This window comes from Rhea pennata, chromosome 2 (assembly GCF_028389875.1).
Source record: "Rhea pennata isolate bPtePen1 chromosome 2, bPtePen1.pri, whole genome shotgun sequence".
Classification (NCBI taxonomy): Eukaryota; Metazoa; Chordata; class Aves; order Rheiformes; family Rheidae; genus Rhea; species Rhea pennata.
The window spans coordinates 22,631,593-22,775,771 of record NC_084664.1 but is presented as its reverse complement, the minus strand read 5'-3'; the positions used below and the strand labels follow the sequence as shown (position 1 = coordinate 22,775,771).

The 144,179-nt window shown below is 37.0% G+C and overlaps 3 protein-coding genes and 1 long non-coding RNA gene across 5 annotated transcripts; 2 read left to right on the top strand and 2 right to left on the bottom strand.

Moving 5' to 3' along the window:
- Window positions 1-5,633: 5,633 nt before the first annotated feature.
- On the bottom strand, window positions 5,634-17,854 carry HACD1 (3-hydroxyacyl-CoA dehydratase 1). Of its 2 annotated transcripts, XM_062567719.1 has the most exons (8): window positions 17,610-17,854; window positions 13,155-13,272; window positions 11,876-11,894; window positions 11,706-11,788; window positions 8,943-9,064; window positions 7,992-8,063; window positions 6,493-6,671; window positions 5,634-5,840 (listed from the first exon to the last, which is right to left on the bottom strand). In XM_062567719.1, exons 1-8 carry the CDS (start codon window positions 17,735-17,737, stop codon window positions 5,758-5,760), a joined length of 804 nt encoding a protein of 267 aa, XP_062423703.1. In that variant the 5' UTR covers window positions 17,738-17,854; the 3' UTR covers window positions 5,634-5,757. The 2 variants fall into 2 exon arrangements, with proteins under 2 accessions (XP_062423703.1, XP_062423704.1); XM_062567720.1 differs by lacking the exon at window positions 7,992-8,063 and having other exon boundaries at window positions 11,706-11,794.
- Window positions 17,855-21,064: 3,210 nt separating this feature from the next.
- LOC134136019 (uncharacterized) lies at window positions 21,065-22,498 on the bottom strand. Its single transcript, XR_009957412.1, has 3 exons — window positions 22,454-22,498; window positions 22,270-22,303; window positions 21,065-21,129 (listed from the first exon to the last, which is right to left on the bottom strand). It is a non-coding gene; the product is annotated as an uncharacterized LOC134136019 (long non-coding RNA).
- Window positions 22,499-27,504: 5,006 nt separating this feature from the next.
- Window positions 27,505-63,601, top strand: STAM (signal transducing adaptor molecule). The gene is made up of 14 exons (XM_062567718.1): window positions 27,505-27,611; window positions 40,650-40,734; window positions 47,834-47,909; window positions 47,997-48,092; window positions 48,973-49,119; window positions 49,360-49,450; window positions 51,254-51,446; window positions 53,230-53,324; window positions 54,047-54,135; window positions 54,903-54,990; window positions 59,307-59,361; window positions 59,713-59,866; window positions 61,982-62,157; window positions 63,221-63,601. Exons 1-14 carry the CDS (start codon window positions 27,572-27,574, stop codon window positions 63,465-63,467), a joined length of 1,632 nt encoding a protein of 543 aa, XP_062423702.1. The 5' UTR covers window positions 27,505-27,571; the 3' UTR covers window positions 63,468-63,601.
- A 23,500-nt stretch (window positions 63,602-87,101) lies between these two features.
- On the top strand, window positions 87,102-143,954 carry LOC134136846 (macrophage mannose receptor 1-like). Its single transcript, XM_062569058.1, has 30 exons — window positions 87,102-87,244; window positions 89,524-89,925; window positions 91,426-91,599; window positions 96,147-96,311; window positions 98,350-98,463; window positions 100,885-101,031; window positions 105,744-105,926; window positions 109,491-109,648; window positions 114,144-114,257; window positions 116,413-116,528; window positions 117,141-117,289; window positions 118,799-118,998; window positions 119,465-119,589; window positions 120,563-120,650; window positions 121,631-121,775; window positions 123,216-123,257; window positions 123,371-123,534; window positions 124,689-124,756; window positions 127,077-127,177; window positions 127,672-127,814; window positions 128,586-128,700; window positions 129,956-130,125; window positions 131,938-132,040; window positions 132,943-133,175; window positions 134,301-134,466; window positions 135,444-135,596; window positions 138,395-138,511; window positions 140,670-140,837; window positions 143,171-143,224; window positions 143,616-143,954. Exons 1-30 carry the CDS (start codon window positions 87,184-87,186, stop codon window positions 143,864-143,866), a joined length of 4,389 nt encoding a protein of 1,462 aa, XP_062425042.1. The 5' UTR covers window positions 87,102-87,183; the 3' UTR covers window positions 143,867-143,954.
- Window positions 143,955-144,179: the final 225 nt, after the last annotated feature.

Below are 144,179 nucleotides of genomic sequence, written 5' to 3'. Positions count from 1 at the left end.
TATTTTTTCCCCCTCTTGTTAAGAGAAGATAAACTCATATTACTACTAACATACACCTCTTTTTTAATGGAGTATATTTTAAGGAAATGTAAAAAGGAAGACTGACTAACAGTAATACATTATAGTTTGGATCTAAAGATTAACTGTGAAATAACCCTAAATACAAAAATATAATATTTGTAGACAGGAGTATTGCACTGGATCAGTACCTAACAGTTGTATGGACTGATTTCTAAATGCTACAAAAAAAAAAAAAAAAAAAAAAAAAAAAAAATCAAATAGAACACAGTTTAGAACATGTCTTTTAATTGATGATGAATTTCTAGAGTATTAACAATCTCTAAAACATGTATCTGAATCTATATCTCAACAAATCTTGCAAATAAATAAGTTATTAAAAGTACCATTTTATGTGTTTTTGTCTGTATAAACTGCTTACGATAATGCGTTTGAGAAAAAGTAACAAATACATTAATGAGCAGCTGCAATGCATTTACATTATTAAGAATCCTTAGGTACATTCTGTACATAATAGGTTTTCTGTACTTACATTTTTACAAAGCTACCAACTGAAGTGATATAAAATACATTCAAAATTGAGCAGAGAAGCAAGAGAACTATGAATAAGAAAATAACATGTTTCAGTTGACACAACATGACACACAAAGTATTATACATTTTACAAGCTCCAAAACCACTACCAATTGCAGACCTGATCGTGGTAGCGAGTTCCCATAGCAGAGCTAAAGTTATCCAGCAAGTAGGTTCTCCACAGTTTATCTTGCTACAGTCACTGCTAAAGTTCACTTTTTAGTCAGTATTATTATTGTGATCTAAGAATTCACAAGATCAGGTCTTCTGAATCTGAGAATTCAAAAGATCAGCCACTCATTAACATGTATAAAGCCTTCAGTAGGACTGAAGGCACCTAGGACACCTAGGAAAGCTATCAACAACTCAAAATACCAGATACTTCAATGCCTGCACGAATAGCACCACATACTGTTAAGGAGTATAGTCATGAAAGCAAGTCTAAAGAGCTCTTTGTATCAGTTGTTAATGTGCTACTTGCATGGCCTTGTAAAGCTCAGTGTGCACAACCAATACTGAAATCTGTCTGAGCAAGGTAACACAGTAAGGGCTTTGCAGAAATCTGTTTCTTAAGCTGCCACGGTAAGAAACAGAGTAACACATTTTAATGGGCTACACTCAATCATCTACAAAAAGTTCAGCATGAATTTAAATCGTAAACTGTTTAATAGTATATAATACAGTATCTCTGAGCACTCTTAAAAAATTTTTGAAACAAAATTTAACTTTCAGAAAAGCTTTCAATGTTTTTGTTGGAACACTGAACAAAACCTATCCTTTATATACAACTGCAGCCAGTTTGCCTGCCTGGAAATTATGATTAATGAAGCCTCCTGTATGATGCAGGAAACTTACTTTTTTCCCCCCTCAGAATAATTTAGAACTCAATTAATTAATATTGATACTATATAGTCTACTTTAACTTGTAATTTATTGAAATAGTCATAATTTATTTTCATTGTAATGTATTTAATAATCATAGAAATATCCAAATATCCACTAAGGTAACCTATTGTGAAGAGTGCAAGTCAGAGTCCAGCCAGAGTAGCAGCTACACCTAGATTTAAAATGCACATATTTACTCCTGTATAAGAAAAGAAAAGTTCACTTTGGTCATAAAAAAAACGTTTCCATGCAATCCCTTAACTATGCATTGCAATCTCTTCATTAATATGAATCCGGCTAAGTGTTATTAATGTCGCTTAATGGGAATTAGGAGATGTAGCATACTGCACAATTTCTCCAAGGCTGTTCATTTTGAGAGCAGTATGACATAGCTATCTTGGCATACAATTATTTCAAGAAACACGTGCTTATGGATATTAGTAAGATAGCCTAGTAGAGCAAAAAAAACCATTTATGCATCATACCCTTTGTGCACAGAGATTCTACTAGCTGATCACCTTAGCTCCTCATGCAGAGGGTATGAGGGTATACTTAGCTGCCGCTCTTAAGTCCTCCATAGTGAGGAGTGAAAGAGATGCTGCGTTATCAACTGTTGTTCACAACGGCCTCACTGACCCTCTTTGGCAGCTGATGTGGAGGATGCGGTTTCTCAATCTCATATCCCTTTGTATCAGCCATGCCCTGATGCCAGGATTTGGCAAAGGGGGAGTGGAGGGGAAAAGACTGACTCTAAGAAATCGAACTACTTTAAAATGCAGTGTTACAATCAACAGTAGAAAATGTCACTTCATCACTAGGAATTTCCTTCCAGCTGCCTATTCCTATATATTGTTATGAATCAACTTTATGAGGTCATATTCTATATTAATCCATACAAGGAGGCATATATAGCACAATAAAGAATCACTTTTATATAACAATTTGTTAACGACTATATAAAAACTTTAGAGGCTGATGTTTGAGTATGTTCCTGATCTTTCCTAAACAGAAGGTTTTCAGTGCTTAAAATAGGAATTTTGCAGAGATGAATAAAAAAAATGAAGAAAGCTGTCAAATATTAGTTGGAAAGAGAGCACCATATGAGAATCATACCTTTTTTTATGTTCATTGCTTAGAACAACTCAGTATTTCACTACATTATGCTTAAGTTTATGTAAACTACATAGCACAAGTCTTGGCCCATCTGAAGTCATTGGTAAAATCTGATTAGCCAGGATTTTACCTGCAATTCTCACTATCCTACAGAAGATATTCAACGAAGTTTAAAATCAAAAGGTAGATAGAGAGGGTTCAGTGAAAGACTTCAGTTGAAAAGGAAGAAAAGAACATGATTTTTTTTTTCCTTCATGAAGGATATCTTACAAACTAATCTACGTGATCATCTCTCTGGCCTGTGTACCATTGAATGCCATACTGTACATCTAACTGTAAAACTAACAATACTGTTAGTTTTAGTTTTACTCAAATGTTGTTTAGCAAGATTCTATGCAACCATAAATCATTTTAAAAGTTGTATCATTACCTTCTACATGATTGCTTTACAAAAGTCCAAAAACAAGTCTACAATGAACAGTGCTGTATTTTTTTCGTGTCACAAGTACAAAAGGATATAAAAATGGCTCTCTGAATTCAATACAATAATGTCCTTATACCACACTCAGAACAAATAAAACATCAATAACACAATATTATAGTTCAGATATTCATTTTATGATTACAGGAACAGTATCTGTGGGAAACACGCATCCAATAAAGGATTTCAGAGTATCCTCAAAGTATCCAATGCACGATCTTCAGTGAGCTGCCCTGACATTAAGAAGAGAGAGAGAGAGAGAGAGAGAGAGAGAGAGAGAGATAACAGAGTCTATTCCTATTTACTCATATTTCATTAAATTCTCTGCTTGCTAACTAAGAAACATTTCTCAGAGCTGCTTTGATGCTCTAACTGGCTAAAAGAAGTTTACATTACAGTATACTAAGCACTTTGGACAAATACAACTGCTAGTCTGAACATGTGAAACACAACCAAGTATTTTATGAATCAGTACTGTTAATGTGGTTTATATTTGAAACTTTTAATAATTCCAGCTTTATATAAAAAAATAATTTAATAACTTAGAGCACCTTCCACAAAATTATTTCTAAAATGTACAAAGATTATGAATTTGCAAATTGTCAGAAATAAAATTATTCCATCTCAAGTCTACTGTGCACCTCTCATTTAAAGGGGAAATAATTTACATATAACAGAGCTGTATAAATATCACAAATCTAAGGCACAAAATGGAATTGGGAGGTTAGGGATATAGTAAATCCTTGCTTTTTATTAAATCATCAGATGCACCAGAAAAGGTGTATCTGCACTTAAAAAAAAAAAAAAAAAAAAAAAAAAAAAAAAAAAAAAAAAAGTTGTATTATTATAGAATCATAAAAGCTAGAAATGGAAATCATCTATTCAAGTATGCCTGCCAAGCAAGGTTATCTTCCAACATTACTTTACATCTAACTTAAAACCTTCCAAGAAATTGCATGCATTGATAAGCTTTGCCGCATCATTCCAGGACTTAACTGAGCTCTCTGATAGGATCCTTTCCTTAAACTATTTATCTTCCTGAATCTTTATTTATTTCCTGGTATTTACCCTGTTTCAATTTTACACAATCCATTTTAGTTACACCTTCTTACTATTAAGCCTTCTTCCTTTACACGTTTTTGTCACATAATATAAAGCTATACATATTTAATGACTCAAACTTTCCTACTTCTTTTTCACGTCAATCAATTCTGTTCTTGTTCTCAGACCCTTCTGAAGGTTGACTTAATTCTTTGCTCCTGACGCATCCAGAATGTACAACAATATTCCAGAGATAAGAATATTCTTAATTTGACTGCTGAGGTTATTTCCAGCTGCTTGACACAGCACATCTACATATATATTCTTCTTTCGACATCAGTGATGCCAGAAGCAGTTTCTTAACACGTTATTACATTTCAGTCTTCTCTCTCTCACTAAGCATCCACGCTTCCCCAAATGCATTACCTTGTCTTTGGATCTCTTAGGTGGCATTTCATTCTTACCTATATTTAATCTGCTACTGGACTTCTCCCACTCAGGTATTGCATAGCATAGTACCATCTGTAACTTTTATTAATATATGATAGACACCTCTTGCAGATTACTGAAGATGTTAAATAGGATTAGGTCTTCACATTATAAAAAATTAATTGGGAGGGAGAAATAAGAATTGCATAACAGGATGATTCAAAGCACAATTTCTATTTCAAGAAAGTATTTCTAATACATTTTATCCCATTTAAATAATTATAAAAAATAAAATATCTCACTAGAGCTACAGTTGTTAAATTTAATGCCATAATTTTTCTGCATACATATTTGAACTTAGAATAGGAACCACACTGACAATGTTTTACTCAACAAACAAGTCCTGTTTCAGTCATCGGGTAGAGAAAGGTAGGCACATCAAGACTGCACCTCAGCACAAATTTTTAACCAGAAAATACTACATCTACTATGCTACAGTTATGTTAAACTACTAATGAAATTACAGAGAAATCTAAATTTGCACTGATAGCCAAGAATTCAGCACTTTTCAGAAATACTTCTGGAACTCTATGATATGATCCTGTAACTCAAAGAATGTTGAATATACTGGCAGTACTTATAATGTAAAGGTATTATTTGACATAAAGTTGACTGATTCAAGTCCAACATAACTATGAACTCAGCTTTAGTTTAAACTAACTACTCCTAATGACACTTTCTCAGAGGCTCAAGATATACTAAATATTGATAAAAATGAAGGATTTAACATATTGAAGTAAAAAAGATAACATTAAGCCACCTAGTCTAAAAAAAAAAAAAAAAACAACCCACTAATTTACACTGTTTTCCAGAAGACTCAGTACAACTTGTTAACTCTTTTTTCTTGATGATGACTACAGATTTCATAATAGAAAGCACATTAGCCAACAATTCAATCTGTTAAAGCCATTTGTCAACCTACTGAAAATAAGAATTTGTCTGAAGAAATGAACAGTTAATATCAAAGATGATACCAAGAATGAAAAGGTAAGTTTGAAGATTATGTTAAATTGTAAAAATAATACAATCCATGTTATTTTATGCACAGTTGTTTATTCTTGTTCCATGTTTTAAAACTTGGACTCAGAAAAATCACAGGAAGTTTTGATTTTTTACCCTCATTTTTCCATTAAAAGCACCATAGTTACAGGGTTGAGTCAATCGTCCTTTTCTACAATCACTTCTCCATGAAGCACCTTTCTTCTCTGCCGCAGCATGTGGAAGTAGAGTTGTGGAAATACTTGATCAAAGAATAAAAGAAAGCAAATTAAATGAAAAAAATCCAGAAGACCATGTGAAAGGAAATACACTTTTGCATACTGCTCAATGATGCAGCTGGATGAGGCAAATGATAGCAAGTTATCAACACAGTAAAACAGGGACTGAAGTTTGTTCAAAGAGGATTAGGGATGGGTAGGGGGATTTCTGTGCAGATAGAATCTTGGAGAATTTTGCTACTAGTTTCCCCGAGCATGTTCTAACAGTGATTTTGGAAGGTCACATGTAAACGTATATTAACAGCATTAAAAAGAAGAAAAATGCTTGCAGTACAATTTTTAAGTCACTGCTTCAAAACAGGAGAGACACTAAAAATTTGCAGTGAAACAATTAAGACATTTCTGTATGTGAGCAAAAAGAAAGTATTTTTTACTTAACTCTCTTCTTGGAAATGTTGTTAGTATTTTCACTGAAACTTTCCAGAAAACTCATGTTTTGAGACAGACAATAGGATGGAAAATTTCAGTCAAACAATTAAAGTAAAGCTTTGAGCAACAGAAATCATGCTTTTATAGCAGAAGCTGTTTAGCAAATTCAGCTACAGACTCTGTTGCCAGCATTGCTGACAACTGATTATTATGTTGTTAGTGTCACTAAAGTTAAATAATACTTACACGGTATATAGGAGAACATGATAACAATAAGGAAGTAATAGTAGTCAAAAGAAACATTGTATTTGTTGGGAAGTCTCAGCGAAAACATTCCTGTTTTCTTCACATATGGTAAGGCAGCGTATATAGTCAACAGTTCACCTGCAACTCCAACAGGATACAAGATGATAAAAAAGTTGTATCTGTATTAAAAAAAAAAAAATCTTTGTGAGAGACACCATGAATTTAAAATTTCCTCTTCAATTATTAGTGGCACAGCAATGAATTACAGGAGTTCCTGCAGCAAAAACAAGTACCACATCCTGAACTGGCACAGAATACCGCTTTCAGTTACTTTGGATAGAGCTACTTCAGTTTATAACTGCTGAGGATTTATTCCTCAGTTCTTTTATACAAAAACAGAGAAATATCAAGGTGTCTGTATGCCTTTCTAAAAACGAACAGTCAAAAATTATTCCACAAACTTGTATTCTCCAATAGTGCCATTTTTATTAAATGTCCCATTTATTATTTACTGGTCTTGGTCCTGTTGTCACTGGACTGAGAGCAGGACTGGATCCCAACTTCAGATAATCATATGCATCTTTGTCATAGTGCACACAGACTGAGTCAGTTATATCTATTACAATTTCTTTGAATATTGTGAAAATGTTGACAAACATAAGTTTTTTTTTCTCACTGTCATATGGGAAGTCCAAATAATACTGTGTTTACCATTAATGGAAATGAAAAACGAAAGAGTATGAGAGTGCCATCAATTTAGCGGATGCATTTTAAAATAGACAGAATATGTCTAAACAAAGGGCAAGGCAAAGTCATTCAGTTTAAAGAAAATGTGTTTTGCATGCTATAGACCACATTCATGGTAAAAAATGAAAAATGTTATCAACATGGTTGTGCTTCTCTTATGCAGTGTCCCATGCAGAAGCAGCCATTCCTAAGGAACAGCTCTCTTGAGCTCATGCAAGGAACAGCAGTAAGAGCTGTCTCACAGGGTCTGAGAAAATCATACAGCGCACATTCCACGACCAAAAGAGGTGAGATTCAAAATGGCAACAACCGAGTATGAAACTCTTAGGAGTAAATGGGCTTAGAGGACTCACAGGTCAGAGAACAGATTATGTGAGATAAAAGGAAGAAACAATGCCAGGACCTACACATAGATTGCCTTTATGCAGTTAAAAAAAAATAAAATAAATAAATAAATAAATAAAATTTAAATTATACCCATTCTATTAACTATGGCTAGGCAAATCTTTTAAAATTACAAATAACAGATTAGAAATGTCTGTCCCTCTTCCCAGGAGTGCTAAAATTACACCCAGCTGTGCTGTTTGACTCTCCAAAAATCCTGATGGGAAATTTTGGAATCTATGAAAAGAGAATTCATTTTCAAATATTTTGTTTACAGTATATTTTACAATGCATCCCTGCTGTGAAAACGTCAGTTTTCCCCACTGTGTATTATAAGAAAAAAATTTCTTCACTTAAGATATACTAACTTGATGGTAAAAAGCATGTCAATCAATGTAGAACTTCTGAATGCATTTCTCCTCCTGAAACCTATATAAAAACTCATTAATAAGAAAAGACCCTGTTATTTTTTAAGCTTGCCATTTATGGCTTAAACATGACCAAACAACCACCTAAGTTATTAGCAAAAAGAAAGAATGTACATAAATATCAGCCACATCAAAAAAGTGTATTAGAAGCATCAGAACTGCATTATCTATAAAACAAAAATAGAGCAAAATAAACAAACACACACTTTTAAATAAAGAGTCATCTGTAAGTCTGTCTGTCTGGGTATGTATTTCTCATATAATAGCTACAGAAAACGCTTTTCATCTAGTTAAGTCTCCTGATAAATATGCAGCTTCTAATATATCCGATACATTGATACACCTTCAGTATGCTTCAAAATCAAAGCAGTTTTGATAAGGAACACACTTCTTATGTGGCCTAAAGTATGTCAATATTTAGTTTTACTATGTGAATAACAACCTTACAAAATAGCTGATAAAGCCGATACAGTAATAATATGAATAAAGAATGAGAGATCATAACTTGCATAATTTCAAAGACATGAAAGCTATAAAGACTACAAAGATACTTAACTTTGGGCATTCAATGTATTCAACAGCATCTTACGGAGTCTCCTATTAATTTAAAAAGTGACTCCAAAAGTAAAAGAAAAAATATCAAAGTAAATTAAAACTAAGCTCAAACCATAAGACATGGAAAACAAAGGACAAATCACACCCAAAACCTCAGCTAAAATATCTATAACTTTTAAATCAAATATCAATAATCCCAAATACAGAAAGCAACCAACTTGCACTCTGCCAACACATAACCAAAGCTCAAACATCTGCTCTCCTGTGTGTTAGCTCAGCATGCGTGAAACTAGCATGCACGGAACTATGAGAAACTGAAGTGCAAGACATCTCCACCTGGCCCATTTAATGAAGTATGGCAAATGGTTGAGCAGGTTGAATGTGTAGAAGGAATATCGAGTAATCTCTGTCACAGTCCATACGACCAGAAAAAGAATAACGCTCTCCTCATTCTGGATCTGCAGAAGTATAAAGAACCAAGACTTTCTTCATCTTTATATTTCTTTTCTGTGCAAACTGCAACAGACTTTAAGATATGCAGAAAAGAACTAACATTTTGTAAAGAGAGAAAATTTTGGCATAAAAATGATATGCTGAAGACATTACCATGAACAGTTTTTTATTTTATATATTTACTAGCATAGAGATATTTTGGAAACTCAACAATTTTTACCCATTGTGATAATATTGCTATATCACACCTATATTTGAGCTTATTCCTTCCCTTCATTCTCCTTCTGCAACATCACTAAGCTATCTACCTGTCTTTTTTATTATTTTTGGTTGATTTACTTTTTTGTTTTCTTTTTTTCCTAAAAATAGCATAAAGAAAACAACACTATCTAAGATATATTCTTTTCATAATCATTTATTATCCACTCTGCATATCACTACTGTCTTTTTTCTTACTTTCTATCTAGCTCATGGACTGTTGTTGCTTCTTCCTTACCATATAACGCTTATCTCCAGGAAATTTTAGACAAAAAATAATGTTTTAGTATAATCTATAAGCTGCAAGTAGAAACTAGTAGCAGAATATCATATCTGGCAAATTTCAGGGAGCTGCAGGAGAGTTAAGCAGCTGAAACAGAGACAGATAACTAAATGAAGAGCAACTGGAAGACTTAATCAACTTCCCTGTTTAAGTTTTGAGTCATTAAACTGCCTCATCAGTAGGTAGTGTATCCACCTGCTGTTTCAAAATACCAGTTCATTTTCACTCTAAGTGAAACAAATATCCCCAACTACAAAGAAGGCAAGTGGGGATCTACTACAAACACTACTCTCTGAGAAGATTACATACAAGTAATTTTCTTTTCTTTAAAAGAGGAGGAATTTTGTAAGATACTTCTATGCCTGAAGGCTGAAAAGCTCCAGGGATGTCTGTGAAATAAAATAAAGTAACACAACTTTTGTTAAAATGGCAAAAAAGGGAAATATCTTTTTAATAAAATGCAAGAAGGTGACAAGGCTTAATATATCTCAAAGATGCTGAACACACACAACTGTGAGAAGCAAGGAAAAAATGCAAGTGCTCATCATCTCAAAATCGTGCCCCCAATGTGTCGAAGAGGTGCATTCTTAATGAAAGGATCTCATCAACATCAGCAGAAGAAAAAAGAGATACAAAAATTCCACCAAACCCACAAACAAGCAACCACAACTGAAGTGCAAAGACATCTAAATATATAAGCAAAGAAAAAGACAGAATTAGGCTGTTCTTAGCCTCATGCAGATTAGAAGCTAACATTGATAACTCAAACTTGGATTAATGTCAGGAGTGCTTTAGATAAGTATACAGAGAATTCCTATTTGTTGCCTTGCAAATCTCTAGCCAAGTGAGAGATCTGTGCCTGGCTATTATCACTAACATGCTTCTCACCATCTAAAGTGACTCTTAATGTTCATGTCTACAAAGCAGTAATAGCATAAAATGCAATCAGACATACATTTAGATGTATTTTTCTTGGACACAGTTTTACTACCGTACGAGAGATACAGGAAACAAAGATGACTGGATATGCTAAAGATTTAATCCACTGTAGATAATCAGAGAATGGCAAAAAGCAGTGCCATACTCCAGCATTCACGTAAACATTCAACGCGAAAAAAATGTTATTCTTTTAAACTTTTTTCCATAAAAGCAAAAATGAAAACACTTAGCTTACCAAAAAAAAAACAGTTACGAAAAGCCTATTCCACCTCTAGAAAAGTGATGGTAAAGAAAGAGATGAGGTATAGAAAATGGGTTATCTGTGAACTGAAATAAAGGGTATGAAATAAAGGGTATCGACACTGAGGCAGATGCTGTATCTCATCAGCAGAAAGGCACATGGCATCTGCTGGTGAGACAGTTTAATGGCTCAGCATTTTAAGTTTAAAGAAATACAGGTGCACTAACTCAAAATCTCTCATTTAATTCTTACAAGCTCTTCACAGAAAGCAGACCTCACAAACTGAACTGAATGTCCTATCTACTAGCTGTAAGCACTCCTCCATACACTTCATTCTACTAATGAGTCACTAGACTTGCAATAACCATCTACAGCCAGACAAATAAATTACCATCATTTAAAGGGGACCGTAGTGTCACTACAGCATGCTGGACAGCTTGATACATTTTTAATGAAAACAATGGAGTATGCATGCCATCAAATATTATCTTAATTTTAAAAACGTGAGAAAGTATCTAACATAAATTGCAAAATCACAACCATATTTGTCCACATGCATTTAACAGAAGACCTATTTCCATTTAGATTCATTCAATAAGTGTAATTAAAGTTCTTGAAAGGGAATAGGTGACACTGGTGCATTTGGTGGTGGATAAAAACAGTAGTCTTTAATCTGACTTAGGCACACCACAGCTGGCACCATGCCAAAGCCAGTGATGACAGACACCTAAGATCCAGGCTCAGTCTCCTGGGAAGAGGCAAATCATATATAAATTCAGTCTTGTAATCCAACTACAGAAACTACACTTAAGTATCCTCTGTATGAACTTGATTAATGTTTAAATCTATCTTCCTGGTAAAATAAGAACTGTACTAACAGCTCCTCCTTAATAAAAATTAAAACACAACTTGATCACTCACATACCTGTTTTATGCTATGTGTAATGAACCACACCATGAAGATTCTTGAACTCACTTGGACCCCAGTCACAAGCACAGAGGTGTGAACTATTCCTTAAAAAGAGAAACATATTATCTCTGTTCCATAATCCATGTTTTAATCAGTTACATGAGAAACTAAAGCAAAGGACTCACCAACTGCACAGTGGACTACCTGTAAATAAAAATAAGTTAAAGGTTATTGATTTACAATATGTTACTCTCTGCACTATAAACATGACCTTTTTGATATTAATATAAATCTCAGCTTAATTCTGATCCTGGACTTCTGGTTTTTACTCCAATCTACATTTCAGCATACTTAAAGGATATGCATCCCAGAACCCTGGAGATCAGATCTCTGATTGTGTGAACACTCTATAAGAAACAGATTTCTTTTCCTAATTATTTTTATATATTAAGTATTCCTATACTTAGAAATAATTTATTTTTACAACCAGCAGGTTTTCCTTCCAGTATCTTATTCAAGGAAAATTTTTACAGGACAATGTGGAGGGCACCATAAGGGATGCTAAATGCACAGCAATTTTAAGATGTTCTGTATCTATTATGGCTTTCATTATGATTACTTGCAAATTGCAGCTATGAAACTTCATATTTTTCTGACCAGTAATGTTTAGCAAATAGAGTGGTTTTCAGTTTTTTGATTGATTCAAGTAGAATTACTTATTGTGAAAGTTTAACAACATAAAAACTTACTACACTAGCCCGTAATTTTAAATAATTCCTTGAACTACAAATGCTATGGGTGGATCCAGAAGGTAAGTGTCAAAATGGGCACTTTTTGTTGTGACTGGCAAAGTAGCCAAAGTGCTGAATACACTCAATAGCTTCATGCCACAGACATATCATACACTGAGACCATTCTAGTCTATACTTGTCAAAAGTCATATCATTTCAAGAATATTTTACACAATTTGCACAGACTCTGCTGTTTCTGAATCGCTCATATTTCAGTGCATGACTGGAAGCAGATTATACAAGGCATGTGAACTGAATCTGGAACATGTAGAAGCAGAAGAGGCATAGGTGGTTATTGGGTCCAGTATAAGGAATGAGGGGGAAGCTGTCATTATCTTTGGAGGAAGACAAAATGCTTATTAGGCTAGAGGGTAGCTCCACTGACTTACAACCACTGACTTACAACTTCTGCTGGATGCTTTTGAAGATTTCGGCTTTTGAGATAGCAAAAGTAAAGCAAAGTAATGCCCAGGCCATACTTGATTTAAGGCAATATTAGAGTTAAATTTGAAAAAGTGTTTCAGTCAATCACCTTGCCCCCTAAAAAACTTCCTTAAATAAAAGGATTGTAACTACTAATATAATATTTTGATATTAAGTTCAGGTTACTAATGTGTATGTTGCTTCTGATACACAACATCCAGTCAAGCAAACCGTAATGTTTGAAATTTACCTCAAGCAAAGCAAATGTCTGGAAAAATTTAAGTGTCTTTTGAACACTTCTGAATAAGCCTTTGTGTGTTCCTTTCTGCATATAAAACCGCACCATGGCAATACCCAAGACCAGCCACCTACAAAAGAAAGACAACAGATACATTTCAAACGAGAATTCTAAAAATATCCATCCACCCTAAATAATTTAGCAAAATAGTTTCAACAAAGAATACCTTTGATGATTCTTCACTTGTCACTGTTCTTAGCATTAAATAATATTGATGTCTAAAGATATTTTTAATAATCCCCATGTAACCATTGCACTTTTGGTCTCTTTACTTGAAATAGGATAGAGAATGATTTGGTGTCTTTAGAGGATTAACTTGAACCGTCTAAAATCAGATTTCTCCCTAACAGTGACCATAGTTTTGCTATTAAACACTTATGCATGTGTTTTAGCTGTTATATGAAAATATATGCTTTCTAAAAAAAAAAAAAAAAAAAAAAAAAAAAGAGAGAGAGAGAGAGAGAGAGAAATCCTCTGCACCAAAGTCACCCTTTCGAATCTCAGGTTTCTATGAATAAAAGACTAGAACCTACACACATTAGTCTTAGATTTTTCATGACCCTACAGCTCACAGTTTTCAAAACTGATTAGTGATCTGAATGCCTCTGTGATTGTCCAGCTCAAGTTACCACCAGGATTCAATCTTCAGAAACTGTTGAGAAGTGATCTTTGAAAAATAAACTCTCTGAAGTGCTAAAAGATGGGAGCTCTAGAAGATGATTTCTAGAGAAAGATATATTTAACTAGCACATTTGATAGTCTTGGCTGATTTTTTTTATGTTTTTGAGGAAACTGAACAACACTATCAACTGATCATCTTTCTATGTAAATGAAAGACAGTAACAATATCTTGTAATTAAACTCAAATTTGAGATCTAAGTCAAACTGGGATCTCAAACTGAAACTGAGACCAAAAAAATAAACTTCACAACTCAGGTCATAAGCAGTTGCTTCCATGTAATTAATCCATGTTTGTGTAATTGAGATTTTCCAAATGCAGTACCGTATGTTCCACTGTTAATGCAGAGGTATACCACCATCTTAAAAACATCATGCTAGGAAGACACCTTGAAATTTTGACCTTAAAGCACAAAGCCTGAGCAAATACAAAATTACTTTAACACAGACGTCTACTTAAAAGCATAAGAATTACAGATGGGTATTTTGACAAATAAAAATGAAAATACAGAAATCATGCATAACATGGACACAACAGCTATCTACATTAGCTTAACTTCTTGTCTGATTATATCTGGGCAGAAATGATGCAATCCTTTCATTGCACAGAATGCCATAGCAAGCATGTTGTACAGAGACACAAGCTCTGGCTAAGGAAGTCCCCAAGTGATGAAGCACTGAGAGTTCTGAGAAATTTTCTGAGAAATATTCGGAGACGTAGCTTTAATGATTGCTCTATTCTTACATCCTTCTCTATGCATCAGCTACCACCTAACATTGGAGACAAGATAGGAGGGAAAAAGGATATTTGGTCGGACCTACTATGTTGGAACAATGTGAGATTTGCAGGGCTCAGTATAGCTCTCTATTCTCCCCAGAAGCCGTGTGCTTCAGTATCAGCCTACAATATGCTGCGTTCTCTAAACAAATTCTTACACAAAGAGTCTACAACTACTCAGTCACGTCACTTCGCCCATTCCAGCCCTTCATGAAAGCGTTTGGAACTGACATGGAGTTAGGCTTCACCACACTATAGGAGTGATCCTCTTCCTTTATCTCTTCTGCTTGAAGTCCACAAGTGTGATCTGCCAGAGTTCTGTAATTTGCCCCCTCAAATACCATTTAGATTTTTTGATAGATATAAACCTGTCTCCAACCTCCATGGAAATGAGGGAATACCGTAACTTCACTGGTACTCCTTCACAGTAAAGCTGCCCTGTTTTATAGTGAAGTATTTGATAAGGGGAAGGTGACAGTTACATCTAGCTGGCAGCATAAATAGTGACAACAACAGCTTTGGGCTAACAGGGACCCGAGAAGTCATACACATCTAATGCAAAATGGCATTTTCTGCACCTCGTTCTGTAACAAAAGTGTCACACAGAGAGAACGCATACAAAAGCAAAGACTGCATATATAATTTTCTTAAATGAATTATTATTTGGACAAGAATCTCTGCTATCTTTTTATTTAACTTTCAGTGACTTTGACTTAGGCTCTCTGGATCCTTGTACTGAATATTATCAGTTGGCAGTAAATGGAAAATACTTTGCGTAATAAAGGTAAGATTTCCGACTGGGATTTTCAGAAAGATTGGGTACTGACCTATCTGAAGGAATCCCTTAAACTTTTGTCAGAAAGAAAGATAAAAAGCAATTTTTTTTAGACTGGTTGTTAAAATTCTAGAAACAGCTTGCTTTATTGCATGGTCTGGACAAGTGGACAAATATACTTTCTTGCTATTTATTTATCCTGTGTAGTGTACCTGTTATATATTTATCTATTTCAGGTTTTTTATTTTTCTCTTATAGAGTATCTGTTAAAAAAAAAAAGAATTTGTTCTCTCTTTTTTTTCTCTCTTTCCACACCAAATATGTTATTTTGCAAGTCTTAATCACTCCTGACTACAACGGAAGATGGGGAGGAAGAAGTGGGAGAGGCTGAATCAGCACATAAGGTCAAAACTAAAATGATTCAATAATCCTTTGCATACATATGAAGGTCAGTGGCAAGAGTCAGTGTTCATTAGCAAATTCAAACATATGGAGCCCAAGGCAGGGATTCATTGAGTGAACATTAACCTGCAAGCTGGAAAAAAAACACATTGAGTAAAAGCACTTTTGAAAAGCTGTTGCAATATATGAAGAGACTTAGTATCTTCAGATTTCACCTCAGATGTTCAAGATTCATAGATGTTAATGGGGAGAAGGCCATTAAAATATTTCCCTGACTTTCTGCATCAACTCAACTTTCAGCTACAACATATCATTTTTGTTCTGCAGAATTCAAATGATGGAGAACTTCATCAAGGTAAAATTGTTTTAATGATTAATTTCACTTCAGTAGTTAGGAAATTATTTGTTCTTAGTTTTAAGTATTTGGAAATTAGCAGGGTTTTTTTTTCCAAGTATGTTACTAGAGTTGCAGTTAACAGGACACATTTTCAAAAAGTGAAAATACGTGCTTCAAGAACTAACCATATAAACCTGCATGTACTTAAACATCTCCTGTTCTTCATAAATACCAACTTTTCTCAAAATAACATATTCCAATACTGAGCATTAGTTTAAATGAACTCCTCGCATTCTTATAAGTCTTTTTTCCTTCACTGATCACCGTGCTCATCCCTGAAATGACAGCTAGCACTGAAATGTGAGGACGGACCACATTCAATCACAGAAGTTTCCACAATACCACTGATTTGACTGAGTTCTGCTTGCTTAGGCCTAAGACTCACATATTTGAAAAAAAATCCACATGACAAATCAGCTGTGAATTTACAAATTCAGTTCATAATTGTCCGTATGTCTTCTTTTACCCAGGATGAACACAGGGCTTTTAACTCCTCAGCAGAAAAGGACTAAGGGATTTGTGACCTTGGCTTGCAGTCACAACACTGGGAGATTTCCAGCTGCAACTTGTAAAATTGCAACTTGTGGAACTAAGAGGGAGATGCAGGAACACTTTGTAACATGTTTGTGAATTATCCAAACCACAACGTTCCTCAACTGTGAAACCGAGACAGCTTTTCAAAAAAAGCCCACCACCTCCAGGAACATTAAAGCCACAAACCCCAACTAGGGAAACCTCCGACCCGGGGGTTTCTGGCCTGCGCTACAGCTCGGGGCCGCACGGCTGAACGGCCCCGTCCCCCGGAGGGCCGGCAGCGCGGGCGCAGGCGACAGCTCGCCCCAAACCCGGGTCGCCGCAGCCTCCTGGGCGCCGGGACCCCAAGCCCAAGCCCGGCAGCAAGCGCCCTCCCCCGGCGACAGCTCCCTGCGGGGCGCCGCTGACGGGCGGCCGTTGAGGGGCGGCCCGCCCCCAGGGCCGCGCGGGCGGGGCGGGGCGGGGCGGGGCGCGCCGCGGCCGGCGGGCGGCTGTGCGCGGGGAGGCAGCGCGCGCGGCTCCCCCGCCCGGCATTCCTGGCCCGGGCTAAACTTAACCTCTCCGCCGGGCGGGGGATGACGCGCTCGCTGCTGGCAACGCTGCACCGTATTAGGAAATGCGAGGCCGGCTCGGGCTAGCCCCCACTGGCCGCCGCTCCCCTGGGCGCCCCCCGGCTCGCCCAGCGGCCGGCCCACGCGCGCAGCCGCCCCGCGGGGCTGCGTCCTCGCCCCCGCGGCTCCTCCGGCCGGCCGCGGGCCGCCGCCGCCTCCGCTCGGCGCGCTGCGCCCGGCCGCGCCGCCGCCCCGCGCTGCCCGGGGGCGCCGCGCCGGCGGCGGCGCTTACCCGGCGGTCATGGCGATGTTGTAGAAGATGAGCCAGGCCGTGGCCAGGGCGCCCAGCCTCCGCTTCCTGCCGCTCCCCTTCTCCTCCACCGAGCCGCTGCCGCCCCCGTCCTCCTCGCTGGCCGCCATGGCTCCCCCGCGGCCGGGGAGCGCGGGGAGGAGGGGCTCGCCCGCGGCGGCGCTGCGGCCGCGCTGACAGCTGGACCGCGCGCTGTCGCTCACCCCATCCGTCTTCGCGGAGGGCCGCCGCCCGCCGCCCACGCGGCGCAGCGCGCCCCTCCCTCCCCCGCCCGGGGGCTCCCCGGGTCACGCAGGCCCGCGGCGGGGGGGCGGCGCGGCCCCCGGCCGGGCAGCGCCTCCCGGGGCGGCGTGAGGGCGGCGGGGCGGGGCTGGGCGGTTGGCAGCGCGCCGCCGGCCTCGGCTCCGGACGGGCACCCGCCTGGGGGAGGGTCCCCCGTGGAGAGGGCCTGGCCGGGAGCCGGCTGCTTGGAGCGCGTCCCACGCTGAGCAGCCACCCGCCAACGCAACCCGGGCGAGAGGGTCCCTCCCGGTCGCATCCCGGGCTGTCGCAGTAAATGTCACCCCAAGTTCATGAGGAAGACCGAGGGGCGCTTGGGGAGACACCTGCCAAGGGGAAAAAATTCTTCCTAGTGCTTAAAGGCAACCAGCTGATGGACTGCAGGATGAGGTTTGAGTATAGCTGTTTTCCTAAACTCTTAAGTCTCCTCCCCACACACACGCGTGCGGAAATTAGTGCCCTCTGGCACATAAAAACCAAACCTGTGCAGGGAGCGTTGTTCAGCCTGCGCCTGGAGCTGGGAGTGCGGCAGTGACGCGCTCCCACGGAGATGGGGCGACGCGGCTCCGCGCGCGCCGGCTTGGCGCCCCTGTGGCCGTGTAGATGTACCCTCAGCCTCCCCATCGCTGCACCTCGCCTTCAGCCCACGGCCCCTCAACACAGGCACTCGGACTGAAGAACACCAAACATGAGTCCGGAGGTATCTTTGAAATGTCCTGAAAGATTTCAGGACTTCAAGTCCAACTGCTCTGGGACAGGATAAGGTGCCCCAAAGTTTAAAAACTTAGACGGTCTCAGAAGTTGCACCTTGTTGGGCCTTTGGATGTGGATTCATGGACGTGCCATACGGAGCCTCAGTCGTGCCACCTCTCGCTCTCCAGAGCGAAGCACACCAGCAGATCTTCAGCTTTCAGCCACAAAGTAACATACCTACTGGCAACAACAGATGTATAATGTGTGCGTGCAAAGTGACTACTCGGCAAAATGACCCTAGGTATGTGCTAGTAAGACTGAAGGAGGTACCTACATAACATATTAAAGGCACTTTATGTGTTCAAGTAGTCATAAATTTAACCTAATTTGGGAATCCTATAGTTAACACATCTAGACCAGAGGAACACAGGACTGAATGACCTAATTTAGCATCTGTTGCTAACCTTGTACTTCAGAGGAAAGTGCATGAAATTATGAAGTGAGCAAATATGAGATAATCTGATCCTAAATTTTATCTTAATGTAACAGTTGTAGGTTGGATTATCTTATTAATACTCTCTTTTTCCTGAAAATTTCATTTCTGACTTCAAACCTTCCTAAATTCTTGTCTTCAGAATGCAGTGCTGACATGAGTATCACAAACTAATCATGTTTTACTGGAAAAGTATTTTACCTCATTTGATTTTGCCAACTCCTGATTTCATGAAATGGCTTTCTAAGCTTAAAGTACGATACAAGGATGAAGGTACTACCAAATTCTCAGTATTAGTTGTGATCTTTTTGTATTTCTAGGCTATCCTTTGCCATTGTCTTTGAGAATTTTTCTAGAACAGATCTGAAGGAAAAAACCTATTTCCTTTTTTTTCAAATCCTTCTTTGGATGTTTTCCATGCACTTGCACTGAACCTTTTGAAATTTGATAAGCAATGATTGATATATTTTCATCAGAATTCTGTGTCATTTTTCCTTCCCAGTATTGATTTTGGATGCATAAATTCTCCATAATGATGTCCAGGTTTGTCCTGAATTTGGTTAAGAATGTGTTAGTGAGCATAAGTAGCCTGTTTTCTTTTATGAACATACATTTTATTTTACTATCACATTACCCATTTACCCAATTGATAGAGATTTCTGAAGTTGCTCATAATCCTTTCTGTATTTGAATAAATTAAACATTTTGTGCCATTTGTAAGTTTTGTCCTCTCACTGTTTTGCCGTTTCCATACAGGTCAGTGTTTTATGCATACATTAAGCATCAAACTTAATACAGAATTTTCATTTTTCTTTTTCTCATCAGTGCTTGCCCTTTGCTTCCATCTCCCATTTTTTGATCCTTGGAAATATTTTGTTCCTTACTCTGTAACTACTTCTTATCCTTGATAGTTCCCGTGTGACAATTTTTCAGCAGCCTTTTCAAAATGTTTGTTATGTTAATAATTTTACCTTTTATCCTTTCATATAATTACATGTTTCAGGAATTGCAATGGGAATTGCAATGTTGGAATATCATTTCCACTTCATAAGATTTTTCTTCTTCTGTTTCTATGCATGATTTCTGTCATTTTACCCAGTATATATTTGTGGTTTACTAGTTTCTGAATCACTATTAAATCTTTCCTTTAAATTTGATAAAATGTAATTCTTTTAAAGCATTTAGTACACTATCTGTGTTTAATTAGAAATACTGTACTTCTATAGCAGCAAAATTACTTCATCATCAAATTATTTCAGAGTTCAATGTCTTCATCTAATATTTCTGCTTTGGCTAGCTCCATCTGGCCCAAAAGATCTCAAAATGATTCATGAGACGAATTTTGTCTACATGTAGAAATTTAATCAATGGAGCTAAATTGGCTTATTCATTAATTGTATTATCTAATTTAGTACAACTTTTTAAATCAGATTATGACTGACTGACATCAATTTAGCTCAGCTTGGCTGTTACTCAAATATAGTCTGAAATCAAACTTTTTAACAAATTCTAAGATAGGTGAATCAAGGTCTTTTGTATTGTAGATGAGCCAATCATTATGTGTCATATTCATTCCCAATTTACACAGGGTATTCTCCTCCTTTATTCACTATAATTCCAAACCATAAACACTGTACTGTTACTACAAAAATGAACAGTTTTCCTAGCTTCTTCATTATTGATATTATCAATGTATATTTATATTATAGGTTTCTTGTTGAACAAATAGATATTCAATATATTATGAATGTGAATGGGCTTTATTTTCAATTTATTTCCAGGAATAACAAGTGAATCTATGAAAACTATTTTCTCATGCAGTGTTCTACAACAATTCTGTTTTACAAAAGGTACCTATCCAATATGGGGGTATTTCTATGAAATGAGAAGCTGGCACGCTGTGAAAATAATATAATTTATCAGCTTCATTATCACAGAGGAAGGTCATCTACCATGAAATGCTGCAGAAATTGCTTAGTATAAACCCTGCAGAATCAGCCCTTCAGATTGTTAATTGCCAGATGATAATTTTATATCCTGAGGAAAGAGAATTTGTAAAATATTAACAACTGAATTCTTCTTGTCCTTCTGATCTATGTTCACTTAATGTTCCCATCACACTTTGCAAGAACAAAGCGTTGAGACAACAGACTTATATATAGTACTTGCTTACTATTTTAGGTTTGTGATATGTAGTAATCAGTGAGGTATTCAAGCGTAAATGCAAGTAAACTGTATTTAGCTATGTCTAAATGGAGCAACATAGTGTTTCATCACTTTTCGTGTATTCAACCAGGTATGTATATCCATTATTTTATTTACTGCTGTAGGTATGAGATAGAAGGTGCTTTCCAACGACTCAGCAGTGTAGTATGGATTGCATAAGTCTTGCGGGAAGAACTTGAAGATGTCTTTGTGTTTGGTACATCTGAAGCAGCTGGAGTTTTGCATTGTTCTTGCAAGAAATAATGATTCATACTAAGTCCACACAATTTAGTAGGCAGTGAAAGCAAACAGGTATCATAAACACAGGGTGAAGTGGAAGTTTAGTATTGCTAATATAAAAATATAAAAAAATTCTGATGTGAATTTTAGCAGACTTTATATGACAAAAATCTATTATCTAATATCTGAAAAGCACTGGTATACTTATTTTATGGTCTGAAAAGCATCAGTTTGAGATGCCATTGTATATTGTGCCATTTAATCCCTTTTAGAAGCAAAAGCATAATCCAAACAGCAGTGTTGAAGGACATGTATGTTAAAATGAGATGAATATCCTGTTTCTTTGAGATTGGTTTATCAAAACTCAGTGTGCTTATTGCCATAATAAATTAAATGAGCTCTGCACAATAATTATTTTCTTTACAGGGTATTTTGAATTGTACCCTATTTAACTTTCCTGACATTTAGTTGCATGGATAGTCTTGAATTGATTGATTTACAGACCAGTTCCACAGCCTGGCGTTTGTGCAGTGGATGTCTCTACACTCTACATAGACTCACTATATCAAGAAATGAACTCCACTCTAATGTTCTAATTATACAAATGTACATATAAGTGCCTTAAGCATAAAAATAAAATGCCTTGAGCATAAAAATAGTACCGTTAATTTCAATGTTACTGTTCGTATGAGTAAAATAAACACAAAAGCACACATGAAAATTAACTCTTACCTTGCATAAGTAAAATACTCTTACATTCCGTTCCCTGTAATATGCAATAAACAAAATATATTTTCTTAAATAAAGAAACTTTGCTACTTTGATAATACAGGAATGTATTACCATACTAAGTTTGGAAAAATCATACTTTTCTTTTTACTGAGCTTACCAAACACACGAATAATATTAAAAATACCTTCTGCAAATACTGTAATCTCTATAGAGGAGACTGCTTTCATTACTAGTTTCAGAGAGCACCCAGTCTTTGCTTGCTGTTTAGTTGTATTTCAAGCACTTGAGTTCAAAAGGGCTCTTTATCAGGGGAGTAATGTTACAATCTAACTCCCATTATGGTCAACTGAAACATTACCAGTTTCTTTTGTAGAAAAGTGATGGAGGAAGAAAAGATTAATTTTAACCTCATCATTGGTTGAAATCTAGTCTGAGTTATTAGCAAACAAAAGTGACCATATTGAGTTTAGCCACATTGAGAACAGGTGTTGGTGCAAAAAAAAGCACCAGGACAGGTGGTTGCCCATGGCAGTGTCAGTAAATTGGCGCAGCCTGCGCTGGGCCAGCATCCCTAGGGATTCCCGCCCTGGGAAGGCCCAGGCACCCAGGGTCCCAGCAGCCTGCAGCTCACAGTTTGTGTTTCTTAAAGGTGTATTACAATACACTGCTAAAGCTTAATAAAGCAAATAGAATAGCCATATTTTTGTGTTTGACTCTGGTGAACTTGTTATCCAGAATGACTACAAAATTGCAATGTGAACTTATGACATTTTACTTTATGTGAGCTGGTTTGCAAGTACTGCTTTGAAAATGGAAAAATTGAGGACAACATAAACCCTAGAAATAGGTTGCTGGCATCTATACTTGCAAATACTAATCAGCAATTTGCTTGTTGTCATTTTTAAGGTAATCACGGCAAACTGAATTATTTTATAAAGTTTATTACTGGAATACTTGCGTAGTTCTAAAGTTAAATGGATTTGAGGAAGTCCAGCTATATGCTTCATACAATCCCACTTCCATTCTTCATAAATAATAAGGCCAAAAAGCAAAATTAAGATAATCTTAGCCTGACTTCTTGTGTAGGTCACCAGACTTAGTGAATTGATACATTTAATACATTCTCTTGTGTAATGAAATAGGTAAGCATATGGTAAGCCATGCAACTTGGGTACTTGCAAAATATTAGGACATTTAACTTAGTTGTATCAAAACACAAGTCGACCTTTAAGAGAGAAAACACTCAGAGATAATGCCTTTTAGTACAGTGTAGTTCAGTGCTTTAAACATCTACATGTTGCCTGAGATTGGGAGAAAATTTGCCTTAGCCATCTCATTGCATTACTATGCATTAAAGAATCTCAAATGCTTTCCAAAACATCCACTACTGGGCCTGTCAAAGACAAGAACTGTGATTAAGTGGACTGCTGGCACTTTCTCCATTCTGAACCTTCTTTTTTTTGCTTTGATTTTCTATTCTGCCTAGCTTCTAGCTCTGAAAGGAATGTACACAGTGGAATACAATGAAAATGCAGTTAAAATAGAGATTAGTGAGATGAATCCCCGAGACGGCTGTTGGTTGTCATGTCTGCCTCCTTACTAACAGTGTATCAGCATGGCTTTTTGAGTTATATACCTAATCTTTGCAGTGCAACAGCTAGCAAATTCAGACTGCTAATATGCACTAAATAAATGGAGATGTCAAGTATATATTCCTCTGATGAACTGGAACTCCAGTAGACCTTCCTTCCACAGACATAATGTTTTTCTCTTCCTCTAGAAAATATGCTTATCTAATGCAGATGTGAGTCAACTGAGCGATTTTAAAAAATAAACTTAGAACTTCCCTAACAGACTGATTTGTAAGTTACTGTTTCCAAGTGCTCTTTCCCACCAGAATACTATAGGGAAATGATTTGTTTTATATCGTCAGAATCAAGAACTAATAACTATTGTCATAATTAAAAAAAAAGGAATGGATAAATTATATCAACAAACAACCCCTCCTCACCCAGCTATTTATACATCAAAATGCTACATGTTCTAGTAGAGTAAAAATAAAGTTAAAAAAAATGATCACTGAAGGTATATTTAGGTCTGTTTTCCCAATTGCTTCATCAGTATTAAATGAATATTCAGTGGACTTCAAGAAATATGTTGCTGCTTTTGATAAATTTCTCAGAGGACAGATGTTCATCCTCAAAAAATACTCTGTTAGCACATGTCAGTCTTGCCAAAAAAAGAAGAAACTGGACTTCTTTGCTGCTTCTGATTTTAGAATGTTATCAGTGATGCTGACTAGCAGTGTCCTTTGACCTTCACTGTTGTTAAATTAGGCAATTCATGTATTATATATACTTATACTGTATTTAGAGTTAATGTTTTTTAAAACAGCTATAATTCTGCATGAGTTAATAAATAAGTTAATAAAAGTTTATTTTTTATTTTAATTTTATTTTTATTTATTAAATACATTCTACAGTAAGTTCAAAACTATTGGCAATATTGAGAAAAAATTACTTTGCTTTTTTTTATTTTTACGTAAAAATGTAACTCTTTCAAATGTCATTTGTATCATAGCATTCCCTATAGAAATATCTTTACATACAAACCCCAGTTTTTAAGCAGTATTTTCTAATATTGCTACTACTGTCAGTAAATGTGAGATACAGTCTATGATGTGACTTGAATACATATCAGGGGCAAATTATTTCATAGTGACTCACTGAAATCAAATTTAGAACTATGTCATGTCTTTAAAATCCAGGAAGTGAGTAAGTTGCACTGACAACTAATTGAATATATGCTTTTATCACATAGCAGTATCTGAACAACAGTACTATATAAAAGATGAAATGTGCCCAAAAAGGATCCATCTGGATCAATGATCTGAGCCAGTTTTATTTAGATAAAAGTAATATATATTTTTTAAAAAAATACTTTAAACTTACTGTTTGGGGACAGGTCCTAAGTCAGAAAACATTTACCAAAGGTGGAATTCATGTAATGTTATTTTAGTTCTTTTCAAGTTGGGCAGATATCCCCTCTATGAAATCAATAGAGTCAGACTTCTACAGACGGCACCTTCAGACACACGTCTGAAATAGATCAATCTTCCCCTAGAGATGCCTGCTTTTGTTGACCTACTCCAGTGAAGCCAATGTAGTATCCCCAAGTGTTCAAGTGTTCCCTCCTCTTCCCTTGCCTGGGATCTAGATGTAAGTTGAGTCAGATCAGTGAGATGATCCAACGGGGAACTTTTCTGCAGTGAAGTAGTTTTCTGTTGAATCAGCTGATTGTGCAGCCACAAATTAATTGGATCAAATTCCAAATCTAATACAAGAAATGTGGTGGCAGCACATAGTTTGTGGGCACAGGGAGAGCAGTACTGCTATATTCTATATCAGCTGCAGTTACACTGAATCAGATGCAATTTGAGACTGTACAGTTGGACTAGATTCCTTGCTTTTAGACAGCTAAATCAGGCAGCATGAGTCCCATTTCAAATACAGTAGGAAATATTAAAAACATTTTGAACTACTCTCAATAAAGGAAGCTTGACACACCTTTTTTAATATCACGCTAATTATACTACTCACAGATGAAGTGGAAAAGCTGGTTTCAATAGCCTTCTCTGTCTGAGAGGGCAAAGCCCACACTTCACAGAAGAGTGCTTGAACCATCACCTGTTGCTGTACCATGACAGAATGTGAGAGCCATGGCCAGGGGAAAGAGGAAGATACGATATATTGCAGATTGCCCAAGGGAGTCTTGTACTTTACACCAGGGAAGTACAGAATGTGTTCAAGAGGGAAAAAAACGTTGCAGAAACAAATCATGGGCCAAGACTAAAGAGCCTTAAGATGCTAAATACCGATGCCCTCCTCCTAATGTTGAATAACCTAGAATAGGTAGCTTGCCTGGAAGTACAACAGGGTTGGGATTCTTTCTGGCTGAAGGGGGTCTAAAGCCCAAGCTCCTTGCATCTCATATGTTTGTTCTTACTATAGGACTACTATATAAAAGCTGTTACAATTTCATTTTGAAACCCATCAGAGGGAAGTGATGAAAACAAAGAGGATAAAACAAACTCTGAGACCTTCCATCATGTGTCTTTTGTGAACGTAATGGAGATGATGAACCGGAGGAGGTAAAGCATCCTCTGGGAATATCTTGCAAAGGTCTTTGAACTGAGGCAGAATTCAAAAAGGGGGAGTACCAAGTTCCTTAAAGGTAGTCATTCCCAAGCAGCAGATCGATGCAGATCCCTGTGGGAAGAGGCTGGTATGTAGCTTTCATCCAATGTGTTAAAAGTCTGCCTAATGCATGCAATTACATTCATTATTGAACATAGTTATTGCTATTGATTTTATCTAATGTTTCTGCTCTGCAGACACTAGTCGTGTCTCTTTTAATTCATGTTTGCATGTTTCTGCAAGACGCCAGTACTGCTCTTTCAGATGCCCTCTCTGACTCGTCCCTCACACACTAGACCAACTTTTTTATATCATTTTCTACCCAGCTAGTTCAGAGTAATTAAACAGTACTAAAAGCCCTGAAGGATAATGACTGAGGCAAGAATGTGCAGGGACAGGCAGAATGTGTCATATTCTGTGACTCAGATTCTACTCATGTGGTAAATTCTGTTGAAGCCGGTGAAGATACGCGTATGAAGCGCAGAAGCAAGGCTGCAGTCAAAGGCCGTGGGGTACTAAAGCTCCACCAGCAACTTCTAGTGCCTGGTCTCAACAGGATCTCACCCTTGGTGGGCGGTCAGACTCCTGCGCACAACTATCCGATGCTGGGTGGTGAAATACTCTAGCATAGCCACCACCTTGCGACTCTGTAACACGCCACTTATTTCAAAAGCTTCTTTACACCGGCACTGAAAATACAGGTTCAGCCCGACGTACGGGGAAACGCTGAGATTTTGCCACGGAGATGAGGCTTGTCTGGGCACGAAGCCGGCTCCCTGCCGGCGAGGGAGGCGTGAGACAGCCCAGGATAAATAACAGCTCCGTTCAAGGCGCCCTGCCTCCCCGAAACGGCCTGGCGTGGGGCCGGGGGGGGCGCGACGAGCAGGCGGCCCGGTCGGGCCGGGCCGGGCCTGCCGCTGCGGCGGGGCGGCCGCGGCTTCCCAGCATGCCGCGCGGGGCGGGCCGGCTCCCCGGCCCTGGGAGGAGGCGGCGGAGGCTTCGCGGGCGGGGGGAGGAGCCGCCGCCGCCGAGGGCCTCTCGCTGGGCCGCCGCCGCAGCCCGCTGCCGGGAGGGGAGCGGGAGCCCGCGCCGCCGCCGCCCCCGCCATGCCGCTCTTCGCCACCAACCCCTTCGACCAGGATGTGGGTGAGTGGCGCCGCCCGGCCCGGCCCGGCCCGGCGCGGCCCCCCGGGGCCGCCGCGGGGCAGCCCCGCGCCTGGCCCGCCCGGGGCCCGCAGCCGCCTCCCCCCTCACCCACCCCCGCGCCGCCGGGGCGGCCGCCGCTCCGCAGCCCCCGCGCCGCGCTGCCGAGTCGGGGCGGGTCAGGCCGTGGCCGTGGCCGTGGCGAGCAGGGCCGAGCCGGGGCCGCGGGCGGACGGGGCCCGGCCCGGCGGCGGCGGCACCGGCCTGGTCGGTGTCAGCGCGGGGCGGCCTGGGCTACCGCGGCCTGTGCGCTCCGCGGCTGCCGGGCGGGGAGCGGGCGCGGGGGTGCCCGGAGCTCCGGTGAGCAGGGCTGGGCTGCCCGGAGCTGTGTTGTGCCGGGGTAAAACAGCACGGGTAGGAAGCGCTTACGGCGGTACCTTACCGAAGGACGCGAAGTGGAAAACTCCATCTTCAGTTGTTTCAAAAACAAACATGGGAAAACTGTTGAAGCGTTTTGTATTCGCTGCTTGAAAATTAATTCTGCAGGAGGGTTTTTTTTTCTCCTTTTCAAGTGAAACTTGATGTGCTGCAATCAGGTTTCATCCCGACCTTGTTTCTTTCAGGGCCAAACCAGATAGAAACCAGGTATTTTGCCTCTATGTGACAAAAATTGTGCTTAATGCACATGTGTCCTAATCAAATGTGGAATAATTATAAGCAGATTTATTCTGCCTGTCTAATTTGAGATTGTGCAATATGGCTGATTTCTTACCTGCTGCTTGCTTCTGTTTTATTGCAAGAGTGATTAAAAACTTTGGGAAACACCATAACACAGAAATACTTTTTCTCATATTTGGATAAATACTGCCCCCCCCCCCACGCATCTACATCCTGCAGTAATATAACACTGTATACATTTCTTGGAACAAATTTCATTAGCAACCTTATAATTTTGTATGTGTTGCACTTTTTAACTACAAATACATGATTCTTTTGCTCTGACTGAATTCTTCTAGCTTCTCAAAAAATCCTCAAAATAAAAATCACTTAAAAGCATTCATAAATGAAGGTGAAATGCAAATTCTTTATGTACTTTAGCAAGAATTTTTAATCTTGTATCTTAAAGCATGTGGTTATAGCTCACTCTTCCAATTTTGAACAGTAAAGCACACTGCAATCTTTTCTGGTGATGGCTGTCTTTTTAGTTTCTATCTTCCTTGGTAAAGTCAACAATTTCTTATTCTGAAAAGTAATAAATATTATTTTTCCTAATGTTTTTGCTGTCTTCTTGTGTAATTTGGCAGCTGAAAGAGAGGAGGCAGTTGCATGACTTGCCAATTTTCTGTGAACAATTAGGGAATTGAAATTTTGGTAATGTGGAGAATGGTTTAAAATAATAAGCCAGATTTAAAAAATGATAGCTGAAGATCTGGCAAATATTTACTCTTTTACTTCTTAAGACAGCTGTCTAGCAGTGGTGAAGATCAGACACTTTTGAGTGGGTTTAGATAGAGCTAAATCTGGTAGATCATGTTTGTCATCATTGTAAGTTTGGTGATGCAGGGTAGTAGTACCCAACTGTTACTTGAATGGGTTATTTACTATTTTCTAGTGGCAAAGAATGCCAGTGCTGTAACCTTAGCTACTGTGCTTGCCTAGTCTAGTCACCAGTAGACCTGACATTTTTCAAAAGCATTATTATGCATATTGTATGAGCACAAATAAATAACTACTTAGTCCCAAGTTGTCCTTGGAAAAAAAGATACAGAGCAGATGGGCTGATTTTCCCCAAAGAATTAATATAGCCTCCTTCCATTTCCCCTTTCTCTTAAGGGTCCTGAGGGAGATGTAAGGAGCTGCAGACTGGTCGGTTGGTGGCTGCCTCTTTTCAGGGGCTTTCTGCCTTCTTTCATCACTTGACTGGATTTATGCCAAGGAGACAGGGGCAATGAAGTCTCCAGGAAAGAGTCCCCAGGCCCTTATTCCTCAAGGTCCTTTGTGAATGTGCTATTATCTGGATGAACTTTTTGGCAGGCTTCATAAGATATGTCAGCTGTGGAGTAGACTCTTGTATTCTTGGGGAAACTTCCAAAAGTTGTCAAGCAGCAGTGTTGTTTTTCATTCTGAAAAAAAGAATTGAAAGTTGAGTGCTCTACTTTTGCTCTTGCTCAGTAATAAAATTTTCCTTTGAGAATCAAGATTCCTGAAGCAGGAAGGCAGTCAAAAGCTGTTAATCTTGTCATAGGAAGCTGGACGTTGGTGTAGATGATAGTATTTTTACTGTGATAGCTGTGCATTCTCAGTCCTGGACACTTAGCACTGTGTAATAGCTGGAAATGACTTTGGAATCATTTAGGACAATGGATTGCAAGGAAGTCATCTGGGACTAAATTGTTTTTCATTATTTTGAGGAGCATAAGTGTGTCTAGGTTCAGAAGGAGAAATTTCTTGGTCTGTCTGGCCGGTCATCAGCATTTGCCCGGTCCTATTAGCATGCTGATGATATGGAAGCTGGTCATCTGTGATAGCTTACCATTTAGTATCAGCTTTGTACAGAGATTTTTGAGGGGGATACACCTCTTCTATAGATGTGACTGGCAAAAGAGTATTGTTAAAGACTGATTAAACTAATAGTACTAACAAATGTTGTTAAGGCGCCTGCAGATTTGAGATGGTAAGCTGTTGTCATCTTCAAAGAGTGAAACTCTCTAGATGAAGCCAAAAAAATTATTTGTGATCTGAACCCTCTTTCTACCATATTTGGGAATATTTTAACAGAAAGCGATGATAATCAGAGGTGACATAAGTCTATGTGAATTTTCACCACCAGATTTGGGAACCTTCAGCAGTGTGTCCAAGTAGAGAACATAGTATCTGAATTCAGCAAAAGAAAGCAACTTCAAGACACTGTATTTCTGAGGATATACTCAAAAGGCTATATGCTCAATTCAATTGGAATTAATGTTTTTCTTATTTCATGGAAAATCTGCTTCTGCAATATTTCATAACCTTAATCATAAGTTTATTCTCAGAGAATTGCTCCTGAGAAATTCAAATTTATCTGTGAGCTTTATATAGGTGAAATGATGAAATGTGCTTTGAGAACCGAAAGACTGTCACGATAGTTTCATTAGTAATGTAGCAGTGGTTAGGTTAGATTTGATAACGAACTTGCTGCTGAAGAGATTCTGAAATGTCGTGTAGATGCTATCTGAAGAATAAAATTCATACTTCTGGACTTAATGTAGTACATACTTTACGGTGCTTGCCATCAAAAGTTAGAATAACAAACTTAGTCTGTTGTATGCAGAGAACTGGAAAAAAAATTTTTACTCTATCCTGAAGGGTTATTATTTCAATATATTTTTGAAGTTTAAAAGGCTGCAATATAGATCCTGACAAGGGCTGTCATACGTTCACACATCATATTAAGAGGAGGTGTTTAGAAAAAGGTGTCTTTTATTCTCAAAGACCAGTTTGAACAAAATATCCATTTTTTTTTGAAGTCAATTCATCATTCGGTCATGTCCAGAACGCTAATGGCATTAAATAGTTTTAATGGTTTTCTCCCTAATGAATGGTAATGGACAAAGGCACTTGCATTTGCTTTCTGTGCTAGGCTTGTTCTTTGTGTAGCTGGTGTAATGGTTTGGGATATAACGAGAGTGGTAAGAAAGTCTGTGAATTTTCACCAACAGATTTGGGAACCTTCAGCAGTGTGTCCAAGTAGAGAACATAGTATCTGAATTCAGCAAAAGAAAGCAACTTCAAGACACTGTATTTCTGAGGATATACTCAAAAGGCTATATGCTTGGGTTTAGTATCTACAGTAACTAAATATGAAGTTTAATTACCGAGAGGATTTTAACACAACATGAGTTGCAATAAATTTTTTCTATATTTTCATTAATTGTAGTGGTTATGCATCATTTTATGCTTAAACTCTTCTAGATTTTAAATAATACGCATGAATTAAATATTGTAGATAATAAGGACGTTAAGCTACAACAGCATATAGTTTGATAGATTAGAATATAACAAATATTTTCACCAAGATTTCCAGGTGCAATTTCTTGTCATAAGATGCTTTTGCTATTTAAGCTGGTTACTCCTTATATTTATCCTGTTAGTCAGCAACTTCAAAGCCAGCAAATTACGTATCTCTGTGAACTAGGCTTTTCTCTGCTTAGCCTAGATTTGCCAAAAGGACAGAAAATTGTTGCAGAGGAGACTTTTGACCCTGGAGAATTATGGAGAATACAAACTGCAAGTTAAAGTACTTATAGTTGGAAGGAAAGATGACTTTCAAGTACTTGTTCAGCTTGTCATGGGACTGTTGCTTTCTTCTTGAGTTAATCTACTACTTTTCTCGGCACTGTTTCAAGAAGAAGGATATGATCCGTGAGTTAGCGGGGAGACTGAGTAGATTCTCTGTAGGAAAGAAGTTAATAACCACCCTCTTTTTCAGTTATTTATAATGCATCTGAAGAAAAAGCATTTCTCACTAGAGGTACCTCAGTGACATTCTCAATGAAAAAAGGCTATGCTGACAGGATACAAATGAGTGAAATCTCTTCTGTATGCAGTCAATAATTATTTCGTTTTTAGAAGTATCCCTCTCTGGAAGTGAATCACCAGACTTAAATTCAGCTGGGCTATTTGAAGCAAGATAGTACATTCCATAGGCAAAAGGGTTTTTGTGGACTGTGCTTTTTCAGTAATTCTTTCTCTCCTCCCGAGGAGAAGCTGTCATTTTAAGTGCTTTTCCTCCTCTCAGCTGTGGCAGTGTGGATTATAACATCAGTATTCAGAAGAATCAAAGCAGTTCTCCAACACGCCGAGTCTGTTCACGTTGATAAAAATAACACTACATATTTGATGCAAATGGCTTTATGTTTTTCTGATCTTCCTTCTGAAATGCTTTTTCTACTGTGGCTTGATGTGTGGATCTCTGTAAATAGGTCCTGGCACCATTTGTTCATATTACTTGTCTGTGATCCACCTTGTTTACAGAGTTACAATCATCATTCTCATATATCTGTAATGTGCTCATCTTCCTGCTCTGTTGTAGTATGTCTAGGTAGTTCTGAGAATTTGGACTAGTTGGCCATAATAGGTTGAAGTTATTCTTGCCCAGCTTGTCTTACTGGTGTTCTCGGCATTTTCCTACCAGATCTTAAGTGTCTTTGTTTGGTACAGCTTCCCAAGCTGGGCGATGCCTGTCTTGGCTAGGCTGTCTCCTACGCTTGATCGTATATACAGTCTCCTGAAGGAATGAGTTGAGGTGGCCTCCCATCAGCTCCGTCACCTGCTTTGTCACTGCTCTGTCACTGCTTGCATTGCCTCAGACCAGCTAGCCCTCTTTTCATAGGAGGCCTTCTGCAAGGGCTTTTCATAAATACTGTAGATGGGAATGCGGTTAAGCTGAGGTTAGTTAATGCCTTTAACCTCAGTTAACAATTTGAAAGGGAATTCAGCAAACTGTGTAGGTCGCTGCTTGAGACTGTAAATAAAGGCTGTTTGTATTGCTGAGCCTGAATTTTTGATTTCAGGCTACACTGGCATTGCTTGTTAGAGATTATTTTCAATCTTGTCTATATGGAATCTGCTTGGACATATTTTTCTGTGCAGTTCTAAGCATATGAGTGAAATGCTGGGTGATTAATATGAAAGAGATTTTTTTTGTAGAATAGACTAACTCGTGCAGTTTTTTTTTGTTTGTTATCTTTGACAGATAAAAAGACGAACATTTAATTACTTTCATTGCAGTGATATGGAAAGAAAAACTTGTAATCCATTCCAGTCTTCCAGGCCTACTTAAACTATTAAGAGAGGAAATAGTTACCAAAATTCCAAAGTGTTGTAAAAATACAAGTGTATTTGTATTTATATAGATGGGGGAAAGGAATTATTTGTTTTGCCCAGGAAAGGAAATGAGACTATCAGTAGAAGAGGATGAGGAAAGCCTGAAGGGAATGTCATTTTTTTGTCATTTCTGTGATGTTTACTTTGACATAGAGATTTTTGAGGTTTGGTTTTCTTATGGTGCTACAAATTGGTTGTAATTTTAGTTTGAGTGAAGACTTTCTTTATCTGATCTTTTAGTTTGTGACTTAAATGAAATACTGAAGTCCTGAATAATTGTAGATGTGTGACTGGTGAAATGGAAGAATGTTACAGACAGAGTAAGAGTAAATACTGAGTGGAATGGCTAAAACCCTTGGTTTTGCTGGAATATTTTAGTAGTTTATACTCACACTGAAACAGTTTAAACAAAAGTTATGCAAGTTTTAAGTGTTGGGATGTATTTTTGTTGCTTTTTTCAAAATTCTAAATGATTTAGTATCTTGAAGATTTTGTAGCAGAAAAATAACACAATTCTAGTGTTACAAACACTAGAATTTGCTAGTGTTACAAGTAGCAAAATTTAAAGCCTACATAACTTAAACCTGTTTACTCCCCCTCCCCCTCAAGACTTACTTCTTGAAAAAATATCTCTATTAACAATAAGCTGTTAAGCTTTCTGCCTTATGAAATGCATCACACTATTCACTGTAGTATCTGAATACTGATCAATGTATCTATTCTATCCTCCCGAGGCACGAAATTGCTGCTGTTAAGATGCAGAAATAACCAAGGCAGAGAATTTAAGCGACTTGCACATACTTGCATGGAAAATCTAGTAGGATGAGGCAATAAGGGCTTTTTTTTTTTTTTTTTTTTTTTTTTTTCCTCCCTTACCAGCACCTGAGAATTCAACCATTGAATTTGACAGTGGCTTTTTCAGCATTTACTACTTTTATGTCTGTTTAATAGCATTTTCTAAAGCTGATGATAAACTTGTTTTAGGACTTAATCATTTCTGAGAAGGGTTTACTTCTTCTGTCCTTAAGTTGTCAGTTGTAGCTGTGTTTTGGACATAATTGGGAACTTCAGATAGAATCACAATGCAAATACATAGTTTTTGATTTAGTTATAATTTTTGAATAATGCCCAAAACCAGAGGAGAAACTAGAATTTTATAGATGTTTCAAATATTTTCAGATTTGTATAAACCAGAGGGAAACAGGGGCTTAACAAATGTTTGAGACTTTACAGCACAAGAAGAGGCTGGTTTACTTAGGCTGCTCAAAAGTTTGTCAGATTTCTTATATTTTTGGTGATATTTTTTCTAGAAGTCTAAGTATAATGACTGGCTGGGGTGTGGCTAAATACAGATTATCACCATTTATTGAATAATTGCTAAATACTGTTAAAACCAGAACCATAGTAGTTGGTTTGTATACCAGTGACTATATACCTTATCAACTAAACCTTATCAACTAGATATTTATTTCTGGTAACATGGTGTTTAACTGGAACAGCTTTTTAATGATGTGGAGAGGACAACAGTTGATAATGGATTCGTATGTCTTATAAAAGATTTGTGAGAAACAAAACTTTTTGATTGCCGAAATATCCTGAACAGTGTTCTTGATTTGTTTTTTTTTTTTTTTTTTTTGGTCATATAATTATTAGTTATGCATATGTATATACAGAGGAGAACATTTCATTTAATTGTATTTATTTAGTTTGCTTTATTCATGGCATACAACCATTGGTCCATTTCATAGAAAGTGACTGTCTTGATCCACTGATAATCTGTTCAAAAAGGTACATAAACACCAGACCTTTTTAAAAAACACAACTAAACAAACCCTCTTTGGCGCTGTAGCATATATTGCAAAGTATGCCCATCTCGTGCATCTTTTTGCAGTTTCAAATGTACAACAGAAACACACTTCTGAGTCCCAGTGTGGTGGCTGGTATTGATTCCCATGCCCCAGGTTAGCTGATGTAGGGAGGGTAGCACTGAAAGAAAGACTGAGATAAAGAAACGCTGTTGCTGCTGAATGGACAACTCAATGTTCAGTATTTAATATTCTTGAAAGTGGCAGCTGTTTTTTTGGCTATTCAGATCCCTATATGATGTGTTAGGTGCTTTGTTAAAGACTAATATTAAACACATTTCTCCTTTACGCTGCACTTTTTTTCAGAAAGCCCTGAATATAGTACTGTTAATACTATCTTAATAAAGGGCAAGGAAGAGACTGAGGAATTTCAAGGAGGTAAAGGCTAAATTGAACTTGTGCTTTAGCTTCCAGAGTTGTGGGTTTTTTTCAGTCAGAAAGGTAGCTGGTAAAGTCAGTACAAGAGCCCATATACTTTCACCAGAACCAAAACATAAGTAAGGGAACTCCTATCTAGATCTCTCTAGCGTGACTTCTGATCATAAGGTCCATCTCCCAAATTTTGATATTGTATCTCAGTAAAAATATGTGCATTTATACTCAGGGATTCTGTTTTCTTGAGAAGGTATATACTGTTCAAGATTTTATAAATTTTGTTGAGAGGTTTAGCTTTAAAAAACACTTCAGAAAATGATTATAAAATATGTTTGAAACATGGTTTCAACTTCTAGGTGTTTCTTTTTAAGGAGATAATGTTCTAGAATAATGTTTCTAGAATTTCTTCAGTACGAAGGAGGAAATGTAAGGGAAGATTTATCCATACTCTGTGCGTTGCAAACTGACAATGTGTTAGTTCCATGTGGGTTTCTTATTTTCCAAAGGCATTTAATAGATTACTGAAATCGTTTAGAAAGGTGCTATTGTATTGTGCAGAGTCATAAGCAGCGCTGTCCAGAGTCCGTAGGTATAAGTATTCTTTTTCTCTGAAGCAATAGCTTTTATTACTCTCTGTGTCTGTCTCTGTGGAATTAGCTGTAAGAAAAGAATTTAAAATAATTCCTAGAAGAAAGAATGCATGTGAAAATTGAGAACTTGTAATGAAATAGAAAAAGACAAGCAATCTTGTAAAATTTAGAATTTAATAATTACAATTAAGACAACGTGTTACACCCTTGCATTGGTTAAACTACTATGTTAATTTATAAGCATTGTTTACGCTAGGAAAACGAAGCCTTTTGTCAGTGATACAACTCGATTGGAGAGAGCCCTTTTGGAAGACTGGAGACGGTTTAAGAACGCATGCCTCTGTCCTGTAGTTCTGTTTTCCTTTGTTTTGGAAATAGCGTTAATGAGTTTTTAAAGGACACTGATTTCATGAGGCAAGCAGCACTGTCTTTAAAAGTCATTTTACTAAAACCTGAAATGTTATCAGATCTTGTATTCAGTACGTTGAATAAGGCTTTATTATAATGATGAGATGAGGGAATGGGATGAGGTAAGCATTAATATTGCCATGACAATTACTTTTGATCACAGAGATCGGAGATGAAGAAACATTTCAAATTTACATTTGGCTATCTTTTGTTTTCTATGCTAACCTACCCTAAGACTTTAAGAACAAATTTCTGTTTTACCTCCCTCTCAGAGGCCACTTCAGTGCTAAGTCAGAGGTTGATGGTGACATGTCAGCACTGGTAGGGTGCCAGCTGGTAGTCGAGTTGATAAAATAGTGAATGCACAGAAAACGTTTTGGCTGTGAATGTGTGCCTCACATTAGAAGTGGGGAAGATTCATGGATTTTCAGTGATAACAGTTTAAGTAATTTGACTTATGGAACTTCAAGTAATAATTTTGTCTGAGAAACACTGGTGCAGCCCAGGAATTTTGTCAAAATGTCTTTGTTGTTCCTGATCCCTCAGTGGTGAAGGCTGATAGTCACTAGCTAATGCTTGTGACGGTGATATCGGCCTTTTTGTGTGGATAGTCAGTGTCAGATAGTGCACTGCTAGCGTTCGCAGCGTGTGGTTAAATTTTAACTGTCCTTGACCGAGGCCGAATATAACTAAAACTCTACAGGCAAAAATTTTTACTCCTGTTTGGCATTTTTTTTTTTTTTTTTTTTTTTTTAATGCAAGGGAAATAATAGATGCTTGTTACTAGAGAAGAAAGAGTACACAATGGAACTGGGCTTTAGACTGAAATTTGGTAAGAAACTATCTAGCATTTCTTGGTAGAAGAAATAGCCTGACTAACAATAGAGGGAGGCATTGCAAACAGATGCACTTTTTATACAAGACTAACTTCTGAGGAGGGGTATAACCATGGTACTAACATATATAGTATGCAACTGCCCTGATGAATAACTTTGCAGAATATTCTTACTGAGAATGAAAATGAAGGGTTTAATTGGTGGCTGGTATAGGTTAGAGATTTCATCGGTTCCCATCTTATTTGCAGTTTCAGCCAATGCTATTTCAATTAGCATAGAACACAGTTTAATGTTACTATCAAGCCTTAAGCGTGCATTGTTTTACTTCTTGGTTTGTAAAAGATGTAATGAATTGCCATACAATTGCTCTCTATAATGTGAGGAAAGAAGGATCGATTGTTGACAAAAGTGAAGACAACTGTCCATTAGGATAAGTGAAAAGTCAAAGTTTCAGCTGCATTAGGTTTTTTGGCTGTCTGGCTGCTAAAGCATGTACTAATCAACATAGAGCATTCATCGTGAGTGAGCTGCACGTGAGCTCTAAGCTGTGCTGGGCTTGTAGCCCTGGAGAGCACTGTGCGGAGGCATTTTGAATGGAGCAGCTCCAGCAGAGCTGGCACTGGGCTGATAGAGCAGAAGTGGGGAGTGAGCCACCTCTGTGCAGCCTACTTTGGGTGCGTCTGGGCTGTGCGTGCGAGCTGGCAGTGCTTCCAGGTCCGGGAGTGCAGTGCAGGCATGCTTGAACTCTAGTCCCCAAGCACTTGCTAAATCGGGCTTCCTGCTTCCCAAAAGCCGCTATAATGCCTCGGGCTGCAGGCTGCCTTTGCAAGCAGTACAGTGACTGCGCTCCTGTCCTGTGATTGCAGAAGACTGACAGCCTGTGATCGCTCTATGCTGAGTGTTCAATTTAGATGTCTATCCATGAGTGGCACATGTCTTCTGCCCACAGATAATCCAGAGTTGACTAAATTATTACTAAAGTAAAACAATATTCATTGATTTAAGCAAGGTACAGTCTCATTGTCCTGTTTTCTGTTTTGGTTTTTCTAGTTTGCTTGCTGAGTGGATTCTGCAATTATGGTATTGCTGTCAATGGTTTCTTCACAGTTGCCATATTTCTTTTATAAACAAGGTTAAAAATTCATAATTTTCCTGACTGTTAGCTATACTAGTCCTAAGCAGGATTTGGAACATCAGTAGACTGAAAGAAAAATGCAGTGGTTTGTTGATTTGTCAGTATATTGGCCTGTGGTAGACACCTACAACAGCGTCCCCCATGCTAACCTGCCCTTTGATCTTTACCCACAAGCTCTCAGTTGAAGCACAGGAAGTTCCGCCTGACCGTGAGGGGGAATTTCCTCCCTGTGAGAGTGACGGAGCACTGGACCAGGTTGCCCAGAGAGGTTGTGGAGTCTCCTTCTCTGGAGATCTTCAAGGCCTGCTTGGATGCAACCCTGTCTAACATGCTCTAGGTGACCCTGCTGAGCAGGGAGGTTGGACTAGATGATCTCCAGAGGTCCCTTCCAACCTTACCGATTGTATGATTCTATGATTTCTTGGTGCCAGATATTAGCATGGTGCCCACCCAAAATTTTTGGTATTTTTGTTGAATATGACCACCTTTTGTGATCAAATAAGATTTAATTCAATTTAGAGAAGAGACGGTGCTTTTTTACTTTATCAGGCAGAATGTGAAGAATTGTGGTTAATTTCCCTATACTGCTTCACTGTTTTTCTTGCATCACATAGCACAGCTTGCATGAGAGTGATCATTCTAGTTGTATAAAGTAGATTTTTTTTTCTTTTTTCCCCAGAAATAATTTGAGAGCATGTAATTGTAGAGCTTTACTTTTGTGCATTGTGGATCTGAATTAAGAAACTAAACAAGGGTAACCTGACTTCATTTTGTAAGATAGAAAAACTCACCCACAGAAAATGGGACCATCAGCTTTGGGATGAGTAACTTCTCATAGCTTCTAGAGATCAAATTTTTTTTTCTTTCTCTCTTCTCTACAATCTATCAAGTGCTAGTATGGATTAATGAATCCTGACAGATACATTTTTGTAGGAAATCTTTGCTTCCCTTGGTTAAACTATGTAAGTAGTCCCAGAGACATCGCCTGAGGCATGATGGTCTTTGCTGAGACACATTTTGTAGATTGAAAGGTGACTGTTGGATGAAGCAGGGATAGGAAACAAAGGTTACCTGCTATTCACTCCCTGTATCTCCTTCTGTGCAGAGAACAGTGCAGATGGCTTGTGTGTTCCTTCGTGCTGTCCAGCACGTCATGACCCGATCTGTCCATTTTCCGTTCAGCTGCAGTGTGAGGCCTGGTTTCCTTTAACGCTTGTATTTATTGTTCTCCTCTGTGTAGCGATGCTACTCCGGGGAGAAATCGCAAGGGGGGGGGGGGGTTCTGCTCTGAGGTGGAATTCTCAATTCTCTTTTTCACCTTCCTTTTTCTTCACTATTCCACAGGGACTCTCTTGTCCTATTCAAGACACTTGGAAGAGTGAGCCCCATTGGTTTTTATCACATTAACTTTGGTTTAACAGTTTCTGTAGCTGAGAAGAGACAGTGGACTATATCATCCAGGGTAGAGATGAGAATGGGATGGTTAAAGTCAATTTTAGTGATTATTCATGAATCTTTGGGGCCTCCTTGTTGATTTGCAATACATGCAAAAGAAATGCAAACTCGGCAGCTTGTGTCTGAGAATGTGGTAAATGCTGTTCCTGTTGTATCTTAGTCTCAAATGAACCAATACTTGGAGTGTCAATATCCTATAAAACTACAGTTCCAAATGGGGGAAAAAATATCTCTTCATAGCTGATATGATTTTTTTGGTATTCTGGGTATATACTTATTAGTGGGGGGAAAAATGTATGTCTGAATTTAAATTTATGGTAGCAAGTGAATGTTTTAAAATTAGAGAAATTGGGTAGAACAGTTTTTATATATTAATAGGTTAAATATAGGATTTTACTGTGCATTTAGCAGAATGTAAAGTAGTAATATAACATCTTTGTCAGTTTTATCTTAAATTCTGTTCTTTCTTTTTCTTAATTTGTATTTTGATTTACTTATGCTTTATTCATCAGAGAAAGCAACTAGTGAGATGAACACTGCAGAGGACTGGGGCCTTATCTTAGATATTTGTGATAAAGTTGGACAGTCACGCACAGGGTAAGTGGTTTTGGAGCTTTTCCCCTCAATTTTAATTTTGTTATTTTAGTCTTCCTTAGGAACACTTCCTAGATGAGAGGAATGAAAATTTTGTTATCTTGTATAAACATTTGCAACTTTTTCTCAATTCAACTTAATTTAGAGTGAATTTACTTGCAGTACAAGTAAAATGTAATTTTCTGTCCCTATGTTTTATTGTCCTTCCTTTGGGGATACTCAGTGATCTATTAGAATTAGTATTTGCATACAGCAGTTTTTCACAAATGTAACAAAAAAGTAAGGTGGTTTGTTTTAACAGAGTTGCTATAGACCCAGGAGAAGTCATTAGGATTTTTTTTGTTATAGAGTCATATTATAGGTTGGAAGCAACCTGTAGAGTTCATCTGATATAACGCCCCTGCTCAAAACAGGGCCATGTCTAGTAGCCTTGAACACCTCCAAACATGGAGTTCCTACAACCTCTCTGAGTAATCTGTTCCAGTATTTAACTACCCTTATGATAAATTTTTCTTTTCCTACTCTCTAATTGGAATTTTCCAGCTTGTATTTTGCTTCTTATCACTGTGCACCTCTGAGAAGAGTCTGGCTGCATCTTCTTTGTAAACTCTGATCAGGTAGTTGTAGATTGCAATTGGGTTCCCCCTCCTTAGCCTGCCCTTCTCCAAACTGAACCTAGGTCTCTGGCTGTCCTCATATGTGGTATGCTCCAGCGAACTGACCATCTGGATACCACTCCACTGGATTTGCTCCACTATGTCAATATGCTTGTACTGGAGAGCGCAAAACTCCTGATGCATTCTTGCAAGTGCTGAACGGAGGGGAAAGATCATTTCCCTGACCCTGCTGGCTGTGCTCTTACTAACACAGGCCAGGATGCTGTTGGTGGTCTTTGCTGCCAGGCCACACTGCTGACTCACGTGGCACACCGAGACCCCCTCATCCTTTTTTGCCTAGCTGTTTTCTAGGCAGCTTGTCCCAGAAGTAAGACCTTGCATCAGCTGTCATTGAACTGACTGAGGTTCTGGTCAGTTTTTCTCTGGTGTATTTCTCCAGCCTGTGCAGGTCCCTCTGAGCCTCACAGTCCAACCAGTTTTCCATTCACTTTATCATCCATTTATTCAGCCCATGTGTCACCAGTTTGGCGATAAGGATGGGAGTGTGTCAACATGGCATTTTTAAAATGTGATATGTATAAAATGAAACATATCTTAATATGGGCTCTTAATGCTCCTTTGGTTGATTCCTTGCTGAACTCTCTCATAGGCCTTATGCATGGCCTCATTTTTTTGGACTTGAAAAGTCAAAGTATAATTTGAATTAGCAAATACTACAGTTTAAAGACAGTATAAATACTCTTAAATATATTGAAGTATTCAGAGTTGTTTTAGAATTTGGAAATGTGTTTTGAATTCATCTTCCCCAAGCAGTCTGTAACAGTTCCGTTTTAAGAAACGGCTTCAAGGAGAAGCTGTTGCTGCTGTTCAGTGAAAGACTTCTCTGAGAAGGACATTGATTGCTTTTTAAGACTGCAGGAAACAGTATGGAATGCCAGGTAACAAATCCTTACCTGGGATTTTTGTTCCAAAGGACAGGTCAGCAAATAAGCTTGTTCTTTGGGATTAGAAATGATCTCCAGAGTATTTACAAATAGTATGGCGTATCGAGATGCCTATGCTGTTGTGTAAAGTTCTAGTTAAGATAAAAGCTGGTAAGTTGTTAATAATATGTCACACTACTCTCCATATATAAAAACTGTACTTCTGCTGCTTTATCTGTTGATACTGAGCCTGTAACAGTATTATTGAAGGATTCTGTATTCTATTTAATTAGTGAAAGCTTTTACATAGGCAGGATTTAGCCTAAGAGTGATTTATCCTGAACAGTACTCAAATGTATCTAGTTACAGGAGACAGCTCCTAGGGAGTGCAGACAAAAAACAGAGCTCTCTGGCAACATATAGCTAAATTTCTCTGGGACAGCTGGAATTTTTGTTACAGTTGTTTCTTGTATAAAACAATGTATTTTTTTCCTCTATCTGTTACTTTAACCTTTGTAATAATTAGTCTACTTGTAGTAGCAGGTTACCTGCTGACTTTTCACTTAAAATTCTATTAAGACCTGCTGATAATGGTGGTTTTCTTGTTATCTCTGTTTTGATGAATTATGTCAAATTATACAGGAAGGTAAAACAAACAAATTCCCCATTAAGAATTTTAACTCTTCCTAACTCCCCTGCAACGTAAATTCCTGTGGCAGGGATTCTAGTGTTCTGTGTTGGGATTTGCTTTAATCTTTTCATCAGTTCTGATCCAATACAAGCTCTATGCTTTTTTGGTTCTTGGCACAAGTTTAGGTTATATAATCTCTGCTCTACAGATTTTCTTTTGTACTGGTCTAAATTTTGATTTGTACCTGTGGCATTTTAAATGTAGGTAGTGATACGCCTAAAGCCACAGAAGACTAGAAGGACTGTTTTCTTTATTGCAAAAGAAAATACAATTTGTTGTTACATAGTGTTATATGGCACCCTGTCTCATTTTGGTCTGCCAACACCTTATGTGGGTCTAGGGTAACCGCTGGAAGCTGTTCAGCTACAAGGAGGTTTCATGTTTTCTAGTAAGATAATGTAATTACAATTCAGTAACTGAATTTCTGACTGAATTCCTACTGTTGCACTATTTTATTTTTTACATTGACATACATTTGTAATATAGAATCACCAATAGCTATGTATTTAATCTTTTTTCCCTTTCCTTAATCTAATCAAAAAAGAACTCTGCTTCAGCAAGTGAGAATTCCGTTGAATCTGTTTTTTTATTTGACTGTTTTACAATGATCTAAAATTTGTTTAACTGAGACATTCTTTTTAATCTCAGGATTTCTTCTAATAAGTAATACAACTCTGCAGTTGCATATGATAACAGTGAGCTTTTTTGCATGCCGTTTTTGAGGAAAACTGTTAATATTTTAAAGTGTTCAGTGAGCAAGTCTGCCTTTTCAACACAAAAACTTGATTAAATCAAAATATAAAGTTTTACCATTAGAGGTGATATGCTTTTCTGTTCTTATGCATCATTCTTCAAAACTTTTTTATTTCAAAAAAAAAGAAAAAAAAATTGATCATCTTCAACTTGCATATTATTGACTGTCCTCTCTTGTGTGAACAGGAATGAAAACTACAAAAGGGGAACCATCTATGCAGAACACCGACTTACTGAGGCAGTGGTAAAGCCATAAGAAATCAGGTCAAAGTTACAGTCTCACTGATAATAGAATAGACAAACAATTTTTGAATAGTGCTTTTCTGTTTCTTCTTGAGTGTTTTTTATTTGTTATACTAAATAGAGTGCTACATTAAATGTTTCCAATTTCTCCACCACTGAAGTCTTCTCCCAGTACAATAGCTTCCTTTTTTTTGCAGCCTGTCATTTTTACGGAGTAACACCGCCAGAGAAAAACTGCAGTACTGATAGTTTAAAATAAATATATCTTATTAACTTAATACATAAATGCACAAGATACAACCATCTCAAAGTCAAATGCAAGCAGAATGACGTTCAGGAATCAGTTAACACTGAGCCAGAATGGCTGAGGAAGATAAAGAGGGAAAGTGAGATGGGTGCTTCTTGCTGAAACTTATTACACACAGTCTTTTTAATTTACCACTGCCTCAGTAAGTCGGTGTTCTGCATAGATGGTTCCCCTTTTGTTGTTTTCATTCCTGTTCATACAGGAGAGGACAGTCAATAATACTCAAGTCAAAGATGATCAAAGCTTTTTTTGAAATAAACAAGTTTTGAAGAGTGATGCATAGGAACAGAAAAGCATATCGCCTCTAGTGGTGAAACTTCACATTAACATTAAAGTTGCCCAATGTAAGTAGTGTTCTGCATACTTACAGCTATGTATATTTAACAGACCAACCATTAATCTCAGACTAGTTGTTTCTAACAGTAGGCAGGGAAATTGAGTCACCTGCGTAGTCTTCATCCCCATGGTCATTTATCTTGGATAATAAAATACATTTCTAGCACTGTGAAATGTTTTGTACAAAGTAGTATTTCAGATTCCAGTTACTGTTTATTTTGTCTTTGTTAAATAAATATAATAAAATTACTTACCAAATGCATTATTTTTACTTTATAAAACCCAAACTGAAATTTATTGTGAATCTTTTCTGGATATATGAGTATGTAATACTTTTGCTTCTATCTTACCTTGCCCTATTTTCTCCCTGCTGGTTTGTTATTCCTGATCACTGTGCTGCATCTGAAACTTGGATTATAAAACTGCTGGAACAGAATTGCAGCCTAATATTTGTATAGCATTCTCTGGAGAGCTGTTTAATAAATTTCCTAATAAACAGAATTGTGTTCATGTGGAGTGCATGCCTTTCCTCTGATTTCTAAATTGTGCTTGTCATAATTTGTAAATTAAATTACATAATGAGTTAATTCGAAGTAAAAAATAGGATTTGAGTGCTGTCTAGAATAAGATTTCTTAGTCTGTGAGACTAAGCATTAGCTAGATGCTTGATGTAGACATAATAAAAAATTATTTTTAAATATTTGAGCGTGTTAAAACATTTAATAGGTGCAGTCACTGAGTTAAAAACATTTGTCCATTTATCTGGAGTGTCTAGAATTACTGAGTTGTTACCTTTTGAAATTTATGCTTGACGCACATGGAGGATACTTGGTTTTAAGGCTTTCTTGTTACTTTATATTCTGCATTGGACTGTTAATGAGTGGTAAGTTTGACTTATTTATTGATCAGCGTGAGTAAAATAATCAGTTATATGAAGGTATACACTGAGTAATATGTAGTCTTACTATGTGGCAGCATTTTCTATAATTAGTACTGCTAAATGAGGTGGACATTTCTGTAAAACAGACACTGCCAAATATAGTATAGCTGAGCAGTGGTGTAACATATACCTAAGTTTCATGTTAGTTCTTGGATATCAGTGCAATAGAAAACTAATTTTGTGTGTGTGTGCGGAGGGGAAGAGTTGCTGTTAATCTTCCAGAAATATGAAAATATCTTAGTTTGAATTCACACTTTTCCTCTTTTCCTACTTTTGCCTCTCTCAAAAGAAAAAATAATCTATTCAGGGTTATTCAATAGATAATGCTTGTGGGCCAGTGATAATTCTACCCCAGCCTTGCTCTGCCTTCTACCACCTCTACAGACAGAAAAAACAAACAAAGGACACAGATTTTAGTATACCAAACTATCTGAAACTCATTTCAATTGTTTCTTAAATTTTCTTTTACTATTATCTCTATCTACTATAGCATAGATAAACTGGTATTCTGTATGTAATAATTTTGAAACTCAAATACAGAATTCAAGTACATTCTACATATAACTGTAAAAATCTCTATATACAAAATTCTTCTGTAAATTCTGTATTAAACTTGAATTCCATATTTAATAGTTTTGAAACATACATATAGAATGTATAATAATCCTTTTGCACTTGTTGGTTTGTTGCATGGTTTGTTTCTTAATGTTAGAGTATAGATTAAAATAGAATCTGTGAGGAATGTAGCAATAATAACAGATAAACAATCAAAATCCTCCCAAGCCCAAAAGCGTGATAGAGAGGTGGTGGTAATTGGTATGTAAGCAGCAGTTCTTAGGTATATATGGGAAATGCAGAAGAGTGGTAGATTTTAAGGAAAAAATACATGAAAGTAATTATCACTCAAACTTATTAAACAGATATTAACTGCAAATGCTGATTATCTACTAAAAATAAGTATCCATAATAATCCATAAGTATGGAAGAGAATGCATTTAAAATGAAATCAGGCTTACTGAAAGGTTATTCTTGCCAGTAATTAGAGAGCTGTTAAGTTAAACTGTAGGAAACTTTACTCTCTTCTTTATTTTAGATATTGATGATAAATACTGTTGCTATATTAAATCACCAGATATGAGATACAGAATTCTGCAACACATCTTGATTTCAGCTTTTGTACATGGAGTTGCATTTGTTATTGACTAGTAAGGGAGTTATAGTACCATATTTACTTCTAAAGAATTTATTCCAGGCCCATTTAAGCTTAGTTTATTTACAAAACTGACTTGGCAAGATATTGCAACCTAATTTTAACAAGTAAGAATTCTTTTATTGTGATTTGAATGAATGCATGTAGGTAACTAGAGAGACGTTAAGAGAGGGAGATGAGATTAACAGTGCGAAAACCCAATCACTTTTAAGTAAAGGTGACTTTTTATGACTCCTTCCCCATTGAAGTGTATACAAGTATTCCTTTCTAAAGATGTGTTGTCATTAACTGAGGACTAATTCTGCATCTGTGCACTCTGTGTTCTTGGGTACTTTCAGCGCTCACATGGAGGATATGTTGATGTTTTTTTGATGTTCAGGGGAGATCAGTATGTGTGTTGTGGCAGAAGAGTGGAGAGGGAAAAGAATGCTCCATAGAAGAAGAGACTGTGTATGGAGCAGATAGGGGTGAGGCACATGGAATAGAATTGTCTTGATTATGAAAAATGGTGCGAGTATTCTTTTTTTCTGTTATGAAGCATCCGAGAACACAAATTTACCATTGAAATAATGACTTATGTTCATTTACTTGTCTGATGAATGCAGAGAAATGTTGCATTTTCTTATAGATACTTCAGATGTGTGTTAAAAAGAAGTTAAATGCAAGGAGTCAAATCTGATTTAGCAAAAAACTTTTTTCATTAAAACTAGGCTAGGAGTTATATTATATGATTATATTAAAATATAATTTATATGAAGGTTTCTCTGGTATGATTTTTTTTTCTAAAGAGTAAAAATGAAGTATTTAATGGATGTGCATGAGTATAGAGAATTATAATCAAATGTAGCTTACTGAGAGATTTTGATAATGAAGAAAACCAGCAATTCTACAGATAGAAATGGCTAGGAATGTTAATGCTGTAGTTCTTTTAATTGCAACATTAAAAAAAGCTATTAAATAATTTGCTGACTTTATTTGGGAGAACTTGCTGTCTACTATTAGCCTTTTCATGCATTGAAATCTGTGCAATAGAAAATGGTCTTTCCATTATTTCATTTTCAAACTATCTTGTGTTTCTTTAGGCCCAAGGACTGTCTTCGTTCTATTATGAAGAGGGTGAACCATAAAGATCCCCATGTTGCTATGCAAGCATTAACAGTGGGTGACTTTTTAATGTGTTCTTTTTCCTTCCTGAAAAATTACATTGCAAAAAGCTTCCCTGAGTTCTAATCTCTTTGTCTTTAGCTTCTAGGAGCATGTGTATCAAACTGTGGTAAAATCTTTCATTTAGAAGTCTGTTCAAGAGATTTTGCCAGTGAAGTAAGCAATGTGTTGAATAAGGTAATGTATTGCATTGATTTGTAGGATTCATACAAAAGCTAAGTTAGAGGGTCGGGGCAATCTGGAAGTAAAGTGGAACCTAATTCTGGGAGATTGGAAATTTGAGGTGGGAAGCATACAGGATTACTGGGATGACAGTCACTGGATAAAAACTTCCTTATGGCCATCTCAAACTACAGCTGTTTGCGTGTTCTGTTCAGTGCTGGAAAGAATATATACAGATTCATTTTAACACTAAATAAAAACAATAAAACATTAAATGCAGATATGTAGTAAAATGCAGACAATACAGGGCTTTTCTGTAACATTCTGTTTTGCTCTATTTTGAGTCATGAACATATTTGCTTAAATGCTATTGCTGAAGGCAGTCAACAGCAATGCTGAAAAGTGGTACGCTGTATTCTCCTTTCTGATAGAGATATCCCTTAGCGATACACCTGACTTTAAAGCAGTGTCTATATAGATAGTAATAATGGATGTCTTTCTGTTGAGTGTAAAACAGCAATAATGCAGAACTCATTACCTCCTTAGTTTCAAAAATACAAAATCCAATTTCCAAAATGAAGCTATCTGAAAAAATAGTTAAATTGGAAAATAGGTTTCAGTTTAAAATTACCACATTAAAAAAAGTTAATATTGATAGAGCTTTTAACAATGAGGATTATGTTTCTCGTTTTAGGTATATGTTTTTTAACCAGCTATAGTTAACCATTTACAGGTTCTTTATCACAGTCTGCTCAGTATGCTGCAAAGGAGAACAGCAATTTGGACTAGGAAATAATAAAATTGAAGTTGTTCAAATTCTTTATTTCATATGCTCATGTGAAATTAAGGAATTAAGAACAGCTAAATTATCTAACTAATTTCTGCTAATCTACAGGGTCATCCAAAAGTCTGTGAAAAGCTGAAAGCTCTTATGGTGGAATGGACAGATGAATTCAAGAATGACCCACAGCTTAGTTTAATATCTGCTATGATAAAAAATCTTAAGGAGCAAGGAGTTACTTTTCCAGCTATTGGCTCACAGGTATAATAAATCTTGTGATTGCTCTTAAAAGAAATCACAAGTTCTTTTTATCTCCAGTTTTGTATTTTAGTTTGAAATTTTATAATGCATTTGGCAAACAAGATGAAATCTGTCTCAAAAATGTTTCTTTGAGAAATGAATTGCTCTTTTGATTTTTGTCAGAGGAATATATTACGTGAATGTAATGTGTTGTCACGATTGCTCTTTAAATCCATTTCAACATCTTTTATTTTTGACTAGGCTGCTGAACAGGCAAAAGCAAGTCCAGCTCTCGTTACCAAAGATCCTGGTACAGCAGCTAACAAAAAGGAAGAGGAGGATTTAGCTAAAGGTGAGTGCATTTACTTGCTGACCTAATCAATTTAATGATAAATATCTAACAAAACAGGAACAAATGTTTCATCTCCTTCATTGTTGTGAATAACATACTTTTTTCAATTGCGGTTATGATTGTCATTCCCTTCCTTCTGTTTAATACTTGGAGAGTTAGAGATCAAAATTATTCTGTAGATGGGGCAAAGTTGAATAACTCCTGATCTTTTTTTTTCTTGACCTTGCTAAACTGAAATAACACTACAGTATTCTGCTAAATTTCATTTTAAGAACATGCTCCATTGTGGAAATGTTTGGTACAAGTTCTGTATTTGGATTTTTCCTACTTCCTGGGGCCAGTAAAATGCATTTGTTTGGAGTTTATACATTTGATGGAAACAGACAATAATATTTGTAGCATAAGTGGTATTCAAAATTAGATTCAGTATTTCATGTATACTTTGAACTTTATTTCTTTGAATGATGCTTCCTTTATATTTAAAGAACTTTAAGCCTTTGGTTGCTCTAAGCATAGTAGCTGTTAAATATCTTACTGTGGCCCTGCAAAATGTACGTGGAATGGTTATTTCTGATTTACTGTTGTACCAAGGCATATGTCATTTACCAGTTCTATGCCAGATATGTGCAAAGAATTATTCTCAAATTGAATTGATCTGTATGATGTAGTTGCTGCTTTTTGAGGTCAAACTTCTCAGCTACAAAAAGGCATAAAAGGTTAACCCCTGTATGCAGTACAAGGTTTGAGCTTAAAGCTGTAACAAAGGCTGTTCACCTGAATGCATTTAACTAATCAACTTGACAATGTGTATGTAAGGTCTTCGTAGCATGGATAAAATTTTTGGTTGGTGAATGTCTGCAGTTTCTCATCTTTGATAGATAAATTATTCAGAACACTGTTACATAATTTAACTTTGATTTATTGAAATCTTTGTTAGCTCATCTGTATATGTTATCAGTAGGTCCTTCGACAGTAGAGCCACCGAAGTCTGGCTTCCTATGGATGCAAGTCTCAAGGTTGAGATTTGTGTGGATTTTTGATTGTTTGTTTTCTTGCGATAGTCTGTCCCTTCTTGTTTTTGCCTCTGTCCCATCTTAGTTGGTCAACTATTTCACAGACTTGGAAGAGCTTAATATGATTGACATCATTTTTTTTTTAATTTCTTTTCCCCTCTCATTCAAATTTAATTGAAAAAGACCAAGAGTCTCAAAAATTTTCAGGGAGGGTCAAGCAGAGAAAAGGAATGGACAGATAGACAAGCAAAAGCGTGTAACTCTTGCTTCTTTAAGAATCCAGGCTAAAAACACCTGATGCAGTGGAGAAACATTGTGAAACAACTGTATCTTTTTATGATTTCAAGCAGTCTAATAGAAGTTGAACATCATTTATATGCTAGCAAGAATTTAAATGTTGTGTATCAATCCATGATTGTGTGTGTGTATATATACATATATATATGTGTATATATGTATATATACACACACAAAATGTTAAGTTTCTACATTCATATTCAAAGGGAAAAGCCATTTTGTGACTTCAGTGAATTATCCCATTTTTGCTTAAGTACTACTAACTCATTTAAGAACTTATCATGCTGAAAACTTCAGTAGATCTTTTGTTAACATCATTGGGGGCTCAGTAGTTTTAAAATAGCTTGTTTTTTATGATTTCTAAGTGAAAGGAAGAAATTGGTTATGATGCAACAATAACAGAGTTGTACTGGAAGTTTCTATAGAATTAAAACTTTAAATCATTCAAAACATTTATATTTAGAATTTTAATGTGAATAATTTTTTTTTGTAGCTATTGAACTGTCTCTAAAAGAACAAAGGCAACAGCAAGCAGCAGTTTCCACTTTGTATCCGAGCACCTCAAGCCTTTTAACAAATCACAAACATGAGGGCCGAAAGGTTCGTGCTATCTATGATTTCGAGGCTGCTGAAGACAATGAATTAACATTTACAGCTGGAGAACTTATAACTATACTTGATGACAGGTAACTTGTATAGATCGCATGCGGAAACATATGTTTAGACTTGCACTGTGTGTGTTTAAATTTTTAGAATGTTAAATCATCAGTCTTGACATTTGATATTTAACTTGTAATTTTCACGCTCATACTCTGATGTTCCCATTATGCTTCTCAAGGATGAGTTTTCATGTTGTGGCCAAATTATTTGACTCATAACTTTGCAGACAGTTTTTAATAGGGAAATAAAAAGATTTCTACATTTTCTAATTTTCCTTAACAGTTTTTGTTTTATTGTTTTTCCTGAGATGTATGTTAATGCTAATGAATTATTTTGAGTATTTCACACTTAACTCTTAAGTTTCAGCCAAATTTAGGTCTGGATAGATGTAGTAAAAGATTGAATAAATGTATTAAATTATGGTAATGCAGCCTATATTTATATAAACTTTCCTGTTAAAATTGAAAGCTTAGAGTTAAATGATGCCATCTTTTTTTGTAAGTTAGCGCTTACTTTTCTCATCTCTGATGTTCTTTTGGTTTATAGCAGTAGTACTCTATCTGGATCCCTTCTCTATCCAGATAAGAATGCTTTAGGATTGATTGCCTTTCTATTTGTTTGTTTACGTGTGTGTGGCATTCCCTCCCTCCCCCCCCATATTTGTAAAATAAATACCAAAAAATTTCATTCAGTGCTTAAGATATGTTAGTGTTTCTTGCTTTCTAGGTTCGCAGATTACAGCTCTATTACTGCATTCTGCTCTGCTTAGGTATCATGGGTCGTGATGGATGCCGATAGCAAAGGAGCAAGTCTTTTTTAAGTACTGAAGTATATTCTAAATTTTAATGCAGTGAGACTTTGTTTGCTCTAAAACAAGTCTTTGCTCCTGCGGCTATCTTGCAAAAATCCTCTTATGTACACAGTCATAGGCAGAAAAAGTGCTCTTTTTTTTTTTTTTGTTGACTCAACATGCAGCATCAGCAAAGGCATTTTGCAAAAACTAAGCATACGTTTTATGTTTGAACTTTATATGCCTAACACTTCAAGTTCTCCTTAGCTAGATTCAGCTTTGACTCAAGTTGTATTAAGGCTACCAGTCTACTTCCTCATGAATTTTTTTGATATGATCTTGTAAAGTGCTTTCAATTCCAGTTGTTCTGAAACAGCATACTGCAAGATGAAAAGCTGAACTCATACATTCATAATACCCAGCTGCACAGATTTATAGGAATACCATAGGAGGTCTGTTTCAGTCTACTGCCTTATCTTTCTGCAGGCTGATTCAAAGCAGATGCAGAAACCTTCCCACCTTCAATTTCAGAATAGTCTTCTCTGTGGGGAAAAACTGTCTCTATATTTTTTTTAACAAAGAGATTGTAAAAACTATCCTTACCACAATTTTTAAACTATTTAAACCATTCTAGTAGATGTTTTTGTCAATATAGGTATCTGCTCTTCAGATTCCTGTAGAGTTCTCATTCATATGATATGATATGTCAGGATATTTTGGAAAAGAGGAACCTATAAATCCACAATGTAACCCTTCTACAAAAATCAGGAATAATTGTGTCTAGAAGCATACGTTGGAATTCAACTGCAATAAAATATATATACCTATTGAATATTTTGTTTAAACATCTCCTAGATTTTTGTCATATAAATATAATTCTTGTATAAATATTTCTGCATATATACAATTTGTGTATATGTACAAGCAGTATAAATTTCTCATATAGTGTGATTCTTAGGAAAAATGTCTTGTTTGTATGAGGTTTTTAAAGGTGTATATGTTTTTGTTTTAATTTTTAGTGATCCAAATTGGTGGAAAGGTGAAACTCATCAAGGTATAGGATTGTTTCCATCTAATTTTGTAACAGCTGATCTCTCTGCTGAGCCAGAAATGAGTAAGTAATATTCTTCATATATGTTAGGCCTTGCCATAGTCCAAAGGATATTTCTGTAGCTACGTAGTTCTAGGTTTTCCCTTATTTTTATATTTCAGTGTTTAGTTGCAAGTTAATGTGCAGAGTCAAACTAAAACGCCTTTGCTGTGCTCTCACAAGCGGTTCTGTATTTTAGACCAAGGCTGCCCATGCTGTCATCTACTGAAAAAATGTTTTGTTGCGTACTGCTGGCTGCCCTCTTTCTCAGTAGCTACCTTGGTACTCATCTGACAGTCCCATTGACAGCCAGATAAACTGTGTAAGCAACAGCAACTTTTTTCTAAATTATCTCTTCACCTGGCTGTTGATCTTGGTTTGTAAGCCAAGTTTTCTCCCCTCTGTGTGCAGTAGTGCCTTTCTCTCCACCCTCCCCCTTTTACTAGGAGGGTACTTGGTGCCTCTTTTTATTTCACTTTCTGGGTTTTTTTAGGGGTAATATACCTAATATTTTTGGAAATCCTTGTATCCTTGTGTTCTGTTGTCAAAAATAACTTTTTTTTTAAAGGCAATCTTGGGATTTCTTTATGGAAGTTACATTAGTCCACAGAGATGGCTTTTTTTCTTCCAGATTTTTACAGAATATTAATTTTACGCTAGATATTTTAACTACAAAGTTCATAATCAGGGAAATTGCTAGCTGTAGAACATGGCATAATTGTTTTGTAATTCTTTTTATGTTACAGTGAAAGCTGAAAAGAAAACAGTGCAGTTCAGTGATGAAGTTCAAGTAGAGACAATAGAACCTGAGCCTGAACCAGTTTATATTGATGAAGTAAGTATGATACTAATACTCACTATGAGCAGCTGCTACATTTAAACAAATGTTATTTTACCCTTTCAGCCTGTAGCGCAAAAATATTTTGAATTGTCAAGAGAACATAACAAAAGAGAAGGATAAGGAAAAGATGGTTTAAGTTGTTATTATTTTTTACCTACCATCCTGTTTGTATGTCATGATGGTCTTGGGACTCTCTGAAACTGAATTTGGAAATCACATTCAATTTAGGGCTCTACTCCAGGATTGTACAGCTGTGCACCTCTGGCCTAAAAGCTGAGTGTGGAGTGATGCATTTGTTTTCAAGTTTGTTTAAAATACTTCAAAATACCTCAGAGAGGCCTATCTTGAGTGCTGTCTTAGAGTTATTTCCAGTATTACCAACAATCTTTCCTCTGTATTCTGTAAATACATTTAAATAATCCCACTAGGTGGTAGTATTACATATGTGATAAGCAGAATGAAAAACAGAAATTTGTCTGAAAATGATGTTTCAAGGACTTCTAGAATTAAAAAGCTCTGCTACACATTCTACTCATTGCTAATGATCATTTTTCTCATTTGGCTTCTTTTTTAACGGTCTTACTTCTTGTAATGTAACATATGTTTTGTAATTACTTGAAGGTATTTCAGGTGGTTTCTAAGTCCTGAAAGACCCAAGTGGAAGTTGTAAAACTGCTTTTTTTTTCTACTCTGAAAGTGTTAATTATTCCTCTCTCTTACACACATACGCATATTTTAATTACAGCATTTGGTTTTTTTAGGATAAAATGGACCAACTCTTGCAGATGTTACAAAGTGCAGATCCGTCAGATGACCAGCCAGACCTCCCAGAATTGCTTCATCTTGAGGGTAAGAAAATCTCGTGGTGGTGGTGGTGGTTGTTCTCTCCAGCAATTACCAACACTGAAACAAATTGGAACTAGACTGAAAGTAGTTCAGCGTGCCTGAGCCATAATTGTCATCTTCCTGTTTCACCACATCCAAGAGACCAAAATGCAGAATGTTAACTTAAAGTAGATCTCTTGCTCTCTTCAGAAGAATATACTCCAATAGCTTTTCCTTCTCAGCACCCAAGAAAAGTTTATCTGATATTCATTCATTTTTTTTCTTCATAGAATGAATTGAGAAAGGAGTCTGAGGAAGACTTGATGAGAGCTACCAGAAGCAGGTTTAACTCAGTTGGTTAGAACGTGGTGCTGCTAACGCCAGGGTTGCGGGTTCAATCCCCATATGGGTTATGCTGAGGGTTGGACTAGATGATCTTCAGAGGTCCCTTCCAACCTTACCGTTCTATAATTATTACTATAGCTTAGAATAGACCTGTGAGTGTCGCACATGTTTTCCACATGCGTATTTCTATAAGACTCTAGCATTAAGTATGACCTTCTAGAATACTACAGATACTTTGGACTGTCTAAATAATTTTGAGTCTTAAGGACTAGACTTCCTCTTCCAAGAGGCATCATAGATTGTCCTACCCAGGTTGAGCGGCACATATCTTGTGAAGGGGAGGGAAGGAAGGTGTAAAGAAATGTCTCCGTTATCAGAGGGAAGACAGTATAGCCTTTTGTGCATCATTCTACATCAGCTTTAATAGACAATTCGGTTGTGATGGAGTTTGATAAGAAAATGGCAGATTCTTGATCTATCTAGAACTTAAATAAGAAAAAACTGTGAGATAAATCCTTGGATATCTCCCTTCTTTTCACATCCGTCTGGTTCATCACCTCTGTAAGTGTATCTATCACCTTTTAGGTCAATGACATGTGGTTGTGCATACTTTAGCCTCACCCAAGAGGAAGGGAGGTAATAAGAAATGTGAATAGTTTTATTCCTTCGGGTACCAAAATTGTAGATACAAAGGCAGTTGTCTAGGAAGGGGATTACTGCTAGACAGAGGCAGAGAAATTAAAGATGTGCTGATCAACCAACTGCCAGATATGGCCGAACATTAAGACCTTCTTCTAAATATAACACTTTGCTAAGCTGCTTCGTTATATAAAGAGGTAGTAATTCATCTTCTAATTTAAAGATTCGTATACCTTTTTTTATTTGGAAGTTCTACTGTAGTCAAGCAGAAGTTATTGTGATACCTATACAAGAATAACACACAAAGTTATGGTCCTCTGAGTATGAAGAATGTCAGATGATACTATGCAGATTTTGGCAAGCTGTCAAGGTTGAAGCCCAAGAAAGCATTTTTCTCTTTTAAATGAGAAGGTAAAATATACCAAAAGAAACTTGATGGGAATTTGAAGATGCTATCTCTTAACAGGCTAAATACTGCTTATCCACAATGTTTTGCCTTTATTTGAGGTGGAGCATCAGTTCCCGCTAAGCTGTAGCATCTGGATTCTACAATTCAGATATAGGATCCTGTAGTTGAGAGATACTAGATTTGCATACTTGCTGAATAACATCAGGGTCTTGAGAATATAAGAGTACTTAGGAGAAAGTCTTTTAAAGTGATTGTGAGTAAATTAAGTGAGGATATCTCCATTTAAATAGTATAGAAGGTCTTGCGTCTTGGAAGAGCTGATAACAGTCAGTCAATATGGTCCACTTAACTGCATTAGAGCCCATTACCCTGCTTCTGCTGCCTATTTGGAGACCTCCCTGTTCATTAATTCTATAAGACAACAATATATGTCCAGGGCTTCCTTGGAGCCTGGTTCTCCTTTAGAATATTTGTAATTATGTTCATGTTGGGAGCATGTTTGTTGAAACTGGATGGAGTTCTTTTGTTTTAAGAACATGATCCTGCACATTGATTTTTTTTCCAGCTATGAAGAAAATAAGATGATCTGTTGGTTCTTGTTGGTTGCTTAACTTCGTCAGAACCTGACCATAATTTACATGATATCTTTTATCTGATCAGATGATCCTTTTGCATTTTCAACTCAGACTGTGGAACAGCAAGTGAGCGATGCCTCCATGTGATGTAGTAACTAAAGTGCCATTGCTGTGTCTTCAGCTTTATAAGGAAGTTCTTCTACCAACCTAAATTAGCTTTTGAATCTGGAAAAAAATCTTGTTGCTAAATGTTTAGGATTTTGATGTTTAGTAATGCTTTTGGGGTCACTAAATGAGATTAGCTGCTGCTTCAAATTGATGTGGAAAAATCATTCAAACTAGTACTTTATATCCTGAATATCCATTACATCTTTTTTCCCCAGAAGTTTCATTGCCAGTAGTAACCACCAGGCAAGACTATTGAATCCCTAGAGGGAATACAAGTTTTTCTTTTTATCCGAACAATTAAAACTTTTTCTTCTTTGATAGATCTGGCAACTGTGGAAAGCAATAATAAAAAAACCTTCATCAAAAAGATTACAAGCTATTTTTAATTCTGTTGAAGTTTTTAATCTTCATTATAGGACACTGTTATTTGAGTGTGTGTGTGGGGGGCAAGGTATTTTACGCATGCACACACACACACCTCTTTATATTTACCAGATATTTTCTGTCTTAGAAATTTTATCATGGATATTTATATATTGAAGTCATTTGGGTTGCCTTGAAAGGTAGCAGAACATAACCTGTATCTATATCTGCAGTGCTTTGAAGGCAGTCATAGTAGTAAATCTACGACTTTCCCATACAGATGCAATCTGTAATTGAAGATTTACTGTTTGTGGGCAAGGATCTGTTTCAGTCTATGTCCTAATTAAGTTCTTTGCTCTGTGCAAAGAACTGGCTTGCAGGCAGTTCTAGGTGTTTGAGGACTCTCATATGAAGTGGGGGTCTACTTACCATCCGTAGTCATTGGATGCTTTCTAAGAGCTTCACGTTCTTTGGTACTAACCTGCCAGTTCTTTCTATAAACCAAGGGAACCTGTAAGTTGCATGCAGCATTCTCGTATTTATTAACTTTGTGATTGACAGCAGAGCAGTTTTAATGTTAGTGTACAGGCATCTAAGCAGTCCTTGTCATGCCTTCTAACACACTTGGTGTTACGTGTAAGAACAGATAGAATTTATGCTAGCTCTTATATATTTTCGCAGTATTTCTAGCAATATGCTTCTGATCCTAGCCCAGTTCAGAGAAGTAAATCAGTGAACGCATCAGAATGCAGCAGTGACACTCTTCTACCCATCATGGTCCGGAGGTTTTCAGGACTTTCTGTGTCTTTAAGCTTGGAAACCTGAGAGTGAAGACAGGAGCTGTAGAGCGGCTTATAATGGATTTGGATCATCTTTGATGCCTGAATCTATTTTTCTCCTCTCTGTTTGAATTTTGTATGGCTGTTGGGATTAATCAGATTAATAAATAGTTTATTACTTCAGTAAGTGTAAATAAATAAGGGTAAATTTTGCATCCTGGAATAGGATTGGAGTCTCCTGTGTCAGCTTCCTTGCCCACTTATTTTGGATTATCTTTTACAGCTGGCAAAATCAGTCTTTATATTAGTTGGTTGTGGTTCATTTGGCAGTTACAAGAGCCCCGACTCCTTGTGTTGAAAGTTGGGGGATGCTTTTTTAACTCTTCTATTCTACTTCTGTAAGTGTCTGTTTTTTGTTTGTTTTTTGGTTTGGTTTGGTTTGGTTTTTTTTGGTATGTTAGTGGTTTGAGAAAACCTTACTTGACAGTCTCTCTCCTCATCCTATTAGGGTCCTAGTAAAATAGGAAAGTACTGTTAGTACCTTTAAGATGTACGTGATACAAATCATGGAAATATGGTTTCTCCTTCATTGTTTCCACAGATAGTCTTTCTGGTAGTAATAATGTTGAGCACACGAGAACCAGGATCCAGTATTGAATTGTCTTTCTTGAAGAAAGAGACCACTCTTAAAGCTTTTTGGCAAAATAGTTTCACTATGCTATTTACTTTCTTTTTTTATGCCACAACTATCTGCAACTGATGTTGCTTTATGCCTCTTGGGTTTTAGATATATTTTGTTATTTATATAATTATTTTTAATGAGGATTCTTTTGTCTCTGCACCACTGCCACTACTGAAAACTTCGGCTGGATCTCACTCTTAGATTTTTCATGATGCTGCATTTGTTACTGTAACTTTTCTGGCATACAGATTATCTTTAAAACTTTTTAATTAATAGCTAAGCATTTCTAGCTGTTCCCCCCACCCCTTACTTTCTAACTTGAGGTTTGGAAGTGCTTTGAAATTTTTATTGCTCTGATATATTTTAATATTCTTTTCTAGCAATGTGCCATCAGATGGGACCTCTCATAGATGAAAAGTTGGAAGATATAGACAGGTAAAAAAAAAAAAAAAAAAAAAGTACACATATATTTTCACTCAAATTATGGCTCATTTTTAGAAACACTACTGTTGCTACTTACCGTACTCTATCATTTTTGTGAGTACTGACAAAGAAAGTAGGTGTAATTATTAGCAACTTCTCATTTGGGAAGAGGTCTGAAGGGTTTCTTTTCTTGCCGCATGGTATTTTGTAGTATCGCACTGTTTAAGGTTATGGCACTTGTCATGCATCACTTCACAGGCTGTAAGAATATCTTATCACAACTTGTGATAGGTTCTCTGTATAGTCTATTTTGTATTGAAATTAGCTATAATGTAGAATAAGCTGTATAATATATTCTTTTAGGAAACATTCAGAACTTTCAGAGCTCAATGTTAAAGCAATGGAGGCTCTTTCTTTGTATAACAAGTTGATGAATGAAGACCCAATGTACTCCATGTATGCAAAGCTACAAAACCAACAGTATTATATGCAGTCATCCGCTGTTTCTGGCTCTCAGGTATGCATGTAACCTTTAATAGGCATGGATGTTATCAAGAGCATATTGAGCTATGGTTAATTTCCTATAAATTAGTAGCAGTAAACAATTTCCCACCTGAGGTAACTTCTGTATGAAAGCAAATGATTCTTACAGCATGCTTTTATATATTACTAAATGAATGTATGTAGATTTTGTAAGAAGCTGCAAGTTCTACAATATGTGGCATACTGATTGCAAGTAGTGATTTAGTTTTTGTTTCTGAACCTCTTCCACCACCATCTGGAGTTCGAAGCCTCTTTTTATGGTCTTGGTTTTAACTTAGTATTAAGGTAGCTATCTTGCTCTTGCAGAAATAGGCTGGAGTGAAATGATCATTGCTTTCTCTTAAATACTTGTATATAAATACTTATATATAAGTACTTGTTTTTTTCAGTTGCAAACTTTGGAAAGTCTTCATTTTTCAGGTTCTGACAAATTTTAGTTCTGTTTCATTGACTTCAGGTTGATCAAGGAAAAAGCCTATACTGTGTTTTGAGTGACACAAAATATACAATGAAAAAAGTAAAGTTCACCAGGCCTTTGCATTATGGGTCAAAGAAAGTAAAGAACAAAAGGAGTTAAATTTACATTTAAGAGTGTGCCCTCCTTACTCTAAAATCAACCACTTTTTAGTTCCTTTTTTTGAAATTTCAACAGAGAGCATTTAGCTTTTAAATTATTGAAGTTTGTAAACTACAATTTGCTTATACCAGCTTATGCATGTAATTCATATCTCTGAGTATAGATATAAATATCTCTGAGTAGGCCTTTTACCTTATTCATATACTGTGGTATTTTTAAAACATGTTTTGAATATTTAAATGTTGTAATTCCATAGTCTAATGCACACTTGCTGTATTATTTTTCTGTTTATAGGAATATTTAGTGTTTCAAGCTGGTTACCAATAATTCTTTTCTCCAATAATGCTTTTCAGATGAATCAATAAAAACTTGAGCCAACTGTGGGGCTCAAAAAAAAATGTCTTCATTCCCTCCCCATTCCTGCATTGTTATATAAACGTTGACACAAAATTGGTTCTTTCAGCTTCCTATATATTTCAATATCCTCTGAAAATAAGAATGCATGTTTCTGCACAGTGTCATTAGGGCAAGTCCTCCAGCCACATACGATAAATAATCATGTCATGATCGTGTCAAACAATTTTTATGTTTTATAAATAGGCATGTTTGTAAGAAGGAAAAACAAGACTGGGGGAGTAGATGAGCCAGTATAAATTTCTGAAAAGTTTGGAGGCCTCCTGTCCCTGCTGCCTAAATAAAAGATTCTGAAGTTTTTTTGCAATGTTGATAATTATTCTATGTATGTTATCTCAGATTCATGTATGTTAAGATAGAAAGACCATATATCATTAGCTTATGCGAAATCTGTTATGCATAAGATCTGATAATTTCTTCTAGCAGTTTCTGTGTAAAGCCAAATATTTCATGAGTGAAGTAAAGCATATTTTAGAAATTTAGTTTTGATATTAGAATCTAGAGAATCTAATGTGTCTACTAACAAGCCTTTGCTTTACTTACTTTTAAAATCTAATCTTATTTTCAGCTGAAATTTTTAAAGAGCCTTTTCCCCAATTGCTCAAATAATTTTACAATGACAGTCTCAACTGTTACTTATGTGAAATTATAATTTAGCTAAAGATAAGAAAATAACATATATTTGACTTTTCATTTTAATGACTTTGCACTGTAAAAGTTATCTGGGCATCAAAAAATAGTTTCTGCTTTGAACTGTGATTTCATAGACAAATTAAATCATTTACCATTTCCAATTCAAAAGTTAGAAATTCTAATATTCTTGAATGATGATAATTGAAAGAAAAATTAAAATACAAGCTGTCCACTAAAATATTTCAACTTTTATGTACTGGAGTCTAAGGATAGATACGTAAATACTGCTCTTTGAAAATCAAGTTTTTGTGTTTTATACTGCTATACTAAATAGAAGACAATCAAATATTTTCCATTAAAATGCCTTTAATAAAAGGTTTTATAGACTATTTCTAAGTTCCAAAGTCAGATATTAATACCAATATTGCCTTTATTTTATTTATGTTCCTATATTTAACTTCCTAGGTTTATCCAGGGCAACCTCAAAGTAATGCATATTTGGTGACCGGGAGTGCACAGATGGGCCATATTCAAGGCTATAATCTTCCTCCTGAACAACTCCCTTCTCTCAGCCAAGGCACAGTTACTCCATCTGCCAGCTCAGGACTGCCTGGTCAACCTGCACAAACATCCTACACCAAGTAATTTTATATTTTTCCTACTTAAGTTTTAAATTAATTTAAACATAAAGGACTACAGATAATATTTAAAGGACAAATTTTGTCTTATGAAAGTTTTATTTAAACACAATGGGAAAATAATTCAATGTCATTATTTCCAATATGGTTTTTTTAATATTATGTATTTGGTTTAAGACAAAGCAAACCATACAAGACCTGACCAACTACGAACAGATTTTTTTTTTTAAGAAAAACTGAAGAAAATGATATAGATTTGACTGATCTATGTACATTTAAGGCTCAAGGTTATCTGCTGCTCAGCCTGGCATTGCATAGTTTCTGAAATAGTATGTATTGTACTGTACTTCTGTTTCAGATATCTTACTGTGGTAGTGTGGAGGAGAATTCTGTTCATTTTGAGAAAGAAGTAGATGGACTATGACTATTCAATAAAGCTTATGTAGTTTCCCCTTAGAAAACAACCTGCAGCCCCTTTATTTTTGGGACTATGCAGTGTTTGGGCTGAGGTACCTATATTATGGGTAGAGTTTTGAATTGACTTTTAGAATAGAGAAAGTTTGACTGTATAAAATAGTTTTACTTAATAATTCAAGATGGGTGTCTTTCTCAACTTTATTTAAGTATTTGTCCTCCTCTGCTGCCAGAAGTTACTTATTTGGGGTGGTAGAACACACATTGATAAAGTAAGCTTCTGCATACCTCACCTGATTTGTTTTATCACTTGAAATAAGGTGGGGTTTTTTTTCCTCTCCACTAGCAGAACAAAAGATAGATGAGGTGTTAAATGAGAAGTACGCTTGAGTATTATTTGGAAAACTAATTGGCTACACTTTTAAATATGCAAGGTGTCCAGACAAAGGAGATACTTCTGTGTGTGTGTGTGTATGTATATACATATATATATATATATATATATATATTTATGTATATACCTAGAGAGAGAGAGTGAGTGCACAAGCGTGCAACTAGAGAAACAATGAAGCAATAAAATGTATGCTAGTGTTGCTGTTTTGTTGATAGATTTTTGGTTAATTTATTCTTAAATTATTTTACTTTTTTTCAGTGCAATAGTTGGCTCTGTTGCTGGAAATACATATTCTAACCAGGCTTCAGTGTATAGTCCACCACCTGCTTCAGTTGATGTTGCTGCTTATCAGAATGCTGGAACTAATATGTCCCAGGTGCCAAACTATAACTTAACATCTACACCTCTGCCACAGACCACAGGCAGTCAACAAGCACCTCCACAACAACCACAGCCACCACCACAGCAACCACAACATAGTTATTCCCAGAAGGCTCTACTATAGGATCCAGGACTTCTGATTCCTAATCTTCGTTAACCTCTGCTAAATGCAGTTGACAATGTTATGAGTTTCTTCTTTTAACCTCTTAAACTTTGTTTATCCTCAGCTTAATATAAGAATCTATCTTGGTGAACAAGTTCAATTTGCACTGACTTTTTAGGATTTTTTTTTTTTAATTTTGCAGAGGAACAGATATATTTAGGACATTTAATTCCTTTTAAAATGCCTAAAAATTGGTACAAGATTATTTATGTCTGGTAAAATTGGCTAGTATGTGAAAACTCAACACTTACAAACTGTTGTGGCATATATGTTATGTACATATAGTGTTTGATTGCAATAGTGGCTGTTTCGTATAGCTATGGTGATCATGTGAATATATTTAACACAATGTTAAAAAAATTTACACTATTTTATTTTAATCAAGAACTGACAACCATGTTTCATAGTTTTATCTAGTTTTATGACAGATGTGATGTCTTTTTTGCAACACAGCAGAAGTTGTTGTTCTGCATATCATGGTTACACTTACAAGCTAAAGTCTATATATAAATTTCCAAACTTAGCTGAGACTAGCTTTCATTACTTTTGAATTGAACAGAAGTGTATCATGGCTATTAGGTGGCTTTATCTACCAAAGTAAACTAGTTAACTTTTTAAACTGATCTGGGAAGATAACAGCAAATTATGATTCTGCTTCAGATATTACTAATAATTTAAAACTATTAAAGAGGCTGCTAAACATACCAAGGGACCATAAAACAGATCAGGATCTTAGATTCTGTCATCAAAAGCATATAATTTATTTTTTTTTTCCATGTTGGCTTTTTACAGTGAGAATTAGAACTGTATTCTGTGGGTGTTGGTAGAGATTACACCAAAGACAGAAATTGAGTTGGGAGAGAAATGATAGAGATTCAAACTGGAACACACTGTGTGAATAACATTTACTTTATTCAAGTCTTATGTAGAACATGGAGAATTATGGACAAGTTAAATTATTTTGCTGAACAAACCTTCAGGGCTTTATTTTCTCTTGTGGCCTTGTTTAGCAATTTGTTCTGTGTTTACTGTTCTTACATAAAACACTTCTGCCTTAAACATCTGTTAATTTTTTCAATTTCTAATTGTTGCAGCATTTGAGTTTAGTTGTTCTGTAGTATAAAGAGTTTTGTGAGGCCTCTTATTTTGATTCACTTCAAGAGAATTACTTTGAATTCTTTCCTGCAGCAACATGCATTAACCTTTGTTTTGCAGTAATTTAGCCAGGTTGCTCTCTAAGATGTATTTTTTTTTTTTTTTTTTTTTTTTTTTTTTTTTTTTAAGGCTTAGGTGCTGCAAAAGGAATATGATCATGGATGGCAACATTTTACATATGCCTAGTCAGATTTTCTTACACAGAAATGGTTGTTACTTTCCATTTGTATTCAGTCTGTTAATGCATCCTGGCGCTGTCTTACCTTTTCTTGTGACTCTATTCCAGCAGTATTAGATGGCTTCAGCATCAAATCTGTGCTTTCAGTTGTCTTAGTGTATGTATCAAAAAATGTTTGTTTTTATGCACTGTATTATAATGTGATGCTTCTGGAATTAAATGTTGTAATTGGTGTACATTATACTATCAGCTAACCTCAGTTACCCTGTATGCTCCTGCCAGTTGCTCATAGTTATCTAGCATGTCTTTGTTTCACTATTTAAGTAGCTATTGCTGTTTTGCATCTGAATACTTTCAGACAAATACTTTGCTTAACTCCTCACCAGGAGGGTTACAAAACATGCCCATAGCTGATCTGTTCCATTTGATGGTTATAAAGAGCTGGTCATTTTGAGGTTCATATTTTCTTGCTTTACTTTTGTTTTTGTCTTCCCTCTCCCCAGCTTCTTAATTCCGTCAAACCCTCAAAAAATGTCAGTGCTCAGTGTCATCACAATACTGTAGAATTTGAGAGGAGATTTGAGAGGATTTTTTTTTTTATCCAAGTCCTTGTGCCATAGATTGCTTGTTAATACATTGAAGAGATGATTTTCCTTAGAAAGGAAGTGTAGTAAGGCTTAGGTAGTGTTCCCCATATGTTTTGAGTATCTTACTTTGAATGCAGAAAAATAATGTGAATAGAAGTATATAATTTCTACACAAAAATGAAAATAGCTGTTCTTACTCCATGGTTCTTAGGCTCCAAGGAGGAGCTTGAAGCATCAAAACAGCGCAGTTGACTTTGACTCTTCATATTCCTAGATTTTCGTATATATTGCCTGATGTTTCTATGATTCCATGTTTTCCACTAAGGGCCTATGGAATTTCCATGCAGAAATGTGTCAGCAATTTTTTTTATTAATTACTCTTTATTTTTAAAATTTTTCAAATCTTTTAACAGCAATGATTGTCCTAGTTTCTCCTTTGAACACTGAAAAGATACGTGTTTCTTGAGGTTTTTCTGTCTTCCATCTTATTTTTCTTGGACACACCAATTTTTAAAGAAAATCTAAATCACCTTTGATTTATTGTGTTCATGACCAAAACCCTTCCTTTAAATGCAATGCCACTCTAAATTCAATATAGTAAAAGTTGAGAAGGGAAAAAAGATGGACACTTCTTATTTTCCTTCATGCCATTTATTAAAGCCACTGCTCCAAGTTACTAACTATGACAAATCTGTGAATTTGTTAGCTGTCATAACCTGTTCTCCTTGTCAATTTGTGCAGTAGATCATTAGTTCTTTAGGTTTTTTCATTAAACAATACAGAAGATTCTTTCATGTTCTGTCTTGGTTGTATCTCTTACTATAGATATGCCTCCGTGGTGCTTTCTTCTACCTTGCTAGATACCGTTGTTGTGCAAATTCCTTTACTTATCCTTTCTTCTCTCTAACAAATTGCTTAGCAATTAAAATTCAATTTACTTCTCATTTTAACTACTTGAAGATGCCATTGCTGATGCTTCTCTGCTGTCATCTGTTCTGAGATTCCTCATTTATGTGTTGTTTTGACCACGTTCACAGAGGTTCTGTCTATTGAACACTGAATGGGGAATACATCTACGGCTACTGAATAGAAACATTTTATAGCAAAGAACCTAAGTATCAAGAAATCAGTCTATTTGAAAGTAAAGAATCCCCAGGAATGTCAGTTGTTTTCCATGTTCCTATAGAAGGCTTAATTTTTGAATTACTTATTTCTTTATATGTAGACTGTCAATGAAGTGATAAAATTCTTATAATATTTTCTATAATGCTTTAAACCTTTCATTAAGGAATATAAAAATGAAAATTAACTTTGGAAAGGATGTTGTAATGGGTTTGGTTTTCATGAACTGGAGCAAACTCTGGAAAGTGCCTTCTGTTCGTTTCACTTCTACAGATGAAGTTTGTTTACCAGTGTGTATCATCTCAGTTTATGTAGGTATCACATAATCTTTGCTATTCAGCCAAAAAACACGGAAGCAATTTGTTAAAATTTGATTCACTACACTGATACGGGAGTATGTTCCAGAGTGTAGAGCTGCATAATGGTTGCAACATACTGACCCACCTCTGCTTAGTAACTGGTACCCACAGAGATGTGTATTTAATGTCACCAGGTGGAGTATATAGACAGTAGTAATACAGCAGTAACAAGGAAGATCAGACAACATGCTGGAGTTAAACAAAATGTAAGGACTACTGTGTGTATTTCCTTTGTGGTACAGTTATTAGTCATAAATTTTATTGGGGGGGGGGGAAACAAACACACTAAAATGGATTTAAGTCGCCAGAACTTTAGAGAATTCTGCCAGATTGCAATTACTTAAGTGTAACCTAGGAGATAAATCTGCTTTTAATAGCATGTACATATTTTGCTGATCAATTCTAGGCTGCTACAATAGTTCTCTGATTTCATCTAGATGGCAGGAACATCAGATTTACACTGGAGAACTGCTTAATACCTCATTCTCATTTTTTTATTAATATTTAATATCACTCACCTGTATTTTTTGCTGATATTTCAAAGATTGCTGTGTGTTTTTTGCTTATAAAGGTCTTACATTATTCCTTATCTGCTGGGTTTCACAGAAAGCATGAGAAAACTTATGTAATACAGCAGCTACAGTGGCACTTGGAATTACATGACTACAGTATGGCAGTTCCCCTTGGAGAAAATGTATGTGTCCGTTGTGAAGAACGGGGAGAATAATTTCTCCCTTTAAAAATCAGTAGAAGATTTCGAAGTAAAGTAAAAATCACATTGCTGAGAACAGGCAGAATCATTTTTTACTCTGTTAATCTTAGTAAAGCTGACCAGCTACACTACAGATGCTCCTTTTTAATTTTCAGCTGCAACAAAGAATATTAACTTTTATGTGTGTGCTATACACATAGTGCATACTATCACAGTCAAACATGGGAAGGCCTTGAAGTTTGAAGTTTTTCTTCAATGTATAAAAACACTGTATAACTCTTTGGAGCCTTGTTTCTTAAAATAAGTATATTTGTGTTTAAAAACATTCCACTTGCTGCAATATAAAATTGAAGATCTAAAGCTCGTTTTTATTGCTGCTATCTTAGCAAAAGGGCAGTAGGAGTTTTTGTTTTTCTCTCCTGCGTATGCTTCTGGAAATCCAAATAGATCTTGTCATTGTCACCCAAAAAAAAAAAAAAAAAAAGCTGCATCTGTTTTGGTTTCAATAAAGTATGCAGCAGGAAAGTAGAAAAGTGCATTCTTTTTAGTTTGTTTTGATGCTCCCTTTGATGTTGGCATATGTATATATTTAGGTGTACTGCACTGTTGTACAAGAGTTGTTTTAGTAAATAACACTATTTGTAAAAAAAACTGTTAATTGCTTTTGGTATGAATGCATATATTAAAGTTGGAGTATTTAGTTCATTATGTTGCGAAGTCAATTTATAAATTTCACATAAGAATAATCAGAAAAGGACTTCCTTTGCAAGGACTTGGAAGTGAAATAGGCAGGGTCTATTAGCAACATTCAAACTTCTGATTTGTTTATTCTTTTATTTTTTTGATGATGTTTACACTTAGAGCACAGTATTGTTATACACAAGTTTTTCATCTATGACAAACTTCCTTCAGTTAAAATCCGAATAACACTTTGTACCTTTTATTTCAGGTATGCAGCATACTGATTGTTTTGTAAGGAATACAGCATAAATATTTTACAGTGATGTTAAAGAACAAATGAAGATAACCATCTGTACAGTCTGTAATGTATGTATCTGCTTATTGATTGATAAGCAAATATTAGTGGCAGCCTGGCAGTTAATTTACAGAAGGGTTTTTTGATTGAAAAATCACTTTGTACACAAAGTGATTGTAATCTCTTTTTCTGTAACAAATGATATGATTATGATTTGTTTCTTACTTTGCTGCTGGGTCTTTGAAGGGGATAGATCTGCTTCACCTTGCTGTAGGAGCAATGAGATATGATTTCAGGTGGCTCTTGGCATTAGTACATTATCTAATGCCACATGGAGAAGGTCTGATCCTAGTGATTAAAAGTTTTAGGGGGCCTTTAGTAACAACACAAAAAAATACTTAGGAGCAAAATTGCTGAAGGAAGATCGACATCATTTTTTTTTGATTCCATTTCTGATAAAAGTAACCCAAAGTAGCGTAAAACTTGGTTGTTTAGGCCATGTGAAAGGAGTGAGAGGTCAATCTAAAGCCTAGTCTACATTGCTGCTTAAAATACTGTCACATCTGAAGCTTGATAGTCTTGACAGACATACTATGTTCTTAAAACAATATTAAACTATAGGTTCTGTGGTTAAGCTAATCAAAGTACTGGAGATCACCAGGATTTGCAGGAGGAACAGATTCTAACACCTTTTTTCGTTAAGGTGTCTTTCTGAAACTGTGAGCTAAATATCTCAGAACAGCTGATAATATGGACTATGGGTTCTCATTTAGTATGATGATTCCTATTTTTCAAGAGAATACGGATCCAGTTGGCAGAATTAAAACTACAGATTGTCTAGAAATGAGACATGAAATGTCCTGATTTGAAACAGGGAGAGGAGACTAATATTAAGTTTGCTTTCCTAACTCTATCTTTTGGATGGAAAGCATGTGTCTGTTAGGAAGCCTACAATGAAAATATAGTTTTTAATTTGTTCCATGGTGTTTTAGACTTAAAGTGAAACTTGCCACATGAATCTGTGCAACAGATAAATAAGCATCAGCCTCTAAGAGGAACAAAACAACTATTTGCATTTAACTTTCAGTGAACTGGTTCATATGTAATCTCTTTCTCCTCCTAGTAGTGTCTTCATACTGTATTACCTTAATTAACTAATTGACAGCTAAAGCTGGAGCCCTTTATGAAGTCTTACTACTATGGGCTGCTTTTCAGTATCCTAGCTGTTGTTTTGCAGGATAAAGCATTCTATCTCTGCCACAATACCTGTAAAGTTTAATTTATCTGGATTATCTAAGGCTATTTTTCTGATATGGGTTGTGGTCAATGTTTTAGTGAAGAATAAGACATAAGTCCTTGTGAGGGAACCTCACCTTGAGGAGAAACTTCCACAGGTTGAGGCCAATTTCCACTTCTTTAAATTCGCGTATACTTTGAGTATGCATGCAAAGCATTCACAAGTTGTGATCAATCAGATGGAAGGTAAAGTTAGATGGAGAAAAAATGGCAAATAACTGTATTTCTAGCTGTAGGTTGAGGGCATCTTTCAGAATATAATCTTTTGAGGTTATACAAAATCTAAGGAAATAACCACTAGCGAGTGTAGCACCTTATATTTTGCTTTGACTTTTGTTAACCCTGGTAAGCGTGAGTGTTTTTTTTGAGAGCTTTGGACCCTCTGGATAGAGTTGCCAGCTCCACCAGGAAGTATTTTGTGGTTGGTAAGGCTTTACTACCTGTGTGACATTGTAACTAATGGAAACTCCTAATTACTTGACTTGTGTCTCTACCCATTTTTTACTATAATAAGCATACATATCAAGAAATAGAACACTTCAATGTATTCATATCTGGTCCACTTCTTAATTTTATGATAGTATATTCAGTAGCTCTTTTCTAAGCTTGATTTAGAAATTGATTTACAAATTTGATTTACAAATAAGCAGACAGATCTTCCTGGATTGCTGCAAACACTGGAATCTGCTTCAAGCTGACTGGGATAGTGCAGTCCTCTAGACTGATAAACATCTCCTGGTGTTTGTGGATTAGCATAGATGATGTTCCTGGCATTAGAATGTATATAGCTCATATGCTGTTGTAGTGTTATAGATGAAAACTAAAGGAAATTGCAGCTCACCTGAGTGTGGAGCATGGTGCTATAGAAAGCTATAAAAATAAAATTTTAGTATCAACCACCCACCCCAATGACAACTGCTATCAAAACATTCAAATGGATATTTTTCAGAGAAGGTGAAAGTGCTAGGCAAAAGACTCTCTCATTGCACCTGGTTCTTGTTCAGAGGTTCTTTTTCCTTGCACTGTTCTAAGGAAAAAAAGCAGTAAAGAATTTTTTGTTTCAGCAGAATTCATAATCACACTTTGTGACAAATACTTTGCTGCTTCTGTGGAGTCATGATTTATATTATCTGATCCTATGGAAAATGACACTTGAGCTGGATTCAGCATTTCTAATTTTAGAAACTCCTCCTGGCCACTGAACTGTAAAGTAGATAATTTCCATTTAGTAATTTATCTTAGTAAGTTCTCTATCAAAACAGAGATGCCTTCTACTTTTGAGTACTTATCTTCCATGTAATCAGGACTTCCTGTAAATCTTGACTACTGCTTCCAAGATCTCCCGTTCCTACTGAACACTCTAGAGAGCAGATACTTGCACTGGTTGCTCAAATCGGTTCATAATTTTACTTGTTCCAAAAACTAGATTCCTTTGGTTTTGTCTATTCACTAAGGCTCAATTTGACACTGGATTTATTGCTTAGATTTCTTTTTTCAGGACAGAGAGTAGGTAGAAAGCAATTAATTGCATGTTTGTAAACTATGCGGAGCTGAACAGTTTTTAATGGGATCCTGTAATTCACCAGCAGGCATACAAAGAATCTAAGCCCCTGCTGTCCTTTATACATATTCAATCAGTTCTGTCTGCTGTCTGTGTTTCCTAATGGCTTACATCATGTGCTTGTTCATACCTGATTCACGTGGTAAACATCCACAAACACCGACAATTAGCATACCCTAACTTCAGTTCATGTTATATATATATTTCTATATTTGGATATATTCTCTCTGCAGACTGTCCTTTCACAGTAAGTTGTCTTTAGGTCTTAAGTTTGTTTTTTGGAGTGCAGACAGGCCTGCTCTGGAGTGTATAAAGTATACTCCAGCCATTACTCTCTGGCTAACTGTTGGTTCAGTTACGCAGCTATAAAAATTGGGCTTCATATTTTTCAAGCCTCTATAATGTTGCTTTAGCCTACAATTTATTCTTCATACACAATTTAGCTTTGGATCATAATTTTCTGATTCAAGACACTAAGTGCTTTTTTTGTTCATCCATGATGAAGTTTTCCAAGGGAACTGGCCAGATTTTCAACCCAGGAAAGGAACGTGTCTGTTCTGGGGGAACCTGAGTTTAGTTCCAAGTGGCTTAACGGTACAGGCTGATTGTTGCATCCCATTTGTTGTATTTATCCATTAATATCCAGTGGCAACTACTTCAGTATGCGTATCAAGTCAGTATAAGCTTTTAAATGTTCCATATGAACATATATGAACCATATGTTCCATATGAACCATATGTTCCGTGGTGCTTTTAAGAACCTGCTTGTGCTTACGCCACCCCAAAGATGATTTCAGTGTTTCATGCGAGCATGCAGGTAAGCAGTTGTTGCAGCCCTGTCTGGTACCAGAAGGCAAGCGCTCTGCTTCTGACTTTGTACCTTCCTTGAATTGTCAGTAGTCACTTAGGGTGTCATATGATGTGGAGGCGGGGGAAGTGTAGGATAAACTTGACTGCTAGTAATGTAAGACAAAGCTATTCCAACTCTGTGTTAATCAAAGTTTGTGTCTAGATTTTAGCTGGTTGAAACTTTTTAGTTTATATTTTCCAGAGTGAAAGCATGCCCTTCAATAGCATTCCTCTTTCTGCAAATTCCTGAAAAATATATCTAAAATATATCTAAAGCTGTTGTAAAATATGATACAAAAACCTTCTGGCCATAGGGATATAGGTCCAGAATAGCATGGATTTCTTTGAAAAAAAAATATTTTCTTTATTATACAGTGACATGAGCACACAAATTCTAAACCATTACAAATAGAAATAAAACAAAGTAAATCAGTGCTGCTGGGACTATTCTCAAATCCCGCCCTCATTTTTGAAACTAAACTGCAAGATAGAATAGTTTTCTATTATGAAACAGTTCTGTAGATAAGAACCCGTATCTCACAATTAGCTTTTTATTTATCTCTCATATTTTATTCAGAGGGAGACTATTCTAGTTATTTTTATTGTACCATTTGAGTACAGGAAATAAAATTGATTTAAGTGTTTGAAAGTACTTTCCTGGGAAGCCATTATATTTTAAAGTTTTGTGCACTGATGAAGACAATGTTGTGGCAGAAATGTCAGTCTGCCTAATTAGCCTACCCCAGTGAGAAGTGGAATTTGTAACAGGTCCTGTAAGAGCTTTCACTTACATATAAAGCATATATTGCTATATTTTTGTCATGGTATCTGTTTTATTAATCTGTTCCTTCCTCTTGTTCTCTATTATTGTTTTAGTTCAACTTCAATGATTTTTTAAAAAAGTATCTAAATAAAGACAAATCCTTATTTTATGAATGTAATTCTATTTTAACTGAAGTCAGCAATGGTATCCAAGTACAGCAGATTTGTAATGATGTTTGGGAGTATTTATTCTGATCTTCAAAATACTATATTTAACAAGTCTCTCTTCCACCAAAACTTTTTTTAGGCATTAGGTGGAGAAAGTGAGTCCTTTCCTTCTTTCATTTGTATTGGATTGTTTTCAAATAAATCAGTAAATTTATTGCATACACAAGTACAATGTTCTTGCTCTCTTATTTCATGTCCAGTCTCCTGTTCCAGTGTATGCTTATATTCTCCTTTCATTTTTATCTCAACAAATCCCAGTTTTCATGGTCACACATCCCAGTAAGTCTTTCAGTCTTCAGCCACTTCCAAGGTGCATAGCTCCTCTTGGGATTTGGGAATAACAGTTCACTATTGAAGTGAACTACACAACTACAATTGTAGAATTTTTGTAGTCCCCTACAAAATTCTCTTGTGGTCTGCCAGGAGTCTTGCTGCCATCATTGCAGTCTGTGGTCACTTGTTTTGTTCCTATTTTCTTTAACAACTTTTATTTTTAAAACACTTTAGAATAGTAAATGGGTACTTTATAAATAGCCTTTCCATCCTCCATGGTCAGAGGATTGCCTTGTTTTAACAGATATATTGTGTATTGAATTTGAATACATCTTGATATGGCAATGATAATATCCCCATTAGCTATTGGAATTTGTACATGACGTCAGCTACCAAGTTTAGCCTTTTGTTGCCCTCTAGTCTCTCCTGTATAATGTAGGTGTTGACTGTATTTAGATTATACTCTTGGAATTCCTCACTCCATTTTTATAGAGGACAGTTGAGTTAGAGATTTAACCAAATAAGTAACAGCTCTGTGACCAGAGCTGCTTTCAGTTCATAGTTTTGTGATTAAAAAGCAGGATAAGCTCCACGTTCCCTGAAAACAGGATAACTCACTTAAGAGTAGCTGTAAACACAGGAGCCTCTTTCCCTGGATAGGTTCCAGAAAATCCAGACCCAAATACCCATGCTTGCAGGGACCTCCACGTCCTAGGCTGCTGGCATGCGAGAGGGCAACACCAATATGTGTTGATCCCACAACACACTTTGAGAGAGTGCTCCAGGCCGAACACGGCACTGCACACTCGGCCTACGCAAGTACCGGCGTGCTGGACAGCAGATGTCCGCAGAGTTAATTTTCCGTATCATTTCTAACAGCAAAAGCGTCATTGCTACTGTTGCAGTACAGCTCCATATACAGGTGGCAGCAGTAGCAGGGAAAGATAGTTTTGGCCTCTCACATAAGAGATTTTATTCTTTGAAAGTTCTACTGCCATATTAGGGCAGATGATCTCCTGGTTCATCGCCACCAGCCTGGTTTTTATCAGCAGCCTGACTGCCTGTTCCACAGCAGTAAATCCTGTCAGCTTTAGAACTGCTCTTATCAACAGACTGTAAGAAATCTCTCTTTTCAGGGTTCTCTCTCAAGCCTACGGGACTGCGGTAGCATTGTCTGCACATTCGTAGAATATTTAAGCCTACCGCATGCACGGAGTTTGCCAGAATATCAAGCTCTTCTCTTTTCCTACTTTCATCTAAGGCATGAAGTTTAAAATTGTCCTTCAAAAAAATGGGCTTTGTCACTGAGGCATGATAGCCTTAGGTTAATTTATTTTAAGAATAAAAATCAATTACATATAAGATCAGTATCTCAACCCTAAAGAGTTTGGCATTCATTTGAGAAAGTTAGTAAGGGATCTTATTTATCTTCTTCAACAGGAGAATGCTCTATTCAAGTATTCAAAAAGATGTCCCTTCCACCATGTATTTTCCATAACCGTAAATTCTACTTCACTGATTCTTTGATATTTCACTGATTGTGACTCCTAATGCAAAATTGTAAAGGTTGCTGTGCCATAAAATGAACCTTAATTGCATATTTAGCTTGTCATAATAACTGAGAGAGCCTTACTTTGCTTGCTTTTTTATTACTTTTTTGCTTACTTTTTTACTTACTTTTAGTTATCCAGAGCTTCCCTTGTAGAATTTAAGTTATTTAGTACTAATTATACATTAATATTTTTCTACATGTTTGACGTTCTAGTTTGCAGAGCAGAGCCATGGTGCACAACTTGACTGTGTCCCAAAACTATGCAGAACAAACAATAGATATCGTCATCAGTCCTCTCAGGTTGCGTTGTACTTTGGGATAGCAAAATACATTGGTGAAATGAGTTTATTCTGCTATGCATAGTATCTCACTGCCAGGTTTGTCAAGCTTTGGCTTCACTGGAATTGGCATATGACATAGAGGTAGGGTCTCAGGTCTTGAGAATGGTGGAGAAAATGAAGGGGAAAAACAAATTAGTGTCTGAGGTGGATGATTCAATTAGGAGAGATGAAGAAGGAAGAAGTCACATTAGGATTCTAATAATAAAACTTTATTCTCAGGCACACATGTATGCTTTAGTGTATAGGGGATTAATCCGTGTAAACCTGCAATTGTCTGTAAACCAAGCAGTATTTTAAGGCTGTGTAGAAATTAAACTATTTTTCAGAGTTTTAGAAAAGATACAAAATAAGCCAAGGGCTCCAAGTAAAATCAAAATTAAGACACAATCTGTAATGTTGAGACCTACAAAAGTCTCCTGCTTTGGGCGCAGTAGTTAAATACCTAGGAAAATTATTAAAACAAATAAAAGTTAATGATATATTGGCAAATCTTTCTGAACAGTATCCTGACTTATTTGGCATGTGATACCCTGAGCACTTCAGTGTACTTTTTCAATTGCTTACATTTTCACTGACTAGTTTGTAGGGGAAAACGGGGTTTTATGATTTATGAAATAGTTTAGTTTTCTTCTATCTTTAACCTACATTTGCTGTTCTCCACTTTGTTCTCAGTTTTAAGAGGGTAAAGGAAGCATGGGATATATATATGGAGCATGGTTTACTATATCCTGCTTCACTGCCTATGTGACCTTTGCTGATCCGGTTTCCCGTAAAAACTCTGATACACCAGCTCACTTCTGGTCATAGATAACAGGCAGGAAGAGCTGCCAGTGCTCCCCAGAAGAATAGTCCCTATAAATCCTCCCTGCAGCACAGAGCTGAAGTGAGTATTTTTGTTTTGAGGAAGAAAAAGCAAATGGCACATTTTGATATGGCAAAAGGAAGCTGTTCTTAAAAAATATAGGTATTCCAAGTTGTTCAAGACTTCAAACTCATTGCTCAACAAAATGCCAAGACAAGATGATAATGACAGTATGAAAGGGAATGAAATAAGAGAGAACAATATAGCTGGTCATTGCTTTCTTGATTGCGTGGCAGGCTGCCATAATTATTCTGCCTGAGTAGTTACACATTGTACTGGTGAAAAATAACAAATGGCACAGTTGTTGCTGTTGTACATTCAGAAACAGAACATGAGGATTTCTTGTACTGAACTGAATACTGCAGGTATTTAATTGCTGGAATCGCAAGTGGAGGTAATCCAACCTGGGTTTACATGCAGATAACAAAGCCAACTGTTAGGTAATGAAAAATCAGTATTTTATTTACAGACTCTTATGTTGCTTGAAATGATAGACAGGAAATACTTCAAAATCTTAGGAAGTTTCTTTTTAAAGCCTATAGGATCGAACATTTCCTGTGAAATGGCAGAGACTGCAAGTTATAGAAAAGACATTAGTCTTGACAAGAACAGTATCCAGAAAGGAAAAACCCTACCCCATTACAAAGCTGTTAATAACATATCACTGAAACTCTTTCTATTTGAATTCTTCTGATTAACTGCCATTTAATCAGTTTTGAGACTACAAACTTTGGATCAATCCAACAGCTAGATTTCACATTTTCAAGGTCATTTTGATGCCTAAATGCTGCTGAAGTGAGGCACCAAAATAATCCAGCTGTGACTGTGGATGGTCCTTCTAGTGCCAAGGCACCAGGAAAGGCAAATAATCCCAAATCCTTCCTGGTTTCTCTCTAAGTGAAGGAATTCACACTTTACTGGACACTCTTCCCAATGGACTTTTTTCTTTTCTTTTCTTTTCTTTTTTTCTTTTTTTTTTTTTTTTTTTTTTTTTTTTTTTATAAAAATTGAAATATAGGTTACCCATAAACTCCCGGCATCTACACAAGAACAGAACCTGAAGGCTCTCCTATAGTGGGACCATTGCTATTTGTCCTTGTAGGAGGTACAGGACCTATTTTGTAGGAGAGAAAAGGAAGGAGAGGAGAGTATGAGAGGCTGTTCAGCCCTGCAGTGACGTTGATGTCCAAACATGTGAGGGCTGACCCACATTGCTGGTGCAAAAAAGGCTACTGTGGTCACAGAAAATAGCGCTGTCCTTTGTGAGCTGTTTTGTTGACCAAGCCATTTTCCAGTTGGTGCCCAGTCTATGTGCTGTTGCCTGCCATTTTGTTTATTAAGTGATTTTCACAATAGTCACAGTCTTACAAACACTAATTGGCGTACACAGAACACTACACAGCATATCTTAAACTGGTGAACTAAGGCACAGAGTGAGTGCACCTCACACAAAGAACACCCAGAAAACCAGTAGTTTAGATTAAATGCCAGGAGTTCCGGATTCTAGCCCCGTTTTCACATCATGCGAGTATTATTTTCCTGATTTTAAAATCTCTTCGTGTAGGTCCCAGGAATCTGGGCTACTTCCTTTTCAGATTTTATAAAACCAATATTCATAAATATTATCAAGGAAATGCCTGCTGAGCCTGCTACACAGAGTACAAGGCATTTAACTGGAAAAAATGTATCAAATGTTGAGATTTTAGTTCTCCTAATGATAAACCAGTTGGACAAGTAGCGAAGAGGTTGGCTGGTTTCCTGAAGTATACAATAGGTATAGCTTGGCTTTGAGGTAGTGTGAGTTTTTCTATCTCCTCCTAGTACTTCCCAACAGAAGAAAAAAAGATGTTTCAGACTCCATGCTTTTTAAAGCCAGGGTATTTCTGCTGAAAATATTACTCAGTGAAGAGCTGAAGTGATGGACACTCCTGGCCTGCACCTGCAATTTCATTTCATACTGGTTCACTGAACAGTTTTCAGATGGCAGGTTCTTTGGGGCCATGCAGTGCTGTTTAACATGTTGCTACGTTTCTGATTAGTTTTGGGGCTGCTGCCAAACTTCTCGAAAGTCAAGGCAAGGATGTTGAATTTCACAGAAATGATGATTTATAGACTTAGGTTCTCACACATCATATGTTATCAAAACTTTGTAAGAGGAGGAGGGTAGTCTTAACTTCTTTCTATCTTCTCTTCATTTCTCTCCCTCTGAAGATCTAAGTGGATAAGGAACTTATCTCTTGGAGTGGCACTGCCCTGAACTTCAGCTATGGATTAGCAGATGGAGGAAGAAGTAAGAAGGCTCATTACTTCAACTCTGCCACTCCAGCAGCCCCCCTACATCTAGTTTTGAGGCTGTGTCTTGGGCAGGTTTTGGCTCATAAATTTCACTATATTCAGTACTCAATATACACATCACTGTTCTTTTAGTAAGTCGAGAGGTAGCTGTGCTCTCATTTTAAGGGTAGGGAAGCAACGACAAGAATAAAGTGAAACACATTTACTAAGTTAGGTGTTGAGTCTGGATGGCTTAAGACAGGTTTTCCCAAGGACGGGCTCTGCTCCTGGGTGATGCTGTGCCTCCAGGACGTGCTGCCTGGGGTCCGAAACTGTCCTGGGGGCATCTGATGCCTTCCACCTGTACAGCCAGGACTAATGTGCTGCTCAGTGGACGGAGAGTCTGTCTTGCGAGTCAACTCTGAAAATCGCTCTCCAGACAAACTTGTTTGAACACATCTGAATTCATGAACAGGTTCAGACTAATCATAACTACGTTTTTTCATCACTAAACAATGTCAGAGAAAAACATCATCCTCAAAATTGGTCATTCTGAGGACAGACAAACCTAATGTATTTATGAGTGAAACATACGGTGAATTGCAGTGTGGTACAGTGCCATCTCGTGGTTCTAGTGCCAGCCTAAAAGGAAGTAAATGCGAGAGACACTAGTTCTGTCTTCTGGTATGTATACAGTTGAGACTTAGAAATTTTATCCTGTTCTGAAAAGAATGTTACCAAAAAAAAAAAAAAAAAAAAAAAAAGTTGTTCAAAATTAGAATGAAATTTAACTATTTTCTGGAAAAAAATAATGTTTTTTACATACCGTACAGAAAATGCAATATTTAGTCAATGATTGTGTTTAGTTTACATATAATTTCAAAATATTTCAGTTTTACTGAGTTCATATTCTGATGAAAGATGATTTTTAAATTCTGCAGAAATGTTGAAATATTTTTGGTCAGCACAAAGCTAAAGGAATTCTTTAAATAAGACAGGAAATCTGGACATCAAATAATAGATGTAACTTCAAATTCTTAGTGCCTTTACTGATATGATCCATATTTTCTTCCAAAAATTGTACTTGTACTGTGGGTAACACTTCATAAAATTGAGGATAACACTTCATAAACTTTAGGATAGCATGTATTTAAACTGCTGTAACAATAATCAGATGAATATTGATGATGTCAAATCTTTTTTGCTAAAAAGGTAGGGTTTTGAATATTCTTGGGTAAACTGAAATGAAATGTTTCCTTTTCCCCTTGAAAATTCACATGTATGTAGAACTTTGCTATCTAAGCACCATGAATATTAGAGTTCTGGTATAAGCTTTTTTTTATAAAAAAGGAAATTGCAATATTATTGTTGCTCAACTACTACCAAACAGAATAGTTGCCAAAGGAAAAGATTTCTCAAGTATCCTCTTGATACTTAGAAGAACACCATAGTAGCCATACTAGCGATTCAAGATCAAATTTGGGGTTAATATGTAGCCTGTGATTTTATCCAAGATCAGAATATCTGGAGAAAAGTTTTAAAAAAGAGCTCTTTCCCACGAATAAACCCAATGCAAACTTTATCACTGACCATTACCTAACCATCTCATAACTCGCTCACGGATCTTTTCTTCTGAAATACAGTCTCCTATTGGTTTATTTCTGCCCAGAAGAATGATCCTTTTTGAAGGATCTCTGACAGCTGGCCTAGGTTATATTTTGATTTAATACTGACAAGGATATTAAGTTTGTTGCCTTTCAATTAAACTGGATTTCTTTGTGTGCCTGTATCATGATATGGCAAATAGAAATGACTAACAAACTTGTCCTGTACCACTTACTCTTTCAGATTTTTCTACCATATCTCACCTTTTGTCTTTCATTTCTGAGAAGTCTCTTTCCTGCTATGAAAATCTCTTAATGCTTTATTGAATTCTCTGTTTTATCTACGAACTGCCGTATTTCTGCTATATCTCTTTTCATACGTGGTAACTAGAACTGAGTATGCTATTCAGAGATAGTGACTGGTATCAATATGTTATGTCATTACTTTAATTTCAATGCTGTGTTCTGCCTGGCAGCTGCCCGATTCTATATTTTCCTGACCTTTGACTTTTCAGCCACCTGTGGATATTATTATACATGAAGGAAACTTGCAGAGACCACTGGTATGCGAGAAGTAGTTTTATCGCAAGGCTTGCAGCACCTAGACAGATGAGAAAGGGCAGGCTGCAGCTTTACAGCTGTCTCTTGGGCAGCTACAGCACCGTGACTCCCGCTGCTCAGGTATGTACAGCCCTTTGCCATGCAGGGCACTGAAATTAAAACAAAATTCCCACAATTTTATGCTGGACAGTTGGTGGATTCTCATTAAATATAGGTAAACAAAATAGTCTAGCTAATTCTTACAAATATAAAGAAGCACATAAAGCAGTTAACACAAACGAAAGCTTAAGGTGTTCCTTTGAGAAATAGAAAATTGTCATTCAGATGTAATATTTATTCTGTTCCTCTGTTTACCATTGATGGTGCATGTATCCTCTTCAGAAACACAGGCTCAGGCTCATGCTAGGTGATACCAGACATCTCAGATGTTCATGGTGGGGGGAGGTATGAGATCTGCCAACGTCTCTCTCTCCACTGACAGCAAAGGGAATTTAGGATGATCATACTACCGTCTTGGAGTCTTGTAAGGTGGGCTGAACATATTTTTTGGGTAGTTAGAGGAGATGATGATGTTTTAACTTACTATCAATTTTCTATGTATCATCTAAAGTAATTACAGAATAATGAAATCTTTCTTAGTGGTGCTTTACAATTTTTTTTCTCACCAATGGCCAGAATTTCTTGCTGAGATAATGGCATTGCAAAACCAGCACTGAACTGGATCCTCCTTAGGCACGCTTGATCTTTGTTCTTATCTGCTCTCGCATTACTATGTGGTTGCAGAGCTGAACAGGACAAGCCTAAGTTTTGCAAAGTAAAAGATAGGAGAAAAAAAGTTCTGCTTGGTTATATTGGAAAGTTTTTATAATTGTCTTTCTGCTATCTCCCATATAGAGGAAAGGTGCCTGGTTCAGCCTTGGCTATTTTTGAAATGAGCTCTGGTGAATGCTCATCAGCATCCATAGGTATGTCTCTAGTTCTTATGAAATAGAGCTGTAATTTTCCTTAATTTGATAGTTACATCCAGTTTGTTGTCATGGAAAATTCTTAGAGAATATTCAAGGTTTCAGTCCTTTTTCTATGATTTTCCTCAGAGCTTTTAATTCCTATTGATGCCTGAAAAATTCTAGTTTAAATAAACCTAAATCCTCTGACTCCTGTATATAATTTAGTATAGTAAAAACATAGAATAGTGAAGTTCTTAAAATGATCTTCATAAATAATGCTTCAGTCTAATTAGCTTTTTACAACAGTATAATTTTTTAGAAAGCTAACACTCCAAAAATCATTAAATATTTGGAGAAAGTTGTTTAAATACTCTAGCATGACAATTTACTAAAATGATTATAGGCTTCCATTACAGGTAACCCACTGTAGCGTAGTATCAAAAAGCCTCACTTTGTATATAAACTATATCTCACTGTTCACAGAGTGAAAGTATAAGACAATTATTCCGTGAAGGCTATATTATATTATAACCTTGTATCTCGCAAGAAAGTTGCAATGCCAAGCATTTAAGGAAAAAAAAAAAAATATGACACTAAAAAGAAAAGAGCTGGAGAGGTGTAATCAGATCTGCTACTGCAGAATTCCCAGCCATCAGCATCTTAATGCTGGAAGGCCCTAAAACGCTCATGGCAAAAATAATTAAAAAAAAAAAAAAAAGAAAAAAAACCTCTCAATATGAAAATTTTTGATATCCTTGGATTCTGCTTAAAATAGAGGCATTTTCTTGCTGGGTGGATAGAAAGTGACCCCATTTACCACTATGTTCCTCCTTGCTCCTAAGTGAAGCCAATCTTTTTCTGAAATGTATACATCTTGCCAAGTTTCTGGTTTTGAGATAAAGATCATGTATACACCAAACTGGTGGTTTGTCTAAGGGGAAAGAGAAGTACTTTTCTTAAAGGAAAAATGTCTTTGGTTGATGTTTACTAAGCAGCACCTAATCTTATAAATATGACAATTTTAAGATTTGTACACCTTAGAGCTAAGAACCTCTTATCTGTATTTTATTCAAAACAAAAATCCTCTAATCCAACGTCTAGCTGTATTTCTGAAGTATGACATAATAGAATGCTATGGAAAATAAAATTAAAACTGACAAAAAGCATGTGATAGGATCTATAAAACACCTGGGTGTTTTACAGCCATAGGCCTTATCTCCTTTGCTTCTTGAGACTTCTCAACGGTGACAGAAAGCAGAAACCTTCCGGAATTTCTTTAATTGTCCTGATCATCTAAAAACTCTGGCCTGTATTTATGGTAGCTTTTAACTGCACAGGCTACACTTACTTGTAGCTGTAAGGAACTAGAAGCGCAAGTGTGTGGAGAAACCTCATTTCTTCTTCTTTTTTCATAGTATAGATCAGGCATAAAGCACATCTGAAATGTTAGAAATCATAATGAAAGAATAAATACATTCCCAGTAGTCATGTATATTTGTGAAGCAATTAAAATGTACACAAGGAACAGGGACACTTTTGCTTTGCAGCAAAGGTAGAATGCCAGAATTAATTATTTTTCTTTAATTTAAAGCATAGATAAAAGACTGCACAAGTTGATTGTTCTCCCTCCTGAAATGTTTTATTCTATTTTGTTTTTAGAAATTAAAAACAATCAATTTCTCAATATCATTGAAAAGAATCTCTGATTTGCATTAAAATGAAATACTAAACTTGCCAATTCCTATTTTTCACTGCTCAGTGTCCTGCTTATATAGATCCTTAATGTAGTACAGATATTGTGCATAGTATGCACACTTTGTTCTTGAGTATGCTTATTATATACTATAATGCAAATGTTAGAAATGTGCAGAAAACTATCGGATATCAACTGAGAAATACAGACTCGCAAATGAACCATCAAAAATCATCCTGGACACAAACATTCAAGGATGGGTAATAATCCAGCTTTTTTGTTCATGTTAAAGCAAAACAGGCATATTGTTACAGGTCTGGATATGATTTCATTTATACAGAACTTTCCATCTTCCTGTTGACTATCAAAAGTCAGGGGCCACTGTGACTTCAGGTTTTCATGGTATTTTTCCAGGAACTGTTACTAGTTGCCAGTACTGGATGTCCCAGATTTGGGGACGGCCGACCTGTTTCGGAGGAATGTAGGCCTCTCTGTTCCAAACGCAAATGGCAGCTGACTTTCTACCCACAGACAGAGAGAAAAACATATGTCTATCTAGGGCATGCTTTAAGTAGTAAGCTGTCATTAGTTATTCAGAGTATTGGACTTCTGGTAACTAGTTACCTACAAATCACTATAGGCTGAGACTTAGCTGAATCCTTTTGTCCCAAAAGAGAGCAAATCTCTCCCTTGAGTTGTAAGAGATCAGCATGTACCATTCATGTATTCACCCAGTGATTCACTAAGAGCAAGCTAGGCTTAATTGCTGAGGAGTATCTTGCAGGTAGGAAGTGAATAAGCTCATCAAGACCTGTGCTGCTCTGGGCAGGGTGAGCTTATGTATATATGCACACCGAAAACAGCTTTGCAGTAGTGGTGTTCGGGTGTTCATGGGACAATGAGAAAGTGTCCAGTGTCCAAAGGAGCTAATCCAGGCACAGATCTCAAGAAAGGCTGGAAGAAGTCGGTCACTGTCTTAGAAGACGGTCTTTCTAATGTATCATTTGCTTGGAAGGGACCTTTGGAAGATATCTATTATGACCCCCTTTCCAAAGCTGGGCTAACTTCAAAGTTCATCAGGTTGCTCAGCAGCTTGTCCAGCTGAGTTTTGAAAATCTCCAACAACAGCCCAATGCAGCCTATTCTGTCACTTCAGAGTATAAATCATTTTTGTTAGGGCCACTGAATGCCAAATAGTCACTGCTGACTGCCATTTTTCTATTTGGGTAGCACACATTGTACTTGCTATGTGTGGCACACTTTGCTATTTGAGTGATTTGGGTTTAATCTGAAGACTTTTGTCAATTATACTTGCATCAGCATTGAACCTTATATATTGTGTTCCTTCTCTGTTTATGTTTAGTCAGAAGAAAACAAACAAACTTTCAGTGACAGTCTTACAAATAAATGGATATCTTGGGATAGCAGCATTATTCGCCTTCTTAGGACTTGTTCTGAACTTCCTTCTAATACTTCCTGAGCTTCCAGTTGTTACTAAATGCTAGTAAAATAAACATGTCAATAGTTATTAAGGTGACTTAGGAAAATTTGTCCTTCTGTATCTAAAAACACTTTTCATACATGCTCTGAATGCCTGTGTATTCTTAAAGTGGTAATGTATGGGAGAATTCTTCATTTCTGAATTCTACTATGAGTATTTCAGTTAGCTATAATCTCTGAAATGCAAGCATTGGATCTTTTATTTGTTCAGTATAAAGGCCACTGCAAGTAGCTAGTGAATAATAAATAACTGCCATAAACTCCAGGAAGGGAATTTGTGTTAGCTTTGGGATGGTTTCCCAGGTGAGAATTCATCGACATAATGATCTAGGACACTGCTTATGACAGCTGAAATACCTTCCACCCCTTGTTTCTGGGCCAGATTGTTCCTGACCTTTATGTGGGTTCTCAAAAGTCAGAGAAGTGCTTCCTCATCACTCCCCGTGCACAGGCCATATGAGAGCCCAGCACAGCTGGAGTGCCTGACTGGAATCCTCACCTATCACTGTTAATGGGAATTAATCAGTCACTGAGTTCAAATGAGTTTGAATTTCATCAAAGTGAATTCTTCTCTTGTAATATTACTGTAAAAGCACCTTCTCACTGCACCCTGTTTCTGCCCACACTAATCTATTTCACACTATTTTCCTGGGTATCTTCTGTTTTTCCACCCAGAACTTCTGGCAAGGAGGCTTTTCGAAGTTCTCTACGCTTACCAGCGATTTCTGAGTGCATGACAGTGCAGGGAGAACTACTGTACAATGTCCTTCACATACATGGTAAATTTGATGCTTCTGAAATTCATTAGACCTATGTATGCTACATCATCACATTTAAAGAGCCTGACAAGTTACAAAAGCTTAACAGCACAGCTGATGCCTTCCATCCATTTGGGAGCCTAGTGTGCTGCTCCCCATAAAACAGTGCATACAGAGGTCTCTTACCCTGCCCAAGATAAAGCCATAAATGTCTCAAGGTAGACTGTGCTCTGAAGGCACCATTTCTGAAGGATTATCTAAATTCCATGTAGATATTTCAGGTTGTGAGAACCCAACTAGCAAGCAAGGCTTTTTTTCCCTCGTACTCTGATTCATGAGTAAGATTTAAATCTTGTGAACTGTAGGAACAGCCACCAAAGTTGGAAGAACAAAAAGAAGAAAATTTGTTGAATTTTATTTATCAGAGCTCAGAAAATACTGCAGAAGTATTTAAAGAAAGGTACTTTGGTCCTTCTCTTTTTTTTCTTCAAATATGCAAGTTTCGCAGTGAATTTACTCACACAGGCAGGAAATCAGGCTCAGATCCTCAGTACTAAATAACTCGTATTAAATTAATTAAATACAAATTAAATAATTTGTAAATAAGGAAAATAATAGTATTAATCAGACCTTGTTTTAAAATTATGTTGGGAAAGCCAACGTTCACAGATGTAAACCTGCACATAGCAGAGGATGAACAAAAATCAAGTAAATTCATGTATTTCATCAAAACACACTATAATGCCTTGTATCTTGAAAATTAGTGCTGAGTTAGAGCTTTGAAATCCGTGTAGCCTGTTTTGTTTTTCTTTTTCATCCCATAAATCCCATGCTGCACCTTCCATAGTTCTAGGGAGCGAGGCTGTGACTTTTCCTCCCTATTCTGCTTTTCAGCTACACCACAGTCGTCTTGTCCCACCAGGGAAACTGCAATTAAGGCAAACTTTCCACACACGGAGGAGGAGTGAAGGAGGAGGAGGAACAACTGAAATCCTGATTTCTAAAAGTGGGTCTCTTCTAGTTCTGCAGCTTTTGTACTCATGAGAAATCTGGTCATCCACGTAAACAAGCTTAGAATTTTTTTCTAATTTGCGCTCATCTCCAAATGAACGGAGGGAAATACCCTGCTCTTTCAGCACTGGTTTGGCAGGACTGCTATTCTCCGTCCTCCCTGGAGGACTAGTTTTCTTGGAAAACCAGCAACCGACCCACATGCCACACTGACAGCATCGCAGAGGGAATAAAAACCCTCCCCTCAGCTATCAGCACTTTATCACCTGCATGTGCATGGCAGGAGGCTCTTCCCTCTGCTCAGAAATCAGCTTAGGAAAGCAAAGTTTGAGCAGCGAATTCCTGTTGTTTCAAAACACCCCATGTGACAGGATATTTCCTTATCATTTGGAGCCCAGAGCCTTCCCCAGACCCACCAGCCCTCCGCCAGCGCGGCGGCCCTGCCCGGCGGGAAACCCGCTCCTCACCGCGGCCGCGGCCCGCCACCCCTCGGCGGCGGAGGAGCACGGCTCGGCCATGACCCCCTCCCTGCTCCTGCTTCTCCTCGCACTTGTTCCCCCTGCTTTGCCGCTGCTGGGTAAGTGCTGGAAGTGCCGGGGAGGGAGTGGGGTCTCGGCGCTGCCCTCCTCGCCCTCGGCGGGCGCAGCTGCCGCCGCCGCGCTGCGCCCGGCGAGGCGCCCTCGCAGGTGCACCACAACCTCCAGGACAGGGCGAAGTCTGCGGCCATTTTAACCCCCTCGGGGCTGGCTGAGGAGAGCTTCGATGCGGCGCGACGCGACGCGGCGAGCGGCCGGGGGCAGGTGGCCGCCCGCTCGCCCTGTGCTCCCCTCCGCTCCCCGCGGCGCCGCCCGGGGGCCCTCGGCGGGCGAGGCCGCCGGCGAAGCGCCCGCTCGGGCGCCGAGGGTCGCAGCCGCCGCAGGCGCGCTGGGGCCGGCGCCGCCGCGCCTCGGTTCCGCGGGCCGCCGTGGCGCCCTGCCGGGGTGGCGGCGGCGGGTTCACGGGTTACTTCTTGATTCACACCTGCGTAACCAGCTATAATTGGCAATTGCTGCATAGTGCGCAACTGCTTTTGCGTACGGGAACTTCTTAAATCATAATCTCTCGTGTGGAAAAGATGCCTGGCCAGTAAGATTTTAGTCTTTGTGCTGCAGCCCTTCGTGTATCAGCTGCGGCTAAGGGCAGGTGGAGAGGGACACGGCGTGATGGCTGAAGAGCTATGAAAGCCTGTGAGAAAACCTGGAATCTAGCTGGGACAGTTCAAGGAAGAGATGCTCGGATCTGTCTGGAGTGGATTGAAATGGCAAGGATGTTGCTTCCTGTGCATTTTAAAGAACTTCCTTCCAGAAGAAGTTTTTGAAACCTTCTGTAAGAGTTATTCTATTATAAATTAGCATAATTCACAGTACCAAGGTTGTGGGACTCAGGACCGTGCTGCAGTGGAGCTTTGTGTGTCAGCTGCAGCTTACCTGTAGCAAAGCAAAAAAAGGAAATCTTGCAACTACAGCGTCTACCGCACTTGGGTCCCGCTGCCTCCATTCATCCTCCTGCTTCAATTCCAGTTAATTTTTCAGTGCCTGCTTCTGGTGGCAGCAGTCTGCTTGCTGTGCACACTACGTATGTGCTTTAGGTTGTGCTGGGCCCGAGCAGCTCGCCGTGTGCGACATGGTGCTGCCCTGTGCGACCTGGGGCCCTTGTGTGAGTAGCCACATCGTGTTTACGTGCGGCTGACACCTTGCACAGGTGTAGTCAGAAAACGGTTGTTCTTTTTTTCCCACCGGTCATACCTCCTCATGCTGCTTTCCAACCTTCTCCCAGCAGCCACTACTCTGCACCGTTTCGTGCTGGAGCGCAGCACTGCAGGGGCTTTTGAGTTTAGTTTAGGCTGCTTTGGGGCACCTTTTTTAACTTATGTTACATCTTCTCCTTTAACACCTCAAGTTGCACAAAACATGCATGGATATTAAGAAAAAACATAAATGAAATGTTATTTTATGGCCAAAAATACAATTTTAGCAGTTTGAAAGATCAAGCAGTTTTTTCACCATTGTGAAAATGTCTTGATGTCTTCTCTTCCCAGGAATTTTAAATAAGGTTTCAGGAAAAGGATAGTTGCAAGCTTTGCATATATCAGTTTACAGTACCATTGTACTAAATGTTGGCAGAAAAGCGTCATAAAAAAGTTACCACTAGCAGTGGTAATTATACATTTCCTTGTATTGTCTGTGAGCAAAACCAATTGGCAGAAGGCAACAATTTCTGTCTCCAGTGCTCATCAGTTTTATGCTACTTCCTAGTGAACTGGAAGCCAAATGGACATAAGAAGGAAACCAAACCATGAATGAGATAACTCTAGGTCACCACATTCACTGAGACAAAGGTTATTTGTTCCCAAGTTATTTTTCTGTAGAAAAGTATGATCACTTCCACATTGGAGCCTCATCAAAGAAGGGAGAATACTCTGTGGTTTCCTCGTAAATATTTCTCCATTTAGAATTTGTTTAATTTGGTAACTATATAATAAAAGAGTGTTTTAATTAGCTTGAATGCAGAGGGTTGTATAAATTAGTGTATCTCTTTCCTAACCTTAGCCCAGTTAAAGTACTATTTTAAGGTCTTCTACAGCAGGTTATATTATGTGGTGAATATCAGAATGAACTATTAAGTTATTGTTCTAAAATGTATCTCAAGGGGGTAAAAAGGAGAAAGAGAAATTCTCGGTTTTTGGGCGAGACCAGCTCAGAAATGTTGCGCTCTCTAGCAGATCCAGATAAAAACTAGTGTCTAGATTCATATTTGATTTAGACAGTACCTAAGATTACTTCAAACCCAGTGATTCTAGTGCTTTTTGTCTTACAGATACTAGCATCTTTTTAATATATAATGAAGATCACAAGCGCTGTGTACTGGCTCAGAGTTCTAGTTCAGTGACTACTGCTCCTTGCGTTCAAGACAGTGAGTCTCAAAAATTCAGGTGGGTCTCAGATCACCAGCTTATGAGCGTAGCGTTGAAACTGTGCTTGGGAGTGCCTTCGAAGACAGACTGGGTTCCGATCACTCTGTATCCTTGTGACAAGGCTAGTGCACTTCAGCGATGGGAATGCAGAAATGAGACTCTTTTTGCAATCCAAGGGGAAGATCTGTTTTTCAACTATGGAAACAGACAGGAAAGGAATATTATGCTGTACAAGGGATCTGGTTTATGGAGTAGGTGGAAAGTCTACGGAACCACAGACGATCTGTGTTCTCGAAGCTATGAAGGTAAAGTTCTGCAAATTAATTTCTGTATTTCAAACTCATTTCTATGTTTATCTAATTAAAGTATTTAGAAGTGTAGAAGAACTTCATTAGTCTTGTTAGTGATCAGCGAGTAAGACTTTTGGTGAAATGAGCAATACTTGAGTGTGTGTTTTTTTGGGCATTCACTTATTCTGTCTCTTTTCTGCCCCCCCCCCAATTCCTTCTTTTTTTTTTCGTTTATTTGCCTTTCAGACCGTAACTTTACCATGCAAGATAGTCATTCATCTGGAGGAGAAAAAAAAGACCTGTGGTTACACAGAACATGCATATGACTATATACAGTGCATGATGAAAACTTTTATTATTTACATATATACAGAAACAGTTAGTGTGAACACAGTCTCATCATGCGTTTTTCCTTTGAGGAGCAAATATGAATGATGCTGTATGGATTTAATTAACTCCTGATCCTTTCAGCTCCAGTTCACTGAAGATGCCATGCTAGGTATTTGAAGTGAATCTCAGAATTGGCACTGATATATTAGACAAAGAAATAGGATATTTTAAATTGTTTAATTTTGAATTATTATGTATGATGCATACATATATGTGTGTGTGTGTGTATATATATATGTATGTGTTTACAGTAAATATCTGAGAATATGTTTGTCTTCCCATTTAGGATCCTTTCATAAACAGGAACAGGCACAGAGAGAGGGAGGATGCATTTTCTAGGAATTAAGCAAGGGCTGAGTACAGTGTTAGTCCTTGGACCAGAGCCAGAATGAAAGTACCTTAGCAAAGAAATTACGTGAAAAGAGGCAGAGTGGAGATGGAGTTATGACCCTTCATCCCTTCCTCTGTTGTTTTCTAGTAGCAGCAGTGGGACAGTGTTGTTGGGATGTCATCTCCCTAGCAGTCCCTGTGAGGTGGTACTGCTCTGTATTTCCTCCCACCCGTGTACGTACATTACATGTGCTCACATACAAAAGCTGCTTTAGGTGCTGCAGTAAGCCATGCCTTCCAGTTTTTGAGGAAGCAAAAATTGCCTATAGATGCAAATGGAAATTTGCTTTGGATGTAGTATGAAGGAGTTCCTTTGAGGTAAATACCCTTCAAGTTTGTAATGGCATGCTCTTCCCCACCAGAAACAACCAGCAGTTGAACAGGTTGTTAACAGAAGAATCAGCAGTTGTTTGGGATTAGAAAGTCAGTTGCATACCTTCGTGGACTTTTTGTTCTTGGTGGCTATGCATGTAAGTTTTAACACAGGAGTGTGCTTGTCTTGGCTCAGTCAGTTCTGTTTAATGTTTTATTTAAGCGACACAAAACTTGTTCCATTGTGGAAATGGATATCGGAACAGAGCTAGAGAGTAAAGTTACCCACATCTCCTATTCCTAGTGCAGTTCGTAGACTAAGTTAGCAAACTCTGCTTGCTATAATATGGTCATAAAGCTGAACTGGTGTAAATCCCATGCTTATTACTCCTTAAACATTTTTAAACTATTGTGTCTCCTTAGATACCTACACAGTGAAAGGAAATGCCAATGGAGCACCTTGTGTATTCCCTTTTAAGTTTGGTGGTAAATGGTATGCTGACTGCACAGATGCTGGCAGATCAGATGGCTGGTTCTGGTGTGGGACCACTTCAAACTTTGATGTTGACAAGATGTATGGATTTTGCCCATTGAAATGTAAGTTTTGTACGTTGATGAGTCTGCTGTGGACTGGAAATACTGTCCTTGTCATCTACTTTACTTTGCAAAATACAATTTGAACTGGTTTACTGTTTACACAGAGCCTGTATCCTTTTAGGAACTACTTAGATATGTGAATATAGGGTTCAGCATAAAAATTTTGTCTGACTACGTCCAGGTGAAAATGAACACAATCATATGCTGCAACTTTAATTACGCCATTTACTTAAATAAAAAGTTAATCATGCATGAAGATACTACATTTGTGTATGTAAAAGGCTGTGTACAAGTTTGTGCAGCAGAACTGGAATGTAGAATATAACTTAACTGTAAATTAAGAGTAGTTGGTAGGAACAAGTTTCCTGGAACATAAAGCAACTCAAATTACATCTTTTTACTAAATTGCAATGTTTCCCAAGTGTGGTAGTATGCACAATGCCCAGTGTTCTGCAGTTTTGTAATTAAAAACAACAAAAAGTATTCATATTTTACATTCCCTGGTTTGAGTCTAATTAAGAGTTTCAACTGTAGTATTATATTAATACAGAATTTAATGTAGAAGTGATGGTATTACGCGTTGAGTAAATTTGTGTTACACGCCTGCATGGATTTGAATTACTCTTATTTTTTAAATATTTGAATAAAGTTTCTTTGAACTTCTGTAAAGCACCTACAAAGCACTTTGTCTTTAAGCTGCTGCTTTTCCTGTCATGCTGAGATAGGTGGTACTTCCCCCTCCTTTGTTATTGTAGCTTTCCTGTAAAGCTCCAGCTGACCACAGTCAGAGATGAAGAGAAAAATGTTTCTCATTTGATGTGGGGAAACTAGAGTAGATTGATCTTAACTGCTCTGATGATGAAGTTTTGGTGTCCTTGTATGACTTCCATGAGTGATGCCTTCATTATTTCAGAAAAAAATTGCATACTCTTTTTTTCCTATGACAGTATTATTTTCAAGATATTAAAAAGACTTTGGGCATATCAATGCCATAAATATAGCACATGCAAGATAACATAAGTATGCTACCTGTGTAGCATACTTTCAGTAAAGCAAATAGGAGGCATCATTAAAATTGTGTTTAGTTCTTTGGCATAATTCAAGGAAATCCATTCGGATGACTGTAATTGTTTTTGGAAAAAGCTGCTTTATGCTGATTGCCTGCATATTTCCTTCCTGATTCTGCAGTGCTGACTATAAAATGTTCAAGTTTGTGTCATATATTTTAGTTAGAGACAGGCCTGGATAGCAGAAGTTTTAATCAGTCCAGTCTATGACAGAGGAGTGCGTTGCGTCTAAGGGTGACAAGTTGATAAATGTCAACAGTAGTTTTAAAACATACAACTTTTCAGTCTTTGTATAGTCAAATTTATTTAATAAGATTTAAGCAGTGTTGTTTTTTAAACTATCGGGGAAGCAGAGGTGTTGATATGAAAATATGTAATGCAAAGTATTATAGCCGTTCATCCTGGGGCTCAGACACACAGAAATTACCATGATTGAAACAGTCACTTTTTTTTTTCACTGTGAGCAAAACCTACTTGAACATTCTCGGACGCGGAGAAAGCAAAGACTGTACTCATGGGCGGTTACTATACCTCAATGGAAGTGTAGAAATTTGACCAGTATAGGTAACATAATTGTGAGTATGAGTATGAGTTTGGTGCTTTTTAACAGAGATACTGATATAGTGGGAATGGAAACTTAAATCCTAAAGGAAGAAACAAAGAATTTTTATTATTCCAAACAGTTTTTAATAGTCTAGGAAATATTGATGCTTTACAGATTATACGATGTCTTCTAGAGTTGCATTTACGCTGCAATGTAAAGTAGGTTTTGAGGAAGAGAACATGTTGCACAGTACAAGATTATCAGGAGACCTAGTCATGAGGAATATCTACAGCTATATTCAAGTTGGCAAAGTCTATTAAGACCGCTTTTTTGATCAGTTGAAAGAGCTGGAATTTCTCTGAAAAGTTTAGAGAGCCTGTAAATAATGCACAAAACCTGGAGCTGTCTAGAGCCTGTGGACAGGAAACGGTGCAGAGAATGAGGAAGAATTTAAATAGTCATTAGTGAAGTCTACCTCCATGCATTCATTCACAAAATATTATGGGATTACATCCTGACTGTGAGGTTAAAGAGGGAATAATGGCAGTTATTTTGTGTTATTTAATAGAATTTATATTCTGTTTTTGCTTGCCATGATTCTACCTTTGCAGCTTCCAAGGATTTCGGCCAGAGACTCCAACTTGCTTTTAGCAGACCACTAAGGAAATAAGAATCCTTTTACTGTTACTGCTAGTCAAAGGCCAGATTTCATTTTGCAATTTTGAAATTAAAATCTCTCAAGACCATTACCAATCTCTTGATTCTTCCATTTCTGAATTCAGGAGGAATACTATATTCTGGCATGATAATTCTGTTGCCATTGTTTTGATTGTAGATGCAATAAATATTTGCCTTGGTCAGGACTTTCCTATGCGTTTCCTATAAATTTGATCTTGTCCATCATGGGCTGTGCCTGAAATTCAATGTGCTTTTGGTTGCTTTGCTTAAAGCCTGAGAAATTTTGAAGATAAGAATGAAATCTTGTGACTTACTATATTTTATTTCTGGGACTTTGGTAGTAGTTCCTAGTGGAAATAGCTAGTTTTCACTAACCTCAGCATATACAAAAATTGCATGCTGAATTCATCTGTATAGGGATGAAGTTGATTTTTTTTTTTTTTTAATTCTATTTCCAGTTATGCACTAAGGGCAACTATGGTTTAACATTAATTTAGTTCAGATGCTAAAATATAGTTCCAGAAAAGTGATTCCTCTTCTAGTTTCTCTGGGGATACAAGCAATGGGGGCTTTAACCGATAGCATATAGCCTTTCAGAAATTTTGCTCTGTAGTTATTTGACCTCATTTGAACTCAGACATCTTAAAAATAAAATTTTAAAGGTTAAGAACTGAACTTTGATTTTTATGAAAGATCACATCTCTACAGATCAGCCCTATTGAAAGCCGTAAGTTAAGAGATTTGGAGGAGGGAAGTGAAAGGTTGGATGAATGTCAAAGGCATGTTTTCCTCTTCCTCGGTAATAATTGTACAGAAGACAAGTAGTTTCTACCACAGCAGAGCAAAAAGAATTTTTAAAACACTTTCTATCAGATCAGAGCCAAATATCTCTACCAAATTCTAGATTTTAATATTTTTACAATCTCCATTTTACCTCAGGCTTATTGTGCTTGTGTGCAGGAATTCATGGTTGTATAGAACACAACATACCAAAGAAATTATACCTTCTGGTCATCATAAATATTTTGAGTGGAAATTGGTTTACAGATAATGATACGAAGGTTTGTTGTGTAAGGCTAAATTGAAAAGAAGCACTTCATGTTATCTGTGGGCTATCAGACTTAATACAGGAAAAAGTGGAACTGGTTACTGACCTGCTGACATTTAACATGTACCATCTTTTGTCTTGAGTTTTGTTTATTATACTGTTTTCCTCTCACACTAAAGTTTTCTGAGTGCTCTGAAATCGGAAAAGGAAAAGACCTCTTTCTCTCAAATTTTTCATAGCTTGCAGCTTGAGAAGCTCTGATACACGCTGCAGGAATTTCAGTTCTTTTCCCATGGTCAGCTGACGTACAGTGACCTCCAGTATATTCTGCTTTTGTCATGCAATTTTAATCTCTTTAGGGAGTGCTATTTAGCTCAGTGTTGACGCCTCTTGTAGGATCCATTTTTGGCAGAGCAAGGTCACACTGTTTTATGTTGCTTGCTGGGGGGATACAACTGATGTGAGCCAGGAGAGGCTGTGGTAGTAGACTAACCAGTGTGATACCCACTGGGGCCACTTTCAGTGCTGGGCCCTGCTGGAAGAGAGTTTCACTGGCTTGGCACTGGGCCATGTCCTTCCATGCCAGGTTCAGGTATTTGGGAGGTCACAGTTGAGTCGGGTGGTAAAGAAGGTGTGGTGTATCAGATACATGCCTAAGACAGTGCAGGAACTGCATGAGAGTGCAGGAAAGATGTTAAAAATGTAAGTTTTGCATTCAGTGTGTGGGATTTGGCAGATCAAACTGCAAAACAGCTGTTAAAATACCTCTACTGCATTAAGAAAATCAGTAGCCACTTTACATAGTACCCAAAATTTGAAAAATAAAGGGGGCTTCTTAGCTCAGAGCAGTAGTCAGCCTGAGGTACACCTTAGGTACCATGAATTTTTAAGCCTTTTTTTTTTCTTCTATAGTGACAGATCAACTCTTTTAGCATGACTTTAGCTACTCATCTTCTATCTTGAATACCTTCTTTGTTCTACCAAGAAAATCATGAGACTCTGTCATTACCTGTGTATTGCCCAACCCTGCTGCCATGATTTAGCTCTGACAAGGGTTTACTAGCACATTAGAGAGCCTCAGGACTCCTTCCAAATCAGTTTTCTATTGCAATGTTCAGGTGTGTGTATTTTTTTGCTGTGCGATTTATTCTACATATTATCTGGCTTAGTCCTAGTAATTGGTTACAGTGTTTCTTTTTTCTCCCTACAGCTAATAGTGTTGATTTGTTATGGAATACTGATCCTTTAACAAATGTCCAGTACCAGATTAATTCTGAGGCAGCTCTGAAATGGCACCAGGCAAGAAAAAGCTGTCAACAGCAGAAGGCAGAGTTGTTGAGCATCACTGAGTTGCATGAGCAAACATACCTGACAGGTAGAGTAATATTCTTTAAAAAGTATGTTACTGTAACAATGACACTCATATACCACGTTCTGTCATGAAATTAGGTACTTTGTTCGGTTCTGTTAATTAGTAGATTTAAATTGCTATCTTGAACAGCTCAGCTGAATCCTTCAGAAAGGTAATGACTATTTTATTCTGAATTAATATTCTTAGAAACTTAGAATAGCAGTACAAAAGTGCAACAATTAAGTGATGCAAGCAGTAAAAAAAGAGGTTGGAATGCTAGAAAGGGAAAGTAGTTTTCAAATCAAAGATTCAGGTATCAAGACTGCATTCTTTATATGTTCTTTATGTTTGGGTATACCAGTCAGCATTTTGACTTATTTTTTTAAAGTTTCCTATGTCATCAGTATGTGCTAAGATACAAAAAGAAAAAAACCTAATAAATCAGAAGGACTTAGAAATAGTTTGCTTTATTCTCAATCTAATGTCCATTTTTTTCTTTCTGAAGATGTTTTCAAATTTCTTCTCTGAAAAAATTCACTCTTGAATTCTTACTTGGATGCATTTGTATCCTATAATGAAACAGTCTCCTTTTTACAACTTTCTTAGCCTGTGTACACACATTAAGTAGTCCACTAATGCGTCTGTTAGCTAGATTAGAAAATATTTTGACTATGTTACATCATTTGGAAGATTATCTTTTCTATGCTATAAGGTATGTGTTGTAGTTTATAAGTTCAGAGGATGACTGGTAATTTGATAAATGGATTTTTAACGGTACAATCTGTTTTGTCTAAAACTTTGTTTTCAGTTTAAGAATTTGGTCGAAACATGGGCTGTTCTTTTACTGAGTATGATGAAATTATTGTTTAAAAGAAAGAAGTCTGGCATTGAAATCTAGCAATGAGTCATTAGTAGGTGTGTTTTACCTGCATACTGGTATATATTTCTGCCAAATATGTGTGAAAATCAGCTTTTCATTCCACAGAAATCCTGGCAGAATGAAGATTTCCTGTCATACTCAATTCCAGATTCTCCTAACCACAACTTACGTTTGTGTGGAAGCAGTACTGGAACACATCAATGTGTTGGTGCCAAGTCAGGCTTTGCTGTGGCATTCTAGTCCTTTCCAGTGCTAAATTAGCTTGCTTTTAATCTTGCCATGCTTCAAGTGCTGCCCATGATTACTGTGTCAAAAACAGCTAAAATATTTAGAACAAAATTGCATATTTGCATCACAAGACATCATCAGTAAAATCAAAAATGAATAATACATATCATGCAATGGTTAGAGCAATGCAGAAATACATTAATTAAACAAAAATCAGCAGTCATCCAGTAAGTTTTTCAAGTCTTGCAGGTAAGTCAGAGAGAGACAATTGATTAATAGTCACTATAAATACTACTAGAGAATTCAGTAGGACCCTACATGAGCGTGATATTATTTCTAACTGCTTTTCAGCACCTAGAACAATACTGAGATTTGAGATGCTGACTTCTAATTTTTGATAAAAATGTACAAGGTGTATTTTAAAAAAGAGGATGTTTATTATGATCTTATTTTAATATAGTTTAATAAAATACAAAGTTTTTTAGTTTACAGTATTTTGTAAATTTTAAACTTTCCACTTTCACATTCTATTGGAAAATAAAATACTTAGACAATTGGAAAATATTCACATTTGCTTTTGGAAAACTGAATTTTGTTTTTATGACCTTTTATGCAACTTTTATCAATTTTATATTTTATAATTCTGAAATATAAGCGATTTGTTTTATATATCTGATAATCATTTTACAAAGAACATAAATAAATGTCATTTTGTTTTCTGTTCTAACAAAATCCCCACAGTAGAATTCTAAAATCTCTAAAACTAAATGGAACCATGTAAGACTGCATGTACAGGTTTAGCATTCCCACCTCAGCTCTATAGTTAAAAGTTGTTACGGTTTGTGCTAGGCCAAAGGAGAAGCAAATGGTTACTGGACTTCAGCTCTCAAGTTTTGGGAAAGTATTTGATCTCGCTATGCACTTCCAGTATTTCTCTTTGTCTTTGTTACCTAGGTTTGACTGGCAGATTGAGTTCTGCTCTCTGGTTTGGTCTTAACAGTTTGAATTTCAACAGTGGATGGCAATGGGTTGGTGGTGCTCCTTTTCGATACTTAAACTGGGTTCCAGGTAAGGATTTGTTTGTGTTTAAAAGGCAAAAATCTAGTCTTAAGGTAGTGTATTTCTTTTCTAGTACACTGTTCTCCTACATTTATTGAACTTGTTTTGATGTTGAAAGGTTGTGACTGTGGATATGAAAACTGAATGATGGCCTTTATGCTAGGGATACATCTTGGGTTTAATTTATCGTCCACAGTGGAAATTATAGCTCCAAATCCAAGGATAGTTTTAAGTCATCTACTTAAATTTCATCTAAATATCTTCCTAATTTTCATAACCTCTGTATAAATACAGAATAAATCTATGCTATAGCTCTTCTGCTGTGAGATTATGGCATTCAATGTGTGTGTGTGTGTATACACACATATACATATATATTAGTTCCTTTCCTTTCCATTTTTTTGGTTATTTACTTGGATTTTCATTTTCATTTTGGGGTTAATTTACCCATGGCAGTAACATGTATAAAACTGAACATGTTAGGCTGGCCTATTTTGAAACAGAAAAAACTACTTCACACCTGTAGCTGCAGTGTTGAACTCTGATGCCTGTATTGAAAAGCTAGTCTCCTGTGCCATCTCCGCAGACAGTGGAGAGGCACTTTTCTTGTTGGCTATTCAGAGTGCCTGTGTTCAGGTGATTTGCAGCAGGACCCCAAGAAGACCCTGCTTCCTTGCACTGTCTATTCAGGCAGCCTTTGGAGACGAGGCTCTTAACTTAGAGTAGATGCCTGAAGTTAGGTGGTGTGAATACTCTTCTTCATCTTTACTAAGTGTGTCACATATATTTAATAGGCAATAACCAGTGTGTGTAAATGCACACTGCATCATATTACACAGTAACTTCCTTATGTAGATAAACCCAAAGCCACATTTTGAGAGGAGAAACTTACTGCATAGGCAAGCTTGAAGAGTGAATTGAACAACTGCACAAATAGCTCTCCAAAGGAGAGAGCACACAAGGCAAACAGATGGGCTGAAGTGAAAGTTGCAGTGATGATATTTATAGATCTGTGTTACAAGCGCACTGCTGAGGATCTGTGTATAACAAAAAGAGGTGGAAAGCTTTGATTATGTGAGACAGAGCCAAAGCAACAAGAGGAGCTATTTATGCTTTTTAAAACTGCAAGCAACTCTCAGTTATGCTACAGAGAATTATATGGGTTTTGAAGTAACTAAACTGACCTTCCTTTAACTCCTTATGTTTGATTTTACTCTGTTTCTTAATTTCGTTTTCAAAGGTAATACTCTTAAATCAATATGCCCTATTTTATGAGCGTGCTATCTCTTGCATGATTTTGCTCTGCTCAGTCTATCTCATCTGCATTACCTTATATGTTCAAGAGTTGGCTGTACTTCCACTAGTACATTATTGAAGAATCGGTGAGTGAATCACATTCCTCCATCTCTCTAGACATAAATAAATATTGGAGAAAGAATGTATGACCAGGGAGCTAAGTTATCAACATTTAGACCAAAACTGTACTGGTTAGGCATTTGGGAGAACTGACTGCTCACCGCTGAATTTCGTTGTGCATTAAAACAATCTAATTTTTGTATTTTTGAAAAAAAAAGCATATATATATATATATATATATATATATATATATTTTCCTATGGGAAGATATAACATATGACTGCCAGTAGAAGACTGAATGTAATCCAAGGTAATTAATCATAGTGATATAAGAGAATTTTAATTTGAACAATCTTGCACATTAAAAATATTGTTTTGCTGTTTTTATTGCTGAGAAGTACTGAAAGTTACTTAAACATTGTATAATTGCATGTATTCAGAAATGAAACAAAATCCATGTTAAGCTTAATTACATAAGACCAGATCTTGAAAAATGTATGTGGTTTACTGTAGAAACTTACTCTGTTCTATAAGTTTTAGTTTTCTTCTGGATATTCCTTTTAATGCTAAAACTAATCTTCAAGTGAAAACACCTGAATATCCTGCTATTGTCATATTGTTTAGACAAGTGGACAAGAAGTTCACATTAGTGAATAATTACTTACTATTCTTCTGTCTTTACCATTATACTAAGCACTGAATTTGGACACCTTAATGGACAGCTCTTTCACCTAAAGTTTGAGTTCCAGAGGCTGAATGTCCTTTGTTAGGAAAGGGGGGGAAAATCAAACTGATGCACTGTTATGTCTTTCATGAAGACTTTATACCTGTAAAGAGGCCCTAAAAATTGTGAATTTGATAAGTATCTCAACTTGTGGTTACTATGAAATATTTCTCCTAAGGAAATGAACGTCTCCATTCAGGCTAAGGGACTGCTTACTGTTGAGGATCAAAGTTGTATAAATATTAATGAAGCTAATAATTAAAGCATGGAACAAATTCGACTATGAGAGTAACTGAAACTGTGATGTGCTTCTAATTAATTGTTGTTGGTGGATTTTTTTGTTTTTTCAGGAAACCCCTCTCCAGAGCCTGGAAAAATCTGTGCAGCATTAAATCCTGGCAAAGGTGCTAAGTGGGAGAATCGGGAATGTGATCAGAAACTTGGCTATATTTGTAAACGAGGAAATGCTACTTTAGAATCTTTCATTATTCCTGCAGGTAGGTTGGGTCATAAAACACAAACAAATTTTTAATGACCAGTTTTTTACATCTGTAATTCCAACAGGTGTTTTTTTTTTTTTTTTTTTTTTTTTTTTTTTTTAGAAAGTAAAATTGAGAAAAGGACATATCTCTACAGATAGAGACTTTGAATTGGCTAAGATACTGTGTAAAAGTGAACAATGTGTACTTCCTTTTTATTCTGGCATCCATACTTCCTTTATAGTAATCTTTCTCCAGTACCTTTGAGCTGTGTATTGCAGAAATTACTGAGTTCTCTTTTCCAGAAATCAAGCAGAGTGTCAAATTTTTCATGAAGCAAAAGGAGAAATAATGTTTAAAAAAGAGTGTAATTATCCTTATAAGAGTGTAAAAATATCCTTATGTAATTTTCCTATTATTAAACCTTAAGTTCCTGTTTAAAAAAATATATATATTTCATCTTGTGATCATATTTACTACTTAGGAAATAGAATGAGTTTACTAATGCAAGTTGGTAGTGGACTACAGGATTTTTTTAAATTTTTGAGAGAGTAAATAATAATAAAAAATACACTTCTTCAGAAAAAATATAATTTTGGCACATGCTTAGTGCACATAGGTAAGACAAAATAGGGAAAAATTGTTGTAGCTTTATTTAGTCCTGTTGCCTTAAGCTCTTTATGTACCATAATTTATGTTGTTACTTCTTCCTTTGTTTCATCATCTTTTCCTGCTGTTATCTCTTACTTCTCAAGTTTTTATCTTTCTGGAATGTACAGATATATCTTAAATCCACTGACATTATTTTGCAGAAAGCTTCAATTGCCAAACTATTATTTAATTTTTAGCCTTTTATATGCATTTTGGGCAAACTAGATGTCAGTCACTTAGTTTTCATAGAATCATAGAATCAGTAAGGCTGGAAGGGACCTCTGGAGATGGTATAGTCCAACCTCCCTGCTCAGCATGGTCACCTAGAGCATCGTAGACAGAGTTGCATCCAGGCGGGCCTTGAAGATCTCCAGAAGATCTCCACAACCTCTCTGGGCAACCTGTTCCAGTGCTCCGTCACTCTCACAGGGAAAAAAGTCCCCCTCTCGGTCAGGCAGAACTTCCTGTGCTTCAATTTCTGCCCATTCAAAAGGTTTGGTTTGTACAAAACCATGTCTTTTTATGCCTTTCCTCTTTCTGCCAATATGCAACCAGTCCAGTCCAAACCACTTAGGATAGAGACTTCTGACTAATTTGTTCTGATTTATTACTAAGACAAAACCACACAAAAATGTGCTAGTGTCTCATAGATGGTTTGGGATGTTAAAATTACTGTCAAGCATATTTGTTTCCTGGTTTGAGAAGGACTTTACTGTGTATTTTGATACTTTCCTGAATGAAGATGTATATTTTTGTTGATATTAGTACGCAGCTGATAATCAGACAGCTTGCTTTATATAGCATGTCTTAGGCTTTTCAACTGGTTACTGCTCAGCTTTTCAGTTTCTTAAATCAGTCTATAAAAACTGATGACTGTAAATCCTCTGTCAATTCTATAGGGGCTGCTATCAGATTTAGATTTGGTTGTAGGGGCAGATTGGCCATTTCTATTATGCATTAGGCTTTTGGTCCCCACGCCCTTAGCGCAACGGTAATGGAGAGGAAGGAGAAAAATGAGACAAGTTTTCAATTGTATAGAAATTGCTGAGTAAACATGGTGACAGATTAACTAGAGACTGGTAGTGATTCATATCATTTATTATTTTCCAAAATGTCCACTGGAAGGAAGTCATAAAAGGAATAAGCATGTAATCACACAAGGTGTTAAGCGCCCTCAACTTTTACTGATGTAAAGGAAAACTCGTGGCAGATAATGTCTTCCTGTCTAGGGCTCCTGAATCAAGAAATAATTTAATCTCAGATTTGTACATGCACTTCCTTGTGCACATAATGTTAAGCACGTAGTCAGTCTTTTGAAATTTAATCCCAGAAGTTGCAACTGAGTCCAGCAAGGCAGTACATGAGGGCTGTGGGGCAGAAGAACGCTTTGCAGCAGAATATAGTCATGCTTGTATCCAAAGGAAAGTAAAGATCTTTGCAGAATCTTTACTTTTGTTGCAAATTAAGATTTTCGTGAATACCAGAGCTATGTAGCTTTTTGCAGCATTTTTTTCCCACCAGGGGGCGACATAATAATGTGGATGTAGGTTATGTAAGACTGTTAGGGCTTCAGAGCATTTGCCCCCTAATACAGCTAAATGAATCAGTAGCAGCCTGTTAACTTCACTGGCAAAACTAGTTTATTTTTTAAACTTCATTTTCTAAGGAAATGCGCATGTGTGATCATGCTGTCTGTCTGCCCACCTGTATCAAGTAGCTGCTGAAACCCAATCTGGCAAGGTCTAGTGATCTTCAAATGTTATTTTTCCAACTGGTTCATAAAAGCAAACCTCTAATTAGAGGAGATAAGTTCTATTAGTGTCACTCTTGCGACTGCTGTGTGAGCTCTGTCCTATCAGACCATAGAGAATGGATATGGGAGAGAGAAATTCTGAATGTGTGAGTCCTGAGGCGAGCTTTAGTGCTTTCACCAGATAGGCACCCAAGCCAGTTATGTGAGACCTTCAGACTTCAGGAAACCAAACTTAAATAGCTTACGAAATTATTTGCTGTCTTTTGGAGGAAAAGTTATTACCAAAAAAACATTCTGTGCTCACAAGCTTCATTTCTGTATATTGATCTGTTTCACAGTAAATCCCATCATCTGGGATAACTTTTTTTACACACTAACATGATTTCCTTGATTGCATCACATTTGTTGAAATTTGAGTTCTTCTTTGGCCTAAGTTCAGAGTCTAGCACTTTTTTTTTTTTTATTAGGATAAAAAAATGGTTATATGGCTATGTGTCATCATGTGCATTTCCTTCAGAAGAAGAAGGAGGACACACAGAGTTAATTTTGTCTGTACTAGGCATGAAAAACTGAAGGCCTTCTCTTACTGGGTAATGCTCTACTATGTCATTCAGTAAGACGTACACCAAAGAAATTAGACTGTCAACTACTAGTTTTATTTCACTGCCTTCCACAAATTCTGTGGCATCACTGGATTTACAGCCAGAAGAGCCTTCTGGTCTGCTGTAGCTGCTTTAGTGTTTATAGTAATAGTCTCACAGTCTGAAAAACAGACTTTTACAGATTCCTTGGAGAATACAGAGCTTTGTGATAGTCTTTGTAGCCATGACTGAACTGCTAATGTTTGTTCTATTCAGTGATAACAGTTTGGAGAAGAATGCACAAAGTGTGTTGGAGGTGCCTATAAACCTACATTTTTTTCTCAAAGCTGTTCTCTGATTCCTGTAGCAAACCCTTTAAAATGCTATATGCCCACAGACCAGTGCAAACATAGGATGAATTAGACAGCTGTCTAAAGCATCAAACTAACTCTACAACAGCATTTGCCACCTTGCTTTCTTCCTTTCCTCCCTCACTTGTCCCAACTAAGTGCAACTAGTGTGACTTCCCAGAGGTCTCCCTCTCTATTCCAGTTCTGCAGCAGCAGGATTGATGGTGCCTTGACTCAGCACTGAGCCCCTCCTCCCTGGGGAGACAAAGTTCATTGCTTAACGCTTTCTGAGAACAACGCTTTCTTGAGGCAGGTCTGCAGATGGCAGGCTGTGCTTATAGCTCTACTAGAAATCTGTGTTGTGACATTAAGTACCTACCAATTGTTGGCATATTCCAGCTGAAACAGGATATATGTTTGCAACGTGGGCCTTGACTGATCATGACTTTGGATGCCTACTTAAATATTTCCATGGAATATGCCCAGTGTCATACACAAGCATGTTACTTCTACTGCCCCAAAACAAATAATAAATTTTTTTGCCAACAGAATTTCTGCAAACCTACAGTCTGTGTTCTGCTCTATATAGTGATGTTTGCTAAGCCCTTCTGCTGACTATAAATCAAGTGCTGCAAGAGTCCTAAGTTGTTTCTGTAACAGTGGTATTGTGTTTATTAGACTTTTGGATGGCACTCCTCCCAAGGCTGAATTGTTTGCTGAACAACAGTGTGTTTGTTGGCAGTACTCCAGCGCTGTCTTGTTTGTTGAACTTTTAAAAGCAATTTTTAAGCATAAGTCATTTACTTTGGCAGTACAGTTTTCTCAATGGAGCCTTTAAAAAGGGTTCCTAAAAGCAGTATTTTTATTTGGATTCTCCCATGGTGCTGTAGAATCGGTTCTCTTTTCTTTGTTACTATAGCAAATAGGACTAATCCATACAAATGCTTAAGGTTTGTGAGGAAAAATTGTGATCGTGTACATGTCTTGTATGCCTGAGTTCTTATCATGTATCCATGCAGCCTGGAGAATCAAGAGATATGCTAACATGAGTATAGAAAACTGTCGGAACACAGCTCTGTAGGCCTTATATTTTAGAGAGGATCATAGCATGTATGCTAATAATGATCAAAAGTCTATTTTGACAGTCAACTTCAATTCTGTCTTTTCCCATATTGCAAGCACTTCTTTTACAACTGTAGTATTCTCTAAAATAAATTGGAAGTTTTATTTTTTAATCATGCTAACATTTTATCTTCCTCGTACATATTTTTCAGTTTTGCTGTTCTTCATGAAGAACATATGTAATTTATTTGTTTGTTAAATCTTTGCTTATGTAATTTTTAGTCTTTACGTAAGAATAGTATTCTAAAACTGCTTATGGACATCTCTTTTCAGAGTCTAATGTGCCTATTAGATGTCCTGATCAATGGATGTCGTATGCTGGTCACTGTTACATAATTCACAGAGATCCCAAAATATGGAAGAATGCCTTAACTTCTTGCAGAAAAGAAGATGGGGATCTGGCGAGCATCCATAATGTTGAGGAGTACAGCTTTGTTATTTCTCAACTTGGATACCGTAAGTATTTTTCACAATGACAGATCAATATTTATACTAAAAAAATTAACAGTCTTGGATAGGTCTTAATAGCTAAGAAAAGGAGGATTCTTTCAGAAAAGTTGTCTTGATCATGGGGTGCAGAGAGAGAGTGAATTTTAAGCTTCAAAAATGTTTAGAAGAAAAAGGAACAGTAAGAGCACTAAAAGAAACAAACTATACTGTCAGAAAACTGCCGTGATCAATGTTGTGAATTGCATCAAACCCAAACTCCTGTTCCTCAGGATCTACTTCTACCTCCCCTTATTCAGATAAAAATATTTTTTAACATTTTCAGAGGATGGTAGAAATGTTACTGCCAGTCTGCAAAGGTAGGTGAGTGGAAACAATGTTTGTTGGTCAAAGACTGTGGGAAGATCTGAGTTCTGGTAGCAGCACTGCCATGTCCTAATTTTTAAGTTAGGTACTGCCACCTGTGTTTCTTCTGAAAAAGAAGCATGTCTGCCCACAGTAGGTGGATTCAGATAAACTCCATATACATACGTTTCTTAAGTGATAGATCTCAGCTTCTCAGCACACATTTGAGTTACTGCAAATCAAGTTAGGCTACAGATGTTCATCAAGGGAGATTCAGTCGTACTGATTGTGGGGCAGTTTTGTGGCTTTATGTGGACCTGATTTTGACTGTGATGTCAATCACTGCTTTTTGGCAGGAGGAGCATGTTCACACATACATTTGCTTCTCTGCAGTAACTGATTTTGTGGGTGCTCTTAATCCCAGGTCAGTGAAAGGTAGTTTATCTTTCACTGAAAATGCAGTAAGCTACCTTGGCCTGCATTGTAATAGCATTCTTAGAGTGGCAATCATAAAATATCTGATATGCTTTAGTTTTGGATCTTAGCCAGCTCCATGGTAACTTGTGCTTGTCTCCATATCCCTGAAAGAGTGATTTGTTGTCATTTAATGAACAGATCTGTAATTCTTTTCTTCTTCCAAGGGAGATTATCAGGAAGGATAGGACCTTCAGATATGGGACATTAGGATATTTTAGATAAGTTAGACTTGCATGTGGCTCTGAAGGAAAATAGATGCATTTACCTTACTCCTTGGAAGTACATTATTTCATATTTTAATGCTTTCTTGACTTTCCTTGACTGACTGAGCTCCACTGTTTTTGTAAAAGTGAATGTTTTTGAAAGGAAGACAATCTTGAAGGAAGCCAAGCTTCTCACATATAGCACACTCCCTGCAGTACACTATTTTGGAAGTTTTCTTTTCAGAGGAAGAGAATTGAACTGACTGAGGAAGCCTTTTAAGGCAGTCTCATGAGGGTATCAAGTTACCGTTACTCACCGTGGAGATGAGAACACCATGTATTGCAGTGCCTAGAAAGTCTTGTCTGCATCAGAAATCTGCCGCTGCACTCACTACTGTACAAACAGAACAAAAGTCAATCTTTGTGCCAAACAATTCAGTCTCATGATAAAACAAACATGTGAGGGGTGCCATGAGATGGGTATTGATATAACAGCCAAACGTGGTCAGTTTTTGTTGGCATCACCCGCAAAGGAGAGCTTTAGAGAGGAACTTGAAGGGTAAAGGAATACATTGCGGAGGGTTCTGTGTTTACACAGATATGCAGCACATATTACAGCACAAACATGGCTCAGTGCATGTCTGGGAGAGTAGGAAGAAACTTATTTATAAGGTGGCTATGAAAAAAATTCTGTTTAGTCAAATAGCTTTCGAGAAGGTTGCAGAATTTTGCGACAGGATTTCTTCTTAGAGAAGATAATGCTATGTAGAAAGTGACTCCACTGATTCTTAATTCTACGGATTGCTGTTTAATGTTTTTTATTACTGTGGTATGTAGGAGCTTTTGAATAGTAAAGCCTCTGCTGTCCTAGGTGTCAGGTAAACACAGAACAGAAAGATCTTACCAAATAACTAAAGGAAAGAGAAATTAGCACTATGGATGAAAGGAGCTAAGGAGGGAGTGAGGCATTAATCAGAATAATGGGCAGTGTAATCATAACAGAGTTGAGTTTTTGTAGCAGAAGAGAATTTAAAGGAGTGTACGGAGGTGTTATGTTGGGGAACTTCTGAACGTGAAGAGCAGCCTGGAAGAGATGAAGGTCTGTGTTTGAAAATGGAGCCTGATATCCTGTGCGTCTGAGGCATTTGTACTGGACAAGAGACAGTAAGGACCGTGCATATGAGCTTTGAAGGCTAGTCATACTTTTTGAAGGAAGCTAGACACTGTGTTATTGTCTTGCCATTGGGTGGATGGCATTTCATGGTGATAAGGTGGGTATATGAGGAACAGGCAAACTCTTTAGGCAAGCTCAAGAAGTGCAGGATAGATGAGCAGACAGTGAGGTGGATTGAAAACTGTCTGAAAGGCAGAGCTCAGAGGGTTATGCTCAGTGGTGCTAAGTCTAGTTGGAGGCCTGTAGATAGTGGTGTCCCCTAGGGGTCAGTGCTGAGTCCAGCATTGTTCAACCTCTTCATCAGTGACCTGGATGAAGGAACAGAGTGCACCCTGAACAAGTTTACTGATGATACCAAACTGGGAGAAGTGGCTGACACACCAGAGGCCTGTGCTGCCATTCAGAGAGACCTGGACAGGCTGGAAAGATGGGCAGGGAGGAACCTCATGAAGTTCAACAATGGCAAGTGCAGAGTTCTTCTCCTAGGGAGGAATATCCCCATGCACCAGAACAGGCTGGAGGCTGAGCTACTGGAAAGCAGCTCTGCAGAGAAGGACCTGGGAGTGCTGGTGGACTGCAGGCTGACCATGAGCCAGCAACATGCCCTTGTGGCCAAGAAGGTCAATGATATTCTGTGTTGCATTAAGAAGAGTGTTGCCAGCAGGTTGAGGGAGGTGATCCTGCCCCTCTACTCAGCCCTGGTGAGGCCACATCTGGAGTACTGTATCCAATTCTGGCCTTCTCAGTACAAGAGAGACATAGATCTACTGGAGAGGGTCCAGTGTAGGGCTACAAGGATGATTAAGGGACTGGAGGATCTCTCTTATGAGGAAAGGCTGAGAGAGCTAGGACTGTTCAGCCTAGAGAAGAGAAAGTTGAGGGATCTTATCAAAGTGTAAACGTATCGGAAGTGAAGGTGTGGAGAGGATGGAGCCAGATTATTTTCAGTGGTGCCCAACAATGGGACAAGAGGCAGTGGGCACAAACTGAAAGACAGGAAGCTTCATCTGAATATGAGGAAAAACTTCTTTGCAGTGAGGGTGCCATAGTGCTGGAACAGGCTGCCTGGAGAGGTTGTGGAGTCTCCTTCCTTGGAAATATTCAGAAGTCAGCAGGACACAATCCTTGGAAATGTGCTCTAAGTGGCCCTGCTTGAGCAGAAGGGTTGGACTAGATGATTTCCAGAGGTCCCTTCCAACCTCAGCCCTTCGGTGATTCTGTGAACAGTCTGCCTTCTTTATGAAATAGGGAGGCTTAATTTCCTGTGACTGCCTTTTAACCTTCCTGGGCATAAGTTCTTTTCTGTTCCACAGAGATAAAGGTTTATATCATATAAAAGGCCTATTTATCAACCATATTAATGATATATTTTAGAGCCAGACGATGAGCTGTGGATTGGGCTGAATGACCTCAAAGTTCAGATGTATTTTGAATGGAGTGATGGCACACCTGTGACGTACACCAAGTGGCTTCGTGGAGAACCCACTCATGCAAACAATAGGCAAGAGGACTGCGTCATCATGAGGGGAAAGGTGAAGTCATGCAGCCATTGACTTAATTATCACATCATTTCATTTATCATTTGGGCTTTTTTTTCTATTCAAGAGCATAAGAGTAGGGGATATTACTGTTTGAAGCAACCTAGAGTAGAGGTTTATAGGTATTACTTTTTTGATGATGGAAGTTCCCTGGTCAGGGTTTACAGAAAGTTATTTTTGTTGGTTTTGTTGGTTTTTGTTGGTTCCCTGGTAATTAAGAGCTTTCCTTGAAGGCTGCTTTCCCCGAGATTCATATTTCTGTATTTCAGTTTGTGCATGTGGCCTTTAAAAGAAACTTTTTCATCTCTCTACATTTCTCTCTAACAATCAGTTCAGTCTCTAACTTAAGTACAATTGAAGTTAGCTGTGTATCCCGTATTTGTTCAATTACAGAAAAGCAAATTTATCCAGTATGTTTTTGTAGCTTCCTGAAGAAAAACATTTACATGTTTGTATGCTTCACAGTAGAATTAAAAGTTTCTTTTAAGAAACTTTTAAGAAGCACTATCTTTCTTTTCCTAGGCAAAGTTATAAATCCTGGGTCTGGAGTCTAGGTGGATTGGATTTTATGCTCATATCTGCACTGCACATTGACAGCTGTAAGGAAAATAGTTACTAATGATGATAGTGGAAGCCTCTGCTGAGTGACTATATAGCTGCAATTACAAGGCTGCTTTGAAAGGCTGCCCTGTGGAATGTGGCAGTGATAGATAATCTTGGCCTATTACAGGAGCTGAGATAATCATCTGGAATAAAAGTCAGTCATAGTGTATGATGTTGCAAAATGGCATTTTTCCTCTTTGTAATAATTAAAACCATTGAACTTACTTACCACCTCCTTCAGGGTTTACATACTTAATCGGGAATGAAAAAGGTATTTTCTTATAACAAAAACATTTTCTTATTTTGCAAAATTAAGTCTTAAGAGTTGTACTTTTGGTGAGCACACTTATAAATTGAAGAGGAGAACTAATTTTTCTTTTTCCCAATTGGTCTGAAACTGTACAGAGCATGCCTCAGAGAGCAAGCATACACTCAGAAGCAAAATTAAAGAGAAGTTGAAAGAAACTTCAGTTCTTGCTTCAAGTTCCAGTATGTCTCAAAATATCAAACTTTAGAATATTTTTTTCATACATAAGAAAAAATCAGGCTTTCGTATCTCTGGAGAAACAAACAAAAATATAAATATAATTTGTTTTTGTATTTTAGACCGTATTTTTATATTTACCATTGACAGCATTGAAAAAAAAAGTCTTATTTTTTTCCCCCCCAACTCCTTTGTGTAATTCACGGAATGTACAGCATTTAATGGCAAAAATCCCCCAAATTTGTAAAGGCTTTTGTATTTCTTATGTAATAGTGAGAAGCTACTTGATGGAAGAAAATGGATGGAAGAAGAGATAGAAGAAAATTTGAAGGAAAGTGAATGTGAAGGTCTGAGGGTAGCAGATGGACTTCAGAAAAGAAAACTTCAATAAATGTTGGGAAATTGGGAAATCTTTTTCCCAGTAGGCTGATCTTCCTAGCTTACTTCAGTTAGGTGCCATCATCAACAGTAGTAGTGGTGGATGTGCATGGAGTTGGTTCACACATCTCTGCATCATTCTGATGCACACACACTCAACTTCAGAAAGTGACACAGAGTCTATTTGGAGAGTTTGAGCCAATTCTGTAGCAGATCTAGGAGGAAGTTCTAGGCAACATTGGAGAGGTAGCAGATGCATTCTTAGATGAAGGTGAAGAAAAGACCAAAGGAGCAGTTTCAGGAACGAATGAGGAAGAGAAGAACAACATCGTCCTTGGGAGAGTGAAACCTTAGTAGTATCCATGGAAGAAGAAAGCTATGTAGATTACAGCATATTAATTTCCCTATATTGAACAGAACTATGTGTGTAGGAGTGTTTTCTGTCCTGGGCACAATTGAGATCTGCAGTTTTATTGCTGCGTTAAGAAATAGCACAGAAAAGGAACTTGAGGTGCAGTCAGATGTGTCCAGCAGATTAGAATCTGATGTGTGTTTTAGTGAGGAATTTTGCCCTGGCCAGAAGAACATGTAAGATTATAATCTTTCTAATTCTTCTCCACTGTAATAGAGGTGATACTTTCAGAAGTGTGTAAATGCATATTTCTTCCATGGCAACTAGTCTGTGATGTGCATAGTAATTGAACAAACAGATTCTTAAGAGCATAAGGATTTTCATGCTCTGTTGTCTATGTTTCCTGGGCAGTGGCTCTGCCAATGTTAGATGATGATGTAGTAGATGCTTTTTCTAACTTATAGAATTAGAGGCTCAGGCAGTGGCAGGAATTCAAATGCATGAATGTTGGGGTCAGTCAGCTTAGCTGAGGTTGGAAATGGCACTTCCTTCAACTGCCAAGGAAAAGGCACTTGACCTTTTTACTGGCAAAGCCTGGACAACTTCTTGAAATTCAGGAAGGGGAGGTTTGCAGGGTCATTTGGCCTTGGTTCATGTGGGTGATGAGTTGCAAGGAACGCTTAGTTAGCTGAAATTTTACCTCATCCCTATACTATAACTTTAGCTACTTTTATCTGTTGGTGTGAAATTTATGGGTTTATGGTATTATGCATGGAGGTATTGGTACAGGGAGTGTTAGAGGAAGTTAGAGGCTGACAAGCATTTGGTGATATGGATAGTTATTTGAAAAGAGTGCTGAGATCGCTTTCTGATATTCATAGTTCTTTCCTGAAATCATTTTTGTTTCATTTATCTTTTTACAGTATTTTGGAATATTTAGGGTAACTTAAATGCACTGGCAAAGTCATCAGGGTAGTAATGGATGTCTGATTTTTATTAGAAAGACTTGACCTCTTTCCCTTGAAGAGTTTAAAGAAAAAATGGCGAGGAGCGGTTTTTGCCTGAAGGAGGATCTGGGTGGCGTTTCCTGGCCAAACCAAGTGTTAGAGAATTTTAGAAAACTTGGGTTCAAGCTAAAAATCCTTATATTTGTGCAGAATTTGTGATCCACTAACTAGATTCCGGTTTGCTGCAAACTTAAAGTCCCTTTAATAGTTTAAATACCAGCACTTGTTGCATTTAACTAGGAAAGGGCAACTGCCTCAGTTTCTGCTGCAAGGTTAGAAGAAAGACAAATTTGGTTAATTCCGTAAGATTTCAGGAGAAAGACAAGGAGAGAGACTGCAGCTTGCCCTAGTAGCATCCTCTGGTGCAGGGGCAGTAACAGTATAGTCTATAGTGAATTCATGCCACTCTGAAGACTAAGCCCTGAAAGAACCACCATTGTTCTGCCTAATGTCTCCTCCTGCCCCCATCTTCATTTGGCCACACATTGACAGCTAGTGGATGAGGAAATGGAAGGAGAAATGGAAGTCAATCCATTTATGTCCTTACCATCTCTTGATATTGTAGTCATGAAGTATATACTCAGATGGCACCACTGGAACATGATACGAAGCATCAAGAATAGCTATAGACGTACGCAGTGGTGTGTGATTGCTTATGTGTGCATAATCAGATCTTTTCATAGATGGCAAAAAATTACAAAAGGGATCTAACAGTTGGCTGGATATTGAAGTAATACGGCTAGATTCACAAAGCATGAAGGTTTGGACTCACTGGTCATGTTGTATGTGTCATGCTAAAAGTGACAGCATTCAGTGCAGCTGGGGAACCCATGGCCATTCCTCAGAGGTAGAATTTCTGATGTCAGACATAGTCCAGTGATTGCTAAGAAGGTCAGCAGTGGCAAAGCAGAGCTGAGTGACAAAGTAGTAGGAGGACAGTCCACAAATCAGAGTCCAGATCTGTGAGGTCCACAGCCAGGTATAGACATGGCTGTGATGGAGCTGGAGACAAGTACTACTGCGAGGTGGAGCCCAGGCCTGAGCTTCAGTTGAGCCCCTAAGCCCACAGGCAGGGGTGTGGGCAGAGGTGTCCCCCCACCCCCCACAAGGTTGCTCAAGACCATTAAGGCCTATTAGCACTCCCAGGGCCCTGGCAGGAAGTTGGAAATGAATTGTAACAATAAGGCACGCAGTAGTGCCATTAACAAGGACTTACGTTTATAACATGCCTGTTCATTATGTTATGCTTTTTGTTCATCATTGCATTTGATGATCTGAGATGTGGTTTTATTTGAAATTATTTTAGTTGTGACGTAGTCTTCTGTTACATTTCTTGTTACAGCTGGAGTTCTGTGGAGACATATGTCCCCTCCATTTCATCTTGCACAGTTATTAAATCAGTAGTTTGTGTAAAGATAGTGAATTTTGCTATCACCTCCTCAGGTTCAGTATTCATCAGGGTAAATAATCGGGGAAAATGTAAAGCAGTGGTGAATTGACCCCAATACAAGAAAAGAGGTTGGAATGAGGTTGGAATTAAGTAATGAAGTTAGATATAGGTTTTGCTTCTTTTAAAAAGAGAAGAAAATCATTAAATGCTTAAAAATGTAGAGCACATTTTTGGAAGACTGTCCCACTTGACTGATATGCTTTTCTTATGTTCAGGATGGATTTTGGGCAGACCATTCTTGTGAAAAGAAAATCGGCTACATCTGTAAAAGGAAACCCATGTCAGAAGCTCCTACAGAAGAGGAAACTATTGACATGGGCTGCCAGAGAGTAAGTGACCTATAAGTTGTCTGAGCTGAATAGGCTGCTGAGAATGATTAGGAGAAGAAAATGTCACCTAGGTAACTCTGGAATAACAGAGAAAAACAGAAAAATAGGTCTGTGTTGTCATCATCAGAACAGTTGGCCTTCTCATTTCCATTACAGATGTGATACTTGTGAATAACTCTAGGTTCTGACTGTCATTTGGCTATAGATGCTCCCTTTCTTTTTCCAGAACGTAAATGAAAACTCAAACCTGTAGTAGGCCGATTTTTGTTAATTTGCAATCAAGCCTTTTTGAGGAATTTGCCTATGTCAGCATTTGCTCTGCTGCTCTGTCTACCATTTTCTTCAATGTTAGCCACAACAGTGAGACTGCTTGTCTTTGTAATGTTCTGCAGGCTGTGCCATGACCTCTGGCAGTGCTCTCTCATTTGAAGAATTTGTTACGAGTGCCTAAGCAAAATTAAGTGATTGTGCTCCTTCTGAACTGCCAAGTATCTACTGCTTATTTTGTAATGCTTACCTGCTGGTAACATAATGCTCAACCATTCTAGAAAATCTCCTACAATTTTTTTAGGGAATCTGAGTTTTTCTTTTCCTTCCGTGAAATCACTGCCTCTCCTCCAAAGTCTGCTTTATACAGCTGCAGGGAGAAGTTACCTGAGTATTTATTCCTCGTATTTGAAAAAGAGTACCTGGGAGCCTTACAAATATTCAATTGATGGAGAAGGTAACACCCATAACTACCAGGATTTCTTCACATAGAGGACTAAGTGCATGCTGGTAGACGAAGAAGTCTCTCATGAATGTGAAATTAAAGACCCTCAGAAGGAAATGTGTGTGAATTGTGACTAGTTACAGTAAACTCAAAATATGTAAGCATATTCCTGAATTAATGTTATTTGATTGGCAAAACATTAGAAGAGAGTCTTAAAGTTAGTTAATAATTAGCAAGCTTGTCTGAGTTGTCAATCCCTTTGTAAAAAGCCATGCTGAAACTTGCTTCTCAGGAGCACTCTCATGAGCACTCTCATGATTGTGCAGTGCCTATGTGCCAGGTACAGTCCCATGCTGAACACTGAAGACATAGCAAAGCTACATCTGCCTTTATAAATGGAAAGCACCAATTAAACATTCATTTTTAATGAATATATATACCATGTATACCAGAAATCATTTAATGAAACAAAGTTTTAAAGAAATTTTGTTCCTCCCTATATATATGTAATATATACAAGCATATTTATAATGTTAAGCCCAAAGATGAAAAAATCTGTATGTTTGTCAATTTGTCTGATATATGGAGATGATTCTCAGAGAGCTCAAGAAAGTGCTGTATTATTTGCCAGCTTTGTAAGGAAGTTCATTCTGAGTGCCTACAATAGGAAGGAATTTGTTGTCACAAATGTTATCTGAGTTCAGGAGATGAGCAATTCAACCTGACTGCTTTCCCCATCTCTGTGCATAGTGAAAGAGGTAGTTGTCAGTACTTTTTGTAAGTAGTTTGAAGAAGATCGTTATTCCCTCTGTGGAACCAGGGATCTGGCACTCTTGAGTAACCAGCAGTATCACTTGGTCATCTCTGACTTTGAACCACAGTAAGGGTGTAAGGCTATTCTAAGCACTGCAATCCAAGGACCTAAAGTGAGTACATTAAAGGGAACATTTAAGGGTCTGTATTCCTTCATTACTGTACAGTTTTAATGTACTTAGGTAATATTTAAATGAATGTACAATATTTATATCTTCTACACTTTTAAGACCTTTTCAAAACCTGTCGTACTTCTCTGGAGAACCATTTCCAAATTTCCCAGACCATAATTTGCTTTGCTTTCCTGTCCAGCGAATGAAATAGTTGGACTTACTGTTAGATAAACAGATAGAGAAAAGACAGATTCAAAGCCTGGTACTGGCTTTGAAATGGAGGTTCCTATATAAAAAAATCAGTCATCGTCTGAGTAATATACAAAATACTATTGTGTTTTACGCATTACCTGGTTAAATTGTTTTCCCTTCTGGCTCTTTCAGTTTAATTGTTTCTTTGTCTTACAGTTAGCTGATAGAATTATAAATCAGTTTTGGATTTCTTTTCTTTTTTTTTTTTTAAGGGGAGTTTAGGAAAGATGCAGCATATATGAATGCTTAATGTTTGTTTTGACAGGGCTGGAAAAGACATGGTTTTTATTGTTACTTCATTGGAAATACATTTGTATCATTTTCTCAAGCAAATCAAACCTGTGAAAGGCATCAGGCTTTTTTAGCAACTGTTGAAGACAGGTATGTAAAAGTCTGCATGCTTGAGGGGACCACATGAAGGGTCTAACATCATCTAAATATCAAGATAAAGATTCTGGTCCAGAGCAAAATCAATGAGAAGATAGGCTTGAGAGGACAGCTGTCTGTAGATACTGAGTTGCTGCATATATATTAAAATCCAGGAATTCAGTTTGTAGTAAAAACAGGTGATGGCTGTAAAATCAATATGGATCTAGACTGTTAAACTGAGAAGAAAATAGATTTACTTTTTTTGTTTCTTAACTGTAACAAAAAGTCATTAAAATACAAGGATACTAGAAACTCTCAGAAAATATAGTGATATTCTACTGAAGTCATGTCAGGTTTCTTCCTTCCCCTGTCCTTTTCCAATTTCATGCCTGTCCACCATTATGTCACCTCCTTTATTGAACAGCAAAAGAGAAGATAGAATAATATTGAATTCAAGTTTACTAAATAACTATTGGATAATGTTTTATTGTTGGCTTTGTTTGGGTAAATCTATCTAAGCTACTCTTTAAAGAAGGTACAAAGGTAATTCTGGGAAAGTAACAAACCATTTAAACTTTTTTTTTCTTTTCCAGTATTATTTAACAGTTATGTTCTTTTGAACAGATATGAACAAGCCTATCTGACTAGCCTGGTTGGACTGAGAACAGAAAAATACTTTTGGATTGGACTTTCGGATGTAGAAGAAAAGGGAACTTTCAAGTGGACAACTGGTGGATCTGTCTTGTTTACACACTGGAATTCCGAAATGCCTGGTAGCTGTTGGTTTACACTGTGTAATGAGTGCACTGCTCAAAATGCATTGCTTATTACTTGTATGTTTTTAACTCAGTCTGTAACCCCTTCTTGCTGGTATAATGACTAACTGTTCTTAGATGTCTCTGAAGCATGCTGTAAGTGCTGTGGCTAACTTCCTGCTTAGTACTGAAGTGAGTTTTTAATGTGAGCTTGGAAAAAACTTTAAACTAAAAAAGCTTCTGATTTGCTTCTGTTCTGGGGAAGTCTGGCTATGTCGGTACTGTTTTAGAAATGCATTCTCCACAGGCACACTGTGCCCTGCTTGCTAGTCCTGCCTGTACAGCCGTGTCTCATACTACATTTGCTTACTGAATGTTTTGAGGTATGTGCATGAAGCATGCGTGAAGCATTTACAGTCTTAAGGAAAATCCTAGGGCCACCTTCAGCAGGGAGTGCTGACATAGCTGCTGAGTGATTAGGAACAGATCTGCAGTGAATGTGGTGTGGGTAGTAATTTATGGAGAAGGTAACATAGAAAAGTTGTGTGGTAAGTGAGGACCCAGAGATGACTCAAGAGTTGTTCACTAGGGCCAAAATAGATTGAATAATTCCTGAAGTTATGATCTAGGGCATGCTAAATGTTTACTCCGATTGTTATTATTTTGCAAAACATAGAATCAAAACCACTGCAAAGCCATTAAGTATTAAAGCAACTAAATGAATCTGGTATTTAACAAAACTTACAAGCCTTAGGCTAGTAACATTTTATCTGCTAAGTGCAAATCATTTTTCTCAGAACATCTCAGAAAAAACTTCAAATCTGTTTTTTTCAAACTGCAGGAATAGAAAGGAGGAAGGTTAGCGGCTGCACAGGAGTCACACTTTCATGGAAGGAAGATAGAGAGGAACAGACCAGGTTCATCTTCGAGTCTCCATAGTGTGGGGTAGACCTGAGAAAGTAAGAGAGGTGGCAAGCAGGGGAACATTCAACACAACTTTAGATCGGAAGTAGCAGGAGTATCTTTGGAATAGAATATCCTTGCAAGCCTTGCAGGCAAGGAGAGAAGACAGCCTTGAGGGACCCAGAGGACATTGGGCATTCATTCACACTGAGAAGCCCCAAAGAGTTATTGGACTGAAAAATGGGATTGTAGGAGAGGTCAGGAGGGCAAGGGAGTTTTTATTCATCTAGCCAACACTAGGTCCATACATAGCAAGCTCCTTAGCAAAAATCTTAGTCAAATTAGACAAATTTGAGAAAATAGCACTAACCACAGTCTCAGTTCTAGAGTTTGTTGGATCACAGGTAATGATGTTGCTAGAGTCGACCACTAGAGGTGATTTGATGTGAGACACAGTTCGGTGTCAGATATGGATAACTACAGTTTTTGGGCTGTTCATTCATGTATTAGAAGCAGTGTTGACTCTATACAGACAAAGATTTAATTTCCATCAAAATTCAGTAAGTTCATAAGTTGTCAGTGACCCCTGAAATGTTGCTTTTGTGCATTCATGTTTACAAACAGGCAGAAAGCCAGGCTGTGTTGCCATGAGAACTGGAATTGCAGGTGGATTATGGGATGTAATAAAATGTGAAGAAAAGGCAAAATTTCTATGCAAAATGTGGGCAGAAGGAGTGACTCCTCCACCTCTTCCTACAACAACTCCTATTCCCAGGTGTCCAGAAGGCTGGGACTCAAACAGTCGTATAAGTTTCTGTTTCAAAGTAAGTATGCTGCTTAGTTCTAAAGGTAGTCTCTGCTTGTTTGATGCACATAAATATAATTAAAATTTGAACACTAACGTCTCTTATTGTTTCATATGCTTTTTTATGGATTATGTATAGGTCTTGTCCCCTCTTGTTGAAATGCTCCTGTTTCTGACATTGTCTTTATTTCCGTAAACTCTGATCTTCAGGTCTTAATTTCCCCTCCCTATTCTTTCAAGATTAAAGGTGCCGTTCTCCTATGTATTGTCTTGCAGCAGATACTGCAGTCTGCTAACTTGGCTCAAATACACTCGTATGAAACTTGTTTCACACAGGTGAACACCTGCAAACGGTGTGTACAAATTTTCTGTAATCCCCATAGAATAAGCAAATTGTAAATGGATTGGTTTTTGATAGCTGATGTTTCTTGATCTTGTGGTCTTTATGGTCTATTATATCTGATTGTAAAACATGTTCTCATTAGTCTTTTTCAAGAGGAGAACAAAAGAAAACATGGCTTGAATCTCAAGAATTTTGCCGAGCGATAGGAGGAGATCTGGCCTCCATTAATGGTAAAGAAGAACAGTATGTGATATGGCGTTCTATTGCGTGAGTATCTGTAGTATGGTCATCTGTTCACTTTAATCAGTGTTTTGATCTTTCTGAAATGTTTATTTCAGATGTATGTTTTTACTTCTGTGTAAGCCATTCTGGATTCATTATCAGCATCTGTATCAAACACATAGCAAGAAAGCAGAGATGACGAGATAGCAGAAGTCATATGACTAGTGGCAATTATGCAAGAAGCTAATGCTAAAGAGAGATTGGTGAGAAGCTTAGTAGGTCCCTGAAATGTAAAAAGTAAGTGAAAGATTTCTGAATATGATCAAATGCTCTTAAAAAGCCCAACACTTGCAACATGACCTGAGTAGACTGGACACAATGAATAATTACATGTCTGTCTAACTAGGAAGCCAGACTCTAACATGGCAGCCTTGCAAAATGCTGCAGCCATACTAGAATCCTAGCTACGTGCCTGTTATGAGGAGGTATCAGATGCTGAATTACCATCTGTTGACATATCAGTACATTCTGATAAATCCATAAAACCCATCTGTTCTCAGACAAGAACTAGTTTAAGGTACGATTTTTTTAAAATGCAACTCAACTGCAGCAGGTAACAAAAGTTAATGCATTTGGAAGCTATAAGTGCCTTTAAAGAGAAAATGGAGAGTTGACAAGTGGAGAAACAACAACTGTTGCCCCATTGAACAAAAGTATTGAGCCTCCTGACTGCATTTCCAGGAGCTGGATTGAATCTGGGTGTTTTCTCTATAAAATGTTGGTCAGTATTTCAGTCTGTCTTAATGGATACTATTGACAGCTAGAACTGACTACATCTTAATTAACTTGCAGAATTTCTTCAGTATTTACAATTCTTTCTTATAACTTTAAGGATTATATTTACAGAAGCTTATCAACTGTTGTGAATTGATAGGTTATAAAAATATTTTAATATCCTTCTCAGCTTCATTTTTATGCTTTAACTGCTTATAAACGGGGTTTTCTTTTTTTTGTTTAGAAACAATGGGTACTTCCACCAGCACTTCTGGATGGGTTTATATTACTTGAATCCTGATGATGGCTTTGTCTGGAGTGATGGGTCTCCAGTGAGTGGTTTAATTTTCACAGCTATTATTTGCATTCCTTGTGTTTCTCGAGTGTGTGGTGTATGTGCTTGTGTTTTTTATACTTAATCATAACCCTCTATTGTTTCATGCTTTCTTTAGCAAAGGTTATGAATAACAATCTCATGGCTTCATTATTAAAAATTAGTATGTTTTAGCCAAAAATCAAGGGTGCATTTAATCAACAAGAAAATTAAATTCATCTTAGGTAACAGGAAAAAGAAAATTAAATTCATCTTAGGTAACAGGAAAAAGATTTTTCAGGCCTTTTTTTTGGATTGGCTGTTCTTATAAAGTGTAAGGTTTTTTAGAGGAAAATAGTCCATCTTTAGTATTTATTTTCTTTGCTATTTAAATCTTGATCTGAAATGTCCTACATTCCAATTGTTTTATGCCAAGCTGGCTTGACTGTACCTCATGCTAAGATATAAAACTGTAGAAACAGAAGTGGGTTTGGAGATGTGGATGTATTTTCCTGTCAGTCAAAACTTATTTGGTGGAACAGTTTACCATATGGAAAATGAATTTAAATTGAATTTGCAAATTGTATGGGAAAATTAAGATTGCGGTAATGTTTTTGTAAGGAAAAATGCCAACATTTTTATTGTAGCTCAATAATATCCTAATATTTGCTAATACAGGATGTTTGTTTATCATCAATGCATAGCATTCATTGTTATTATCATCAGATGAATTTTACAGAATTTACATCCTATAACAATGTCAGTATCCTGCCAGTTGTGATTGGAAATAACTGTCATATAAGCTGTGATCAAGTTGCAGTCTGAAAACAAATTTGAAATGTCAGCATTTGCAGCAGGAAGTTCTGGTTTCCTCTCATCTCAGTTTTTAAACTGATACTAGAAATAGACTGTGGGTCTGTGGTTTGAGGCTATCTCCTCCAGCTCTTCATTATTGTCTTTCTATACAACAGAACTGTCACAAAACTTTTTCTGTCATAGGTGAGGTACGAGAACTGGGGCTTTGGAGAGCCCAATAATTATCAAGGAATTGAACTTTGTGCAGAGATTAGTGGTGATTCCAGCATGTTATGGAATGACAGACATTGTGATTATCTGTATGGATGGATTTGTCAGATAAAAAAAGGTAATATTGCTTCTTCCTATATATAAATATAGTAAGAACAGAATTGATTTTTTTTTCTTAGCTATGAGCACAACAATTTCAAAGCTGTTCCTCAGAGTGGTACCCTGTGCATAGTGAATATCGAAATGGAATAAGGATTTACATGCCTTTGATATGTTCAAAGAAACAGAGCCAAAGATGCCCTGCTGGGACTGCTTAGTGATCTTTCTCTATGATTTCAGAAAAGGAAATGTAATTCTTGAAAAACAGGAAATGGTAGTTTGAACATTCACATTCAATTCTGGCGTTTCATTTAGAGAAGTTTGAGCCTTATCCAACAAACTCTGTTTTGGAGTAAATTTTTCTGACTCAAGTTTTAAATTTGTAGCAAATAGTTTGCAAATCAGTTCACATATTTGAGTTTTTAAGTGTGAAAACTTTTCTTTCCTCCTGTCCTTTCTTGGCCAGATACTGTTTGGGCAGCTAGTTGAATCTATAATTTCAAGATGAAGCCTGATTTTGGGATGTTTTATATTGCTTCGCCTGAGTTTTGTATTCATTTGTTGGTTTCTTGAAATATCTTCTTGAGGTCTTTTTATTTTCTGAAGATATCAAGCCAAAATTTATAATTTAGGGAAACTGAATTCCACAAGCAGCATTATCTGTTAACTTTGAATATTTTAGAAAGTGCTCTGTTAAGTATTTCACCACAGTCACTTATTGGGTAGGAGGGAAACAAAATGAAGATGCTTTATCAGCTTATTGACAACAAACTACTAGATCTGCTTTATATTGATAAAAGGATTTTTCAGGCAGTCAGAGAATTTTTTCTAACATGTCAATATCTGTGAGATTATTTTTTAGCACAAAAAAAATTGGTAATCCTATAAAATTCTTCAGTGAGATCTTTAAGGATTGTTTTCCTGAGATACTAGTGGCGAAGGATCTCCATGATGCTGTAGCTAGAACAAACATGGGAATTCTTTAGCGTAAAGTCTTTTTGTCAGAAGGGATGAGTTAATTTCTTGGGAACTTATATGTTCCAGTGAAATTTACCTAGGGAAATTTTTAAGATCCAGGATAGTAGTAGTTCTCAAAACCAGGGAAAGATGGGAAGAACCTACTCCGTTGTAACTACAGCAGCATGGAAGAAGATAACCCATTCTGTTCTGGTTTAAGCCAGAATTCGCATATAAATGACCTGGGAAAAGGAGCAGGAAGGAGACACAGGGCCTGGCTTAATGGAGTTAATGCTTTGGGACATAAGGCTTGCTGCATCCAGTCAATACCAAATGTAACTACTCAATTCAGTCAAATTTCAAGGTTTTTTTTTTTTATAATTTCTTGCACATTAGAAATAGCTTGTTTTTAGACCCTAAGGGAACAAGAATATGCATTTAAAATTGAAATGTGCTCCAGAAATTTATTATTTGATCATAATAAATATTTTTCTTCTTACAGGGGCAAGTGTGAAACCTGAACCAACAGAATCTCCTGCACCCAGTAAGTGTATATACTGCTAGTATTTGTGTTTGTGCATTTAAATGCACTTTTAAATTCTGCTAGTGTGAGTATCCTATACTCACAATATGTTTAGCTTACCCTTTATCTTACAGACTACAAGTCTACTGAGGACGGATGGATTATACGTGGAGACAAACAGTATTATATCAGCACAGAAAGTGTTCCTATGGAAGAAGGTCGAGAGTTCTGCAAGAGGAACTTTGGAGATCTTGCTGTAATTGACGGTGAAAGTGAAAGAAAATTCCTCTGGCGATATGTAAGAAAAATCTTTAATGCTATGGAATAAATCATCCAGAATAAGTGAGCACAGGCACGAATCCTTTTCATCTTCATGTTCTCCCTGCTGGTTTTATGGCAGTGAAGTTGGTGAAACGGCAGTAGCAGTAAGCCGGATAAATACAGAGGTCAAATCAAATCTTTTTTGGATTTTTTCATAGTTGAGACTGGGGACGGTTTTGGCTTGGTATTTTGTATAGTACAGCAAACAAGAACAGTAAAAATTAAAATATATGTCTGCTTTTAACTTACTCAGCATGGCAGTCACACCACATTACATCTATATGCAATTGCTAATGCAGTTAATGTAAACCTAGTGCATAATTTTAATTGATCTGTGGCTTCACTATAGCAATAAGTACTGTTTTGTTGAGCTACTCTGATTCTGTAAGGTAGGCTGAGCTAACTGCAAGTAAAGGTGCTACAGCATCAACTCAAGATATTCTAAGATATAGATCAAAACAGATACTGTCTCACATGCAACACTCAAACGTTGGCTTCTGATCTTGTCGGTGTGGTCTGAGATGTGGTCTGCCTAGCAGCCTTTTGTTTGATCTAAGTTTCAAGCTCACAGCTTTACCTCTATAGTTTATAATACAAGGTAAGAAAAATGTGAGGCATGGAATATGCCACAAGAAAGAGCTTTTAGAGGATTGTTTCCTAGATAGCTGGGGCTAGTACCCTGTTTATACTCTCTTGAAGACCAGTTTCTTTTAAATCAGGAGCGTGTTTAAAGGTGATACTTGAATTACATACAACTTTTCCTGAGCTGACTAAAGAGTAGCAGTGAGATAATATGAAAGTCTTACAATAGTTGACTTCCAGATTGAAGGAGGACTTTGCCCTTGCAGGACATTTATCAGGTGATGTTTGCTGCAGAGACTGTGCAGGAGGGGCTGATTGCAGTGACTTTCAAATAAGACTGTAAGAAATTGTGAGGTAGTAATCTCACTTGTTGGCCAATGGTGAAGCTTGACTGAGGATTGACTGAGGCTGCTAAAAATTCAGCTTTGTAGCTTAAGAATGTAACATTTCATGTCCTACGTGACTCAGCAGTAGATTACTCACTATTTACAGAATACATTTCTGTTATAAAAAAAAGAAATGTGTAAAATTTTAATTTTTACATTCTAGATCTTGAAAAATGGCAAAGAAGATTCATATTTCATTGGTTTACAACTGAGTGTTGATCGACGGACAAGGTAGGTCACCTAGAGTCATCAAGCTCACATTGTACTTTAAAATCAAGAACAAATCCACTGAGCAGAGCTAGTACAGTGATGTACTTGAGTGATATTGTGGCATCTCAAAGCAGATGAAAATGTTTTTCCTTTAGCTTCCCTGGGACTAAAATTTCATGCTTAGCATTTTTGATTATGAAGATAAGATTGTAAAAGTTTGTTTTGTAGTATCTTTACTACTTTACACGCTTTATCCTAATATTTAATCCATTTTTTTTTTTGAATCACATCTGTTGCTAGGGAGTCTCACCCCACAATAATACTATTATTCTGTATTATTATAGCAGGAAAGAAGCTTGATTTCAGTTTTACCTTCAGCTGTTATCTGCCTTGTTCATATTTCAACAAAGTATAACTAATAGGAGTTAAAAAAATAATCCCTGTTGATATTGGATGAAATTCTTCTTTCATAGAAGACTAACTCCTTTTAAAGTAAAGAGCATTCCTCATTGACACCACTGGAAGCTAGAGTAGATTGATAAACCTTAAAACTGAACTTACTCTCTAGCAATATTAAAACATTATTATTTTTTTTTTTTTTTAACTTTTCTGAAGTTTACATCAACTCTGTTAGACTTGGAAAGTTCTGCTTTACTGTTTTAAGATTTTGTAGCCTGTAGCACAAAATAAGTTAAATTGAAAGTGCCTGGAGTTTCAAAGGACATAGCCAGGTTTGAATCTCAATTTAAGCACGATTATATTTTCAAATGGTTTAATTCCGTATTAATTTAGCTCCATGTCTAGATGATGCAAGAGTAATACTGAGTGTTTCCATAATAATTTTCTCACAAAGCTGGCAGCAAAATTAGAATGGAGATAATGTATTTGAACTTCTATAAAAAATATGATTTCTTTTATTCTCTGATTTATATTTAAAATATAAATAGATTCCCCCACTGAATATATATATATAAGTTTTTTGGTACATAAAAACATTCTTTTCTCTCCTTACAATCTGTTGGGAACAGACTGTATTTAAAGGGAAAATACAACTGCAAGTTAGCAACAAACTCTTTTTTTTTTTTTTTTTTTTTTTTTTTTTTTTGTAGAGCAAAGATAACTGCCACCATTTTATAACTTAAGATGCTCGGTGTGGATAAACAGGTTTTCTGCAAGCTTTTCTGAATGTCAGTGTGCAGCACCATGACTTAATTTTTACATATGATGTTTATTTAGGCTTGGCTTCATTTCACTTGAAGTGCATTACTAGATGTCTAGTAATTCTTGGTTCTTCTTATAATCCATAGTGAAAAAAATGCCCCTTCAGAGGATGATTGATTGGTGGGCAAAATCACTCTCTGAAGAAGAGATGTCTCTTCCATTCCATTGTTTTTGTAGGGACCCTAAGATAAATACACTTCTAGGAGAAGTGCCTTGCGTATGTGCATGGAGTCGTGTAGGGTGAACCTAAGCCCCTCTGTCACTTGCAGTCCAATAGGAATGTGTCCCCTAATAAATGTTTGGTTGCTTGGCTATGATTTTGTTCTCTGTAGTTTAATCTACACAGATATACAGCTTTTTCAGTGTTCAGATTTTACCTTACTTGCCAGAGTGACTGCCTTCTAGATGGTTTGTCATGCTGTCACAATTTTCTTAGTGTGTGGGGGAGCGATCAAGCATTTCGCCAGTATTATGACTGAAGTCTCTTATCTCTGCAGTAGCCACAAGGAATATATGACTTGGGAAATGATGAACATCTGGGTTCTGTCATGCTGAAATGGTGTCTGGCTTTCATGTTGGCCTGAAAGGTTATTTTGAATATTGTCCTATCAGCTGCAAAAGCATCAGTATGTTGCATAAATCCAGAGTAAACATAACTTCAACATATATCTTGTGCTTTTGCAAAGAGAGTAAGTTCAGTGCAATGAGCTAAGTACCTGTTACTCCACAACAATATTCATGATTACATGGATGCTATATTCTTTGTTTTTCCCATCCTTGCAAGGGTAGTTACCAGAGATATTCTGTTTTTTCTGGCAATAAATGCAGAGTCAGGAAAATTACTGTTTTTCTTGTATCTGCAATAGAAAATATTGCGTATATCTCCATTTTATGAGGTAATACATTTATTCCATTAATAACAAAATAAAAAAAAGGAAAAAAGTATTTCTCAGTTAACTCATGTATTGTGGATATCTCTCGATTAGAACTGGTCTAATAACCTTGTACCCCATAAGCTGTGAATGAGCATATTAAACATCTTGCTAAATGACTTTTTGTGATTTGAAAGCACTTCTATTTGTATGTTAAGGATGGATTTTGTTGAATTGTTTCTCCTCAGCTGGATGGATGGGACTCCAGTCAATTATTTGGCATGGGCACCACATGAACCAAACTTTGCAAATAATGATGAAAATTGTGTAGTCATGTATAAGAATTTAGGTAGGTTTTGTATGTTTGTTTCTGAATTTTGTTATTTATGTGTTTGTGTCACAATGATTTTTCTGAGAGGTACCTCTGTTCACTGTATTTTTGTTCTTGTACAGACTTGTGGAAGTGGAACATGATATATTCAGGACTTCATAGTTTTGTACTCTTGTGTTTATCTTAAGTGTAGCATGTAGAAGGTCTGGTAGAGGCTTGTGCTTGTGACTGCTATACAACTCTTATATTTTTTATTAAAATTGGTCTAATGTGCTACTATAAAAATAAATTTATAATATCTGATTTAAATAGTACTCTACTTTTAATATTCCATATTTACACTGGGTACAAAGTGGCATAGTTATAGTTGCTGATGTAAAATGATCCATAAATTAAGAGACACTGCGGATTTGATGCTCATTTGATCATTGTGTAACAATATCTGAAATTGATTTCCAGCTAACCGGCATTGGACATAGTGTCATACAGTTTCTCATTTATCTTGTATTCAGGATTTTGGAATGATATAAACTGTGGCTATCCAAATCCCTACATATGTGAAAGGCACAACAGTTCCATTAATTCAACTGTTCCTCCAACAACATTTTCAACTCCAAGAGGATGTCATCCAACTTGGCTTTCCTTTCAGAATAAGGTACCATAACAAATACATAGCATGTGACAAAGTATTAGACAGCAAAGAAATTACTTTACATTATTTTTTCTTATTAGAATAAGTTTTCCTTTCCAGAGGGCTGGTTGAGGTCTGCATGCTTTTATTTATTTGTCCATCCACGATTTTGCAAGAAAAATGTTTTATTTATTTTTTTAATTATTTTTAAACATTTCTAATGAAGTGGCATATGAGCCTGTCCAGATGCAGTTTGTGAAAGTCATTCTCTAGTTGCCTCTTCAACTCTTTTGATATGCATTTCCTAAAGGGAAATTTCCTAAAGGGAAAACTCCTAAATGGAGTTTGAAGTATTGGTGTATTGATCTTGATGTATTTTCACCAAACCATAATACTCTTCCAGCACTGAATATATTTTGGCTTTCTTGATTTTAAAAAATGTAGCATACTTTGCAATCAAATAAAAAAAAAAAAAAACAAGCAGACTGATATCAGTGATGTGTAAATTACCAGTGTTAGCTGACTGTCTACAGAAAGTTAATTTTTGCTTACTTTTCGGAGATCTCACATCAAAGCTGGCATGTGTCTTGCTGAAGAAAACATTTTCTTGAGAGCTTTAATTTTACGTAGAAAATGGATGAGTATAAAAAGCCCTTCCAAGCTGAGTGTGTTTATTCAGATAAGTGTGCTGTTTTACTGTGCTTTCTCCATCCTGCTTTGCTTAAAGCAATGCTTTCTGATCTGCAAGAGGTATTGGAGTAAAGATAATGTTTGGGGAATTTGTTCTTGTTTCAGTGTTACAAAATATTTGGATCTACAGAAGATGAACGTGTCAGTTGGCATGCTGCACGAACAGCTTGCCTGAATTTAGGAGGAAACTTGGCTACTATCCCTAATGAACAAGTGCAAGGTACTATGTATGGTTCTGTAGCAATTAGATTCTGTAGCAACATTTAATCTTAACAGGATGGCTGTTATATTTGCATGAATAAGGACATCATTTGAATAATGACTGCACATCTGATTTTGGTCCGCAAACACACAATATTTAGAAATTTCTAATGAAGTCTACACCTGTATCTGCCAAATGCTGTTGTAGGCTTAGACTTATTTGCATGCCTGTGTGCGTATGTATACATACGTACACACACACACAGATATGTGTATGTATGCATATATACACTCGTGTGTATATATGTGTGTGTGAGTGTTACGCACACATGCATTTATGTATATATATGTATGTATAAATTTGTTAAATCTAAGTATATGTAAATTGTATGTACGTGTATATTGTCTTGTTAATCATAGTAGTGTTTTTTTGTATCAATGAATGATGCCAGCTGGACGCAGCAGGTTCATTCTAAGTGATGTCGTTTCACTAGGTGGCATTAACTCACTGCATGACTTTCTGTATTATCTCAACCAAGCACAGTAACCTTGGGATCAGAACTTGCTGTGTCTGGGAACCCTGGAACAGAAGAAGTTTTGTGGCTCATACCCCTAACCCATAACTTAGCAGAGAGATGCACTGCAGTAATTAATTTGCTTGTGATGAATAGTTCAGTTGATGATCATTTTAAGCTTGTCTCTTCTGCATTCTGCTTCCTGCTGAGACAGCATAGGCAAATGCCCAGGTATTCCAGGAGAGAGGAAACATTCTTGTAATTCTATAAAAGAACTGGTCAGTGCTCTGTTGTGTTTTCTGTGTGATGCCATTGTAAAGTAACTAGTCTGGTGAGATTATCAAAAGTTTATGCAAATTACATGGCTGGATATTTATGAGTCATTTGTAGGACTCGGATTCAATGTCTTGAGAGATTGCGTTCCTCTCATGTTTTGGGATTTCTCCCATGACCAAGTTAGAAGTTTAGTTGAAGTATTTTGAACAAAGAAGTTGTATATCTAGTTCCCTGTTCAGTTCCCTGTTCATTAAGCTCAAAACTCATCTCCTTTTTATTTTACCTTCAGTTATTGTGAAATAAATAACTTTAGTGTCTCTGCTTATCTTGTCACCAGTAAAGTGTTCTGGCCTTCAGAGAAATATATAATTTAACCTAGTCCAGGTCTATATTTATCAGCAGGCTCAGTGAGGCCAGACACCTGGGTTCACTTGTCCTTCATTAAAACTATTTCTCTTTTTCTTCTCATTTTTTTCACTCTAGCTTTTCTCACCTTTCATATGAAGGATTTTATGACTGATACATGGATTGGATTAAATGATATAAATCATGAACTGAGGTTCCTTTGGACGGATGGAAAGGGAGTTTACTTTACAAACTGGGCCAAAGGCTTCCCGACAGGACATACAGATTTATACTCATATGATGGCCAGGTGAATAAAAATCACACAGTGTTCACTACAATTTGCATTTAGAATGCATTTAGGCATTTGCTGGTATTTGAGACGTGGTACTACTGGATTTACTGCGTTCAGATCTGCAGAATTTAATAACAGTTTGACTGAGACTACATCCTGCACTGATAAAATTGTTAATTAGAACCTTTTTATGTATATCAAGTATAAACTGAAGTAGAGCTAAGGGCTTTCCGCTCTTGGGATGTTGCTGTACCAGATAGCTAGAGCATCTGAAGTGTGCTCTTACAAACATTGGTTTCAGATTTCAGTTCTCTCTGTACATGAAGGCTGCACTGTCTCTGTGTGTTCATTCTGCCTTCTCTTGTATGCGCTGGTAAAGAAGATGGCCATGAGACTCCTGCCTTACAGCATTTGCTGCAAAAATGCACTGGATGAACACATGTTCCTATTCCTGTGACCACAGTTGTCTCTGAATTTAGGGGGTTTCTCTGTTCATATGTAGCTTGGTAGCTTGCAAGTGACACTTGCAGACAAATTACCCTCAAACTGTCATGTCTTACATGCAAATATTGTCAGTCATATTTGCGGAAAGAACGTGTAACTTTTATAAAAAGCCAGGCATTCAGTTTTGCTGGAAAAAAGAAAAAAAATCCCTTCCCCTATTTCACTATCATATGAACTGATATCTGATGGCATATGCTTAGATGATTCTGTGCTTTGGAACTGCAACACATTATAGGACTCACTGTGTTTACTCTGAATACAATTTCCACTGAAAAAACATTTTTGTGTACAATGGTATTTTTCCTCTTTGAAAGTAGCATCACTGAACTTGTCATGTATTGAGAGAGAAAATTTGGGAAATTCTGAAGTTAATCAGAAACAGCATGCTTAAAATGTTACTGTTGGGAGCACAATATAGATCTTTCCCTCTTTATGAAAAGTAATAGGATTTTTATAAAGTCTTCTCTGAAAACTTAAAGTCGCTGGTATATAAATTCCAGATTTATTTTGAAATATATTTAACCTCAACAAAAAAATAAGTTGTCAGGGTTAATGCACAATACTGTGAAACTGTTCAGTTAGAAAGATTTAAATCTTAATGCTGCATTTCACTGGCAAATGCAATGTTTCTCTGTGCATCTCCTCCTGGATAGCAAAAATAAATATGTAAACAGAATAAGATAAATATGGATGCTTCACTGCAAAAAAAATATTTGTGGACATACAGCATTTTGCATTGGTCAATGTTTGTTTAGTGTGTGCTCACATAGGCTCTGTCCAATGTGCCTGTCTCAGGCTGAAATGTCACCATAAGGTTAGCACCCGCAGATCAATGGCTGCATTTGGGAAGGAGCAGATCAAATTTTGCTGTGTATGATATTACAGCTTGCAAGAATAAATTTGGAGAGGAGAATGAGATGTTGGAACTGTTGCATTGCCCGTTGATTGTCAAGCCATGGCATAAGCTTTTTTTTTTTTTTTTCTTGGGCAAAGTTAATCATTGTTTTCTGCAATATCTGCTTTACTTTTTAATGTGTCTGTGGCTTTACTTCTGTCCATTTTGTATGCCTGAGGATGGGAGGATACTAGCATTTCTCTGGTCTTCCTGTCCACCCTGGTGTGATGCAAGACAGAACAACATTAAGTTTGCAAAGTGCAAGAGGGACAAAACTTCAGCATCACAAAATTGGAGCTATTAAATCTTACAAGGATATGAGAGTAAAACTGCAGTATTACTTGTGTCTAAAGATGTGAAAGGGTGACAAATGTTTATTTGCTTTTTGTGGTTACAGGTAGCTGATCTTTTGTCTTTTTCCCTCATAGGCTGATTGTGTTGTCATGCGAAACAGTCCTGTTAAAGAGGCAGGGAAGTGGGCTGATGAGAGCTGTGATAACAACAGAGGTTATATATGCCAAATTGATGGAGGTACTTGTCTTTTCAATTAAAACACAGTAAAACCTAATGTATCTTCAGGTTTACGCTTGTGTATTAAGTTCTGGATTTCAACATCATTTCACTTTCAGTAAAGATATATCCACACATTGTTTTTCAGGCAGGAACACAAGGGTCATATGTGTCCAAAGGTCCAACTAGAGATTGTCCTCGGCTGATCCTTTGCAATAACTGCCATGCTGGAATTTTTATCTATATGTTTGTGTTTAATAGGACCATTGCCCTGATATTTGCTTTGTCATTTTGTCTAGTCATTTTTTTTTGATCATTTTCTGAGCACGTTGACTTTCAAAACGTATTCTGGAAAACACTGGATTATACATGTAGCATGAATTATCTGGAGTGCAAGTGTAGCTCATCTGGCTGAACTTGAGCTAATTCTCCTAGAACACAAAATTTAAAATCAATGAAAACCTGCCATTAAATACCAGATTGATTTCTAAGGGCTGGTCTACTACAAAGGTGCTTTCCTGTGTCTCTGAGCAATAGATTTGACAAAAAAAAATTCCTTGAAAACAACACAGTCTATGCCACACATTTGTTTTGGAGGAAAAGTGTTTCATTAAAAAAATTGTAATGTACTCTAATGCCAGTTCATTTCAGTAATACTAACCTGTAGGTTTATGCAGAATGTTCCTTTTTTCCTTGTCAAAGGCTGCTGTAAGCAGCTCTTTTTCTTTCCACAGCTCTGTAGTTGATTTCTGCTACTGATGCTATCTTAAAGAATAACATCTAACCTGTGCTGGTCAAAAGTTAGGGAATATGAGATGAAGAAAAGAGGCAGGTTATTTTATCCTGTTTGCTACTGCAGTCAAATCATAAAGCCTTTTGAATAACTATATGACATAAGCCTTTCTTCCTCCTTTATTTTATAGACTCAGAGTTTCTCCCTTCTACAAGTACAGCCCCATCCAGCGTTATTCGTTATGGTAACAGTAGTTATTTGTTCATCTATACCAAAATGAAATGGGAGGATGCACGAAAAAACTGCAGACGTCATGATCAGTTTGACCTTTCCAGCATCTTAGACCCCTACAGTCATTCGTTCCTGTGGCTGAAGATATTGAAGTATAGGGTGCCGATATGGATTGGTCTTAACAGTAATGTGGTAAGAACCTCAAACCAGTTGAAAATGATATTGCTAGGCAAATAACATTGCTTGAAATGATATGGACAAAACAGGAACTAGAAAGCCTTATTATTTCTTTATTGTTAGCTTATTAGTTTACATCTTGATTCTAAGTGTTTGTATATACTGTCAGTTTTTACAGGTAGGGGTGTATACTCTTCCATTACTCTAATTAAATTGTATATCTTTTACACTTACCCTCTGTGACATTTTACTCTGTGCACTTCCGAACAAGACATTTTAGGCCAGCATTTTGAAATTTCTGTTCATGTAGACAGTGTTAGCTTTGGGATAAAATTCTTAGGTCTTAAGATGTACAGTGGAAATCATTTATTCTAAACACAGGGCATAAGAATACCTGATTTTCAGAAATAGAATAAAATGCTGTTGAAAGGACTCTTGGAACATTCTGAGGATAATTAGCCAAGCAATTAGTTGGTTTACTTCCTTTTTTTTAATGTATTAATTGTTTCTACTCTTCCTACTCTCTGATACTCTGATGCTTTCTAAATACTAAAATATACCACTCTTTCTTCTTGGCACAAGCACTTATTTTGCATTCTCTTCCTTTGACTAAGCACACAAAATAAATACAGATGAATGAACGTAAAACACCTCTTTCCCTCCTGCCCTCCCCCGCCATGAATTCACCAGACCTAACCAACAGAATGATCCATTGAGTTCATAAACTGTGGTGGGAGAATATTCAGTTTTAAACACACCTTAGGTTAAAGTAATCTACACTTCTTGAAACTTGAATAAAAGTAGATAGTACAAAAATTAAGCATCAGATATTCACTCCTCCAAACTATATTTAGTGAAATTTTTATTTCTGAATTCTATTTAACTGTTTTGTCAAGTCCAAAATGTATTCAATGTCACTTGTTTTGCATTTCCCTTTGCTGAAAAGTACTTGCTGCACTGCTGTATATCTCAATGAACAGCTGCTGGTCACAACGTAAATTGAAAAGTTTGGTCTATTTGCATTTGTTACTGATTCTAAATGAAAACTTTTGGCATAAGCTGCTAGACAGACAGACATTTGACTCACAAAGCAATAGTTAATGCTTAGGATGTAATCTTTCTTGTTTATTCTGTGCTTAGACCAATGGGCATTATGAGTGGATTGATAACTGGAGAATGAAGTATACTAAGTGGGCTGAAGGGGAACCAAAGCAGCAAATAGGTTGTGTCTATCTGGACATTGCTGGAGCCTGGAAGACAGGATTCTGTAATGAAAGTTACTTCTCTGTTTGCAAAAAACCTGATGGTAAGAACTTGAATCTGATTGTTGCAATTATGATGATTTTCCTTTTATAGTTCATTGTGCTGAGAAGTCTGCTGATATATACTTAAATGCTGCTGGAATATCAAGAACTAAACAGATGAAATAATTAAAATGTAACTGTATTGAATTGTGCTACTTTAAAATGAGGGATGACATTAACAAAGCTACCGTGGTTATGAACATGCATCACTGTAATAATGTTAGATGCGTTTTGTCAAGCTCAGACTTACATTATTTTGATATTTACTTTGATACTGAGTAAATGTTATTTTATTTGGATACCGATTAAGCAGGTAATATAAAACCCTGCAAGAATCAAAAAGTAATGAATGGTTAGGTTATGGTCGCATTGGATACAGTGTTGAAAGGGGAAGAGCTGAGTGGCCAAGCCATAAGGAGTCAAAAAAGTGTTTTCTCATTACAATTTCCCAAGTTTTCCTGTTATAATTTTATAGCAAACTACAGGTAGTATATAAATGTCTAAAAGATACTCCTTCAGGCCACATACTCTACTGTTTTGATCTGAAACTTTTGTTATTATTGCCTGATACTCCTTTCTGCATTCAATTATATTAGATTACAACCCATATGACCAAGTTTAGGCTCTAATTCAGTAAAAGCACTCATTCAGTACAATAGTCAACTGTGAATACACAGTTGTGGGTAGAGAGCTTAATAATCTGAACTTAATAATGTGTTTGAAGAAAAATATACTTGAGTTATTTGCTGAATTAGATTTCTTGAGTGTGAGGCACAGCTGCAGTATTTTTTGTTCACTGATTTCAGACTTTTTTCCATTATTGTGTTTTAGCAAGCAGTACAGGTTACCAAGATTACATTTTGTTTAAGACTTCTATCAAGTGAGTTTTCCAATGTTCGGTTAGAATAATTTATTTGTGATAAAAGAAAGTATAAGGAGCTGTGTATTTAAACTGTGCCCTTTCTATTTTTTAAACCAGTTCAAGCTCCCACTGAACCCCCTCAGCTTCCAGGAAGGTGCCCTGAATCAGAAGATCACAAGTCTTGGATCCCTTTCCGAGGTCATTGCTACTACATTGAATCTTCATCTACAAGAAACTGGGCCCAAGCCTCTTTAGAGTGTCTCCGACTAGGTGAGTATCCTCCTTAATCAAAGATCACATCTTCCTGACTTGTTTTTTCTTCTATGAAAAACTGAACATGTGCTATGTATTTTTGTGATTTCAAGGGTGGCCCAAGGGGTTGCATCCAAATGCTGCCTTAATTTTGGAGGAGATGGAGAATAGCTGTCTGCCAGTGGCACATACTAACTCTTTGATGGGTGTGGGGCCAGGCTTTGGAAGAGCTCTGTGATCTGGAGTAGAGATGACAAGTGGAACCTTGTCCTTTTACTCTTGATAGGAGGTAGTCAACCTCATCCACAGCAGTTTTAATGGCATTTCATATCATTTGCATTCCTGATCTGATTTGCTTCTTGGTTATTCCAGTTTTATGCCATGGAAAAGAAGAAGTTACATCTGTTTACAATGGATAATATATTAGTAAACAAGGCAGTTGTTTCATTCTTGCAACTTACTTCTCTGAGCAAGTGAAGTTGCTCATCTTGCCAAACTTTGCGTCTACACTGCTGGTGGCTATAAGCAACCTAGGTATCTAAGTTCCCATTAGACTGCAAAGAGACCATGTTAATGCAGTCAGTGGAGCTGACTCCTGATTCATGTTCACCAGAAATACACACTGGCATGTGGTTGGGTGAATTGCGCCCTAAACACCACTGACTATGTTGATTTTATCTCTACTGACTAAACCTACCACTGAAACCCGTGTCACATATAGACAGCTGGATAAAATGAATCTCACTGTTTCTGTCAACAGTCAGGTTCATTTCTGGGTTCTCATGAGTACACTGTACATCTCTAGTACATTGCCAGCTTGGAGAGCTTTCATTATTTCTGAGGGAATGTTCAAGTTTTGCTATGTGTTCTTTAACTCTTACTATATTCTCTGCATTAAGGATTGCATAACATTTGGATAGAGGTTCTCAATTGTTTACTTTTAAATACAGAAATGTCTCAGAAATACAACTGTCTTGCTATAGCTCAGTCTTTAAGACTATGAGAATTGTCACAATGTAACCCAATTCCATAGGTCTTCTGAGTTCTTTTGTTGACATGACAGATGCTTAGTCTTTGGAAGCTGCAGTGTTTGTTCTTACTTCTGCATACTCAAAAAGATCTTGGCAGCTGTGCAAGTATCAGGAAAATTTGTTCTCTGCTTTAAATGTTATGATTATGATTTTGAACAAGCTTATGCTAGAAATTAAAGAACACTTTTTTTTGTCTTGAGAGGGCTAAGTTTCTGGAACAACCTTTGAGTAAGAAGAGTGGGCTAAATAAATGAAAGAGTCTTAAGATGAAATTTGAGAGGAATTGAGTGATGATGATGTCTGTGGTAGCAGGTGGCTTAGCTTACACTCCAGCTGCCTTACATTTTTTTTGTTGGAATCTGCAGTTACATCAAATTGCTTTTTTGTGTTAGACTAAGATTCCTGAATAAAAACACTGACTATTTGTTTCAGCCTGTATGGTAAAAGACTGGCATTATTTGCAGTTTAAAAGTCCTAGGGGATTATATGAAGACTTCACAGTACTGACTTCCCCTTCAATGTTACCCTTAATCTTTGATGCAAACTAAACATCAGACACCATTTGGCAAAAGAGGAACAATTAGGAAAACGTAAAGACTACTGCAAAAAAGAGGAACATTCCATGCTCTGTTAGATTCTGCTATCCTTACTTGCACTCTGAGCTTTCTGTTTGTAGATATAATTAGAAAATGACTATCTCACCCATAGTGGAATTCTGAACCATAGTAGAATTAATTAGCTCAGTAGTATTCCAAATGACTTCTATCTTTTCATTCTCTGTAATTATGTCTTCCTTACCTGAGGAAAAGCACCTTCAAAAATTCAACAGCCTAACAAAATAGTGAAATGCCAGACTTAGCTGTTGCTACCTATCAGTTGACTGAATTTTAACTCCACACTGAAAGAGAACAGATGATGCACCTTATCAAATGTTTAGTAACACTACATACAAAGTCTCATTTGCTCTGCTGGCACATTACAGGCCCTGTGCCACAACTTCTTGATTATGCTAGAATAAACCGTTATGGCAGAATGCTAGTGCTGCAGGTGGATGACATACTAATGGGGCAAGAGATGACTAAGATGATAAATACAAAAGGCAGGGAAGAACAGTGCAAATATTGTCACCCCACAGTAAAAACTCAGGCTTCATAAAAATCTTTCTCCAATTTTTTCTGAGTGGAACTAAATTCCCTGCACTTCCTCCATCACTAGGGGAGAAAGAGATTCTTTTAGAAGGTGATTCAGAGCAAGAATCTAATTTAGGTGCTATGAATCATGCTGTGGAAAATCTTTCTCTGTTGACTACAAAGAAAGTGTGTGAAAGTAAACCTGGTTAGAGAGTTTATAATTGTATAACTGTATAACTGTAGCCAGGAAAGTCAGCAAAGGCTGTGGTATAGGCAAGTTATACAGAGGCTCAAAAAACATTTAATCATTAATATATGAAGTTACATTGTGCATAGATTGAAGTTATGGCACTTTTTAATAAAAACTTGTGGGTATTATTATTTATTTATTTTTTATTTATAACGTATCAGTAGAAGTTTATATTGGATTACATATTCACCTATTGTATTTTGCCTTGAGTCGGTGTTCAGTTTGTGCTACTATTTTCTAGTGGATGAAGAAATGAAAAGGAAGTGCACTCTGATGGAAATGCTGAGCAATATATCAACAGCAATGCAAGAGTCCTTCATAAGAAATTATCTAAAGTTTTTGCTTTGCGTGTTTGCTGTGAAACTCGTGTCTCTAAGATATTTTCTTTTTCCTTATGTTTTGCAGGAGCATCTTTGGTGTCAGTTGAAGACTCAGCTGAAGCCGATTTCCTGGCATACACCATTGAACCACTTGAAAGGAAAACGTCAACTTTTTGGACAGGAATGTACAGAAATGTAGATGGTAAATTCTTTACTTTTTGTGAAAGATCTTTTTCTTTGGCAAAGAATTGTCACAAGATGTTTGACATGGATGTTGAAAATTTTATGTAGTACTTGGTAATACATAAAAGTGAAATTAGGAAAGGTAATATAGTCTCATCATGGGAGAAATTGTAATTCAGTAGTAATCAAGCAATAGCTGATAATATAGAAAAGAAAGACCAGGCCCAGCAAGTTCATCTTGAAGCAAAAGAAGGAATTCAGGACACAGTAAGGCACAGGGTGCATATTGCAAAATACAGCCTGGATCATGTTGGCAGTTGAGAAGAGACAAAGTCAAATGGTTCTTCTCAGATCTGGAGAGGCCACTGGTTGATGTGCTTTTGCTAGAGAATAATGTGATTAACATTATATCTAGTCTTTGGACTCACTATCCTGAATGACCAATCACCTATCTTTAGCTGCCCCTCAGAGCAAATTCACTTTGGAGCTGATGTTCATGTCTTTCGAATAATGCATCATAACTTTTTCTATTTTCTGCCTCATTGTGAGGAAGGGAGGGAAGGAGAGAGCAGGCAATAGACTTAATTAATTAAATCTCACTTTGCTGATCATTGCTTATTCATTAATAAAATCAATATTCAGTTAAATAGTTATTTTTGTCTTAATAGATCTAACGACTGCTTCAGATTTGTGCTGCTCAGAATAAAAAGTGCAGTTTAACAATGTCAGGGGCAAGGCTGCAGAATAGTTTGGGGACTTAGGTCAGATTTCTGGAGCTTTTGAAGATTTTTCAACATATTCAACCTATTCAACCACTGCAATGGGATAGCCAAATGAGGAGAAGACAATATTCTATTATTTTACTTGAATCTTGGGAAAAGAAAGAAAAGAGGTCTTCTATATTGAAGAAAAGAATTTAAATAGATTAATGATTTATAAACATAATACATATTAAGAAGAGCTGAGGTTTACTCATGTTGTTAACTGACATGTAAAATGGTTTTTAAAATTAGTTCTAGAGCAGGTGACAAACAGTACAATTTTATAGAAATTATCAACATGAAGCTGATTCAACAAGTAGATGCCATTGTATCATTACCTAATGATTATCATGATGTCAGCATAACTAAATTTTGTATCTTTGGAAAAGTGGTATCAATGTGTCATGCACTGACACAAATGGGGACAGATAAAAAAAAAATAAAATATGAGGCATTTTGTAAGAAAACATAACTTTCATGCTGAGTCTAAGACTTTTCTTCTCTGAGTACAACTTAAGAGTCACAAGGGGCATATTTATTCTAAATAAATAATGCTGTTAACAGAAAGGAGAAAAAAAGGAACAGGAAGAAAGAGATAGAAAATCCCAGCATAGCTAACAACAATGATCACCAGATTTTTGAAGCAGATCTTCAGAAATGAAAGTCAAAGTATTTAAGATCAGTGGGAAGGAGCAGAAACTAGGGAAAAAAAATGAAAGACTTAAGGGATGGGGCTAAACTCCTTTCAGTAGTCCCATGCGAAAGAACTAGAAGCAACAGGCACAAACAACCACAAGAAGTTCTGCCTGAATATGAGGGGGAATTTCTTCACTGTGCAAAGAGCACTGGAACAGGTTGCCCAGAGAGGCTGTGGAGTCTCCTTCTCTGGAAATACTCAAAACTCGCCTGGACGCGATCATGTCTAACATGCTCTCAGTGACCCTGCTTGAGCATGGGGGTTGGACTAGAAGATTTCCAGAGGTCCCTTCCAACCTTACCCATTCTATGATTCTATGATTCTGTGATTTTAAAAGAGTAATAACCCCCTTAAAAATTACTTGGATGAAGAACATTCTATTCAAGATAAATCATGCGTTGACATAAATCATTTATATAACTGACTAAATAATTGACATCATACCAGTGCAGAAAGTTGTATGGGCGATACTTTAAATTTTCTCTGCTTAGTAACTTTAGAAGCCAGATTAACCCACCATTTTCCAAAAATTGATATTATATCATTGGCATAAAACTTTAAGGGCCGCTATAATGTGTCAGACCAAAAAGTCCAAATAGTCAAATGGCCACAAAAGTGACCTCAGGTAAATTCCTTGTGAAGGCAATAAATGCAGAGTAACTGTCAACAGGAAAATGAACACTACCTTGTTTTACCATATTCAATATTTTTCCAATTAGGAGAATGGTTGTGGCTAGACAACACTGCGGTGAATTTTGTCAACTGGAATGTAGGAGAACCTTCACCTCAACAAAATGAGCACTGTGTTGAAATGTACGCAAACTCCGGGTTCTGGAATAATATTTATTGCAGTTCCTATAAAGGCTATGTTTGCAAAAAACCGAAAAGTAAGTGGTACATTTATGAATTTATTTTGTGTATGGAGAGAGAGAGAGAGTGCTTCTTGTGTGCTTAGTGTTAATAGATAACAGTTGTACCCAGTGCATTTGAGATCAGCATTTTGTGGTTTTGTAAGTAGGAAGGGATACACATTTGCGTGCCAACAAAAAAAGAGAATAACTCTGTCAGAAAGTAGTAGTTCTGACCTGTGCTCAAGAAATGGATGTCTGTCGGAACTGTTTTGAAAGTATCTTTAACTGTACTGACTGTACACTTGACAAATTTGCCTGTCTTGTGTCAACAGTTGTTCAGTAATCACACTGTTAGTACTGTGTTTTGCATGCATGAGTTAGTCTCCTCTCTTTGAAAATGTGGAACTCAGGGAACCTCCTCTGCTAATCTCTTACTAACGTTTAATGAGAAGAGTGAAATACATTTAATAGCTGAATTATGCCTACTTCCTCCAGAAGATTGCAACTGGGAGAACTTCTGCTGTCCTTTGTAGAAATATGCTCTCAAATGCAAAATAATCCTGCCTCACTCAGATGCTTGTAATGATGACTGTACATTGTACAGGAAATACTGCAGAACTGTCAGATATAACTACCCATTCAGAGTGTACTTCTCTGTCTTTTTACATTGTGATTGTCAAGTGAAAATGCCATTTATTTTATTTTTCCATTTTCTATTGAAAATAGTCAGATATGCGTAAGGAGTGTAACAATCGATGGACATCCTGTTTAGTTACACTTGTATTTGTTGTTTGCTCCTTTCTGAAGAGACCGAAAAACTCAAAGCTGGGAGTGAAGACTTCCTGTAAAATAGATCCTACTTTCTACTCCACTTGTTCACATAATTTTTACCTTAATGATTTGAAATTCTGTAACAGATCTATTCTGTAAATAATCTGATTTTTTTTCATAAACAAAGGTACTCAAAAGAACTGTTCAGCAGTTCATTAAGTGCTTTTTGATTGTGCTACAAATACTGGCTAAGAATATATCGTGGTCAAGGCTCCTCACTCTCAGTTTTCAGGAATGATAATCTGTAAATATACTGTAATATAGTCTAGCATATGGCTGGTCTTAGCATATAGTCATCTTGTAGCAAAAAAACATAGTACATGATAACCACGATCAGTGCTATACTAAGTCCTGGCAGTCAACACTTTCTGTGAAAAGCAAGGAAATGTCTCCATATTCCAAAACTTTTCCTAGAAAATTAAGCAATGCAGTCAGAAGATTGTTTTCAGAATTTGCGCAATATAAGTTATTTCCTCCTATTGCTTGTTACATTTGTGAGATTGTTTTTACAGGGGGATTTTGGACATAAAGGAGCATTATCAGAGAACATAGAATACCTCTAGCACGGAAGTTTGTAAACGCAGAAAGCTCCCAGTTTCCTTATTTCCCATGGATTTATGTCCTGGTGTAACCAAAAAAAAAAAGTAACAAACTACATTTTATTGTCAGCAGTATTAATGAATACTTGATAAAAGCTTTTGGAAGCATCCAAATAAACATGCTTTGTTTTACTTTGAAGAGCTGGAAATAGAATTTGTCTCTAAATGTAAAACTAGCAGAACTGACAGAAGCAAGGATTATTGGATCATTAATGGAGTCAGGCAATGTAAGCTGGGGGAGTTGGTAAAAGTATTTCATTTTCTGAGCTCACCTTCATCAAAATGAAAGATGATTCATTGATTCAGGATTTAGTATCGACCAGTTTATGTCCACACAGCAAAATGTGGATTTTCATCTTAAATAAGCCCAGCAAGCCTGACTACATGGTCCAGACCTTAAATCTTAAGGGAGCTGCAAACATTTTAGTTTGGATGTGATCCCTACTAAGGCACTTTGATGTTCAGGACTGAATTTGATTGTCTGTGTAGGGAGGGCTATTAAGACCCCTTAGCAAACCCGACATATTTACACTCACTGTGATTATATAGAATACCAGCTACTGCAAGAATTTAAGTATAGTCAGGATTATATTTGAAGATCTCTGTTCTGAAAGATGCTCTGTAGACTTTCTTGTGGCTTTACACTGGTATAGGGTCTATTTCCATGGCATGCATTGATGGTTCTTTTTCTCTCTTGGATTTTTTGCATCTGCTAGTGTATGTACATATCTACTGGTATAAGGACCGTTGTGCTTTGCCATTTGATATAGGTGTATATAGCTTTGTATGGACTAAACCAAGGTATTTTCAGTATTTAGTGGTATGTATAACTATACATGTTTCTGAATATAATTTTTGTTATGCCCTAAAACATTATAATATGTAAATAAAAAGAATATAATAATAACAAAATTCTTTTGCAATGTGTTTGAATGCCAGCAGCTGAAATGCCGCCAGCAGCTGAAATGCCACCAGCTGAAATGCCTACAAAGGGTAAGAATATTTTATTTCAAGATAAGAAGATAATCTCGTGTGAGATCATAAAAAAAATGCATCATATTCTGTATTATGTACTTTAATTTTTCAGATATATCTGAATACTACATCTGTTTCCTACAAACATATTATTTCCTAGTAGAATATTATGTACTCCATTCAGTGTTCAAATGTTTTAGAACAGATGTTTTAGAAAACGTTTTGTGAGATGACATGTAATGTTAACCTTTTAAAATCAATTAATTTTGTTACTATTCTTGTCACTCATTATTTGAAGCAAATGGAACATGTTTACTTAAAAACAGTACTTTTTTAAAAAAAAAAACAATTTGCTTCCAGTGATAAGAAATATGAATCATTGTCCTAATTTCTTTGTGTTTGTTTTCAGCAATGACAAAGGAGGAGAAGGCTTCTACTCTAAACCATGGTAAAACAGGAGTTGTAGTTATTGTTGTGATCCTCATCCTAGTAGGAACTGGCCTTGCAGGCTATCTTTTCTACAAAAGAAGAAAGAATCGCTTGTTGGCAAACGACAGCTTTGAGAACAATTTGTATTTTAATAGTGATGCAGTTCCTGGAACTAGTGACACGAAGGATCTTGTGACCAACATAGAACGGAATGAACATGCAACACTCTAATGTAATAAAATAAAATTTAGTGTAATATGTAATGTAAAATGTAATGTAATAAACTGTGCCTTGTTTTAATAAAGTTATGCAACTAGAACTAAGCCAAAGCTGTTTTCTCATGTGCAAGTACTGCAGCAGGCATTTTTCAGTGTGTGCATAGTATTACATGCAGCAGTTACTTTATTTCATAACCATTCTATATTATGTAAGATTTCAGGTCTTATGGTCTGAAGACCCACAGTAAGAAAAGAGATAACACTGACTAATTATTAAATGGAACAATAGAAATGGATACCGTGTAGGAAATAAAATGTAAGATAGA

Excerpts from the sequence above, each read along its gene's own strand:
- LOC134136846 (XM_062569058.1), top strand. The coding sequence starts at position 87,184 with ATGACCCCCTCCCTGCTCCTGCTTCTCCTCGCACTTGTTCCCCCTGCT. Across the intron at positions 124,757-127,076 it reads AGTGTTGATCGACGGACAAG|CTGGATGGATGGGACTCCAG; the intron begins GTAGGTCACCTA and ends GTTTCTCCTCAG. Across the intron at positions 135,597-138,394 it reads TTTAGAGTGTCTCCGACTAG|GAGCATCTTTGGTGTCAGTT; the intron begins GTGAGTATCCTC and ends TATGTTTTGCAG.
- STAM (XM_062567718.1), top strand. The coding sequence starts at position 27,572 with ATGCCGCTCTTCGCCACCAACCCCTTCGACCAGGATGTGG. Across the intron at positions 49,120-49,359 it reads TTCCAGCTATTGGCTCACAG|GCTGCTGAACAGGCAAAAGC; the intron begins GTATAATAAATC and ends ATTTTTGACTAG. Across the intron at positions 54,991-59,306 it reads AGAATTGCTTCATCTTGAGG|CAATGTGCCATCAGATGGGA; the intron begins GTAAGAAAATCT and ends ATTCTTTTCTAG.
- HACD1 (XM_062567719.1), bottom strand. The coding sequence starts at position 17,737 with ATGGCGGCCAGCGAGGAGGACGGGGGCGGCAGCGGCTCGGTGGAGGAG. Across the intron at positions 8,064-8,942 it reads TACTTCATTAAATGGGCCAG|TTTTTATATAGGTTTCAGGA; the intron begins GTGGAGATGTCT and ends CTTATTAATGAG. Across the intron at positions 6,672-7,991 it reads GACATGCTTTTTACCATCAA|ATACAACTTTTTTATCATCT; the intron begins GTTAGTATATCT and ends TTTTTAATACAG.